At 51.5% G+C, this 129,402-nt stretch overlaps 1 protein-coding gene across 2 annotated transcripts; it reads left to right on the top strand.

Moving 5' to 3' along the window:
- The first annotated feature begins 15,187 nt into the window (after positions 1-15,187).
- SCARF2 (scavenger receptor class F member 2) lies at positions 15,188-113,751 on the top strand. 2 transcript variants are annotated; one of them, XM_039505821.1, is made up of 11 exons: positions 15,191-15,544; positions 34,313-34,371; positions 38,552-38,653; positions 41,737-42,256; positions 42,499-42,717; positions 44,711-44,839; positions 63,083-63,186; positions 71,496-71,613; positions 93,096-93,217; positions 110,169-110,321; positions 111,457-113,751. In XM_039505821.1, exons 1-11 carry the CDS (start codon positions 15,402-15,404, stop codon positions 112,689-112,691), a joined length of 2,904 nt encoding a protein of 967 aa, XP_039361755.1. In that variant the 5' UTR covers positions 15,191-15,401; the 3' UTR covers positions 112,692-113,751. The 2 variants fall into 2 exon arrangements, with proteins under 2 accessions (XP_039361757.1, XP_039361755.1); XM_039505823.1 differs by lacking the exon at positions 110,169-110,321 and having other exon boundaries at positions 15,188-15,544.
- The last annotated feature ends 15,651 nt before the right edge of the window (positions 113,752-129,402 follow it).

Below are 129,402 nucleotides of genomic sequence, written 5' to 3'. Positions count from 1 at the left end.
TTTTTCAAGGGCTACCCCGTGACAAGGATCAGACTTTCGTCCAAAGAGATCCAGTTTTTTCTTATTCGTCCCCAATCTTGCAGTTCTGCATCACACACTATCAGGTGGCCATGGCCAAAATAACTTAACTACCCGTAATTACAAGATGTTTACAGCCTTTATTAAACATCTGCCATGTGACTGTAGGGAACCATTCCAGTCTAGTGTTGCAGAGGGTAAACTGCTGACCAGATCAGCTCTTCAAGCTCCTTAGCTGTTGTGGATAGGGCTGTCAGGTCTATCTCCACGGTGATAGTTATGCTCAGGGAGGCATGACACCAACTTTTGGGGTTTCCAATAGAGGTTCAAGACACAATAGGTAACCTCCCCTTTGATGGTCATAAACTCTTCTCAGAGACCACGAATGACTCCCTGCACATGCTTAAGGACACCAGAGCTACCTTACATTCATTGGGTGTTTATATGCCTACAAGCAAGAAGCATTTCAGTAGGTCCCAGACTGCCCAGAGATCTTGCCCTGCTCAGTTCTCAGGGCACCAAAGATCCAGGGAACTCCCCAGAAAGAGACATTTCAGAGGAAGAGGGCCATCCAGCCACCCTCCACAACCACCCAGGTATCATCTAAACAGCAGCTTTGGTGGGTTGGATGAAGGTTCAATTCCTTCCATTCCTCTGATTTTACAGTTGTACCCTCACTCCCTCTGGGGAACCACCTTGTCCATTTTCACCAGGCCTGGGAGCGGATCACCATAGACCAATGGATCTTGGTGGCCGTAACATCGGGCTACGCCATCCAGTTTTTGCCACTCCCTTTCACACCCATTCCCGGCCCCTCTCATGGTCTTCTACTAAGGCAAGAGCTGGACACACTCCAGCTAGGAGCAATAGAGCCAGTCCCTTCCCCTCACGGGCAGGGGGTTCTATTCAGAATATCTCCTAGTATTGAAAAAGGATGGAGATTAGAGGCCACTCTTAGATCTAAGACAGTTGAACAAATTTGTGAAGCTTGAAAAAACCAGGATGGTGACTCTTAACAATCATAATTCATGCTCTAGAGGAAGGAGATTGTTTTTCATTCCTTTACCTACAAAAAAACCTCTTTCCATATAGCCAAACAGCCATCACACAGGAAATATCTATGATTCACTGTAGGCAAAGATCATTTCCAATAACAAATGATTTTCTGTTGGTCCGTCTTCAGCCCCAATAGTGTTCTTGAAGGGTTGAGCGGTAGTGATGGCTTACTTGTGTTGTCAGATGCTACTGGTGTGGTGCTCTGCTCTGTTCAATGTTGATATCAATTGGCTGCATGCGTGTGTTCCCTCTGTGTGCTGCCCCAGCTCTGCGCAGATAGCTGACACAGCAGACCCCGAGAGAACCCCCAATGACCACAGACTCTAATAAAGTACGAAGGCACCCGGCCAGGTTTATTGTCAAAGGAAGCACAATAATAGTTCCCTCTAGACTTTACTCTACAGGACATACTACGAATATGTGCCCCCTGGCAATGGACTCAGCTCAGTCAGTGGCGGGACTTTCCACTGCCCCCTAGGCTAGACAAAGACATCCACTCAGGGGTGCATTCTTATACAGAGGTACAAACAAGTTACACATCACTCCTGACGTATTGAGGTGCAACCCCTCTACGTAGTAAGGTGCTGCCTCTCACCTTGTACATGTGGGTTCGAACAAAACAACTCTATCCATCATATTACCCTTTTGGCCCTGTCACTGGGATGGGCTGGCCTGTTCCTTGTTATCTGTGTGGAGTGTACAAGTATGCGAATGTTCTGATATCTGGTGTCCAGTACCTTTTAGGTACGTCTCTTTTTGCAGTATAAGCCCTTCCCTTGCCAGCTTCTGTGAGCAGGGCCTGCCTCTGGCTCACAGCTTAACTTTGCTTTATGTTAGCAAAGTCTTGACCATTACTTTAGTTCAGGCCTCATACTGGGCCTCTGATAAGGGTTTATGTTTCAGGGCCTCATCTTACTACAACTTGTACCTCAGCGAGTGGCTTCTCAAAGGCTGTTCTTTCCAGGTGGAGTTGTCCAGTAAGAAGGCTCTGTTCTGAGAGCTGGGCCTATAGCTGAATGTAAAGAAACCTACATTAGTACAGTGCAAGGAATACCATTTATAGGGGCATATTTGGCCTCAGGGACAGCCGCCGCGTACCTTCTTTCAAACAGATTTCTGACTGTCGGGACTGGTAGGGACCATTCAGGGAAGCCCTCAGACATCACTAAGGAGCTGTCTTCAACTCCTTGGCAATATGGTAGCTTGTACCTTTGGGATCAATCGTGCAAGGTTACACCTCCACTTCTTCCAAGGTTGGTTGAGAACTGCCTGTTCTCTGACTAGGGACAGCTTGGACAGACAGGTCGTGGTCCCCTTGCACATGAAGAGCTCCCTGAACTGGTGGAAGGAGCAACACCATATCTGGCCTGTGTTGTTCATAGATTTTAAGATCAGCAGGGATCTTTCTCATCATCTAGTCTGACCTCCTGCCTCATGCAGGCCAGAGCCCTGCCCCAACAATAATTCCTGGAGCAGATCTTTTCAAAAAAACATCCAATCTTGATTTTTAAAATGGCCAGTGATGGAGAATCCACCACAACCCTTGGGTAAATTGTGTTCCAATTGTTAATTATATTCAACCCTTTGCAAGTCACACCTCATTTCCTGCCTGAATTTGTCTACCTTCAACTTCCAGCCATTGGATCATGTTATATCTTCTGCTAGACTGAAGAGTCCATTATTAAATATTTGTTCTCTATGTAGGTACTTCTAGATTATAATCATGTCTCCCCTTATAGAATCATAGAAATGTAGGGGTGGAAGGGACCTCAAGAGGTCATCAGGTCGAGCCCCCGGCACTGAGGCAGGACCAAGTAAACAGGTGTTTGTCCAATCTGTTTTTAAAAACCTCCAATGACTGGGATTCCACAGCCTCTTTTGGAGGCCTACACCAGAGTTTAACTACTCTTCTGGTTAAAGTTTTCTCTGCTATCTAACCTAAAATCTCCCTTGCTGCAGATTAAGCCCATTACTTCTTGTCCTATCTTCAGTGAACATGGAGAACAATTGATCACAGTCGTCTTTATAACAGACCTTAACATAATTGAAGACTATTATCAGGTTCCCAGCCCTACCCCACCACCAGTCTTCTTTTCTTTTGACCATACATATCCAGTTGTTATTGGGGCTTTTTTTAACTTTCTCTCATAAGTGAGGTTTCAAAACCTTTTATCATTTTTGTTGCTCTCTGGACGCTCTCCACTGTGCCCACATCTTCCCAAAAGTGTGGTGTCCAGAATTAGACACAGTGCTCCAGCTGAGCCCAAGTAGAGTGGGACAATTACTCCCCCATCTTCCATACAATGCTCCTGTTAATACACCCCACAGTATTAGCCTGCTGTGCAGCTGCGTCACACTATTGACTTGTTTTCAATTCATGATCCACTGTAACTCCCAGATTATTTCCAGCAGTACTATACCATGCCAGTTATTCCCACTTTGTAGCTGTGCATTTGATTTTTCCAACTAAAGTCAAGATATTTGTACTTGTCTTTATTGAATTTCACCTTGCTGATTTCAGATCAATTCTCCAGCTGGTCATGGTAATTTTGAATTCTAATTGTGTCCTCCAAGCTGTCTCCAACCCCTTCCAGCTTTGTGTCATCTGCACATTTTATAAACATACTCTTCTCTCCCTTATCTAAATCATTAATGAAAGTAGTGAATAGTACCGGACCCAGGACTGACCCCGGTGGGACCCCACTAGGTACACCCTCCCAGTTTAACAATGAACCATTGATAGAACCCAGGTTCTCAGACTCACTGCCATGGGGCTTCTTTGTGGGGTAGACACTCTATGCTACTACTCACGTGCAGCTCAGAACACAGAAACACAGGACAGCTCCACCTAGGACAGGGAGTCACCTTTAATAACCCTCAAGTGGAAACAAACCACTTCGACCCACCTTCCTCCCTTGAGTGACTGATGTCCACAGGGTTTGCAGAAGGAAACAGACCAATCCAGGATTTCACTGTTTAAACCCTGGATCACCCAGTAACCTGGGAACAAACAAATGTGGTTTAATGCAGCCCAATGCAAAGTCATACATCTAGGAACCAAGAATATAGGTGACAATGACAGGATACAGAGCTGTCTCCTGGAAAGCAGGGACATTGAGAAGGAGTTAAATGTTCTGGTGGAAACCAACTAAGCATGCTCCCAGTGCACTGCAGTGTATAGGAGACCTCCTGTGATCCTTGGATGTTAAGCAGAGGAACATCAAGCAGGAGTAAGGAGATGGGATTACTTCTGTATATAGCATGAGTGAGACAGTTTTAGGAGAATACATCCAGTTCTGATGGCCACATTTCAAAAAAGGAGGTTGAAAAATTGGAAAGTGTTCAGATAAGAGCCACACCAATGACTTGAAGTCTGGAAAACCTACCTTCCCCCGGGAAACTAAAGCTCAAACTATTTAGTTTATTCAAGAGAAGGGTGAGATATGACTTGATCAGGGGCTTAAGTACCTCTGTGAGGAGAAGATCTCTGATAACAGAGATATTTAAGTTAGCAAACCAAGGTAGGCCAAGGTTCAAGGGCTGGAATGTAAAGATAAAACATTCAAACTGGAAATAGGTACTGGTAGATTTGGAAGGATTTGAGATCTGTAAATGTCAGTTTTACTGTACACACACAAATGGGTGAAAAGATATTTCCATCAATAATAAGAATTTACAGATAGGCAAAGTGGGATGGGGGGAGGGTAATGCTGCTTGAGAACTCATCAGGGTCAAAACCCAGTAATTTAGACTTCTGGGTCAGGCTTGTTGCAAATGGGCTAGTGAATGAATATTGAAAACAGTTATTCTTTGACTTAAGGGTATTTACTTTGACATGATGCTGACAATTGGTGTATCAATGGTTTACAAAGCTTTACTTTTCTGAAATTCAAAGGGGTTTCTGTCATGAAACAATTGTGTGACCCCCTCCAATAATTCCCCACAACTGTGAAAAATTAAATTGATCATAAAAATTCTTAAAAATAAATATCAACATTGTCCAATGACATGTTTAAACAATCAAATTCTGCCAAGCCTAGAACTAAGTCACAAATTTTTTAACTGAGAATAATTAGCCATTGCAGCAACTTACCAAATGATGTAGTGGATTCTTCATCACCTGGAGTCTTTTTACATCAAGACTGGCTGTCTCTTTCTAAAGGATACTCTGTATCTCAACCACCAGTCATTGGGCTTAATTAATGCTCTAATAATACCATGTAAAAATTGTTAAAAGCCCATTAAGGCTGTACAATGAAGTGCTGAAGAGGCAGGAAATGTCAGTTATGTCCATGCAGCCTTCGTTCCGCCCTCTGGTGCGGATGCATTGTGAAACAGTCCTTAATTCTATGCTCACAGACGTTGTTCCTGTCGAACCCCGGCCTGTTCAGTGCACAGGATGGACTGGAAACCGTGGATGAGGCAGCTGAGTCATGTTTCTTTTTATCCTCAGGCAGGAGCCCTGCCTTGAGCACTGCCCATCCGGTGTGCTGCGGGATGTATCCATAGGCGAGGCAGAGCTTGTCCAATATAGTAAATTCTAGAAGTGCAGGCAAGAGGCCTCTTGTTCCTTTGTGACATGAAACAAGGATGAGTCCAGGATCCCCTGTTTTCTGCCCACACTGGGATAGCCCTGTGCCATCCCCACGCGTGGCAGTGTAGGCATACGCCAGACTACATTCCTCTGGGGCACCAGTGCGCCTGCCTTAAAGCAAAGACTGGAATATCGGCCATGATAAATATAACACGGCATGTAGGAAATACAGCACTGCCCCTTGGAGGAGCCCAAGAACCGCCAGAGACCCATGGTCCATCTTGCCCAGGGCCTCTTTCCAACAGTGGCCAGAACCCTGCAGTGGATAATGGTGGACTAACCTGCCCCAGGGAAGTTTCTCACTGTACCCATCGGTGACACTCCCACGGGTACCCAGGGTTGTGAGGCTCCTGCCCTTCCTGTGAGGACGTCTTGTCTGGCCCTGCTGTGGACCAGCTCTCTGATACCACCAGCCTCTGGTAGCACAAGAACTGCCTCCCAGGCCTTGCTCTCTCTGTACAGCGAGTGCTAGAAAGGCCCCAAGTCCTCCAAATGTTCCCTGTAGTATCCAGCCCCTGCTCCCCTGAACACTGAGTTACCAGGGCCGCTGTTCCCAACACACCAGCTTCTTAACGAGGCCTCAGAGCCCAGCTCTGCTAAACACACAAGCGTGAAAACAAGAATATTAGCAAAGAACAGTCTAGAGTGAGTCAGAACATTGGAAACGGATGGTTACGTATAAAACACAATAACGCTCTTTCTGGAGCCTAAACGTAACTACAGGTTTGACCCTCCTGTCTAAGGAAGCTTTTCTCACCCAAAGTTCTCTCCAGTGGTTTCAGCCAGGCCTGGCCAACAGCCCTCTTTCATGCTGTCCATTTACCTCCTAGGTGAAGGAGCCAGGGTGTGAGGTTCTGCAGAGACCACAACCCGGATGAGCAGAGTGTGGGATGGCCAGTGCCTCCATGCCATTACCCAGCAGCATTAGCACATAAACCCTATGGACGTACCTACCACAGAAAGTACCACCCCAGATGGCCGAACTGACAGCTTCTCTCATGGCCCCTTGTTGGTCCAGGCTCCCTATTTAAGCCCAGGAAGGGTTCCCGGAGGCGTCTGTGCAACAAGATGGACTCCTCTGCCAGCTGTAGCTACAGATCTGCCTGCCGGCTCGCTCTTGGACAACTGACCCCAGCTCTGAGCCTTGGCTCTGACCCCTGGTTCTTGACTCAGGTTCTGGCCTTTGACGCTGTTCTTGGCCGTCAATGGTCCAGCCACTATGCCTGACCACCCACGCCCCAGTTGTGAAAGTTTGCACCCCTAACTCCCTCTGTGGAAATGGCCTCAGGGAGGGACTGGAAGCAGCAGGCTTACCGCCCCCCAGCACACCCCAAGGGACACCAGGACCACAGGAGCAGGGTGACCATCTCCAGGCAGAAAATCATGCACGGTGAGCTCAGGTGATGCAGTTTTTGGCTGAGAATCAGCCCCTTCGGGAACAAGTACCCCACTTGCCCAAAGAAAACACCGCAGCCAGGCATGGGTTGTGGCCCTGCTTCCTGAACAAGGTCCCAGGTACCCCCGCTTGAGCATTTTGATAGAAGCAGCCAAAAATTCAGAGGGTTCCTCAGACAATGTCACCTATTTTTCCTGCTCCACCCCAGACCTATTCCACAGAGCAGGCAAAAGTGGAAGTGTTGGACTGGCCTTCCCCTCTTGGAACAAAATACCCCAGTGGTGTAGGGTTGGAACACTTCCCTGCAAGCCTTTTCAACTCTTCAGTGCTACTCAGCCGAAGCCACCCTGTGGAGGATCTGACCAGGCCGGACTACCTCGTACACCTCACCTCTCCAATGGCTCACTGCTGACGCAGAATGGAATGGGACAGCTCGGCTTTATCCATTTTGAGGCGGGCTCCAGGGAGAGACCAAGGACGAGCAGGTCCAGACAGAAACACCTACAAGTCTGGATGCCTTCATCAACTTGTATTGACAGCCCATTGTTTGAGTGAAGGGAGGAGAAAAAAGGGTATCGCAGCTGCCCTGTCGATACCCCAGCCCCATCATCTGCAGACCAGACCCCCGAGCCCAGGCAGGTCAGTCTGGCTCACTGGCATCTGACCACCAAGGAGGGGGAGCAATGCTGGTGTAATAATCTATATTTTTATGGCAGCGAGCCCAGCCCCAACTGGCTGCCTGCCCTTTGCAAACACTCGCCCGGAGAGACGTGACTGGAACGTGCCCTGGGCCACACAGGTCCTCAGCGCACTTTCAAATACGGATACAGTTACGCATTCAGGGTGAGTCCCGACAGATACGTCCACACTGGGCCCTTGTTGATTCTGATACTGATGATAACTTTATAGACACCAGTACAGCTCAAGCTGTGGAAATCCCCGAATGGCTGAAATCTACCCTGGACCTCCTAGAGATGATAGTCCGGTCACTCTTGTCCCCAGGTCTGATGGAGGAAGAGACTGCATCCCTGGAAGTCACCATCCAAGGACACCGAGCGACACTGGGATTCAGTGCAATCCATTACCTGCATTTCCCACTGATACTCAGTGTCTTGTTTCTGGCTCTCTACAACCCCCAGGTCGTCTGGTGGTAACAAAAACATCAGCTTCCCCTACAAATTTTGCCAGCAAGTCTGTCTGCTCACAGCTGGTCATGGCTCTTTGGACCTGGGTAGACCCTTCTAGCGTGAGGCAGTGCTCATCTCAAGGGAATCCCAGGCACTGGTGAGGGGTCAGGTGGGGCCATGCTCAGGATTGACCCTTAACCTACCTGTCAATAGCAAAACTAGGGATGTTTTTGAGAAAAATAATGCAGCTATCCTACTCCTGCACCGGGACGACAACTGCCCCATAAATTTGCAGTCTGGCACACAGGCCCTTTAGGGTCAAATCTACGCAATGTCTAAACCAGAGCCAAATCTACGCAATGTCTAAACCTACATATGTACCCCTTACCTCTGATCCCTGAACTGCTAGACCATGTAAGGTGGTCTTGGCTATCTACGAAAATGGAGCTTTGGGGGGAGGGTTGTAGCTTGGTGCACATCTGGGCAGGGGATGAATGGAAGACCACCTTCCAAATCCATTATGATCACTTCAAGAACTTAGTGATGCCGTCTGATCTTATGAACACCCTGGCAACCTTCTAGCACTTTAACGACGTGTTCTGGGACCTCTTGGACCAATATGTAGCCACCTATCGCGACAATACACTGTCAAACTGCCTGCAGTGACTCAAGAGCATGAGTACCAACCTCAGGGCAGACTGTTCGAAACCAGGGCACAAACACCAAATTGGTTGTGAATTCTATACATGGATTGCACCCACCAGTTATCAAGTGTAAACTCCTCAGGCCCTATAACAGCTAAACATGGAGTCACAGACAGTCCTCCTTGGGTACTCCGGTCTATCTGGCTACCCAGGTGAGCTTACCTTTGTGATAGATGGTCCCTTACACCAAGAATCAGAGAAATATTCAGGTTATTCCCAGTCCTAAAGGATCAGTCACTTAACACAGGTCAATCACTCCTTAGATCTCACAGCAAAGACAATGCTCATTGCTAATCCTATAATAAACTATCTGAAGCTTTATTAACTAGGGAAAGGAAATGAGAGTTATGTACAAGATTAAAGCAGGCAAACATACACCCACAATGAGTTGCAATCTTACCTTTTGAAACTTTAGAGAAGTTTCTATAATAAGCAAGCTCTATATGTCTGTTTGCCAGGAGCTGGGAATGGGCGACAGGGGATGGATCACTTGATTGCCTGCCCTGTTCATTCCCTCTGGGGCACCTGGCATTGGCCACTGTCAGAAGACAGGATACTGAGCTAGATGGATCTTTGGTCTGACCCTGTCTGGCCGTTCTTAGGTTGGCTGACTAAAAATCTGTTTTTCACCTCAGCTGAAACAGACCTTATGACCATAATTTTCAGTGTATATAGATCACTCCTCACAAATCAGGCTTTTGTGCCTTCCACTATGATAGTGTGACACCCCTCCCCACCCCCCAGCTCTTACATGAGACCTCCCATCACCTGCCAGCCCCAGGATACCCCTGTAACCCATCAGAGCCCCTCGGTGCCCGGGCCCACCTCCAGCTAATGTCTGGCTCATGCCCTGAAGCAGGAGGGCTTAAAGCCCTGATCCATTTGTGCGTCGGGTCTAGTACATGAGTGTGGATTATCTACAGACACCACTGAGCCTTTGCGTGACTCTTCCCGGCTCACGAGGCTTGTGTGCAGGCTGACAGGGGACCATCAGCTTTGCCTCATCCTGCAGCTCAGCGGCATGGCCACGAGGGGGAGGCAGTGCTACGTGCCTGGTACAGATCTGGAGCATCCTTCATGCCTGCTAGCAGCGAGCTGGGGCTATGCTGGGGGGGGGGGGGGGCTGCACTAGCCCCAGAGCTGCCTGCTGGGCCCAGGCCTTCTGTACTGGGAACCTGCCCTCAGCCCTGCCTTCCTCCCTCAACACAGGCCGGCTGGCAGCACTGGCACATCGCCCCCATCCATCCTCTGCCAGTTCTCCCGCCCAAGCTCCTGGACTCTGGCCTGGTCGGGGGGTGGTTAAGTGTCTGTGTTTCTGTCCTGGGAGTGGAGACCTGTGGTGGGGTTTGGCATGTCGCCTGAGGAGAACAGACTGGGTATGAGGGTGGGTCTCAGCTGGGTGAACCCATCCAGACTCCCTCAGGCATGAATCCAAGTCGTCACCCCAGGGACCATAAATCCCCCTCCTCCTCCTCAACATGGCATCCCTGTGGCTTCTCCAAACCCTCAGCAATTAGCCAGTGTCAACTGCCAGGGACTAGCTGGTGGTCTAGCCAGTGGGCCGTACTGAGGACTAGCCAGAGGGGCCGTGGTCTCTCTGGCTAAGGTCCGTTCACACAGCTGTGGGAACCTCCGCTCTTCAGGAATCGGATAACGTACCAACTCCACGCAGCCCCAATGTACTCCAGAGCCTGTGGGGGAGAGATGCACCAGGTCAAGCCTACCCTGAGCCCTCAGTAACCAACGTAGAGATTAACCTGCCTCTTCGTGTAAATATCTACTGAGCAATGAACACAGGGTTGCTGTATTCATGGTCCTGGGCTGGGGTGATCGGTGACTAGGGTGTGGTGAGGAACCTAGCAAATCAAACTCTTTAAGACAGAAATACTCCCAGGAGGTGCTGGTGCTGCCTCTCGGTGCTGTCTGCGGTAAGCGTGCCCTGCGGGTGCAGTGACAGCCGGTGGCAGGTTATAACTGGATGTAAATCTTGCCAGGGTCCCGTTCTCCTGACAGGGAAGTGGAGGCCTGGTGCTAAATTGGAAAAGACTGAAAACCAGGGAGATCCAGCCTGTTGGGGCTGGGTCCTGCTTTGAGCAGGGGGTTGGACTAGATACCTCCTGAGGTCCCTTCCAACCCTGAGATTCTATGATTCTATGACAATGAAGGGGTCGGGGGAGAATAGGGTGACCAGATGTCCTGATTTTATAGGGTCAGTTCCAATATTTGGGGCTTTTTCTTATATAGGCTTCTATTACCCCACACTCCACCCCACCCCACCCCTACCCCCATCCTAATTTTTCACACTTGCTGACTGATCACCTAGGGGAGAATCACAAAGAGAAAAGACAGGCAAACTCCAGTGGCTGCTTGCCACAGAGCCCGGGTCCAGAGGACAGTGAGACAGGCCATTTCTGGGTTAAAGTTCCTGGAGTTGAGACTCCCTGGATCCCATATTCATAGGAGGCTAAGGACCCAGTAGATGCTGGGTCACACATACAGCCAGCCACGGCCCAAGGGAGTTTGCCTTCCAGTGCAGAAAATAAAGTGATCCAAAAAATAAAACTTCCCAGCCAGAGAAGAAACAGCTGAGCAGCTGCCTTTTGCTGACAGCAAGACACTGCCTGAGAATCACAGCACCGATGCTCCAAGCCACTGGCACTGGAAGAGATGGGGGGACAGGCTGGTGAATGAGAGGCACGTGATTCTGCTGCCCCAAGACTCAGTGAAAAGCCCCATTGATTTGAATGGCAGCAGGAGCCTCCAGCCCTGCATGCCAGGTGTAATAGAAGGAAGACGTCCCCTGAAAAGGACACCAGAAGTAAGCTCTTTGCATGACAAGAATGCAATGGGGAGGAAGCAGCCAGGGGGACTTCAAAAGGGGCTGCTCAAAGAACAGGCAATAAGGAAAACTCTGTACTGGAAACAAGATGGCAGAAAGGCAACCAGATACAGGGTCCGGCGGTCAGAGACATAACTTCATTCCCTCTTGCTGAGCAGAAGCAAGGGTCAGGGCCCTGCAGGGCAGCTTCCCATTGGAGCAGAAATCAGGGACGCAGCGTCTGGGTATATTCTTAGGACAACTTGTTTATTTAATGCTATAGACACCAGTCCTGGAACAGAGATGGTCACAAATGCAAAAAGAACAATGTTCAGCCAAAACATGATCTGTCTGGAACATCATGTTGAAGGCCCACACATTCACGGGCAGTCGATGGGTTGATCAGCATGCCAGCACCGTTATCCCCATAGCTGGGTACTGCGGAGGAGGCCAAAGGTCAAAACACTCCAGGAGATGCAAATATTCTCCTTCATGTTTTACAACATAGAATTTACCATCTCGCTCGGCATTCTGGAGGCACCTTTGCATGAGGCAGTGTCAGCACTGCACTACAGAGCACCAAGACGAACGTCCGTGCCAGCCATGGCCAACGATCGGACCGAAAAGGTGAAGTGATGCCTCCAAGACTGGTAGCCAAAGGGTGATGAATTCAACAAACTCTGCAAAAGCCAAACAAGTAGGAAGGGATGCTGGCCTGGAGCTTTCCATGTCCGTGTGTCAAGTGACACCACCACCAGCAGGGTTTGCTCCTCTGAAGTCTGGGCTGCCACATTACAGACGATCCCTGTTTCTTCCATTTGTGCTCTACTCACACAGCTAAATGACACATTTGGAGCTTGTAGTAAAACTCTGTTTTGCTGCCTATTTATTTCAACAAATACAACCACATTGTACTACTTGGAAAATGACTTAGCTACTATATACTGTATTTACCTGATGACAAACATGGGGAGTAAAATCTGGCCCCACTGAAGTCAACATGAGTTCAGGTCAACCAGGATTTCTTCTGAAGCATCCAAGTGTCATTAAGAACACTGACTACTCTGCCTGTGACTGCAGCTACTGGGGGATGTTCTTTTTCCTCCCTTCCTTGTCCAAAAAACGACTGCTTCACCCCAGTGAGTAAGGTCTGGTTGGCCATGTCAGGCCTAGGGGGAAAGGTGTGGTTTAGCATATGTTAGCTAACACCAGTTAAAATTCTAACGCAGACAAGGCAAACTATTCTGTTAGCACTTCAGCTGGTCGAGGGAATCCCCAGTTAAACCTAAAATTTGAACAGGGGCTTGAAAACTCACCTTTTTTCCCCCTAGGGAAGACAACATTCATTGCTCTGAAGGCCAGAAGGAATCATTATGATTGTCTAGTCTGACTTGTATAGCTATAGCACAGGCCAGAAAATTTCACCTAATAATGTTTGCATCAAGCCAATAACCTCTGTCAGAACTATGACAGATCTTTTAGAAAGACTTCCAGTCTTGAGTTAAAGAGTTCGGGTAATGGAACAACTTCCTTCTGGATTGCCAATGGTTAATGACCCTCACTCTGAAACGCATGCCTCTTATTTCTAATCTCAATTTCTCTAGCTTCAGCTTCCAACCATTGGATCTCACTGTGCCTTTTTCTGCTTGATTAAATAGCAGTCTGGTATCAGAACTGTATTCCCCACATTAATATGGGTAGACCGTGCCCAAGTCACCTTCTCTTGGCTAAACTAAGCAGATCCAGCAGAAGCAGAGAGGTTACTTTACCTCTGTATTTGGCACTGGTGTGACCACTGTTGGACTCCTGTGCCTGGTTCTGGCGCCCACATTTTAAGAAGGCTATTAAAACATCAGAGGGGTTCAGAGAAGAGCCACAAGAATGATTAAATGATTAGAAAACATGACGTATAGTGAGAGGCTCAGAAAGCTCCATCTATTTAGCTTAACGAAGAGAACGTTCAGTGATGACTGGATCACAGTCTGTAAGTAGGACTTCATGTGTCATTATATAAGACCTGCATCTGTAATTTTCACTCCATGCATCTGAAGAAGTGGGTTTTTTACCCACAAAAGCTTATACCCAAATAAATCTGTTAGTCTTTAAGGTGCCGCCAGACTCCATTAAGTGACGACGGGATCACAGTCTGTAAGTACGGAGCTGGGGAACAAATGGTGGGCTCTTCAATGGACCTGGGAAAGTTATAACATGATCCAATCATTGGAAGTTGAAGTTAGACAGGCTGGAAACAAGGCATACCTTTTGAAAGGTGAGAATAATTAACCATTGGAACAATTTATCAAGAGTTGGTGACTTCTCCCTTGCTGACTATTTTAAATCAAGACAGGCTGTTTTTTCTAAAAGCTCTGCTCTGGGAATTATTGTGAGGAAGTTCTGTGGCCTGCGTTTTAGAGGCGGTCAGACTAGATGATCATCAGAATGATCCCTTCCCTGAACTTCTTTCATCTCTCACTATCAGGCAGGTTTGCCAGCCTGGGAGGCTCTTTTCGAACTCTTTTAGTTGGGGATTGGTCCTGCTTTGAGCAGGGGGTTGGACTAGACACCTCCTGAGGTCCCCTCCAACCCTGAGATTCTATGATTCCATGATCCCTTTCCAATTTTTCAACATCCTTTTCTGAAGTGTAGACGCTGCTTAGACATCCAAGGAGTGTGTTTGCCCTTTGTCACGTTCAGAGTCTGCTCTCCAGGGTACAGTCCCCCCGTGTGTGGCTTGGCTTTCCTTTGATGTCTGGAAAGCGCTGGCTGGCTCTGTGCGATTCACAGTCTCTCAGAGAGATGCAGTTAATGGGGCCAGCTTATTTGCATGTCGCCTTGCCCCCCTCCCTCGATCTGCGGCTGGCAGTGACCTCCCAAGTCTGTTCTCCAGCCTAATCTCCTGGACAAAGAGCTTCATCCCCCCCACCCCACCCCGAACTGAACCTCTCTACGGGCTCTCCGTTACTATGGGGTCCCGGCTGCCCCTGCTCTCCCACCCCTGCGGGACGGGCTACCCCTAACCTGACAGGCCATCTCCGCTCCTCTCCCTCTCTCTTCCCCACGCCGCTGCTGCGAGAGCCTTCCCCTCTGCAGCCACGGACCGGCAGCCTCCCTGTCCCGCTCCCCAACACGCTTCGGACACGGGCTGCGGGCAGGCTGGGGACGGCGCCGGGCAAACTCCGCACACCAGCGAAGTCGGACCGTGCCCTCCCGCCCCGCTGGGAATCGCGGCACCAAGGGACGGCCCCGCTCCTGCCAAGCGACCCTACAATAACAAACGCCGGCGGGGTCTAGGATGGGGGCGGCCGCGCCCCTCGCTCTGCCCCCGAGCCCCAGGGGGAGAAAGGCTCGGACGGGGCCCGGGCCGGGGCCGTGGCGGGACGAGGAGCCGCAGCCCGGCCGGGCACAGGGCGGGGAGGCCCCGGGGCGGGCAGGAGGCGGCGGCTCCGCGTCCCCCAGAGCCTGGCCCGGGATCAGGGGAACCAATGTGGAATTTCCTGGCTGGCCGGGCGCCCTCCTGCTGCTGCCGAGAGGGGCGCGGAGGAGGCGGCGGCGGGGCAGCTCCGCGCTCGCACTGCAGCTTCCGGCCGGGACCCCGCAGGCAGCCGCCGCCGGGGAGCCAGGGCGGCCGCGCTCGGGCCGGAGAGCGGAGCGCGCCGCCCCGCACGGGACCCCAGCGGAGGAGACGCCGATGGAGGCGCCCAGGGGCCCGGCCGCCAGGCTCCGGGGGCTGCCTCGGCCCGGGCGGGCTGGAGCGCTGCTGCTGCTGCTGCTGAGCTGGGGAGCTGCCCAGGAGCTGCGTCCCGGCGGGAGGAACGTGTGCGGAGCCACCGGGTAGGAGCAGCCGCGGGAACCCGGAGAGAGCCGCCTCTGCCTGCCGGAGCGGGGCCTGCCCTGCGTCCCGCCCCGAGAGGGGTAGCTGGGGGCGAGGGTCCCGCTGGCTCTGAGATCCCCCCCCCGAGGGGTAGCTGGGGGCGAGGGTCCCGCTGGCTCTGAGATCCCCCCCCGAGGGGTAGCTGGGGGCGAGGGTCCCGCTGGCCCTGAGATCCCCCCCTCAAGGGGCAGCTGGGGGCGAGGGTCCCGCTGGCCCTGAGAGTCCGTCCCCCCCGAGGGGTAGCTGGGGGCGAGGGTCCCGCTGGCCCTGAGATCCCCCCCTCAAGGGGCAGCTGGGGGCGAGGGTCCCGCTGGCCCTGAGATCCCCCCCGCCCGATGGGCAGCTGGGGGCGAGGGTCCCGCTGGCCCTGAGATCCCCCCCGCCCGATGGGCAGCTGGGGGCGAGGGTCCCGCTGGCCCTGTCCTGGCCCCCCGGATTGGGGCTGCTGGGGTGCCCGTTCCGGGGGGGCGATTACTGGCCGCTGGGGATCAGCGGCCCCTCCGGAGGAGGCTTTGGGTGGCTGGGTCCCGCCTGTGGCTGCGGAGACGGGGCAGGCTCTAGCTAACGGTCCCCGGCCGGCCTGGCTCCGACCCGCAGGCACCGGGCAGGGCAGGCTCGGGGAACTCCCACATCTGTGCACAGCTGCCCTCGGCACCACCTGGGTCCGCGGGCGGGGGGGTCACCTGAGTCGCCCCCGCTGCCACGCTCGGGCTGGCCGAGCCTGTAACTTTAGTCGCACGTTTCTCGGCATCCCTGCGTGGAGTTTGCCAGCTCAGAGCTCCGCATGCCTTTGCCCCCCCCCCCCTTCCAGCGAGCGCCGCTTTCGGGAGGATTAACCCCATCCTGGGCTACGGTTCTCGGGATGCTGCAGCGCCCGCTTCCCCCGGCCAAGCCCGAACCCCGCCAGCAACCGTATGCCGCTCGCCCCAGCCCGCGGAGCGCCCCGGGACTGGCAGTTCTGGGGAGAGTCCGTACAACCGCGCGGTTCCGAGGGAGAAACGCAGCCCAGGCGTAACCTAAAACCCAGTGGAAAGGAGGCTCCATCTGCTTTAGATTTATACTCTTGCAAACAAACCCTCCTAGACAAGAGACTTTCCAATTCTGTGGAATTTCTGTACCCCCCACCCCTTTCCAATGGAAGCATCTGGTTTGTTGGGGTTTTTTTTTTTTTTTTGCAGGACAAAGTCCCTTTTGTGTGGTACTGCAGGGCGGTGGGGCCTGACACGGGTCTGGGGTGGGGGGCTAGTCAGGGGCTGGGGTATCTCATGAGGCGCTAGGGCCCGTGTCTGGGGGAAGGAGAGCAATTGTGCGGGGGTAAAAAAGGGCACCAGAGCTGGTGAGGAGCCCACCCTGCCCTGCCCTCTGCTGACCGTGAGTGCACAGTACGTGGCGATTGGCGACTCCTGGCGCGGAGGAGACAGTCTCCTCTCTGGGGTCACTGGCCCACTCTTGGGCAGGGGCTGGATGAGGGGCGTTCGGGGTTAGATCGCCCATGGGCTGGAGCAGTAGAGAATCAAGGAGACTTTAATTTTGGTTGGAAATGGCCTGACTCTCCCAGTCACTAGATGAGCTGTGGTGGAGCCCACGGGGGACTGGCATGCCGAGGGTTGGCGCTGTTTCCCCTCCAATGTCTTGCCAGAGCGTCTGACTCCTCTTGCAAGGCCCAGGAACTCCAGGGAGTTGCTAGAGTCCCTGCCTCGCTCTCCAAACAGCTGCTTAGAGGCCACCACTTCCTCCCATTTGATTGTATCCCTGACGCTGCAGATTGTTTTCACAAGCCCCACTGCTCCGCAGCGCTGGATTTGAAGCAAGAGCTCATTTTCAGCGTGCGGCTGGAGTGGGAGGAGGGAAGGGGGTCAGAGGAACTGCCAACAAACCCGACATTCAAGCAGCAGGTTGGTTTGTGGGGCAGGAGCCGAGACCTGCTCTTTGCGGGAAGGAAAAGCCCCTCTCTTTTCTAGCCCCTGGCCTTTGCTGGGAGTGGGCTGCTGCCTGGGGACAGTGCATAGATTCACCTTTTGTATCGTGGCCTGTGAGGTCAAGTGAGTCCACAAGCTACTCCAGGAACAACACGCACCTTTCATGGGCTCTCGAGGGGCTTGGATAATGGGCTCATTGAGCAAACCTCCCCAGCTCTAGTGTCCTCGCCTCAAATTACAGGCTGCGTTTTCTAGTGAGACAGTTTATGAACCAGAACAGGCTTCAGACCCCAGCCACGTGCTCGCTTAGGAGTTGGCCGCCTTGCTGCAGGGGGACTAGAGGGTTTCACATTTGCTATTTAGGGAGGGAACCCTCTAATTTTCTGAAAAAAATACCGAGTATCCCCCCTTCCCCGCCCACGCCTCCCTTCAGCCACCTTCATTCCAAAAATGCAACAAAAGCCAGTGGAGAGACCACGTCCAGGCTGGCTCCCCCCCACCCCTGGTGTTTTCCAGACGCACTTAAAAGGAGGGACTTGCCTGGAGCCTGCTTCCAGGTGCAGCAATAGCCATATTGTTTTAAAGAACCAGTGCTTGGGAAGTGGAAACAAAATCCCTGCTCCGGGGCAGGCCAGAACTGAGGGAGCCCTGCCTGGCACCTCCCCACTCTCTGTAGGGAGGTCACGTCTCACCTGGTGCCCTTGCTACCAAAGTAAACTACATTCCACAGGATGCCTTGAACTTGACCCTTCCCCACCTTAGCGCCTTATTCTGGTTCTGCCTGGCAGGCGGGGTGGATGGGGAGCTGTCTCATTTCCTGGTCTCTGCAGTGGGGATAACCAGTGGAAGCTCTTCTGGGCAAGACCTGTGTTATTGCAGAGCCTGTGAAGTGCCTGGGGCCAGGGGCCACAATCTCAGCTGGAGTTTCTAGAATCTAATAGAAATAATCAATACAGTAGGCAGGTTGGATGGGAGCGTGGGGAGGGGGGCAGCACCCTGGGAAATGGACACTAGTAAATAGTCATTCTCCCCCACCCACCTCTGTAATGAATCCCAGTATCCGGTCTGAAAGATAAGAGAGTTGATGGGGACGGGGTGTGTGGGCTGGGACAGGGTAGAGGGAAGAAGGTGACTCCTCTTCTTCCAGTCCAACCTTCCAGCCTCCCCCCGCCCCCAATGTTCTGCCCTGATCGCCCACTAACCCTCTGCCCTGCATACCCAGTACCAGTGCCCTGCTCCCATACCCAGCCATCCCCCACTCTGCTGCTGCCCCCGCACCTAGTCTACCTGAGAGGGACCTGATCTGTACATTTTTAAAATCTACTCATCCTAATGTCAGCCGCACTTAGGAACCCCAGAGAAGGAGGCATACATTTCATGGGAGCTTCCCACCCCTATGCACTGTGGTGGTTACTAGTGGAGTTCCTCCAGGATTGCTCTGGGTACCCATTTTATTCAGTGTTGTTAGTAATGATATTGGCACAAAAAGTAGGATTGTGACAATGAAATTTGCTAAGGATACAAAGTTAGGCATTGTCAATACAGAGGAGGATGGGCAGGTTCTCCAGGAACAACTAGATGATCTTGAAGTCTGGAGTGACAGAAATGGAATGAAATTCAATAGTACAAAGTGCAAGGTCATCCACTTAGGGTCTAATACAAATATCTGCTACCAGCTGGGGGCTCATCATTTGGAAGTGACAGAGGAGGAGAGAGACCTGGGTGTGTGGGTCGATCACAGGATGACTCTGAGCTACCAATGGGATGCAGCTATGAAAAAAGCAAATGCGACCTAGGTTGTATCAGACAAGGCATTTCAAGCAGAGGTATTGAAGAATTAATGCCATCATATGAGGCACTGGTAAGACCACACCTGGAGCACTGCGTACACGTCTGGTCACCCGTGTTCCATTCCACATTAGGTGCGTGCACCGCGAGCACAGTCCCGGAAATTTTTCTCTTGGTGGTACCTGTCAGGTTGGCTCTAGCGCCCTCTGGTGCCACACGCTCATGCGCCAGTATACGGGGTCTGGCTCACTCCACATCCTCTCAGTTCCTTCTTATTACCCATGACTGTCGCTGGAACTGTTCTTGTTTTGACTGTACTCGGTGGTCTCTGTTTTACTCCATTTTCTCTGTTTTCGTTCTATCCCAGTTGTTTATTTCTCGCTTGGACTATTGTTAGTTTGTTATACATAGTTAATTGGTGCTTCTTGCTGCGTTAGCAAAGTTTCATCTGTCCCCAGTACCTCATGAGGCATGCCTCAGTCTTTGGGCTTCAAGCCTTGAGCCTTCTGCGTCAAGGCCAGGCCTGTGGGTGACCCACTCTCCAGTTGCCTAAAGTGCTTGGGTGAGACTCATATCGGGGATCACTGTCAGATCTGCTGTCCATTCAAGCAGTGTATAAAGAAGTGTATAATGGAGGCCAGGTTGAAGTTCCTCCTGATGGAGGTGGTGCTCTGACCCTCTTCAGAGCCGAATCATTCGGACTCAACACCGAGTCCCTCTGCATTGGTGTGGAGTGCTCCTCCCACTGTGAGAGACTCTCAGCGCTGTTCCCCTTCACTGGTGCCGAGAAAGAAACAGAAGAAGCAGCTGGCCAAGAGGTGGTGTTCCCAGAAGGCCAGGCATGGGGAGTGCAGTGGAGTCTGGCCACTCCTCTGCCCTGCTCCGCGGGCAGTACCATTGATTCCGTCCTGTACGTAGGCTCCGTTGAGTCCGGGCCCCATCATCAGCGCCAGAGGGACAGTGCAGCACCAGTGTAATCGTGGTACTGGGCACCCTGGAGGCGTTTATTGCAGCCAGAGAGGTGCTGGTGCTTCCGGTACCGCTGTTGCTAGCAGCACAGGAGCCGTTGCTGGAGGTGCCGGTGGGCAGAAGGGAAAATATGTCCCGTGGCCTCAAACCTCGAGCTGGAAGTGGAGGTAGTCAGAGTCCTCCCACAGCTTGGTCGATATATTGACCACGGAGGCCCCCTCTAAGGTGGCTCTACCTCTCAATGAGGCCATCATGGGAGCTGTTAATGCTCTGTGGCAAACCCCATCCTCCCTGCCTCCCACTCAGAGAGGGCCAAAAAGAAGTAGTTTGTTCCCGCCCGGGGGTACGAGTACTTGTATCCCCTCCAGACCAGGGCTGCAAGGAGCGACCCCCCCTCCCAAGGCGAAGGACTCCAAGAAACGGGCCTCTTTGGTAGAAAGTTTTATTCTACATGGGCTTTACGGTGCTGTATCTCCAACCAGCCGGCGTTGCCGGGAAGGTACGATTTCATGGTCTGGGGCTTTGTCAAAATTCAAGGACTCGCTTCCCCAAGAGTCCAGGCAGGACTTCTCCGCTCTGGTGGAGGAGAGGAAGTCTGTAGGCAGGGCTTTCTTGCAAGCCACCCTGAATGCAGCGAACTCGGCGGTTAGACCCAGGGCCTCTGCAGTGGCCACACGCAGGTGCTCTTGGCTTCAGTGCTCAGGCTTGCTGACGGGGGTCCAGCCATCCCTTCATGATCTCCTGTTTGAAGGTGCTTCGCTCTTCTCAGCGCAAACAAATGCAAAGCTCCATGGCCTGAAGGACTCCAGAGCCAGCCTCAAGTCCCTGGGTCTCTACGCTCTGGCGCCTTTGAGGAAGCACTTCAGGCCCCGCACTCCACCCATTTCTTGGCTCTACCACTCCATCAGGACCTGCAAAAGAAATGGAGCAGGGATTTTAGACGCAGGCAACTGACCCCGTCTGCCTCAGCGTCCCTACCCAGCCCGCCCAGGTACTGAGGGGCAGCTAAGCAGAACTTTTGACGGGACACCCAAGGGCATTATACCAATTGCTGTGTCACCGGATTCTGTCTCTCTGCTGTTTTCGGACCGCCTGTCCCACTTCAGCTTGGCATGGTCTCATATCACCACAGACCACTGGGTGCTGAGCACTGTGGAAAGGGGTTATACACTCCAGTGTATTTCCACTCCTCCCCTCCATCCTCTCTCCCCATCCCTCTTCAGGGACTCATCTCATGAACAGCTGCTAGCCCAGGAGGTGCCAGCCCTCCTCTGAGTGGGAGCCATGGAGAAGGTTCCCCAGGACTTAAGAGGGAAGGGGTTTTACTACTGCTATTTCCTAATTCCAAAGGCCAAGGGTGCTCTCTGACCTATTTAGACCTACGATGCCTCAACAGCTACCTCAAAAAGCTGAAGTTCCACATAGTCTCTCTGGCCTCCATCTTTCCCGCCCTGCATCCAGGGTACTGCTTTGCTGCCCTCAATTAGAGCGACGCTTATTTCCACATCTCACTTTTCCAAGCCGCAGAAGGTTTCTCAGGTTTGCTGTAGACCAGACTCGCTACCAATTTGCGGTTCTCCCGTTTGGCCTTTCGGCAGCCCCACAAGTTTTTACAAAATGCCTGGAGGTAGTGGTGGACCCCTCATCTTCTCAGGAAGGCCAAGTCTACCCAGACCTTGATGACTGGCTGGTCAAAGGCCGGTCTGAGGCCCAGGTGGAGGCTAATAATCCAGCTCATACAGCCAACCTTTCAAGCACTGGGCCTGCTTATAAACGAACAGAACTCTGCCTTGGCCCCTGTGCAGAGGATAGAGTTTATTGGAGTGGTGCTCGATTCCTCCCAGGCCAGGGCCTTCCTCCCAAAAACCCGCTTCCAGACAATGGCACCATCGACAGAGCAGGTCAAAGCCCACCCGGTCACGATGGCCTGGTTTTGCCTCAGATTGCTAGGTCACATGGCCACGTGCACATATTAGCGCAGTACGTCTCAGACCCCTTCCAGTTTGCTTGGCCTCAGCGTACTCGCCAAGCCGCCGCCATTTGGACTCGGTGCTCACAGCACCTGCCTCGGTCCTTGCCTCCCTCGACTGGTGGAGGGACCCTCTGTACCTCTCAGGCGTCCCCTTCTCCAGGCCCCAGCCCTCGCTAGTCCGAGTCTTGGATGTGTCAGAACTAGGATGGGGGGCTCACCTGGGGCCTGTCAGGTGTTCTTACCCCACATGGCGAACAAGAACGTGCTAGTGCTCACAGACAACACGGCAGCCATGTTCTACCTCAACAGGCAAGGAGGCGCTCGGTCTTCCTCCCTGTCAGGAAGCTATCAGCTTGTGGAGGTTTTGCATAAAGCACTTTATCCACCTCAAAGCTTTTCAGCATCCGGGAGCCCAGAACGAACCGGCAGATCACCTCAGCAGGTCTTTCTCCAGTCACCACAAGTGGTCTCTGAACCCCAGTGTAGTAAGGGTCGTTTTCCAGTGACTGGGGACTCCCCGCATAGACTTGTTTGTGACCAAACAGAACAGGAAATGTCACCAATTTTGCTCCTGCAAGGCCACAGCCCAGGCTTGCTCACAGATGTTTTCCTGGTCCCTTGGACACAGCACCTTTTCTACGCCTTCCCTCCCATTCCTCTCGTGCACAAGGCCCTGCTGAAGATCAAGCGGGACAGAGCACAGGTCATTATAGCCCCGGCCTGGCTGCACCAGCACTGGTTCGCCACACTGCTAGGCCTTCACTAGTGACTCCGATGCTGCTCCCTCTCCTCCTGGACCTTATCTCACAGGACCATGGACAGATACTCCACCAAACTTCAGTGCCCTCCACCTGACAGCTTGGGAGCTCCAGGATTAAATCCCAAGGAGCTGGCCTGTTTCCAGCAAGTCCGCCAGGTGCTGCTACCTAGGAGGAACCCCTCTCCCAGAGCTACATACTCATAGACTTTAAGGTCAGAAGGGACCATTATGATCATCTAGTCTGACCTCCTGCACAACACAGGCCACAGAATCTCACCCACCCACTTCTGTAACAAACCCCTAACCTATGTCTGAGTTAGTGAAGTCCTCAAATTGTGGTTTAAAGACCTCAAGGTGCAGAGAATCCTCCAGCAAGTGACCCGTGCCCTGTGCTGCAGAGGAAGGCGAAAAACCTCCAGGGCCTCTGCCAATCTGCCCCAGAGGAAAATTCCTTCCCAACCCCAAATATGGTGATCAGTTAAACCCTGAGCATGTGGGCAAGACTCACCAGCCAGCACCCAGGAAAGAATTCTCTGTAGTAACTCAGATCCCACCCCATCTAACATCCCATCACAGACCATTGGGCATATTTACCTGCTAATAATCAAGCTGAAGCATTTTTCCATTTGGTCTTCCCAGCAAGGTCTCTCACCCACCCGGCTGTCACTGCAGACCGTTCTGAAGTATTTGTTCCATCTGAAATAGCCAGGGCTGGCAATCTCATCAGGTAAAATACACCTGGCCATGCTCCATGGATGGCTGATCATTTTTTTGGTATTGGATGTCCATTCGTTTTATCAAGGCCCTAGAAAGTCTATACCCTCAGACTCGGGAGCCCATTCCCCCATGGGACCTAAACCTGGTCTTGTCAAAACTCACAGGCCCCAATTTGAGCCACTGGCAACATGCCCCTTGTCTTACCTTTCTTGGAAGGTGTCCTTTCTGGTGGCTATTGCTTCAGCCAGGCGGGTCTCAGCGATCCGGGCCCTTACATCAGAACCCCTGTACACAATCTTCTTTAAGGGCAAGGTACAGCTCCGCCCACATTCCTCCCAAGGTGGTTTCACAGTTTCACAATAATCAGGCTATTTTCCAGCCGGTTTTCTTCCCAAAATTGCATACGAGGAGGGAGGAGCAATGCCTCCACACACCTGATGTTAGATGCGCCCTGGCTTTCTATATTGAGAGGACAAGACCGTTCCGCAGATCCACGCAGCTCTTTGTGGTGGTAGCAGACAGGATGAGAAGCCTATTTCAGCTCAAGAGGATTCATCCTGGATCACATCGTGCATCCGCATATGCTACAAGCAGGCATGTGTCCAGCCACTGACTATACTGACGTCCCATTCTATGAGAGCACAAGCTTCCTCAGCAGCGTTCCTGGTCCAGATCTCAATGCAGGACATCTGCAGAGCGGCGACTTGGTCGTCGGTACATATGTTTTCTTCCCACTATGCCATCACCCAGCAAGCTAGAGATGACACCGAGTTTGGTCGAGCCGTGTTGCAATCAGCATGTCCATGAACTCTGATTCCAGCTCCTGTGACGCTGCTTGGGAGTCACTTAATGTGGAATGGACCTGTGCAAGCACTTGAAGAAGAAAAAATGGTTACTAACCTTTCCGTAACTGTTGTTCTTCAAGATGTGCTGCGCATGTCCATCCCAAGACCCACAGTCCTACCCCTCTGTCCGAGTTGGCTGGCAAGAGGGAACTGAGAGGATGTGGGGTCAGCCAGACCCCTTATACTGGCACATGAGCACGCAGTACCAGAGGGCACTAGACCTGACCTGATGGGTACCAGCAAGGGAAAAATTTCCGGCGTCCATGCTTGCGGCGCGTGCACACCTGACATGGAATGGACATGTGCAACACATCTCGGAGAACAGCAGTTACACAAAGGTTAGTAGCCGTCTTTTCTAACTGAAACAGATGCAGAGAAGAGCTACAGGGCTGGTCAGGGGAATGGAGGAGCTGTCTTTTGAGAGGAGTTGGGAAGAGCCTGGCTTGTTTAATCTCACCAAAAGAAGGCTCAGAGGGGGGCTGATTGCTCTCTCTATAAATACGTCAGGAGGATAAACACCAGGGAGAGAGAAGAGCTATTGAAGCTAGAGGACAGTGTTGGCACAAGAACAAATGAGGATAAACCGGCCAGGGACAAATTCAGGCTGGAAATTAGAAGAAGGTTTCTCACCATCAGAGGGGTGAGGATCTGGAACAGCCCCAATAGGAGTTGTTGGGGGCAAACAACTTACTTGGTTTTAAGAGAGAGCTGGACAAATTTATGAGTGAGATCGTATGATGAGTTGCTTATAATGGTGGGGCTCGCTTCCAGTATATGCCTGACGTTCCTCAAGCTCATGCTTCAGGGTTTCAGCCAGCGACCAGCAGAGGTCAGGAAGGGATTCTGCCCCCCCCCCCTCCATGTATTCTGTGGGTTTTTTAAAATCTATTTCCTCTGAAGCATCAGGGATGTCCATGGCTGGAGGAGGGACATAGGATGGGAAGGACCAGGGCTCTGAGGTGGTACCAAGCATTCTCTCTCAGGTGCTTGGCTGGCTGGTCCTTGCTCGGGGTCTAAGTGATCTGCATCTATGGGTTGGTCAGGAATTTCCCCCCGGGTCTGATTGGCCTTGGGGTGAAGGGTGTAATTTGCCAGGATTCTCTCAATCATTTCCCTGCCATTGTAGGGACCTCAGCACTGGTGCACCTCAGTCCCCCCCCGTTCTGTGCCAGTTGTTGGGTTAGTGTGAGGGTGCTGGGTGGGGCTGGTGGCCCATGCTATACAGGAGGTCAGACTGAAAGATGTGGTGGGCCCTTCTGGCCTTTAACTTTGTGACTCTGAGGCTATGCCCATGGCATGATAAAGCAGGGCCTCACCTGGTCAGAAGATGCCATGCTGTCGTCCTGTACAGTGCATAGGCTTGGTCTACACTACACAGTTAGGTCGACGTAAGCTGCCTCGTGTCAACCGAATTATGTCAGTGTGCACGCTACAGCCTTGTCCCGCCGATATCAGTGCCCCGCTACACCGTCATCATAACTCCATCTCTGCAAGGGGCGCAGCGCTTAGGTTGGTCTAGTCCTCACATGGGCTGTTGGCTGTCTTTCAGCTCCATGCTGGCTGCTATCCAAAGACTCCCTGTTCTGGGAGCTGAGAAGCCCAGGTACTCCCCTCCCCCGGCTGGCAGTCAAGAAGCTGGGAGCCCAGAAGGGCAGCTGGGCTCCCAGTGGGGAGCTGAGAGCCCCTCTGCCCTCCCTCCGCCCCTCTTCAGTCGGTGGAAGCTCTCCTGGTGAGGACGTGCCCTGCTGACAGAAGGAGGCTGACATAATTCGGTCGCCATGAGGCAGTTTATGTCGACCTAACTGTGTAGTGTAGACCAGGCCTATGCATTGTACAGGATGACAGCATGGCATCTTCTGACCAGAAGGACCTAACATAGGTCATCTTAGGGCTGTAGTGTAGACCTGCCCCAGGCCTCTACATTCCCGTCACTTGTTACTCTTTGGTGTTTAGCAGAGGTCCTGTCCACGTCTGCTCGTTAGAGTACCATAGCGTCTCTATCGGCTGTACCGCGGCAGTGGCTGCATGAGCATATGCTCTGTGAACCCAGTGTTCCTTTCTTATGTCTGGAAGTTGCTTATTGAGATCTTGGATCCTATGATGCCTTGTTGTTTTCTTTTTTCTGAAAAGGAGAATAATGTTGTTTGTAACCCCCCTGTGACTTTTCCTCAGAGTCGGGGTATTAACCTGGCCTACCCAAATTCCACCTGGACTGGAGTTGTCACATTCTGCATCCCTAAATTCCCTCTGCCATTTTAACTAGACAGTTTTCCACAGACTTCTGAATTCCCTGCCTCCTCTCTTGTATAGCATTGCAGTGCACTATGTGCAAGGCCACGTTCCCCCCCAGAGGTGGCTGCGTTTCAGTGGTAGGTGAGCGATCCCTGGCTAAAGTATATAGTTCGTATATTGCTTTACATTAATGAGGTAGCAGGCACTGCATAAATGTAAAATGTTCCTTCGTCTGCTCCTCAGGATTAGAACTTCTCCCATCACTGGGGTTTTCTGGAGCATTGTCTTTGAAGTGGGTGATTCTACTGTGGTAGGAGCAAGCTCTAGTTTTGTACTAGCATTAGAGTCCAATTTTCATTATAACAAAACGAGATGAAGTTTGGGGAAATGCAGCTAATAATTGGGAGCGGGGAGGGTGGTGGAAATTAATCCCAAACCTCAAATCCTCCATGGGAGGGAGACAGCTGGAGTGACTGTGTGCAGCAAGTTAAACACCATCGGGGGGGTATTGTTTTCCAAATAGAAGGGGGCATAATGAGGAGAAGTGGGATAGAAGAGTAAATTTAGTCTGACTATCAGGATAATCCACTTCTCAGACTGGGGCAGCGCCTGCCTGGGGTCGTGATGGGGATCCTGTCATTTGGAATATTGAAAAGTGGACTGATCACAATGCTAGTGTGTCCAATAGGGAGCAGTCTTGCACTAGCCAAGTGGGGTGACCTGTATGATTGAGCCCCTACACAACCTGGTTTGGCAATCCAAGTTATAGAAAACTTTTCACCTTCTCTTCTGCACACACTCCCATGAGACTCCTGCATTCTCCTCACTGCAGGGAGTAACCTCCTGGTTATGGCTACATCTGCTCCCCTATAGTAGTGGAGGTCAAATTTGTCCACACCAATTAGCCTTACTTCAGGACCAGGAAAACGGGCTCAAACGATAACTAAAAGTAGAATTATAAAACATCTGCATGACCATGATACGACAAGGATTAATCTGAACAGTTTCTGCAAAGGAAAATCCTGCCTCACTAATCTATTAGGGTAATAGATTTGCAAAAAAGATGGAGTTACTTAGGGCCTTGAGTGACCCAGGAACTTAGCTGCAGCATGACAGTGCCTAACTTTTAGGTACCTAGAAAATCACATCACAGGAGCACACTATGATTCACAAAGCCTGAGCTCCTGTACAATGAATGGTGGGAGAGAGGTGCTTTAGGGCTAGACTGCACTAGAAGCATTACACCGACGCAGCACGTGTCCAGAAATGGATGATAAACATGATCAGAGGCTGGGAGAGACTTCTGTATGAAAGGAGAGTGAAAAGCAACTACCCTGCTGCAAGCAGAGACTGTTTGATCCTGAAAAGGAGGAAGAGCCAGAAACCCCATGAAGTCCACTCGATTCTTCACTGTTGCTGTTTATTTTTAGATTCTACAGTGATGGGTGGCAGGGTAGAACCCTAAGGGAGTGACAGAAGTGATTGTGACTGCTTAGTTAGAAAGGAGATGAATAAGAGGGCACATATTAGAGGTAAATGAGATAATGAAATACCTTGAGATAGCAAATCCAGACAAAGGGATGTCCAATGAAATTGAAAGGCAACAAATTGAACACTGACAACTAAATACTCTCTTACACCGTGCATTATTGACCATTGGAACTCACCGCCACAAGATACTGCTAAGGCCAAGAGCTGAGCAGGAATCAAAAGCAGATTAACATTAATATTGGTAGTGCAAACATCCATCAAGTTCCCCTAAGGCCAGTATTGCCTACTAGGGGTTTATTGCCCTTTCCTCTAAAGCAGCTGGTACTGGCATCTGTCAGAGACAGGCCACTGGGCTAGACGGGACACTGTCTGACCCTGTCTGGCAATGTCCATGTTCCTGCATGTCTACCTCTGCCACTGTCCTGCCCATCCCACAATTAACTCCTCCAGCAGCAATGGAGGCTTGAGTACGTGCCTCGGATTCTGCTGCACATGGTGCTTCGACAATTGGAGCAGGAGTGAAGCTGACACAGGTCGCATCAGATTCCTGCTGCTGCTGTGGAGATGCTGGCACCAGGGAGTCGAATCTGATAAGTAAAGTCCATGCAACATTAATGATGAGCTATAGAGAACTGATGTTAGGCTGGGGCTGGCTTATTCTTCACTGCCTGTGCCTTGTATGAGTGTAAACTGCTACAGATCCAGCCCAGAAGGGGCCTTTGAGCTGAATTAAAACAAGCTGTCCAGGTTCTGACATTTTGGTGTGAGCTGGAGAAATTCCTCTGCTGGCCATGAGGGATGCAGTGTTTCCTGGAGCTCACTCCAGGCCCTGCACTGGTGTGCTGTGTGTGTGAGGAGGGCGGAGGGTCTGGTGGTTTAGTTGCTATATTTGAAAGAGACAGACTTAGAACTGATTTGACATTTTCATCTCAAAATGTTTTAACTGAAAAAATAAACAACCTGGAAACAGATTTTGTTTGTTTGTTTTGGTAAAAATGTTCCATTTCTGGTAACATTTGGGGGTTTTGGAAACTGAAAATATTTTGATTTGTGTTTCTGTTGAAAAAAATGAAAAATTATTCATGGAGAACTTAGAAAAAAATGCATTTAAAAGTATTTCCTGTGAGAAAAAATGTCAGACCAGCTCTAGAGAGGCTCCTGGTGCCATTAGAGACTATGCTTCATCCCACCTCCAAACTAGGGGGAAGAGGGGAGACACACACTTCTCAGTTGGCTGTAAATCATCACAGCAACATATTTCTGTTCTGTATTTGGGAGCTTCTCTCTGACACTTAAGGTCTGACCTTCCCCTCAGCTGCATGCAGCTGTGCATGAAAAAAGTGTTGCATCCAACATGGGGGAACTCTATATTAGACCTTGTCTTGATGGATAACGAGGAACTGATCACAACTAAAAATTAATGGTAGCTTAGATATAAGTGATAATGACTTGAGCACATTTTTAATGTGCAAACAGAATAAAGTCCATATCAATGATTATATACTTGGTGCTTTAAAAGGGCCAATTTCACAAAGCTGAAAACAATTATAAGCCAGATCAGCTGAGAGGAAGAATTTAATCAGAAAAACATGAATCATGTTTGGGAATTGTTTAAGATCACTTTACTAGATGCCCAAGAGCCACAATCGAGGAAGAAGGCCATATTAGTTAAAAAATGGCCTGACTAGGAGGGGACGTGCGAGGCAAGTGTGTGTGTGTATGTGTGTAAACAAATGGAAGAATGGAAAAGTTGAGAATAATGAATAAAGATCAGAAGTTTTTTGTGACTTTAGATCAGAAGCTAGAATTGTAGAAAATTGATAAGGGAGGCAAATGGACACACAGAGAAATTATGGCCAACAGAGTTAAGGACAATAAGAAGGAATTTTTAAAGTATATTAGGAACAAAAAGAATCCTGAAATGATATTGGTCCATTACTAGATGGAAATGGCAGAATCATCAATTAAAAGCAGAAGTGTCCATTAAATATTTCTGTTCTGTATTTGGGGAAAAAACAGATGATGTAATCCTATCATAAGATAACACTCTGTTCCACAAATGACTCAGGAATATGTTAAACAGCAACTACTAAAATTAAACTTTTCAGATCAGTAGGTCCAGTTAACTTGCATCCAAGAGTTTTAAAACAGCTGGCTGAGGAGCTCACTCAGCCGTTAACGTTGATTTTCACTAAGTCTGGAAGCACCAGAGAAGTTCCAGAAGACTGGAAGAAAGCTCAGTTGTGCCATTGTTTAAAAAGGTCACAGGATGACCCAGGTATTATAGGCCTGTTGGTCTGATGTTGATAAGATAATGGAGGGGCTGTTGCAGGACTCAATAAAGATTTCAAGGAGGGTAATATAATTAATACCAGTCAACATGGGTTTATAGAAAATATAACTTGTCACTATCTTGGTATCTCTTTTTAACGAGATTACAAGTTTGGCTGATAAAGGTAATAGTGTTGACTTAATATACTTAGACTTCTGTAAGACATTTGACTTGGTACCACATGACATTTTGATTAAAAAAACTAGAAAGATATAAAATGAGCATAGCACACATTAAATTGATTAAAATCAGGCTAATTGACAGGTCTCAAAATGTAATTGTAAATGGGGAATCATCGTCGGATGGGTCTGTTTCTAGTGGGGTCCCGCAGCAATCGGTTTTTGGCCCTATGCTATTTAACATTTTTTATTAATGACCTAGAAGAAGACGACATAATTACTGATGAAGTTTGCAAATGACACAACAATTGGGGTAAAAAAATGAAGAGGACAGGTCACTGATACAGAGTGGTCTTGGTCACTTCCTAAGCTAGGTGCAAGCAAGCAATATGCCTACATGTAACTGTATACATCTAGGAACTAAGATTGTAGGCTGTACTTACAGGATGGGGGACTCTATCCTGCGAGGCAGTGACTCTGCAAAAGATTTGGGGCTCGTGGCAGATAATCAGCTGAACACGAGCTCCCAGTGTGACGCTGTGACCAAAAGGGCTAATGTAATACTGGGATGCGTAAACAAGGAAATCTCCAGTATGAGTGAAGAGGTTATTTTGCCACTGTATTTGGCACTGATGCAACCACTGCTGGAATCCTGTGTTCAGTTCTGGTGTCCACAGTTTAAGAAGGAGGTTGAAAAAATTGGAGAGGGTTTAGAGAAGAGTCACGGGAATGATTAAAGGATTAGAAAACCTGCCTTATGGTGACAGGTTCAAGGAGCTCAATCTGTTTAGCTTAACAAAGAGAAGGTTAAGCTAAACATGATCACCGTCTATAGGTACCTACATGGGGAACAAATTATTTAATAATGGGTTCTTCTACCTAGCAGAGCAAGGTATAACACGAGCCAATATCAGGAAGCTAAAGCGAAACAAATTCAGCCTGGAAAGAAAGTGCACATTTTTAACAGAGAGAGTAATCAGCCACTGGAAAAATTCACCAAGGGTCGTGGTGGAGTCTCCGTCACTGACAATCTCCAACGGTCTCTCTTTCACACACAAACACGCACAGGGTATGAGAGCTATGACAAGGCTGCCAAATGTGTGTGACAGGAGATGTCTCGCACATGGTCCGCAGAACAGAACTTTGCCTGAGAGAGCAACAGATGAGCAACTGCCCTGTGAGTCTCAGAAGGGGAACCTCCGGCTGCTCCAGTCTAGCGCTTAGAAGAGCAGCTGGGCTGCTTTGAAATGGCCTGACTCCAGGAAGCTGAGCTAGGACCATTGCAGAAGCTGCTTGTTCAGCTTCTAGATGCCAAGTTTGGAGAGGGAGGAAACGGCAGACTGGAGTAGGGAAGTTCTGGGAGACAAGGGGCCAGGCAGAATGGCTGGCTGGCTCCGCTGCTCCCTTGTAGCTGCTTGCAGTTCCCACTTGTACGTAGGCTTGAAGCAGTGAGAGTTCAACGTTCCTGGGGCAGTTTCTGTAACAGCAAGTGGAAGCTGCAAGTGACGTTTGGGCCACAGCAGGAGTTGAGTTTAGTCCAGTCTCATCTTGGTAACGAAGGCCTGGGTCAGTGTCTGATGGTCTAACAGAAAATGACTGACCCCTCTCGCTAGGTATGGACTCAGAGGGTATGTCTACATGGCAGTAAAACACCCACGGCTGGCACAGGTCAGCTGACTTGGGCTTGCAGGGCTTGGCCTGTGGGGCTATCAAATTGCAGTGAACACAGTTGGGTTCAGGCTGGATCCCAGGACTCTGAGACCCTGCAAGGTGGGGAGGGTCTCAGAGCCTGGGCTCCAGCCCGAGCCCCAGCCTCTATACTGCAAAGTTATAGCTCTGCAGCCCAACCCCCATGAGCCCAAGTCAGCTGCGGGTGTGTTACTGTAGTGTAGACATACCCAGAGTGCTCTCTCCACTGCAGCTGGCCTCTGCCATGGCTCTAGCTTCAGACCTGTGTAACAGACCCTCTCCCCTCCCTGCTGGCTGACTGGAGCTGGTCAAGAAGTCGAAGGATTCTATGGATCTGGGTGAGGTGAAGACGTTTGGGCTCCGTGTGTTCCACCAAGCTCCAATTTTTCATTAGTGTGCAACTTTTTGTAGAAAAAATGTATTTTGTTTTCAAAAGGGGGATGCTGAAAATGAGATGTTTTTGTTTAGAAAGCATGTGACCGAGTTAGCCATCAAAATAGGCCATGCAGAAAAATGGAAAGCCCCCCCCCCCTTTCATTGGGACAGGCATCAGGTGGCGTTTCTTCTGAAGTATCAGAGGGGGAGCCGTGTTAGTCTGGATCGGTAAAAGCAGCAAAGAGTCCTGTGGCACCTTATAGACTAACAGACATATTAGAGCATGAGCTTTCGTGCATGCATCCGACGAAGTGGGTATTCACCCACAAAAGCTCATGCTCTGTTAGTCTATAAGGTGCCACAGGACTCTTTGTTTCTTCTGAAGTTTCCATTGAATATTTTTCAAAATGGAGATTTTTGAAGAAATGAAACCATCGTGGTAACTCCATTTTCAAATGGGAAATGTGGATGACAAAGTTTTCCTGCAAAGACTGTGGCCCCCCGGTTGCTGGTATCCTCTCCAGCTGCTCCTGCTTCTTCCCCCAACCTAGCATCACTTCAGGCGTGTCTGGATTGCCCTTTACTCACACACCAGCAGGCTCCGTCTCATGCAGACACGTGGTGGTTTGTTCCTCTGCACCAGCGGGGGCAGATGAGACTGAGATATGGCTGTGAGCGGTGGTGGCATAATGAAAGCATCGTCCCTTGCTTATCCTCCGACCAGCCTCATACAATACATCTACACTGCAAAGAAAAACTCTGCGGAGCAAGTCACAGAGCCCAGGCCAACTGACCCGAGGGAGGGTGTGGAAGCTCCTTTGCTGGAGGTTTCGAAAGGAGGCTGGCGCCATCTGTATTGTATGGTTTAGACCCAACAAATCCTGCATCTTGCTAGGAGGTTAGACTAGATGACCCTTGTGGTCCCTTCTAACCCTGTGGTTCTATGATGCGGGTTTGCGGGGCTTGTGCTGTGGGGCTAAAATTAGAGCACAATTTTAGCAGCACAACGTGGGCTCGAGCCTGGAGTCTGAAACCTGGGGAGAGTCTCGGAGCCTGGGCCCCAGCTCAAGCAGGAATGTGTCCACACTGCTCTTTTTAGCCCCATAAGGTGAGCCCACGTCAGTTGACTCAGGCTCTGAGACTCCCTGCAGCTGAATTCTTTTGTTTGGTTTGCATTGTAGCCGTCAGCACCCTGCATTGGACAACCCTCGAGGAGAAGGAGATTTGCCCCAAAGTATTCTCCGAGGGGTGGGGGGAGCAGAGCAGACCATGAGTGAGTGCCCCAGCTCCTGTGTCGGCCAGGACTTGCAGCCACTGGCTGCAGATATTTGCCTTCCTCTACAACAGGCCTACCTGGGCCTTCCTGACTCACTTCAAGCCCTTGGGGTGGGGTGGCTGTCTCAGAGCTGTGGCCCATCACGCAGGAGAGCGAGCTCTCTCCAGAGGAAGTGGAAGCCTTTGGCAGAGGGACCGAGGCACATGAGAATTGTAACCGGACCTTTGTGTTTTCCTTTGTGCAGCTTCTCTGGATCTGTGTGCTGCCCAGGATGGAGGCAACAAGGAGACGAGTGTTTGATAGGTAAGCACCAGTATCCCTTCTTTAGACACTGCTTCTTCCTCCGTCCTCAGAGCCACCTGTCCTCCCATCCCTGAAGGGTGTTCCCAGCCCCCTTGCATCTGAGTGTGAGCTCTGTGTCCAGGGGGTTCCTTTGGGAGGGTCCCACCTTTCCTTCCTTGATCAGAGCTAGCCCTGGGGGCGAGGCAGGGACCAGCAGCGAAACAGTGGATGTCTGCAGGACACCGAGAGCACCCAGGGCAGTGGGCATATCCCAAAACTCCGGTTCACTTGGTAAAGTGGCATTGCAGCCGATGGATTGGAGCTGGGCTCCCCTCAGACAGCTAGTCACAGCTGGCGTCCCTTCCCAGCACGGTGCCAGCTGCCTCCGTGAGACAGCAAAGTGCAGATGTCTGGCTTCCCCTGCGAGAGGTGGGTCCGAGCACTAGTCCCTGCCCGTCCACCCAGTTTTGGAGTCTCCTCGCTGTTACCGCTGACAGCTGTTTACATCCATCGTAAAGCCGAGCCAGGTGCACTCAGGGGAAGAAGCCCACGGCAGTTTGTCCTGCATGAATCATTTTGAAGTGTTCCTCATTTCGGGCCCTTGTCACACACCAGGTTCCTCATTTGGGCCTTGGCAGGAGAATGAAACTCAGCTTCTGGGTTGGCCACTTACGCTCTGTGCAGCCCTTGGGAGCAGCCCTTTCTGCTCCTCAGATGCCTCCCACGACTCTGTATCGGCCTGTGTTTGGATAGTCATGGGAGTAGATTGATGGGTTTCAGAGTGTGCTGCCCAGCCCCCGTGGAGAGATGATGTCGCTCCCTGAGAGGCCCCATCTCTGAGGGGGGAAGAGGAAGAGAAGTGAAGGAGGGGGTACCGAGATACGGGGCTGGAAAGAAAAGGGAGGCCGCATGTGTGGAACATGTAGCGCTTCAGTGAACGTTGCTACAGCTCCAGGGCCTGACGTTCGGCCTGAGCTTGTCTGCAGTGAGTGGAAGAAGCAAGTGATGGGAATTTGGGGCTCTGTTGTGGACACTCACTGAAGTCCCCTGTGGAAGGCAAGGCCGTAACCTAAGGCACGTCCTAGATATGGCAGGATAATAGAGGGTATTCCATGGCGTGCTCTTCATTTCTGCCAGGAGAGCTCTGGCCAGGGCTGCTCCAGGGTAGGGTCATCGGAAGGTACTGTTACAATCAATCGGCTATTGTCAGTGGTTCAAAGCTCCCCTGGGGGCTGACGCTCGGCTTTCAGTGTCTCAGTCTAGAGGGCTTTGTCGAGTTCAGTTCTGCAAGAGTGAGTGTGTGGGGATTGAGCGTTCTTGGAATCTGCATTCCCAGAGCGTGGCTGTGAAACTTTGGGAGGCTATTTTTGGATTCCTGTAAAACTTCCCGCAGTTCCAGCTGGCCCCAGTATCCCTGACTTCCTGTTGTGTGGTATTGCTCTGCGCTGCTCAGCTGCTGCGTTGTTAGTGCTGGAGGAAAGGCTTCCTGCCTATGTGTGTTCTGTGCACAGCCTCGCTCGAATGCAACATTCAGGCTGAGCCTGTATCACATGACTCCAGGGAATTCAGAGGTTACGGTTCCTGCAGGAAAATTAAGAGAGCCCCTTTGCATCTCCTGCATATACGGAGGTAACAATATAACAAACCAATACCTCAAGGTTTGCATTTAATGCTAATTATGATACTTTGTTTAGTGACTTTTATCTGACACTCTCAAAATGCTTCATGAGGTGGGGGACTCATTAACTTCTTAGTGTCTCCATCTGGAAGCTTCTTTCAAGGTCTCACAGTGGTCGGAGTCAATCAGGAAGGCAATCCAGGTTTCCTCAGCCCTAGGCCTGTTCTCACCACTAGTCTGGTTTATCTAATCTAGCTGTCTCTTTGAGGGATTTCAGTGTCATCACCATAGCATCTGGGAGCTTCCCAGGTAAGATGGACTGTATGGAGTCCCCTGCTCCTCTCCCTTCCCTGGGTGAGGAGGCTCTGCTGGTGACTGACAACGCTTCACCTACAGCTCTGGTGGGCTTCGGCTGGGGCTTGTGAGCTGTGTTGTGCATAGCTGTTGGTCATGGGTGCCGATGTGGTTGCTGAGGTAGCTGGAACCTGGCTTCACAGGCTGCGGACTGGGAACCAGTGGAAGGAACTGAGCCCAAGGGAGAAGTGCTCACGGCATCCTGGCCCACTGAGGGGCTGCTGCCCTGTGTTCAGGCTGCAGCTCTTGCATTTCGCCCACGCTCAGCCCAATGCGCAGTGTGCGACAGGGAGGTGACCACCGCAGGGATCGATGCAGCCCGGTCCCCATGCGGGAGGAAGGGCGGAGGTGCCTAGCGAAGGCACACCCGGACTAGAGAGCACCATGGAGTCATGCTGTCCCTTTCTGAGTGTGGGTCAGCTGCTCCCGGGCCAGGGAGGTTCTACCCCTGTGGGTGGAACGCTGCAGGGATGCTGGTCGGGGCAGGCGGGGCTCCAGCCAGCCTGGGGGGGGGCGGTGGCTGCATGGCCGGCGAGCTCCGCCGGGGCGGACGCGGCGCCGGGGCGGGCGGACTGCGGCCGTGCGCATGCCTGAGGGAGCGCGGCCGAGGCCGCGGAGCCGCGCCGCGCGCGCCGCCGCGGCAGATCCCGGCGTCCGCTCCGCAGGCCGGCGCCGGCGCAGCGATGGGAGCTGGGCCGGCCTCGGGGGCTCCCCAGGCCCCGCCCCCGCCCGCAGGCCGCCGGCGAGCTGGTGCCAGCCGCGCGCCCTGCCGCAGCGGGCGGGGGGGAGAGGGCGCGCGGGACCGAGGAGAAGCGGCGCAGGCGCTCGAGCTGCCTGGGGGCTCCAGCCAGGCACAGCATCGAGCACTGGACAGGATACCTCTCCTCAGCCTCGGCCTAGCACTGGGCAGCGCCACTGCCTCCTTGTTGGGTGCCCCACCACAGGCTGCTGCTGGCTGCCAGGACGGAGGAGGAGCTTCCTCCCAGAGCAGAAGGGTCAGAGCCTGTGCAGGCAGGGAGCTGTCTCCAGCAGAGGACATGGAGAGCCTTTTGCTGACCCTTGCTGGCTTTGCTGGACCCAGGTGGCTGAGGAGAGGTGTCTGACCCATGCTCTGCCCCCTGTACCATGCCCCAGCCGAATCCATGTGGTGTGCTGTTGCCGGGGCAACCGAAGCTCCAAGAGACGTGATGCCTCCTGGCGGTCAGCGCCTGTGACAAAGGAGGCAGGAACCCTTCCCCTCCTCGCCCTGCGATGCTCCGGGGGGCGCGAGAACCTGGCCGAGTCAGCTGGCTCCATGCTACCAGGCGCTGCCTTAGCTGTGTCTGCCAGAGGCTGCCTGGCATTCCCAAGGCCTGGGGGCTGGCATCCCCTCATCCCCTGAAGATGGCCGGCTGCTGCCTCTTTTGACGACTGTGTTCATTTAGGTTTGTAACAGGATTGGCCCTTTCTACCTGTAGCTGCCATGTTCCATCCAGAGTTTTGCAGGTGACTTCCATCCTTCCCTCTTGCAGCACCCTTGGCCTGTCGCTCGCCCAGAGGCAGGGCAGGGCCTCCCTGTCAGCTAGGTCTCTCCCCCTCCACTCCCCAGGCAGAGCTCCTGCTAGACCCCAGAGTGTCATGGCACCTGCTTTTGCCAGCCGAGCCCTCGCTGTGGGGTTTAGTGTGGCACCCGGAGTCCTGTGAGACTGCCGTTGCCTGACTCCAGGGCAAGAAGAGGCTAAGGGGGAGCAGCCCCCTTCTCTTAGACCAGCACCACACCGAGGGTGACCAGACAGCAAGTATGAACAATCGGGACAGGGTGTGTGTGTGGGGGTGGGGTCATAAATGCCTATATAAGAAAAAGCCCCAAATATCGGGACTGTCCCTATAAAATTGGGACATCTGGTCACCCTGACCGCCCCAGACTGGACTCTTGCCTTCTCCCTCCCTGGTGTCCTTGATCTTCCACCCAAAGCACCTTATCAGGTGGCCAGAAGGCAGCAGTCTGCGGAGCACTGAGGCACCAGTTGCTGTTCTGCCGCTGCCTCCTGGCTCCATCCAGGATCCCACCTCCACCCGGGGACTTGCCCTGGTGCCACTGGCTTCCTAAGGGGAGCCGGGGAGGAGAGCAGTGGTGCTGCCTAGTGCCGACTCTCCCAGACTGCCGGAGGACTTCCTCCCTTCCCTTCTCCCTGGCTTTGCCTTTCCCTGCCCTGTCACTGTTCCATGTCTCTCCCTTTCTCTTGGCAGCCGTGTGCGAGGGGAATTTCACCTGCAAGGAGAACGAGCTGTGCGTGAGACCCAGCGAGTGCCGCTGCCGCCATGGATACTTCGGGGCCAACTGTGACACCAGTGAGTATCGGGCGTCTGTTGGAGCTGGCGTCAGCAGCTCTTACCTCGGTCCTGGCACCGTCCCGTAGCTGAGTGACACAGCCCCGCCGAGCTCGCGTTGGTGCATACGCAGTAAAGTCAGCGAGTGCCAAAGCTCTGCTCCTGCACTATTGATGATCAAAGCAGCCAGGGAGCGCAGGGTTAACTCATCCCGCTGCACACGCCCTGTGTTTGATGTGGTACTGGCCCCTTTGCATGTTGTGCGCTTTCCTTTAGAAACTGCACTTGGGATAGATGCCCGCTGACCCCTTTGCCTGGGACTTGCCCAGGCGGGGGCAATACAGGCTGCTGTTAGGGGGTCTCTGCTGCAGATTGTGCTGTTTGCGCCTTGCCTGGAAGCTGACATGTTCTAGCTGGATTGCATCTTCTAAAGAGAAGCATGGAGCAGGGCGGCTTCAGTGCACTCTGGGAGCCCACGCTGGGTCCTACGAGGGCCATGCTGGTGTGTGGGTGACAGCACGCTGCTCCAGCTGCTTACGTATACATGCTTCACTGACTTACAAGCACAAGGCTGGAGCCTCCAGGGAGTCAGTCTGGGTGCAAGTGCCCAGGAGCGATCACCCCTACAAACCCATCCCAGGAGCTGTGGGCGTATGGGGTGGCAGGACTAGAAGTAGCAGTTGGACAAAGCTTTCCCCTTTCGAAATCCTTGTTCCCGCTCCAGTGGGGCCGCTTCCCAGGGTGCAGGCTCACCGCAGTGTTTTGCAAAGCTTCAGAGCTGGATTTTTCCCCAAACCAATCTGACACTTCGCACAGCAGGCTCACCTCCCCCAGCCGCCCAGCCCAGTGAGGCACTGGGTACAGAATGCAAGTCACCCAAACTCTCTTTGAAACTGACGGCGCTCTCTAAGCGGACGACGGAGCAGCAGCAACGTATTCCTCGCAGGCAGAAGTGGTGCAGGCTTTCCCCCAAATTCCCTGCCCCCCGTCTCCTTCAGGCTGGCACCAGGAATGGAAAGTTTCAAGCCACAAGGGGGATTTCTGGGAAAGCAAACTGAGACGTTCTGCTGGCTGCTGAATAATGACAAGCTTCTCTCTTTCCTTGTCCGTACCCCGGATAGAGCACGAGAAGGAGGCGTTAGCTGACACCGTTAGCCCCCCACAGCCTCTTGGGATCCTCATTTCATTTACCTGCTGCCAGGGCTTAGCAAAGTGCCGAGTCTCTCAGCCTGCAGTGAGGGGAATGGTTGGGGCCGAAACCTTTTTGTTCATTTAGTGTGGCCAGGAGAGTGACTAATGGTCCCGTCTTACTCCGCAGATCAGCTTCTGCTGGATTTGCAGTCAGTCTGCTCATGCCACTGACGTAAACAGGCTTTGATTCCTCCTTACTCCGTTTATCCCTGTGGAGCCAGCCCAGCCCAGCCCTGGCCAGAGAAGAGGCAGCTGGAGTCTGTTCTGGCTTAGGCATCATTAGTAGCATTGTCAACCGTGTTCGGACTGCATGAGCTAAAGTCTGCTCCCATTAAGGGTCCCGCAGTTAAACATCTGGGGCTGGCCCGGGTCAGTTGACTTGGGCTTGTGAGGGTCAGGCTGTGGGGCTGTAAAATTGCTGTGTAGACATTCAGGCTTGGGCTGGAACCTCGCAAGGTGTGTGGGAGGGTCCCAGTCCCAGAGCCCAGCATTTATAAAGAGCCTGGAGGGGCCAGTCACTGCAGGGTTTATTTATTGCTTCCTGGGGGAGAGGAGGAATTGTGTGAATCGGAACCCTGAACCAGCAGAAAAGTCCACGTGTCTCATAACCAGCCTCTGCTGACTCGCTCCTGGTGACAGCTCCAGTGCTTGGCAGTTCAGAGCCCCGGCACCGCTGGGCCTGGCAGTTCAGAGCCCCGGCACCGCTGGGCCTGGCAGTTCAGAGCCCCGGCACCGCTGGGCCTGGCAGTTCAGAGCCCCGGCACCGCTGGGCCTGGCAGTTCAGAGCCCCGGCACCGCTGGGCCTGGCAGTTCAGAGCCCCGGCACCGCTGGGCTTGCCACATCAGTTATGAAAGTAAAAAAATTGCTTGAGTCCCAGCACCTCTTTAATTACAAATTAAGCACTGGCTGGCTCCTGTAGCTAAGGAATGGCGAATGCACCAGACCTCTCCCCCTGAGCCTACCCAGATTCTGCAGCCTCCTCGTCTAGGCAGGAGGCCTCCTCCCCACCTCTGAGCAGCTGGGGATCAGACTCCGTGTCAGTCACAGGGGAAGATGTGTTTGATTCATTGCCCAGAGGTTGCTTTTGTTACGAAGCTACGTGTGCAGGGTGAAGCAGCTAAGGATAAGGAAGGACAGAAGTCATGCAACAGAGCAGACATGTTCACCTAAATAGGAACAAACTTCTACCAAGGAGAAGAGGCACTTTGCAGTGGGAAAGCCAGGAGGGGAGGGGAGGGAGAGGCCAGGCTTTGCCTGTCCTGAGCTCAGCCAGGCGGCTCTTGGAATTGTTGCCTCTGGAAGCAGCATCAGGGCTGGCTCCCAGCCCCTTTCCCTGGGACCTGCCCAGGCCTGCGTGTTACAGGGTGCTTTAGGGGGTTCTGCTGGAAATTGCTCGGCTGTCTCTTTGGTTGGAAGCTGCCATTGTTTCCAGACTGAGACGGCTAGAGATGCTGGCATGGCTACTGCGTTCTTGTCTCCCTGGCCGCCCCGTCTCGGAATCGCATGTTCGGTGGCAGCAGGAGCAGCAGCACAGCCAGCGGGCGCTATAGACTCTCGCGGGACCTGCTGGGTCGCTTCCCCTGCCAGGGCAGAGCAATGTGCAGACACAGAGCCCGTGCACGATGTGCTGGGGAAGCGAGCATGCGAATGGTGCTCTGCTGCTGTTGCTGATTGTCATGCAAGGGCCCTGCACTGCTCTTGGGGCCGAGCCAAGGCTATGCAGACCTACAGTCAGCAGATGAGTGTGCTGGGTGGGGCGCCTTTAAACTTGGGTTTGGAGGTGCAGTCCTCTAAGGAGCTGCAGCTGGTATGTAAGCTGACAGGGGCCTGGTGACCGACCCAGGGACCCCTGCACCCTCCTCTTGGGCTCGGTGACTGCTCAGTAAGTCCTGGTGTGTTGCTTGTTTTGCAGAATGTCCCCGCCAGTTCTGGGGTCCAGACTGCAAGGAAATGTGCAGCTGCCACCCCAATGGCCAGTGCGAGGACGTCACGGGCCAGTGCACGTGCAACCCCAATCGCTGGGGGCCCAAGTGTGAGAACGCCTGTCTCTGCAAGCACGGCAAATGTGACCAGAAGACAGGCAAGTGCACCTGTGAGCCCAACTGGTGGGGTCCTCAGTGCTCCAGCTCTTGCTACTGCAGCCTCAACTCCCAGTGCGACCAGCAGACGGGGACATGCCTCTGCCAGCCCGGCTGGTGGGGTCGGGGCTGCAACAACCAGTGCGTCTGCAACAACTCGCCGTGTGAGCAGTTCACCGGGCGCTGCCAGTGCCGGGAGCGAATGTTTGGCCCGCGCTGCGACCGCTACTGTCAGTGCTACAAGGGGAAATGTAACCAGGTGGACGGTACCTGCACCTGTGAGCCGGGATATCGGGGCAAGTACTGCCGAGAGCCCTGCCCAGCGGGCTTCTACGGACAAGGCTGCAGGAGGCGGTAAGTGTGCAGGGCTTTGGGCAGGTTCAGGCCCCCGTGCTGCACCAGGTCCTGCCCGCCCGGTGTTCTTGCAAGTTGAGGATGGTCCCTGTTTCACCTGCCTTGTGCAGTCATGGCTTGGTCCTGCCCATGACGGGGCGGGAGGGAGGGGTAAGCCCCAGGCATACGAGACTAGCACGGGGGGGGGTGTGGTTCAAATGATTGCTCACGTTCTGGGTTGTGCTCCCTGTCGGCCTCTGTAGGTGTGGGCAGTGCAAAGGGCTGCAGCCCTGCACCATCGCGGACGGCCGCTGCCTGGCGTGTGAAGCTGGCTGGAACGGCACCAAGTGCGATCAGGCCTGCTCATCCGGCTTCTACGGAGACGGCTGCGAGAAAACCTGCCCCCTGTGCAAAGACGGCCACACCTGCAACCACATCAACGGCAAGTGCTCGCACTGCAATCCCGGCTGGATTGGAGACAGGTGAGTGGAGGCTGCTTTGTGCGGAACCAGGCTGCCCGCTCCTGTGCTCTTCCACTGGCCAAAGCGACTAAGGCTACGCAGGACGTTTGTGGCACTACCTGCATTAGACACGTGGTCCCCTGACTCCTAACCTTTGCCTTAGCCACTAGACGATGCTGCCTTCCTCTGAACGCCATTTAAAGCCCTCTTCCGGGATTGGCTCTCCCCTCCTCCTGGGGCATCAACATGCTAGTGCTTTGTGTAGTGCTCGGTCAACATGCCCCAGTCCTGCCACGGAGCCGCCATGCTGGAAGCTCTGGTCAGTCACAGACTGACATTGTCCTGGCCAGTCAGAGCATTCTGGCCCCAGCCTGCTTCCTCTAAGGTCAGGAACTGCAAAATGTTTCCCTCAGTACCTGAAAGCCACCAGCCTGCACCCTGCTCCTGGGTGTGAGCCTGTGGGATGCAGCACCCCAGGGAGAAGCGTGTCGCCCTGTGGGAGCACACGGTACAGGATGCAGCATCTGAGCCCAATACAATGGAAAACCAAACCTGTTGCCCACTGGGCGTTCCTCATTCGCTGGGGCCTGGCCTAACCCAGGCTGCAGGGAAACAGAGCCCTAGTGCCTCTGACAGGCCAAGAGAGAGAATGGCAGCCCCCTCCTCAATGCCCAGAAGCTGCCAGCAGAGGACACAGCTGTGGCAGAGGCTATGGTGAGCTCTTCCCAGCTCTGGTGGCTCTGCTCACCCCAGGGACCCCAGGGCACTGCTCACCCCAGGGACCCCAGCTCCATCAAGTCATTCCCTGTCCCAGCCTGCTGAAATGTGCCCAGTGCTTGCTGCTACGCTGGAGCAGGTGGCCTGTGTAGGCAGCTCCGTGGGGATGCTCATACGGACCCTTTCTTTCCACTCCATGTAGTCAGCTCTGGAATTCACTGGGGGTTTGTAAGCCCAGCAAATGGGAGGATGGTTAGCAGGAAGACGAGTCGTGTTTCGCTGGGCTGTCGTCTAACCGGATGGGTCACTGTCTCATCAGGTTGGCAGGATATCCTGTCCCACCTCTAATCCTGGCAGAAAGTGCCATCCAAGCAGCTTCTGCTCTGCGTTCTCTGCGGAGGAATTTATGGCTGGGCCTGGGCTCCAGCTAGAAGCCAGTCTCAGAGCGGAGCATGGGCAGTGACCCGTGGGGACGTCCTGGGGCATAGTGTGGGCAGTGGCTGGGGGGACGTCCCTGGGGGCCGGTCTCAGAGCACAGCCTGGGCAGGGAATGGTGGGGAAAGGTATCTCAGGCAGAGCATGGTTAGGGAGGTGAAGAGAAGGAGTGTGTCCCAGGATGGTGTTCAAGGCTCTGCCGATTCCTGTCTGTGCTGTGTGGTCTCGGGGGGTGCCTCTCTGCTGCAATCACAGCTTCACCTACCAGACAGGCTGTAATCCCGTAGCAAGAGTGCCAGGCCAGCACTAAAGCTGCCTCCCCCCAATGGCCACAGGTCCCACCAGCGATCATGGCACCTGCATTCACAATGTGGAGCTCTCAGAGCGTTTGCGGTGGCCTCGTGCTTTGAATCCCGGCTAATGCGTCGCACGGGCAGCACTGTGAGCTGGGGTTGACGTATGCTGCTGCTTTCCCAGGAGGCCTAGAAAGAGCCCAGCGCGTGGAGAGAGGCAGCAGAACCTTTCCTTTGGCTGCCCACATACCTCACAAACATTGTGAGCAATACGTGACCCCGAGCCCGGCACTCCCTGCATGGAGCCACGGGTCAACTGGCTGAGGTGGAAAATGGCCTGGCAGCTCCCCACAGCTAAGCTCAGTCCTTCTACCGACTAAAGGCTCCTGGTGACTCCGTCCCCACAGCCCCTGTACTCGGGACAGGGAGGGACCACACAAGGGCAGTGGCTTTGCAGCACTAGCAGCTGCACCAGGCTGCCTGACCCTGCCAGCGTGGCTATGCCAGCTCCCAGGCGTGCTCTACTCTGGTGCCCACCCTGTGACCTGCTCCTCTTGGCCCTTTCCTAGGTGTGAAACCAAGTGTCGCAACGGGACATACGGCGAGAATTGCGCCTTTGTGTGCAGCGACTGCTTCAACGGGGAGTGTCACTTTGAGACGGGCCGATGCCTCTGCCGGGCAGGCTCTCACGGCACCTAGTAAGTAACTCTCGTGTCTCGCGCTCTGTGCGGCTGGGCATGCTGGGTGCTTCAGCCATTGCAGACTGGTCTGGATAAACACACCTGAATTTGGGCACATGGGTGGGGCTGTCTCTGACATCCCCAGGAGAGGAGGCTGCGGGGGAGAGCCCAGAGGAGTATGACACTGACCGGTGCTTAATTTGTAATGAAAGATGTGCCAGGGCTCAAGCAATTTACTTTCGTGACTGACATGGCAAACCCAGAGGTGCTGGGTCTATGAACTGCCAAGTCTAGAGGTGCTGGGGCTCGGCCTTCGGAAGCACTGACAGTGTCCCCTAAATAATCTCTTTGGAGCCTGCAGAAGGAGGACGGTGCCTTTTGATTGGAAGCACAACTCCCTCCAGGGGGAGCTAATTGATTGCTGTTCGTTTTTGTACTAGCTGGGGCGGCAGGTGAGAGGGGCTCTGTATGTCTCAGATCAAATGAACCCTCAATGTATCAGTGCAAAGTTATTCTTATTTCTTCATTCCTGGCTTCCATCTGCTTGAACCCCATCAATGAAATTACCCTGGGCCTGTTTCCTATTTTCAGTGGCAGACCAAGCACTATACTTTTTCATTTTCACAAACCGCCCCTTCCAGGCTGCCCGGTGTTCATCTAGACACTCAAGCAGAATTTGCTGAAGAATATACCTGGATTTTGTGTGATATTTTCTGTTTGTTGTTATGCTGGTTTTCACTGGGAGATCTCAAAGCAGAGGGACAAACTGAATGCAATTCTTAATGCAAGAGAGTAATTGCAAGTAAAGCAATAGCTTACGTTCCAAACCTCTGTCACCTGCCACCATTCCAGAGACAACTCAGTATTGTTGCACATTCGTTATCGTCCTTCATACACCTTGTAAATGTATGACTCGGAAAAAGCCCCGAGTACACCAGTGCCGCTTTTAGACTTTAAGGTCAGAAGGGACCATTGTGATCATCTAGTCTGACCTCCTGCCACAGGCCACAGAATCTCACCCACCCACTCCTGTAAGAGTGTTCCACCCAGTCCAGGGAAGGTGGGGCTTTTTGTGTTTTTCACCAATCAAAAACCAGCCAAACACAAACCCAGCAACACAAACCCACTGAGCAACTCAGCGGCAAAGCAAATAAACAAGCAGAACTCTCAGAAGGGTTTTGAAATGGAACAGAAAACACATCCTGTGTTGTTCATGTCACACGCGCATTCATCCCTCAAACATAAACAGGCACAACTCGTTCAACACGGAAAACCTGCCGTGCTGTGAGGAAAACACAAAAAGCCCAGAATCCGCTGGTTGTGCTTGGTTTGTAATTAGATCGAGCCAGATTTCTGCTGACATGACAGTGGTGTCATGAGTCTGCCTGGTCCCACCCAAAGCACCTTGAATCGCTTAGGGAAGCCTCTCTGTAGAGCCCCTTGCTGTGGAAAACGTCCACTGTGGTTTTTCTCAAAGTCCTTCTGGTGGTAACTGGCTGAGAATATAGAGACATGCTCTTCCTGAGAGTTCAACCAAGAGTGACTGGAAAATTTTCTTGTCCAGTTAAGCAGCCGGGAGGCTGACGGTGATTGCAGAAACAGGTGTGAACTTCCACAATGTGCTTTAGGAGAGTGCTGGTTGTTTTTTCAGTGCACGGAGCGGTTCCAGCTAAGGATGATTGATCCTGCACCTCCTCTCCTTCCCTTTGTTATATTTCCATTGTCAGCCCTTGTGGTGGATATAACAGCCTTGGGAATAATTCATGGTCACCAATCTTTGCTAATAGTGATTTACTGCATGTTTGAATGGTAGGTAGTAAGTGCTCTAGCCAAGGATCCTAGGGGAGGTTTCATCCACAGGCTGAAATTATTACCTCTTGTGGTTTACCAAGCCTGAAGATTACTGGAAATTCAGGTTTCTCTTTCAATTAATTGGTAAGATCTCTGTCTTGGAGAGGCTTATCTTGAACCCTAAGAGCGTTCCCTCTTCCTGTATGAGAGCAGATAGTGTTTGGAGGGAGGAGTATGAATTGCTGCACATAACAGGGAGGGAGAAAAGCTGCCATATTCCCCGTTCTGATGGGAAGACGGGTTTAGTTGTGATGCAAATGACACAAAAATTAGTGGAGTGGTAAATATTGAAGAGGACTGGTCAGTGACGGTTGGGATCACTTGGTAAAGTGGGCACAAGCAAACAATATGTGTCTTAGTACAACTAAATATAAATATATACACCTTGGAACAAAAATTATAGGATAAAAGATTTAGAAAACCTGACCTATGAGGAAAGTTTACAGCAACTGGGCATGTTTAGTCTGGAGAAAAGAAGACTGAGGACAGACCTGATAACAGTCTTCAGAGCCGTTACTTACAGGATGGGGGACTCTATCCCTGGAAACAGTGACTCTGAAAGATTTGAGGATCATGGTTAAGGCTACGGTTTAGTCACGAGTATTTTTAGTAAAAGTCATGGACAGGTCACGGGCAGTAAACAACAGTTCACAGCCTGTGACCTGCCCATGACCTGTACTATATACCCCTCACTAAAACAGGGGCTGGGGCACCTGAGCTGTCTTCATGTCATTAGTTAATCGCTCTCCTTCCCTGCTAAGTAGAGGACCTACACTTTCCTTTTGTCTTGCTCTTGCTCCTAATGTATTTAAAGAACCTCTTCTTCTTACCTTTTATGTCCTTTGCAGGTGTAACTCATTTTGTCTCTTCGTCTTTCTGATTTTGTCCCTACATGCTTGTGCTGTTGTCTTCCTCCTTTGCAATTCATCCATGTTTCCAATTTTTGTAGGATTCCTTTTTGATTTTCAGGTCATTAAAGAACTCCTGATGGAGCCACATTAGCCTCTTACTGTTCTTCCTATCTTTCCTTTGTATTGGGATAATTTGCAGTTGTGCCTTTAGTATTGTCTCCTTGAGAAACTGCCAGCTCTCCTGAACTTCTTTATCCCATAGATTCTCTTCCCATTGGCCCTTCCCTATCAGTTCTCTTACTTTAATTGGCTTTTTTGAAGTCCATTGTTCTTATTCTGCTGCTCTCACTCCTTCCTTTCCTTAGAATCACCTTCACGTTTGCAACCAATTCCTCCCTGTTGGTCAGAGTCAGGTGTAAAGTGGCTGTCCCCCTCGTTACTTCCTCCACTTTCTGGGTCAAAAAATTGTCCCCCATGCATTCCAAGCACTTACTGGAAATGTTGTGCTTTGCCATGTTACTTTTCCAATGGATGTCTCGGTAGTTAAAGTCCACCATTACTACCAGGTTCTTGTGTTTTGGATATTGTTATTTGTTCTAGAAATGCCTCATCCCACCTCCTCTTCCAGATTTGGGGGTCTAGAGTAGACCCCTCCCATGACATCACCCCAATATTCCCCTGCTTTTAGCTTTACCCAGAGACTTTCAACTAGTCTTCCTCCCTCCTCCTTCTGGACCTCAGAACACATGTATATATTCTTGACATATAATGCAGTACCATCTCCCTTTTTCCTTGCCTCTCCTTCTTGAAGAAGTTATATCCCCCTATACCAATATCCTAATCATGAGATTTATCCCACTAAGTCTTTGTGACACCAGTTATGTCATAATTAGCTTATGTGCCCATACGTCTAGTTCTTCCTGTTTTCCCCCATACTACTTGCATTTTTGTATAGCAAAAATCTATGATGTTGAGCGGATTCCCTCCCTGATTTCCCTCTTGATGTTCCTATGAGCCTCTTGTAAATTTCCATGTCCCCTCCCCACTGCCCCAACATTTAGCTCTCTCTTAGATTTAGTTTTTATGCTTACCTGTGACCTTCTGTCACCTGCCCCCTTTGAAAGTCATTTACAACCCAGCTCAGTAGGTTGGCAAGTCTGTGTGTGAAGATGTTCTTCCCCTCTTTGGTCTGGGGAATGATCAAACAATTAGAAAACCTGCCTTCTAGTGAGAGACTCAAGGAGCTCAATCTATTTAGCATAACAAAGAGAAGGTTAAGGGGTGACTTGACCACAGTCTAGAAGTACCTACATGGGGAACAAATATTTAATAATGGGCTCTTCAGTCTAGCAGAGAAAGGTTTAACGTGACCCAGTGGCTGGAAATTGAAGCTAGATCAATTCAGACTGGAAATAAGGCACATATTTTAACAGAGTAATTACCCATTGGAACAATTTACCAAGGTCGTGGTGGACTCTCCATTACTGACCATTTTTAAATCAAGACTGGATGTTTTTCTAAAAGATTTGCTCTAGACATTATTGTGGGGACGTTCTCTGGCCTGTATGATACAGGAGGTCAGACTAGATGATCACAATGTGTGCCTTGAATCTATGCCAGCAGAGCCAGTGCTGATTTTGCTTTAGATTGGAGCAAGTCCAACCCAGGTGGAACCTAAAATTCAAAAAGTTGGAGGTAATTTTTTTTTCAATTTTTTTGAAAGGGGGGGGGGTTTGTTTTTACTTATTTGAAATATGATACCAGAAAAAGTAATCAGAAAATTATTTATTTGAGGGGGTTTGTTTACCCCCCGGCCTCCCCCGCCACCATTGTGCACATACTGTCTCTCCCTTTCTTCCCCTCCGCTCTTCCTTTTTTTCCCTTCCTTTTTTCCATTTTCCTACTGGAAAAGGGGGCAAAAGGGAGAAACAACAAACTGAGAAACCAAAAGAGTCCTGGGAAGGTTCTTTCCTTCCCTGCCAAAACTGGCCCAGGAAGTGCTTTCCATTCAATCTAGCTGCGTGAATGACTTGCGTGTCTTGTGCTCCCCCATTCGAGTGAGTCCTGTCACGCAGTGCAGCTCTATCGCTCATGCTGCTGCCTGCCCAGTGAGCAAAAAAAGGGGGCCAGGGTAGATTTTCACGCTTTTCCTAGAGGTTTTGTTTTTCACAGCAAATGATCATTCTCATGTGTAAGCCCAGGGCCTTACGTACTGCACCGATGAGCGTTGTGACCATTTGTCTTGCTTACCCAGCTCACTGCATCTCCAGCAGCACCTGTAGTGAAATCACTTGTTTGTTTCAACTCTTCGTTTTCCAGACTCCCCTTCAGTGATTGATGGAACCGCTAACTTGAGGGAAATTTGCTGTCTGACTAATCACTGTCTGCCTCGCCGCTCTGCTTTGCTTCCTCAAAACCACACCACGGTGATTAACTCTGGGCAGCCAGGTCACCAATGCTAAGTGCTTCTTGTTGGCCCTTATTAAACAGAGTTGTGTAGGTGTCTCCCTCAAAGGGTCTTATCAGTCAGACGGGGAGATTTACTACTAAACTGAGAAATAGCAGCCAGGATAGAAATAATCTCTCCTTGTCATCACGGCAGCTGCCAGAGATCAGGGGCAAAAGCTGCAGTACTGCCTCCAACCCCAGTAGAGGAGTGTGGGCCACTGTCTCCTCCCTGAAGTGGGGGATAGGGGCTGGTGGGAAGTTGCTGATGGCCTGGCACAGATCAGTGGGCACACATGCATGCACACCTATGCTACAGCTTCGCAGTTCTGATTCTCTTGACGTCTGAGGCGTGTGGTCCGGTTTTGGGGCTGGGGCTAAGACACTCATGGCTTCCCAGATGTCCTGCTGGGGCCTGCATTCCCATGTGTCCCGTGGAAACCGTGCTAGCAGTGGGGTAGAGCTGGGCTTACGCTTCCAAGGAGGGCGTTGATGGCTTCCTTAGGGAGCTGGAGAGCAGCTCTGTGATTGGCCGGCTGAGTCCAGCAGGGGGCACTGGAGCATCCCTTTTACAAATTGCACTATGTGGTTCCAACCCTGGCTGCGGAAGGTCAAGGCCAGAGCCATGTCTGACGCATGGCACCTGGCAGGGAGGGCTTTGCGGGGTGCCCAGATGTTCGCTGACTCAGCAGTGCTGTCCAGCCTTTTGCTGCTGCTGCTGCTTTTTTAAGTAGAGGAAAGGGGAAAGCAGTGGTGTTTAAGTGTCAATGCCCCCTGCAGTGTCACCCACCCCAAGGGTTCAGGCCCCAAAATCATGAGATTGGCTTAAAAATCAGGCGATTTTAAAACATGTTTTTGGTTTGTTTATTTGCCTTCTGGTCTTAAGCCTGGAGGATTCACATTTTCTAGCTTTCTTCCTGATCCCCAAAAACTAGAAATGAGCTTTCAGTAAGTGGAAACTGAGAGTCTCCCATAATCACCTGACTCCAGAAGCTGGGGCTTTAAGCAAAACACCAGCTATGGTGCCGATCCTGTTAACATAAGTGTTGGTGACACTGCCAGAGCCTTGTAGGGAAGAGCGTTGGGCTCAGTCAGATGTGCTCCTCCTGGTGTAGTCACATTGTGGGGGCCCCATTTCCCTAGAACCTCTCCAGCATACTCAGACAGGCGCAGGCTGGTTAGGGAGGCATGGGACACAGCGTGCACAAGCCAGGGGGCGCCAATGCAAGGTTTGTGTGCACACGCTGCAGAGACTTGGTTTGTGTCATAAAGCCACAAAGAACAAAAGTGTCTCCTAGCTGTACAGGTCCAGGCTACACTCACGTTAGTGTGATGGGGTGAAAGCAGCTTAGCCAGACTTTCCCCTTCTCTTCTTGTGCACAGAGACAACCGGGTCCTTTTTCACCTTTCAGGGTGGGTGGAGTTCTGTGCTGACCCTTCCACATCGTCTGCTCTCTTTATGAGGCAAGAGCTAATTTTCTTGGTGCTGTTCTGCAGACTCACCTGGGATCTGACCCTCATGGGCTGGGTTTTCTTTGATGTTCCCCCCTGGAGTGTAGGCCCTTCTGATTATAAGAGCATCTTAGCCCTTTGTTTCCAGTCAGGCCCAGCTGATGTTCCGTGTGCTTGTGTCACATGGAGGACTCTGGTAGCTGAACAAACACCCTGACTCCAGAAGAGCCATCCCATCCAGAAGGCTTTGTCAGCAGTTTAAAGCCCCGCAGATGGGTTAAATATAACTTTGGTCAGAAGTTACTCATTGCCCCTGGCTTACAGACTAACTTCAGAAAGGAACTTGGCTTCACTTTGCTCAGGATAGAAAACTTTGTGGTAATTTTCCCGAACAGCATGTGGGAATTTCTCTGCAGGGCACCCGGTGACGTCAGTGAGGAGTAAACCTGCATTTATTGCTGACAGTAACGTTAAAGAAATACCAGTAATTACAAGAAGGGAAGTGAGCTGAAGAACAGCTGGAGACTGTTCCACCATCACCATCCCCCTGGAACTGAAAAGCAGAGACTTATGTAAAGGGTGATACCAAGATTACTGCAGGGGTCCCTCAGTCTCGCCTGTTGAAACAGTTCCATCGTATATAAATAATTAAAGAGTCCTTGGAGAAGGGGGATTAGACCCAGGGTCTCCCATCTCCCAGGTGGTGCCATAACCAACAGGCTGCAGAGTCATTCGCTCTCTGGCCTGGTGAATGTTTAAATATTTATCCAGAGTGAAACCGTTTCAACAGGAGAGATGGGGGCAGCCCCACATCAGCCTATCCCATGGCCCAGTGGTAAGAGCTGAGAGACCTTTCTCCCCTCAGAAAGAGTGGGGAGTCCCAGGTAAGCGCTGTAACCATTGGGCACCACTCCTCCTCAGGCCCTTCCGTGTGAACTAACTTGTTCTCCCCGAAAACGCCTTCGGCACCTGCCTCCAGGAGAGGGGGCCTGGCTGTGATTGCTACCAGTGGGAGGCACCTCGCCGCAGCCCAAACTTAGGCGCCAGTCTCTGGGAGGGGGCTTAGCACACACCCCGCCCATTGGCTAGTTTAGGCGGCTCTCTCCCTCCCCTGCTGGCTTTTGTGACTCGCAGTCTGAGGTGCCTGCATCTCCCCATTCATTGTATAGGCGCCTAGGGACTGAATTCAGGCTTTGTGACTCTCAGTGGTGGTCCTGTGATTTTCTAGGTGCATAAAAATTAGGTGTTGTGATGCATGAGCCCATCCTTTCTCCTCCTGTAACCCCCTGCCTGGGGCACAAGGCACCTTCCAACAAATGGAGCAGGGGTCCTACACACAGCAGCCTCCTTCACTGCACAGCCCTTCATATGCACAAGCAACCTTAGTTCTGGCATTTCTTGACTTTGCAATCTTACCAGTGTTCTGTTAACAGTTCTGTGGCATTTCCTAGTTTGTTTTAAAAAAAGCAAACAACAGATTCCATCATGTGGTCTCCTCTTGACACCCACACGGGTCATCAGCAGTGTAGAAACCTTTAAATCCACCACGCAGACCTCCGCCACGTAAGCTAATGGAGTAACTGATAGCAGTAGTAGGTTGTCATCCTCTGTGTGGACCAGCACTAGGGGGAGATGAGACACTTTGCTAATGAGCTTCACAGATGTTTGTTGACATCAGAGGAATGGTGAGATTTTGAACCTTGGATTCCTTTCCAGGCTCTGGAGAGGAGTTTAGATTAGTGAGCACCCCGGTTCCATTCTCCTCACCTAGGTAGTCCCAGTTTCCAATCCTCAGGCATTTCAGCTCATCAGTCCCCTTGCCCAGCTATTCCTAGTCCTCCCCCAACACTGACAGCTCCTTGCCCCCATGTCCTTGCCCAGCCCGTCCTAACTCCCACCTTTCCCTTCTCTATCTAATCTGTTTCTCTTCTTTCCCCCCTCCAGTAACCCGCACACCCCACTTCCCCATCCTTTCTGTCTCCCTCCCTGGGCTCCTTGTTCAAATCTACTTCCCGTGCCCGCCCCTCCCCCCCCCCCAGTCTGGTGCTTGCCACCCCCGTGCAGATTTCAGATCCCTGCTCCAAACCATGGGGTGTGAGAGCTTCTCAAAGAATTTTTCTCACTACAATTTCACATGAGCAAAACAAGGGATTTTTCACTAGCCTCCTTCTTGGAAATGGCTGAACCACTCAGGCTGAAATTTTCCAAAACAATTCAGCCCGAGGCAGGCGCCCAGCATCCAAAATGTCAGCCCAAACGGTTAACGTTTGGCACCGTTATAAGCAACTGAAAATAGGGTCTTATAACAGAAATGTCAGGCAAGTTTAATCATAGGTAATGCTACCCGCCTCATCTCTAAGAACAGAGAGCAGCGCTACTTCCCACGGCTGACATCCAATCCCTGACCCAGCTGCTCTGCGTGGATGTGACGCCTGCGCTGACTCTGTGCTAATCCCTGTGTTGTGCCTGGCACTCGGTGCCACGTGGGCACGGAGCTGGGCCGGGGGAAGCTTGATACGTTTAAAAGGCATGAAATGTGCTAAGGCCAGGCTAGCCCAGCTGGATCCCTTTGAGGCCTGACAGCGCAGCAGCTGCTGGCAGCCGGCTGGAACGTGCCAGCTACGCTCTGCCTGGTGGAGACAACGGGCCCTTGAGAGTCTTTGTGCTTTATCATTGCTGAAGGGGCTATGGCCAACGGACGTGGCACTGAGAGAGGGCTGGGTTTTATGGTGGGGAAAGCAAGAGGGGGCAGAGCCAGATGGTGAATCCCTCAAGCGCATCCTGTGCATCCCGTGAATGAGGTCATGAGCATCTGGGAGCTATCCAGGCACAGAGAAGCGGGAACCCTTAGACCAGGGGTGGGCAAACTTTTTGGCCCGAGAGCCACGTCTGGGGATGGAAATTGTATGGCGGGCCAGGAATGCTCACAAAATTGGGAGTTGGGGTGCAGGCTTTGGGGTGCAGGAGGGTGGGACCGAGGGGTTTGAAGGGCGGGAGGGGGATCAGGGCTGGGGGAGGGGGTTGCGGTGCAGGAAGGGGTCAGGGGTTCAGGCTCTGGCAGCGCTTACCTCAAGCAGCTCCCAGAAGCAGTGGCATGTCCCCCCTTCGACTCCTACATGGAGGTGCAGCCAGGCAGCTCTGCGCACTGTCCCATGTACAGGCACCGCCCCTGCAGCTCCCACTGGTCGTGGTTTCCTGCCAATGGGAGCTGCAGGGGTGGTGGTTGGGGCGGGGGCAGCGTGTGGAGCCCCCTGGCTGCCCCTACGCATAGGAGACAGAGAGGGGACGTGCCGCTGCTTCCGGGAGCCATGGCACTCATGGAGCGGGGCAAGCCCCGGATCCCGCTCAAGGGCCGGATTAAAACGTCTGAAGGGCCAGATGTGTTTGCCCACCCCTGCCTTAGACACTGGCAAACTTCACAGAGGAAGGCAGCCTGTGCAGAGCACATTGGCAATGGACAGACCCAGTGCAGAGCATATGTCTGGAGGGGACAGCGGACCCAGCGTAGAGTGCACTGGGGGCAGCTCAGAGCTCATTCCTCATTGATTGGCTTGTTGTTTGCTACCCACCGCCGGAATAAGTTCTCACACACAGAGATCTGCACAGCAGACAGGGGATCCCCATCCTCTCTGCATGTCACCTCCTCTGCTAAAGTGCTGGCCCCTCAGCCCACCCCTGAAGAGAAGCTGCTAACGTGGCAGGAAGGGCCATAGATTCAGGTTCTGCCAGGCTAGGGCCCAAACCATGAAGGATTTATGGCTCCGAGCTAATGTCTTCACTTTCACCAGAAGCAGAGGCAGCCTGTGCAGCAGAGAGGTAACACGTCAGGTAGCCACCTGTAAGATACAAACCCCAGGACATCCGGGATGATCCTGAATTCATAGAACTGGACAGCCGGTAGCATGTCCTGACCACCCTGACCGATTTCTCGGGACAGCTACGTCAAAAAAGGGATGATCCAGGGAAAACCTGGACAGGCAGCAGCCCTAGTGCAGCGCTGCTAATGAGCAGGTGATTGCATCCCACGCCTGGCCACAGCTCATGTAGAGTGCTCTACGCTGATTCAGGCTGCAGGAGACAAAGGAGCCTGGAAAGGCCATCTTCTCCTTGCACTCGGGGCCACCCCAGCTGTCTAGCCACTCAGGCACTGCCAGAGGGCCAGCTGCAAATGTGAGGTGGCAAATCTCCAAAACACGGTGGCAGCTGCCATCTCTGCTCTTTCCGTGGCTTACTTCCTCAGCTGCGTCTGCACAGAGCTTCAGACACCTGCTCGCATCTGAGCCCCAGTCTGGACCTGCAGCAGGGGAAGCCGGGAACCTGCCCCACCCGAGGCGAGAGGTATAGAGCTGAGAGTCTGTCTCCAACTCCTGGCACTTCGAACCCCCCACCCTGAGGCTACAGGTGTGCTGCAGAGAGGAGCAGGTGACAGGGCAGAGCCCTCAGGTGAGATGAGCCACCACCTTTGGGCTGCTCCTCCTGTGAGAATGGAACAGAGGCACCTAAGCACAATTCTGACCATAGAAGCTGAGCTGCACAGGCATGACACCAGCAGCCAGGGCACCGTGGTGACGGGCACCGTCTGAGGCTCTCCATAGGACAGGACCTCAGTCAGCGCTGTCTGTGGATGCTGTCAGATCCACAGTTACTCGTCTTGGTCCACCACCAGGAGGAAGCCACCTACCGATGAGACCAGCCATCCCTGCTTACCCATCCTAAAAGCTGGAGGGATGGGCTCCCGGGAATCTCAGGGCCCCATATATTGCTGTCGACACCTAAAGGCAACCTGTCATTCCCGGGGAATTACAGACCAGTCATCTTAACTTCTGTAACCCGGACAGATAAGGGAGCAAATAATTAAGCAATCAATTTGCAAACATCTGGAAGAAAAATAAGGTGAGAAGTAACAGTCAGCATGGATTTGTCACGAACAAATTGTGTCAAGCCAACCTGATAGCTTCCTTTGACAGGGTCACAAGCCTTGTGGATGGGGGGAAGCGGTAGACTTATATCTTGACTTTAGTAAAGCTTTTGATACTGTCTCACATGACCTTCTCACAAACAGCTTAGGGCAGTGGTCTCCAACCTTTTTATGCCCAAGATCACTTTTTGAATCTAAGGGCAACCCAGGATCTGCCCCACCCCTACCCTGAGGCCCTGCCCCTTCCCCAAAGCCCCGCCCCACTCACTCCATCCCCCCCTTTCTCCATCGCTCGCTCTCCCCCACCCTCACTCACTTTCACCAGGCTGGGGCAGGGGGTTGACATTTGGGAGGGGGTGCGGGCTCTGGGCTGGGGCTGAGAGGTTTGCAGTGTGGGAGGGGGCTCTGGGCTGAGCCTAGGGCAGGGGGTAGGAGTGCAGGAGGGGGCACAGGATGCTGGCTCTGGGACGGGGGTCAGGGCTGGGGGTTGGAGTGCGGCCTCCCGCCGAGCAGCACGCAGTTCTGGCGGCTCCCGGTCAGTGGTGGGCACAGCAAGGCTAAGGCAGGCTCCCTGCCTACCCCGGCCCCACACCACTCCTGAAAGGGGCCAACGCACCGCTGTGGCCCCTGGGGACGGGGTGGAGGGCACATGGCTCCGGCCCTTCTCTGCAAGCGCCGCCCCTGCAGCTCTCCCGGCCAATGGGAGCTGCGGAGGCAGTGCTTGCAGGCAGGAGCAGCACACGGAGGGAGACCCCTGTCCTCCTGCCCCCGGGGCCACAGGGGTGCATTGGCCCCTTCCAGGAGTGGCGTGGGGCTGGGGTAGGCAGGGAATCTGCCTTAGCGGCAGTCACACTGCGCCTCTGGAGATCACGATTGACTGGGAGATGCTCTAGGATCGACCAGTCAATTGCAATCAATCGGTTGTTGACCACTGAACTAGGGAAATGCAACCTAGATGGAGCTACTATAAGGTGGGTGCAAAACTAGTTGGAAAACCATTCCCAGAGAGTAGTTATCAGTGGTTCACAGTCATGCTGGAAGGGCATAACGAGTGGGGTCCCACAGGGATCAATTCTGGGTCCGGTTCTGTTCAGTGTCTTCATCAATGATTTAGGTAATGGCATAGAGAGTACACTTATAAAGTTTGCAGACAATACCAAGCTGGGAGGGGTTGCAAGCGCTTTGGAGGATAAGATTAAAATTCAAAATGATCTGGACAAACTGGAGAAATGATCTGAAGTAAATAGGATGAAGTTCAATAAGGCCAAATGCAAAGTACTTCATTTAGGAAGGAACAATCAGTTGCACACATACAAAATGGGAAATGACTGCCGAGGAAGGAGTACTGTGGAAAGGGATCTGGGGATCATAGTGGACCACAAGCTAAATATGAGTCAACAGTGTAACCCTGTTGCAAAAAAAGCAAACATAATTCTGTGATGTATTAGCAGGAGTGTTGTGAGCAAGACACGAGAAGTAATTCTTCCGCTCTACTCTGCTGATTAGGCCTCAGCTGGAGTATTGTGTCCAGTTCTGGGTGCCACATTTCAGGAAAGATGTGGACAAATTGGAGAAAGTCCAGAGAAGAGCAACAAAAATGATTAAAGGTCTAGAAAACATGACCTAGGAGAGAAGATTGAAAAAATTGGGCTTGTTTAATCTGGAGAAGAGAAGACTGAGAGGTGGTGACATGATAACAGTTTTCAAGTACATAAAAGGTTGTTACAAGGAGGAGGGAGAGAAATTGTTTTTCTTAACCTCTGAGGATAGGACAAGAAGCAATGGGCTTAAATTGCAGCAAGGGAGGTTTAGGTTGGACATTAGGAAAAACTTCCTAACTGTCAGGGTGGTTAAGCACCAGAATAAATTGCCTAGGGAGGTTGTGGAATCTCCATCATTGGAGATTTTTAAGAGCAGGTTGGACAAACACCTGTCAGGGATGGTCTAGATCAGGGCTGTCCCTACCCATACGCAAACTACGCAGCTGTGTAGGGCACCAGGAAATTTGGGGCACCAAATTCCCCCAGATTTCATGGTGCCCTATGCAACTGCATGCTGCATCCAGCTCCAGCAGCCAGTCTGATCCCCCGGACGGCTGAGCCGGCCCCTCGTGGGCTGCGTACAGCAGGGCCCAGGAAATCTGCCTCGGCCCCTGCCCCACCCCTTCCCCTCAGCCCCCGACCCTGCTCCATCCCCACCCCCACTTCTTTCCCCCCTGCTCCACCCTATTCTGCCCCTTCCCCCACAAACCCTGTCCCCTGAGCTAAGTGTCCCGGGGCACTGCAGCAGGGGTCGGGCCCTCCCTGCACTCACCAGGCGGCGGGAAGTGGCTCCCAGCCACACCACCGGTGAGTGTTGGGGAGTGGTTCCCCTCCTTCCCGGGAGCAGAGTGGAGTGGGCTGGGGCCAGGTTGCTCCACCTCCTGCTGCCTTGTGAGTGCAGGGGCAGGCCCGACCCCTGCTGCCTTCCTGCACTGGCTGCTCCTGCCTCCCAAAGCCCTTAGGTGCATCCCCCCCCACCCCTCGGAGGCCTGGGACACCCCCTGCAGAGGCCTGGGAGGCCCCCCCCTCGGAGGCTCGGGGCCAGCCCCCCCGCAGGGGGGCTGCATAGGGCACCGCAATCTCTAGGGATGACCCTGGTTTAGATAATACTTAATCCTGCCATGAGTGCAGGGGACTGGACCAGATGAGCTCTCGAGGTCCCTTCCAGTTTTATGATTCTGTGATCTATGATCTTCCTCACACGTGATTTCAAGAGCGTGTAGTAGTTGGGGAGGGGGTCCAGTTAGCAGAATGGCTAATTGGAGCTGGCACCTTGGCCTCACTATGGCCCCAATTGAGCAATCACCAAACCATGTACAAAGGCAGGAGAATGGGGTGACCCAGTCCCATTGACTTCAATGGGATTCCTTACATGCTGAATTGCCTGGCTGGAGGCAGACCTAAGGGGAGGCATTGGCAATCCCAACAGCTAACAAAGCCAACCCTGGGTCTCCCCACTGGATTTTATCAGCCAAGGAGCCATGGGTCCAGCCCACGTGTTGTGGCCCCCAGCTCCCTGAATGCCCCCAGAGCTTTAGTGAGCACTCCGGGAACTCGGACCTACGTGAACGGGCCATTCACCAGGAATGATCAGGCGAGGCATTTCCAGCAGAGCTAGGGAAGCATTAATGCCATTGTGCAAAGCACTGGTAAGACCTCGTCTGAAATACTCTGCACATCTCTGTGTTTGAGAACGATGAATTCCAACTGGAACCGGAGCAGAGACGATCTAGCAGGACGATGAAGGGAGTGGAGGGCCCGTGTTACGAGAGGAGACCAGAGGAGCTTTGCTTTTATTTAGCCTAGGAAAATGAAGGCTGAGAAGGGACCTGGCTGCTCCCTATAAATACGTCGGGGGGTAAACACCAGGGAGAGAGAAGAGCTATTGAAGCTAAAGGTCAGTATTGGCACAAGAACAAACGGCGACAAACCAGCCAGGGACAAATTGAGGCTGGAAATTAGAAGGTTTCTGACCATCAGAGGGGTGAGGATCTGGAACAGCCTCCTCCCAGGAACAGTGGGGGCAATCAACGTACTTGGTTTAAGCGAGAGCTGGACACATGTATGAGCGGGGTGGTATGATGGGGATGGTGGGGGGCAGGGCTCAGCACGCCTTGTTATGTCCCTAAAGCTCATGCTTCAGGGTTTCAGCCGCAACCAGCAGGGCTCAGGAAGGGATTCCGCCTCTCTCCCGCGCCCCCCTGTGTTTGGGGATTGTCGTCTTTTATTTCCTTCCTCTGAAGCAGTTGGTCTCACCCTCTTTACCGCTGTGGGCTGCGTATGCAGCTCTCTGTGTTATGTGGGCTGCATCCACACAATATATCTCCTACCTGTATAGCTACAAACAAAGCCTGTTTCGTGTTTGTTATGTGACAGCACTAGGATTCAACCCACCTGGTACCTTTCATTTCAACACTGGGCTGAGCGTCTGGAAAGCACAGCTGTGGAGCCTGGGAGCCCAGCTGGGGACTGCCCCTGCAGTCAGGGACTGCCCCCTTCATCCAACCCCGCAGGGATTGGATTATCCCCCCAGCATCCAGGAACCCCCAACGCTGGGCTGGCACATATGCCTGCTCTGCAGAGACAGGGGGCCTTGTCAAGGGCAGAACACCCCCCGCCAGGACTGTCCTCTCTGGCAGCCAGCCCCCACCCAGGGACTGCCCCCCCATGCACCCAGCCCCCACCTAGAGGCTGTCTCCCATGCACCAGCTGCACCCCCCTCCTCAGCCTCCTGCACATTCCTCCCTGCGTCCCCCGCAGCCCTAGCCCCCTGCACCCTTTCCCCTCCCCACAGCCCCTGTGCCCCCCTGCCTGTGCCCCCCTTGCCCCTAGTCCCATGCACCCCCTTCTACACACTCACTCGTCTCCTACCTTAGCTGCACATCGCTCAGCTGTGCAGCCCACCCTGCCGCTGCGGTGCTAGTGCCCGAGAGCTGCGATGCCCCAGGCTGGGGGCTGGTGACTAGTAGAGTGAGGCAGGGATCAGTGTGAACTCCATTCTCACAGCACATTCGGTCATGATCAGCACTGGCAGTAACCAGCACATTCATGCATTTGCAGGGGATGAATAAACTGGGAGCCGTTCAGACCCCAGTGAGGAGAGATGAGGAGCCCAACGGGACTGTCGAGGATGGAGAGGAGTAACAAAGTGGGATTGGTTCTGGGGAAATGTGCGCAACCTCCCGTGAAACACGCGGGTGGGAGCAGAGAGCAGCAAGCAGGGAGTTGCAGACAGGGCTTGTGTGATTTGGGGCTGCACAGTGGGTGGTGTGTGTATGGGGGGCGGGGTGTTGGCTATGTGACACTCCGGGATGACTGCACCTGGCACTTTGTCTTCAGCACTGGCACTTGGTTACGAGAACAATCCTGAAGGCTGGAGGAAGCTCAGAAGAAAGCAAGGAAGGACCAGAAAGCTGGTGATTTGTGAGGGGAGGTTAACCAGCGAGCTATGAATGAGTGGTTCCTACAGGGGCAGGATACCACTCAGCAGGTACCATAGCTGAGGGCACAGCAGGGGCATACAGGCTCTCTGAGAGGCTCAGCCTATAATGGAAGTGAGGTGAAAGTGAAAAAGGGGAAGTTTAGGCCAAATCCCAGAGCAAACTTTGTGTCATCAGCAGGGATCCTAGAAGTCCGTTTGCCACAGAAAAACGTGGAATTTGCCTTTTTACAGAGAACCTTGAGTTTCTACCTTTTGTGAAAAAACAAACACCTATATTAACCATTAATTACATTTTAATGAAAGTACCAGTGTCATTTATTCAATGTGCGTAACCTCCCCCTCTTGTGGTTGATTTTTGAATGCCCGTTAAATTTACATCACTAAACAGACTCCAATAAACTGTTTCCGGCGTATAGAGGTTACTCAATGGCATATAGGGGTTCGTGTGTTAATGCATCTCAAATTTCACTTCAGCCTCCAGGACTAACTCAGAAAGTGAGTTATGTTAATATAAAAGCAATTTTCACTTTATTTTTTGTGCATTTAAAAAACAAATCTGAAAATATAGAATACAGACACAGAAGTATTTGGAATCTGGACGAAATGCAAATTGCAATTCTATTTTATTATAATTGGTGTCACTGGTAGGCTTCGAACTTGCTTAAAAATTGTAAATATATCAGTAAAACATTGTGTTCAGCTGATACTGTATATATTGTGGCTAGGAAAACTAAAGTTCGGCGTTTCATTTTAATCACAGAAAAACACGGATTTTTATGTTTTTTTATGGGAGAATTTTGGGGTTTTTATCACGGAAAACTAGGATCCCTGGTCATCATGACCTGGCTCCCTGAGGGACGTGATGGCGTCCCAGTGCGAACAGGCAGGACCAAGCATTAGGAAACACCCTGAGGGACCATGCAGGCCCTGCAGAGTGATGCTTTTTCTCTTATTTCTGGCTCGTTGCCCACTCTGCCCTTCCAGCACCAGCGACGGGTCCAGGAGAGCCCCATCATCTCCCGCTAGAGGGAGGTACATGGTTGCTCAGGCTGGAGTGGCAATGGAATCTACCTGCCAACGCCCCAGCTCCAGCCCTCAAGTGTCTGCTCCTTCCCAGGGCAGATGGTATCCTGGTCCCTGGGATAGTGTGGGGAGCTGTGGTCCCTTGGGTGCTGATGGCATCCTGGACTGCTGCACGAAGCGTGGGCCCAGAGCACAGCTTCTGGTGGATAAATGCCAGATGTTAAGGCCTGTTGGGTTGTGCTCTGTGGGCTTGGCCCACGCCAGCGATTGTGGCAGGAGCTGGGATCTCAGTCCAGCCTGTATCCCCATTCCTCATTTACCCTGGGCCATTCCTTCACTGGCCCCCAGGGTGGGTGCCACAGAAGTTAGCAGGGCTTTCCCATCTGTAACCTCCATGGCTGTGGCCCTCTGCTCCCCTGACCCCGGCTGCTGCAGATGCTTGTGTGTCTGGCCGGTGGTGACCATACAGCTCCTCCCCTCTGTCCCTTCCAGCCCACAGCTCAAGCCTGGAATGGGGAGTAGGGGAAGCCCTGAGCAGCTCCACTTCTTTGTTACGCACACGGCTCTTGTTGCTTGAGCCTCCAGGATACGGGAGTTTCCTCCCAGCACAGCTCCTCCCCCAGTCGGAGATCCAGGGCAGGTGTTGCGGCTCCAGGGGGTCTGACTCCACAGAGAGGGCTGTGGGGAGCCCTGGGGGGCTCAGAACTGCTGATGTGGGACTCTCTCTCTCCTCTCCAGCTGTAACCTGACATGCCCAGCTGGTCAGTACGGAGTCAACTGCGCCAAGGCCTGCAGCTGCCATGATGACACATGTAACCCCCTGACTGGAGCCTGCCACATGGGTGAGTGCAGCAGTTGTGTCTGGGTGTGGGGTCGGATGGGGAGGAGGACAGGGCCCCTTTCTGCTACATTATCTAGAAAATAGGAGCTGTGGGGGTGGGGCTTTCAGCTATCCTGGTGCTTCTCTCCCCAGGCACTCCAGCCCCCCTTACCCACTGCACCCAGTCCTGTTGCTATGAGGAGCCAGGCGCACTTGCCCCAGACATAATTGAGATGTTCCCCAACTCTTCCTGCACCCGCTGTCCGGGAGAGCCCCTCAGCTCCCCCCGCACTGGTTGGCTTGGATCTGGTAGGTTCTCATTGCATGTGCCTCTTAGAGCCACCGCCTGAGCTCCGGCACACTTCCTGTACGGGGCACACACCGGGGCCCTCAGTCTCTCTCCTGTGCAGACCTCAGGGTTCGTTGTCCAGGTTCCATAACCACAGGATGGCCACTGTCCAGGGAGGCCGGGCATTGTAGGCCACTCTCCAGATGTCAGGTTGGGCACTCTTCCACCATGTGATTTATTGGCTGCAAAGCTGCCCCACCGTCACCGGGTGGGGAGGAAACCAGGACAAGCTGGTGCATGGGTGCCACAGCTCTGGTGGAGCCAGAGACTCGCCTGTTGAGCCTGATCCAGGATCTGCAATCAGGCGGACAAAGAAGCAGGTTCAGCGATAGATTCTTGAATGCATTTAGTGTTGTAGATTCGCTTTCCTGCTGATGCTTCGAGTCTGTTAGGACCAGCAGCAGTGAAGATGTTATCAGCCTAGGCTGCCGGGGTGCATGCAGTGACCACAGCAACAGGAAGTTTTCATGTAGGGAACAGTCTAATTGCATTGTGTATAAACAGTATGGACTCAGCCTGGCTTTGCAGCAGCTTCTCCCCAATTGTTCCACCACTGCCCATAAATCTCAAGCCACAGTGCCCTGCTGTTCTGGTCCTGGGCGCACCCTCAGACATGCACAGAGCTCTGCTGATGCCCCTCAATCCCGACCTACAGCCCTCCTGCTCGGCCAGTTCTATTCCCTCCCAGGCACACAACTCTGTCAATACCTCTCAGTCCTGACCTGCAGAGCACCTGCTATCCTAGCCCTGGATCTGCTGTGATTGAAATGACCGGTCATGCCAGACTCCGGGGGTATTGTAGCATGAACTCAGACCTACGGGGTTCATTCTCGCTAAGCAGGGGAGTGGTGTTTTAATGACACGTGTTTAACAGCGGAGCCGCGGGACATGCTGCCCAGTGGTCAGTGCATGTGTGGAGCCGATGTGGTGAGCCCTGCTTCGATCCACGACTAGTGTGCATGATGCTGACCGTGCCATGGCTGTGTCCTGCTGCCCGGTGTCACCTGACCACGACCTGCCTGTTACCAATCAGCTTTAAACACTATTGAATTCTCTAGTGAGGGGGGGGTGACCAGAAGTGAAAGCCACGTGCCTGGGCTCACCCTGGCAATTCATATACCCCCATCCTGCACCATGGAGCCCGTCCTGTCCCGCCCTGCCCAACATTAGCAAATTGCCATGACCCTGCCCTTTCCCACCATCCTCCCTTGTGCTGCGCGCTGCTCTGCACAGGTGTGCACACTGGGAGGCGCCAGGAGAGAACTGGAATGTTATACAGGGAGCACTGGATGACCTAGAGGCCTGGAGTACTAGAAATGGGATGAAATTCAATAGTATAAAGTGCAAGTTCGTGCACATAGGGACTAGTAACAAGAATTTTTGGCTGTCAACTGAGGTCTTATCAGTTGGAATGGACAGAGAACGAGAAAGAGCTGGGTGCATTCATTCATCACAGGCTGGCTCTGAGCCACCAGTGCGATGTGGCTGCGAAATAGGCAGATGGATTCTAGGCTGTATCAGGCAAGGAATTGCCCCTAGAGGCAGGGAAGTAGGAACGCCATTGCCCAGGGCACTGGTAAGAGCTCGTCTGGAATACGGAGTACAGTTCTGGTCAGCCACCTTCAAGAGAGATGAATTCACACTGAAGCAGAGGCAGAGAAGGGCTGCTCGGCGGAGCAGGGGAAGGGAGCCCCTAGGGCATGAGAAGAGACTGCAAGAGTTCAGTTGTGTAGCCTAGCGAAACACAGGCTGAGAGGGGGGCTGAGTGCTCTCTAGAAATACATCGGGGGGTAAACGCCAGCGGGAGGGACGAGCTATTGAAGCTAAAGGACAGTGTTGGCCCAAGAACCAATGGGGATAAACTGGCCCCAGGTAAATCGAGGCTGGAAACTAGACGGTTTCTCACCATGGGAGGGGCGAGGTTCTGGGACAGCTTCCCACCAGGAGTGGGGCAAACTGACCTGGTTTTGAGATGGAGCTTGATAAGTTTATGAATGGGCGTCTACGATGGGCTGCCTGCGAGAGCAGGGGACTAGACTGCCCCCTTCCAGTCCTGTGTCCCCCAGCCCGCTCGGTCACCTGGCTGAGGTTTAACCAGGGGCCTCTTGATTTGTGCCTTGTGCAGCACCGAGTCCATTAGGAGTGTGATCGGCAGGAGCATCCCCTGGCCCTCTGCACAGAGAGCTTCGGGCTGGGCTGTGGGTCAGCCCCCTTGTGCTGGAAGCTGGCACCTTTAGAGGAGTCAAGCTCGCGGGGGTGCTGCTTTCTCTGCTCTGCATGCCAGGGGCTGCCAGCTGTGCCAAGCTCTGTGCCGCTCCCTTTGATTCTCTCCGGGAAGTGGGGCGAGGCACGCGGCCTGCCTGAGCCCCCGTATCCAGCGCTGAAACCCACGCACCGATGTGAGGAATGGGGGATGCCCAGAGCCAGTAGGGCGTGGTTCCTGTTTCCCAGCAGCTTGGGCAGGGCACGGGTGGGGGAGTGCAGCTGGCTGCCCGAGAGGCCTCACGGCTCAGGTTCCAGTTCCTCACGGGCTGGGTGTCCTGCTCGCTTCTCTTCCAGAGTCGCCAGGTTCAGTCTAGCGACTCCATTGGCCTCGGTGTTGCCTGGCCCCGTGCTGCTCTGCCAGCAAATGCCCTACTCACCCCCTCGCTCCCATCGGCGGGTTGTTCACATCTCTGAGATAGCAGCTCTGTTTGCTGTCTCCCCCAGGGGACTCTGGTCAGTCCAGTGGTTGGCGCGGACCATCCCATCTGGAATTTGCACAGAGCGGTTCCTTGCACGGGGAGGGGCGGGAGGGGAAGCTGAAGAATCCTCATTGTTGGTCACCTGGGCCCTCTGGCTCCAGCTCCCTGCTCTGATCTGCTTTTCTGTCTCCCTCAAGCCCCATGTGAGGGTCCCTTTGGAGCCTGAAAGAAGCCACAGTTGGACTGAGCCCTGCTGGGCCAGACGGCTCCAGATCTCACGTTTGCTCAGGCACGGGGGACCCAGGATGGACCCCCAGAGAATGACGATAGAGACTATGCTCCAAGGGGTAGTGACCGATAAGCCTGGCTGAGCCGCCTTGCAAGCAACACTGGCGAACCTGAGACAAGAGATCAAGACGGCCATGGGTTGAGCAGCACCAGAACCAGTCTGAACACCATCAGAGAGACGCGTAGGAGCAGGAGCAGTGCACCATTACGCACAGAATGTCAGGGATCTGCTAGGCCAGGGGGGCTCAGCCCATTCTGCCTCCCCTGCACCAGTGCCTGGAAGATTCCTCTTTTTCTGCAGAGCCCCAGCCCCAGCGTAAGGGCCACAGCTGGAGAATTGCTGCTCTTCAGCTCTTCCCTGCAGCTGGAAAGGCCCCTTGGGAGCCAGGAGTGGAACTGGCTCCTGGCTGGCTCCACCTTCATCCTCCTTCCTCCCCAGCAGGATTCCCCAGGAATCAGGCCCACCACATCACAGCCAAGCCCGGTAGCAGCCACTAGATTGGAGACGATTCTGTGGCGTTAAGAAGTGAAATGCATGGAGTGCTCCAGCTGAAATCCTGCAGGGCCAGGAAATTCCAGGCCGTACAGTGCAGACAGCAGCACCAGCCTCATTGCACAGTGGGAGCACCGCTCATTCCTGTGTCTCTGGTTACACAGATGGTTTAAAATTATTCCTCTTCCTGTGGGACCCATGAAATGTGGCAGATGCTTTCTCTCCAGTGCCACCCCGTCTCCTTTCTCCCTTTTATCTCGAAGCTCATTGAACCTGCTGTCTGCAACTGCTGATTGGAGTTCGTCTCCTCCAATGCCATCTTCAACCCAGCATCCTCCCTCTGTGCACCACTAAAACAGCTCTCACCAGAATGTCCTCTCCCTGGCCAAACCCAGAGCCAGTGCTCCATCCCCCTCGACCTGCCAGCCACCTTCCATGCCATCAACCATGCTGCTCTTCTTGGAATGGTGCGCCCCTCGGGTTCTGAACTGCTTGCCTCTCCCAGGTCCTCTCCTCCCTTTCTCATCACTCTGTCAATGTTTCAGATGGAGGATCCTCTTCTTACCTGCCCAGAGGGTCCCCCAGAGCTCTTTGTTGTTGCCTCTCCTTCTCCCTTTAACCTGGTCTGCATAATCTCATTCAAAAACACGTGTTGACTACTGTCCTTCTGCTGACAATCCCCAGATCTTAGGAGCAGCCCTATGAACTCTCAGGGAAGATTGGGTAGGAGCAGGGAGGTGACATATAGGCTAGATGAGACCATGACTGAACACTGCATCCAGTTCTGGTGTCAGAATTCAAAAACATGTTGACTAAATGCAGAGGATTCAGAGATGAGCCACAAGAATGATTCAAGATCGGGAAAACCTGCCTTATAGTGAGAGATGCAAGGAGATCACTGTATATACCTTAATAAAGAGCAGATTAAGAGGTGACGTATCACAGCCTACAAGTGCCTGCAGGGGACGAAGATTTCTGATAGTAGATGGCTTAAATCTGCAGCTCCAGAGAACTTTCATCTAAGAATTTTAAAAGAGCTGGCTGAGGAGTGTGCTGTACCATTAATGTTGATTTTCAAAAGTCTCGGAATAGTGGAGAAGTTCCAGAAGACGGGAAGAAAGCGAATAGTGTGCTAATTTCTAAAAAGGTAAATGACCCATATAATTATAGGCTTGTCAGCCTGACATCAATCCTGGGCAAGACAATGGAGCAGCTGCCGCAGAACTCGATTAATAACTAAACGGGAGGAATGTAATTAATGCCAATCAGCCTGGGTTTATGGAAAATAGATGCTGTCAGGGACAATGGGTCTTGAACACTGGTACACAGGGCTCTTAAGAGTCCATAAGTTCTGACCTGTCACCTTGGGTCCTCTTAATGACCTCCAGAACTACACACCCAACACTGATGGAGAACTCCAGTTCTGGGATCTGATTGGTGGAACTCCAGCAGTCCCCATTAGTCCTGTGGAAGCCAGTAAATAATATAAATAATTTGAAAGGTTTTGAAGAGATTAGAATTTATGTTAGGTTAGGTTAACTGTGACCCTGGTGAGGAAGCAAAGCAAAGTATAAGAAAGAAGAAAGATTGTGAAGTTATTAGAAGTTGCAAATGTGCAGTCTTGCAGTCTTTTTTCTTTTTTTTTGAGATAGAAAAAAAATGTATAATAAAAAAAATGTTGTTGTTGTTTTTTTTTTACTGTTATTATTATTATTTGTTGAAAAAAAAAAGGTATAAAGGCTTGCTGTTTTTTTTTTACCAGTTGAGTCCCTGACCCTGTGTCCTGTGTCCCTCTCTCTCTCCTCTCCTATTACTGGGAGAAATAATAATAAATTTATTTTTTTTTTGCTGCAAAAAAAAAAAAGTGAGAACTGAGTTTTTCTTCGACAGTCCCCTGCTCTATTTAAACCAAGCAGAGGAATAGGAAGTTGTCTGTGCAATGAGGTTTCTCCTATTTAGGATGCTCTCCCCCACGAACTACCTGCTCCTACTGCCTGACTCTGGTCTCTTGGTAACATGATCCTGCCTGTCTCATGACACCTGATTCTCTATCTACCCTCTGGCCTGTCTTGGACTCTGATCTCCTGGTGTACGCGTAGCCTGGCCCCGACTCATGCTGCATCCGTTAGCTCAGACCACCCACGTGCTGGTTGTGCCACAAGCTAACTTGAGATTTTCTTTGGAGGAGATTACAGGTTTGGTTGATACAGTGTTCACGTAGCAAGGTGTTTGACTCGGTGCTACATGACATTTTAATTAAAAAACTAGAGCGATATAAAATGAACCTGGCACACGTTACATGGATTAAAAACTGGCCACCTGGTAGGTCTCAAAATGTTCCTGTAAACGGGGAATTGTCGTTGAATGGATGTGTTTCCAGTGGAGTGCCACAAGGATCAGTTCTTGCCCCTATGCTATTTAGCATCGTTATCAATCAGTGCTCTGGAAGAAAACTTAAAATCCTCACTGATAAAGTTTGCAGATGATACAAACTGGGGGAGAGGTAAATAACAAAAAGGACCGGTCACTGATTCAGAGCACTATGAATCAATTGGTAAACTGGGCACAAGCAAACAATATGCATTTTAATATGGAGAAATGTAAATATGTACATGTAGGAACAAAGAATGTAGGCCACACATATGGGATGAGGGATTCCAGCCTAGGAAGCAGTGACTCTGAAAAACATTTGGGGGTCTGGTGGTTAATCAGCTGAACATGAGCTCCCAGTGGATGGGGTGGTCAAAAGAGCTAGCGGGATCCTGGGATGTATCAACAGGGGGATCTCCATTAGGAGTAGAGAAGTTATGTTACCTCTCTGTTTGGTGCTGGTGGGACCGCTGCTGGACTACCACGGCCAGGGTGGGTGCCCGCAATCCAAAAAGGATGTTGATAATTGGAGAGGATTCTGAGAAGAGGCCCAAGAATGATTAAAGGGTTAGAAAACCTGCCTTAAAGTGATTGAACTTTGTTTCGCTTAACAAAGAGAAGGCCCAGGGGTGACTTGATCACAATCTTTAGTTATCTACATGGGGAACAAATATTTAATAACGGGCTCTTCCGTCTGGCAGGGAAAGGTCTGACACAATCTAGTGGGGGAAAGTTGAAGCTAGACAAGTTCAGACTGGAAATAGGGTGAAAATTTTTAACGGTGACAGTAATTAACCATCGGAACCATTTACCAAGGATTGTGGTGGATTCTCCATCACTGGCCATTTTTCAATCAAGATTAGATGTTTTATTCTAAGAGCTCTGTTCTAGGAATGATTGTGGGGCAGGTGTCTGGCCTGTGTAATACAAGCGGTCAGACGAGATGATCGTAAGGGATCCTTCTGGCCTTGGAATCCATGAACAATCTGTGCGACAAAGGCAGACCCAGATGTAAGTGGAGGGAGCTGCGGCTAGAGAATTTCAGGCTGGAAATAAGGGACACATTTTTAACCGTGAGGATAATTAACCACTGAACATCTCACCTAGGGGTGCGGTGGATTCTCCGTCACTTGGATTCTTTAACACTGGGATTCTCAAAGGGACATAAAGGCCTGAATTACAATGGGTATTGGGCATCTAACTCTCTGAGGATCCTTTGAAAATCCCAGACTAAGTCAAGATTGGATGCCTCTTTCTAAGAGTATCAGAGGGGTAGCCGTGTTAGTCTGGTTCTGTAGAAGCTGCAAAGAATCCTGTGGCACCTTATAGACTAACAGACGTTTTGCAGCATGAGCTTTCGTGGGTGAATACATCCGAGTCTTGCATCCGAAGAAGTGGGTATTCACCCACGAGAGCTCATGCTGCAAAACGTCTGTTAGTCTATAAGGTGCCACAGGATTCTTTGCTGCTTCTTTCTAAGAGATCTGCTCTGGCAGATCTCTGGGTGTGGGAATTCTCTGGTCTGTGTTATAGGGGACGTCAGACTAGATGATCACAGTGGTGCCCCTGGGTTTAAAATGTCTTGTACGTGTTCGCCAATTTGCCCCACTCATTTCCACTCAAAATGATGCTGGCTCGTTGCTTTGGCCGTGTGACTGCTCTTTTTGCATCCCTCCCTTGGTTCCCACTTCTCCACCGTATCAAACACCAACCGCTGGGCTTCACTTTCAGGGCCTTTCAGGGCTGTCCCCACCTACCTATCATCTCTCAGATGCTATTGATGCTGACTCTGCTCCGCCAGTGACGTCAGCCCTGGGGCTCACCGTGGGGCAGAGGTGCAGCCCCAGGGCTCAGTGTGGGGCAGAGGGGCAGCTCAGAAACTGTCACCCCCAAAGGGGAGATTTGGGGAGAGATTTTATCATGGTCTCTGCTTGGTGGGGGAGCTGGTGATTGGACTCAGTGAGGGCGTCTGAGCTGCCTTGGCGTTTGGCGGGGAGGGGTAGGCAACAGGGGAGGTGCCTTCCCTCCCTCTTTCCCCACTCCGACTGGCCAGCCCATAGGATCTGGGACATGACTGGGATGGGCTACTGGCTCTCCACCCATCCCCAGGGCAGCGCGTTAATGGAGTGCCTTGTGTGTCTTTTCAGAGGCCAATCATCGGATGGGGGTGATCGCAGCAGGGGCCCTGCTGGCTTTGCTGCTCATCCTCCTCCTCTCGCTGCTCTGCTGCTGCTGTGTCTGTCGCAAGAAGGAGGAAGCTCAGGGGTAAGTGTCTGTGCCTTTGCCTCAACAGTGAGAGCCCAGCGTGCGGCCTTCCTGGAGCCGCTGCCGTCCATCCCGGAGCTGCCGGGCTCCCAGCCACCCAGCCTGTCCAATGAAGCAACATGTTCTCTTCAGCTGGAATCTGCCATGGGATTTTTCAGGTTTGGGATGGAAAAATTTGAGAAAAAAAAATTAAAAATTTCCTTCGAGTTTTGGAAACCATCCGTAGCCTGAAAACTCCCCTGGGAGACACTATCCTACACTCTCCCCCAGGAGAGGCTATCCTAGATTAATCCCCCCTGGGAGAGAGATCCTAGAATGTCCTCTCCCCCACCCCTGGCAAAGGTCACACACTCCGTACAAACTGAGCAGCAGCCAGGATGGCTCAAGGTATGTCTGCACTGGAGCTGGAGGTGCCAGTCCCCGCACAGTAGCCATGGCAGAGCTCTCAGTGGGAGGGGCAAGTTGTCCTGAGTACATACCAAAGATCTTAGACTGGATCGCACCTGGCCGGCTAGCCCCCCCTCCCCTCCCCGCCGCTCATCCAGGTGCGGCTAGCCTCTGCTTTTAGTGCTGGCTCGGTCAGGAAAGAGGTGGCCAAATTGGAGAGACTCCAGAGGAGAGTGACAAAACCATCCCAGTCTTTACAAAACCTGACGTAGGTGGAAAGGTTAAAAAACGGAGCGTGTTTAGTAGTGAAAGAAGAAGAGTGAGGTGGAGAGGCTGACAACAGTCTTCAAATATGTTAAGGGCTGCTATAAAGAGGATGATGATGGATTGTTGCCTCTGTCCCCTGATGGCAGAACGAGAAGTAATGGGCTTCATCTGCAGCGAGGGAGATTGAGGTTAGATATTAGGAAATCTTGTCTAACTAAAGGGATCGTTAAGCTCTGGGCCAGGTTTCCAAGGGAGGTTGTGGAATCCCCGTCCTTGAAGGTTTTTAAGACCAGGTTGGACAAACACTTGTCAGGGCTGTTCTAGGTTTACTTGGTCCTGTCTCAGCGCTGGACGAGGTGATCCCTCCAGGTTCCTGCCAGGCCTGTGTTGCAGTGTAGACGCTCCCTTAGCCTGCCCCTTGGGTGCAGCCGCTGAGCAAAGGGCAGGGAGGTGCAATGCGGAAGCTGAGCTCTCAGGGATCTGTTAATACGACACATGGGCTGAGTTCACTGAAGCCAGGGAGGGCAGGCGTAGAGTTTCTAGCAGTAACAATGGGCCCTTGTTGCCTCTGTGTCCCTGCGGAGCAGCTGCTGGGCCAGCTGTACCCATGGCCCCATTAGCAAGCGTCCCGATCCCTCTCCTTGTGCAGCGTGCCTGGGCCTCAAAGTGCCAGGCTCTGACAGGCCCGTTTAAATCCCCACCCTCAACGTCACCTCCCTGCAGGGTCAGCATTTATCTTGCTGCCTGAAAAGGAAAAGTGGCAAAGAGCTGGTTCTGCTGGAGTGCGCTCCGGGAGCCTGCCTGGCCACCATGTCCTCACTGCGGTACCGAGGTACCTGTGCCCCAGAGTGGGGAGCAGGTTCGGAGCCCCCTGCTCTACTCCCCTGGCATCTCCATGGGAAAACTGCACTCAGCATGGCCATATCAACGCTTGTGTGCGCATGGCCTTAGCCTCTGCTCCTCCCACCATCCCTAGATGGGTCATAGACCCTTCCAGCATGGGCCCAGCCGTGCACTGGGTAGTGCCAGTCAGCCTCTTGCCACTGACCCCCTCATGCCTGCAGGAGCTCAGTGGAGATTCCAGCCACTGAGGTCAGGCTCTGCCAGAGGTCGGGCTGCAGCCAGAGCCCCGTGAGCCTGCGTTACCGTCCGTCCCTAGTCACAGCTCTTGGCTCGGTCTCTTATTTTATTTACACGGCAGATCATGGAGTGATTCTTACTGCCACTCGGGATACACGTGTAGCACCTGCCTGGGCGTGTGCCACTCAGTGTACACCAGACAGGCAGGGACGTGGCAGAAACAGCATGTGTCCGACTGTTCCAGAGCTGGACCGTCTTGTGGTCAAAGCGCAGCACTGGGGATCAGGGGCTAAGCCTGGGCCCAACACTGACTCTTGTGACCTTAGAGGGGTCTCATCCCGTGATGGAGTGGTTAAAAAAAAAGGGTGGGGGGTGTAAATGAACCTAAACTAAACTCCACTTTCTAAGAAAGAGAAGCGGAGAAACTGTTTACCCTGATCTATGCTACTGGTCTCATAGCTGCTCTGTGTCTCAGCATCAGCATCTGCAGACTGGGGGGAAGTCCCTGCAGGGACATGATAAGGCACCATGCAATAGTGGTTGTAAAGTGCTTTGAGATCCTCCCTATGCAAGTGCTCTCAGCCTCTGGCTCATGCCCCTAGGCCAAGGCGGCATTTGGGGGTAGGAAGGAGAAAATGCAGCATTGCCAGCAGAGGGAAGATCCCTTTAACCAGACCAAGGTGTTCCCCGACCTGGTTGGAAATGGCGCCTTGCCCATCATCCAAGGAGCCAAGGAAGTGAGTGTGCTCTTTCCCTAGCTATCCCACAAAGCAGTCACCAGTGGAGGGCACAGAACCAGATCAATGAGAAATCTACGTGATGGGCACTGCGCTGCGTGATTGCCAAATGCTCGGAGATCCATCAAGTGGCCTGTTCACACAGGGAGATGAGAGCTGGCATAGGAGCTGGTTAATCCGGCAGACAAGGCAGAATGGGATCCGACGGCTGGGAGCGAATGCTAGGCAAATTCAGAACAGAAACATGGCACAGATTTTTAACAGTGAAGGGAAGTAGCCATTGGAACAATTTATCCAAGGACATGGGGGATTGTCTATAACTGGGAGCCCTTCAGTCAGGACTGGGGGGTCTCTTTCTAAAGATCTGCTCTGGTTCAACTAGAGGTTATTGGGCAAGAATCCCTGGGTGGTTCTCTGCCCTGTAAACCCAGGAGGTCAGACTAGATCAGGATGGGCACTTCTGGCCTTGGAATCTGCAAATCCATGACAAAACTCCAACTCGAATGGGAGCACTTTTGCTCAGCCAGGACTCTAGCCCCCTCACCCCTCCTCCTCCTTCCATTCTGCTCAGACCCGTCTCTAGCCACCCCTACCCCTCCCCTCCCCTCCGCTGCTCAGCCAGGGCCCCCAGTCGGTGCACTCCCACCCATTTCCACAGTAAAGCTGGTTAAAATCAATATAAAATGTTTCCACAGCAGGGGAGTGCATTTTCCCTCATTCTCTGCAGTGACTGAACTACTTTTGCAGACACTTTCCAAACATTTTCGACCTCAGACACAGACTGAGCCTGGAAAATTTCAACCAAAAAGGCAAAGATTTCTGAAAACTCTGGGTAATTGCAAACAGGTTTTTCGTAATGGCCACTCTTAGCAGCCTTCACTCCCCTGGCTTGGGCCCAATCCCCAGAGCTTTGCCATCTGCCAGTGCAGCCGTCCTGTAGTGCAGGGTGACGGGGGGGAGCGAGGGGGGTGCAGCCACCTCTGGGCAGAAAGTCCATCTAACAATGCACTGCAAAGAGGCCCTGGGCGTCAGGGATAGCACTGCCAAGCAGAAGCTCAGGGAAATGTAGGTAGGAAGAACATAACACCAGGGTCAAACTCGTGCTGTTACAAGTGCCATGAAATCTTTGATGCCCACAAGGGATCAGGTCTGAACCTCCTCACCAGGCATAGCAGCAGAGTGACACTGACTTGGAGAAAAGTGTACGACCTGCTGAGTAACTGGTGCCATTACGCCCTCAGCTTCCCCTAGGGGCTTCCTGACCAAGTATTGGCCTCCTGACTTGATAGCTGCCCGAGTACACACGCATGTGGGCAGATGGGCTCACCCTTGCGCAGCACATGTAGGTGACCAAGTGACCACTGCAGGGACCAAGGAAACTATGGGTAACACTGGGTGGAAACATGGGTGGAAGCCAAAGTTGGCATAGAACCGGGCTGTGTTGGGAAGAGGTGTGGCCCAAATTGTTATAGGCAAATTCTACAAAAGGCAGCAGGGAGACCCAGTCATCCTGTTGACAATTTAAGAAGCAACAGCAGTACTCGTGGCAGCGTTAGGCACCGGCAACCCAGGCAATCGCAGAAGGCCCCAAGGAAGCTAGAGAGCCCCCTGAAAGCCTAATCCAGTCCACAAGGGCCTTCTCTTGGCCTGCTTGACAGCTGCTCATTCCTGCTCCCCAATGGGGGCTCTGATAGAAGGACAGCCCTGCTACCTGGCTCCAGCTCCGCTCCTGGTGGCTCCAGCACCTGCACTCCCCTTCTCATTCCCTGCTACAGCAGTCCCCGTGCTGACCCGCCTCTGCGTGCCCCACCCAGGGGACTGCCTCGCAGCCAGGGAGAACAAGGGCCAGAGCTAAGAGGAGCCCAGGGCCAGCTGGAGCCAGGTAGCAGGGCCGCCAGCTGGAACAGGAAGGAACAGCTGATTCCTGGTAGGCCAAACAGAAGGCCTTTGCCGGTGGCTATGGTACCTGTGCTCCCCTGCCAGACGGCCCCTTTCCCTCCCCTGCAGAGCATTCTCTGAGCCAGCAGGTGCCAGTGCCAGGCTCGGGCAGGAGTGGGGAGTGCTCAGAGGTGGGTCAGTGCAGGAGACTTTCAGTCCAGAACAGGGCAGGGGAGTGCAGGGGCTGGAGGTGCTAGGAGTTCGAGGTGGACTCGGGGTGGGGGGTCAGAGCTGAGAAGCAGAGCTGCCCGGACATTGGAGACCCCAGCTGGAGGCACAGGGAAAAGATGGGCTCTAGGGGGAGTCACTCGCTTCTTCTCTGGGCTTCTCCCAGCTCCGCCACTACCCCCATCTTCCTCCCAGTCCCAAGTAGTGGCCCCAGAATTGAACTTTTCAGGAGGCATCTATGGGACAAACACTACAATTGGGAGGTACTGCTCCGGGATCTGATTTACCCATTCTGTCTGTCCATAGTGTGTGGATGGTGCGCTGGTGAGATAAGAAGTGCTATGCTTAGGAGCTTAAAAAAACTCATGCCAGAAGTGCGCAATAAATTGCCTTGATCTGACACAATGGCAGTTGGAAGACATGTTCTAAAAGAGATGGACTGTCTCTGAGGTGGTTGGTACTGTGCAGGAAGGAACAAAATGTGCAATCTTGATCAACCACTGTGCACTACCGAGCACGAATCAGATCCATCGTGAAGTCCAGAGACACAGTGGACCAGGGCTAGGACAGGTTGGGCAGTGTCTGGAGAAGGTTGAGTGGTTTCACATGTGTGTTTCTGATACAGGAGCAAAGGTCACAAAAGCTAATGTATTTCTTGACAGAGTGTTCCCCCAGCCACCAGAAGGTCCATGAAACTAAGCTCCACATTTTAGTTTGGCCAAAGTGACCATTGAGAGGTGCATCATGGCAAAGTTTCAGGACTTTGTGTCAAGGTAGACCATCAGGGACATAAATGTGTTCCCCATGGTAGAGGAAATGTGAGCTGGGCTGGGTATTTGCATTGTCCAAAGCCTGGTCGATCTGGGTAGCAAATGGGTCATGAGGCAGCCAGGACCAAATGATGGACATTAGGCTCTTCGCCACTGTTCCATTGACAAAATGTGATGGTTTACGGACTCAAAAGAGGTTCTGTGTGAGATTTGACGTAGTCATCCTTGAGGGACAAGGCATCCACCTTTCCATTTCTAGCACCCAGGCAGTAAGTCATGACAAACTCAAATTGGGCAAAAAATAGTGACCAACAGATCTGATGCTGATTTACGTTTTGAGCCATACCGAAATATTGCAAGTTCTTGTGGCTAGTATTGACCTGCACCAGGATCATTCCAGGAGGTGACGCCTCTCTTCAATGGTTGCCTTGGTCACCAATAGCTTCTTATCCCAAATGTTGTAGTTCCTTTGTGCCAGGGTTAACTTTTGCGAATAAAAGGCATGTGGGTGGAGCTGATTATGTGACCCATTTGTTGCGACAGTATGGCTCCAATGGTGAAATTTTGATGTACTGGCCTCCAGAGTAAATGGTTGGATGGGATCTGTATGGACAAGGATGGACGTCATGGTGAAAGCTCTCTTTAGTTGGGTCAAAGGTGAATTGAGCCTCAGAAGACCAGACAGATCATTCTCCCTTCTGGAAGAGCGCCCTCATAGGGGCTACCAGGTGGAGAAAAGTTGGCAAAACCGAGGAATCATTATACCTATTGCATGTCCCTCGGAGCTGCCCACTTGGAGATGGCAAATACCTTACTTGGATCCATAGTCAGCCCTTCAGGCAAAATGGTGTATCCTAAGAACCTGATTGTGCTCTGGTCAAATTCAAACTTTTCTAATTAAGCATAAAGGTGGTTCTGGTGGAGCCCTTCCAAGACCCGGGTCACATATTGGTCATGAAGGACCTTGATGTCAGAGAAGATACCATCAAGGAAGATCACAACGATCTGGTCCAACATGTCTCTAAGAATATCCTTGATTAAATGTTGGAACATCGCAAGAACAATGCACAATCCAAAGGGCATTACCAAGTACTCAAAATGTGCGAACTGGGTGTGGAAGGCAGTCTTCCACTCATCCTATTCCTGAATACAGACAAGGTTATAAGCTCCATGGAGGTCCAGCTTGGTAAAGATCTTAGCAGAGCGAAGTGTCTCGAGAGCAGTAGAAGGGTATCGATTCCAGATGGCAACCTCATTCAAGGCTAGATAGTCCATGCAGTAGAGGCTTTGGAATCGACTAGTGCTTCTTCACTGGCCAGCATGGCAGGGTGCCGTAGACAACGTGGAATCTGCGGGGGTGTTGGCTGTTGGTTGGACACTGCAAAAGCCCTGGTGGACAGATGTGGGCTCTGCATGGCCAAATGAGGGGAGGAAAACTGGCCCAGCTCAGATCCCTCTGTCAGAGCTGGGGCATTTCCTGATCGAGGTGTTGGTCAGGCCTTACATGGACAAAATGAAGCAAAATGCTCAGGTTGTCCACAAAACAGACAGAGGTCTTCTGCCTGGCATTGAGCCTACTCCCCTTTGGAGAGGTGGGTCTGGGCCATATCAACCTGCATGGGTTTGGACTGCAGTGTGGGCACGTGAGATTGGCTGGTCAGGGCCATCAAACCTGGCATGGCTCAGAGTAACATCCACCTTTCTTGGTGGCGTTTGGGTAGGCGATTGTTAGCTTTAATGACTAGGCCAGCCATAGCTCTATCCTGCTGCTATGAGGGAGCAAAGAGGGAAGTAGCAGCTCCTTTCCAACTGAAATAGCTGTGGAAAAAATCTCCCTGCAGTGTGGCTGCATCTCATACTGTCGACTGCTGCAGGAAACCTCCATTTGGCAGTAGTGCCAATTAAATTCCAAACCCATACATCTGGTTTGGAGAACGTGTGGTCTGCATCTAATTATTGTGCAGATAAAAGAAACCACTTCACAAACACAGACTCATTGTCAGAAGTATTTCTTGGGAAAAGTCTCGAAATAGTTTCCTTCGTCCGTGGTTTGTTGGGCTCTCTGGCTCTTTGTGGCTGGGCTGGCGCATCGCAGGATGGGGTTAGCTCTGGAAAGCACAGCCTGCTGCTTCCCCGGTGCAGAGTTCCAGGAGGAAATGGCAGCACCCCTGCTAGCAGCAGTGGAACGGCAGAATCTCTTTACAGTGAGTGGGACGGGTTCAGGTTGTGGCTAATTCTAAACTTTGGCAGGTTTGCCCCCTGTTCTGTGCAAAATCCTAGATCAGTGGTCCCCAAAATTTTCATCTTGTGCCCCCCTTACCTCTGTCCGCCCCCCACCAGCCAGGAGCGGGAGACACAAACAGGGGTAAAGGGGCCCAGCCTGGGGGAAGGAGCAGCTGATGCCGGTAGCTAGGGTCCCAGGCACAGGGACGGCAGATGCAGCCAGGAGCAGAGCCCTGGGCAGAGGGCCACAAGCGTGGGGTTGGCAGCCAGGGCCCTGGGCATGGATCCCCGGGTGCAGGGCCGGCAGCCAATCCCCGGGACCAGAGGCAGGACAGGGCCCAACCACACCTCGCAAACACCTCCACAAACATTCCTCCACGCCCCTAAGAGGAGCACACTCCTCAGATTGGGGACTTCTGTCCTAGATGAATATGGAGTGTCACTGTTTAGCACCCTCTAGTGACAGCATGACAACATATCACAAGGCAATCAGCTGTGGGCTCCTGAAAGTGTGGGAGGGCTAGAGGGAACTCTAGTGAGCACACAGCCTGTCTTCTGTGCCTCCCTTTCTAAGTGTCGCCTTGGCTTTTCAGCCTGTTCATGTCACAGCGTTACCATGGTTATTTATTTATACTCCCATAGCACCTAGAAGTCCCAGTCATGGAGCAGGGCTCCACTGTGCTAGGTACAGAACAAACACAGAACTAACTGTACTACCTATAGCCATGCTACAAAACACTAGTCAAGGACTGTTTTGCTTAAACCCAGTTGGGGGAGCCCCACGCTACAAGGCTGCATCAGGCAGAAAAAACAGCTACTAACCTTCCCATAACTGTTGTTCTTCAAGGGGTGTGGCACATTCCACTGCAGGTCTGTGCATGCCTTGAGCACAGCTGCCAGAAATTTTTCCCTCGGTGGTACCCATTGGGTCATCTCTGGCGCCTTGTGGGGCTGCGCACTCATAGCACCAGTATAAAGGGCTCAAACGACCCTGCACCTTCTTAGTCCCTTTTTTTCCGTCCAACTCCAAAAGAGGGGTAGGAAGGTGGGTCGTGGAACAGACATGTGCAACAGATCTTGAAGAACAACAGTTACGGACAGGTTAGTAACTATTTTTTCTTCTTCGAGTGATTGCACATGTCCATTCCGCTGGAGGTGAGTCCCAAGCCGTAGCATGGGAGGTGGGGTCAAAGTTCATGGACATGCTGACTGTAAAACAGCTTGACTGAAACTGGCATCATCCCTAGCCTGTTGAGTAATGGCGCAATGAATAGAAAACATGCACCAACGACCAAGTTGCGGCTCTGCAAATGTCCTGCATAGGGGCCTGGGTCAGGAATGCTGCTGCTGATGCTTGCACCCTTGTGGAGTGGACAGTCAGGATAGCTGGTGGCAGACCATCCGCCTGCTCATAACGTGTGAATGCACAATGAGATCCAAGATGAAATTCTCTCAGCAGAGATGGGGAGGCCTTTCATCCTGTCAACTACCGCTACAAAGAGTTGGGTGGATCTACGGAACAGCTTGGTCCTCTCTATGTAGAACACTGGGGCACATCTAATGTCCAGAGTGTGAAGATGTTGCTCCTCCCTATTCATGTGTGGCTTTGGGTAGAAAACTGGCAGGAAGATTGCCTGATTACTATGAAATTGAGAAAACAGCTTCAGAAGGAAGGCAGGATGAGGACGCAGCTGCGCCTTATCCTTAAAGAAGACCATGCATGGGGGTTCCAACACGAGGGTGTGGATCTCCGAGACCCTAATGGACACTAAGAAGGCCACCTTCCGTGAAAGGTATGACAATGGCCACATTGCCAGCAGCTCAAATGGGGGACCCATACGTTTTGATAAGACCATGGAAGGACAGGTTCTCATATTTGGGGGTATAGTCTCTCCAGGCCCTTGAGGAAATGGATGGACATTTCATGTGAAAAAATGGACTGATTATTCACCGAGGGATGGAATGCTGAAATTGCTGCAACGTCGACCTTAATTGATGAAATCACTAAACCCTGCTGTTTCAGGTGTAACAAATACTCAAGAACGCCCTGCAGAGATGACTGCGTGGGCGAGATTCTGCATTGGGAAGCCCATTTCATTTGGAGAGGTATGTAGCCTGGTGGAGGGATTCCTGCTACCTAATAGGACTTGGCAAACCTGATCCGAGCAGGCCAGCTCTGCATTATTTAGCAATTGGAGCTTCCAGACCATTGAGTGGAGGCTGCTGAGATTTGGCTGGAGCAGTCAACCGTGGTCCTGAAAGATCAGGTCTGGAAGTAGAGGTAGTGGAATCAGTCACTATGGAAAGGCCCAGGAGTGTGGCAAGCCAGTGCTGACAGGGCCAAGCTGGGGCTATGAGAATGACCCTCACCTGATCCTGTTTGATTTTCAGTAGGACCTTGTGCACAAGCGGGATGGGCGAAAGCATAGAATAGGTTCACTGTCCATGGGAGCAAGAAGGCATCCATGAGCGAACCCGGGCTGTGGCCTCATAGGGAGCAAATCTGGTGACACTTTCTGTTGTGTCTGGCTGCGAACATGTCTATCCAGCGAGTCCTCTGCTTCTTGAAAAAATCCCTCATGATTTCCAGGTGAAGGGACCACTTGAAAGACCTGCTGAGGCAATCTGCCAGCTCATTTTGTGCTCCTGGAACATGAGAAACCTTGAGGTGGATTGAGTAATGGTCTCAAGTTGCAGTGGGGGAGGTTTAGGTTGGATATTAGGAAACACTATTTCACTAGGAGGGCGGTGAAGCACTGGAATGGGTTCCCTAGGGAGGTGGTGGAATCTCCATCCTTAGAGGTTTTAAAGGTCACATATTGAAGTCGTATCTGCCCAGCAGCAGTCTCACAGCACAGTAAACTTCTCTGCAGAAAAGGTCTAGTTTCTTGGATTCTTTTGCTTTAGGAGTCACCCCTTGCAGGCCCTGCCCTTTTCTTGGCTGTGGACACCACCAGACACCTAAAGGGGGTGAGTATAAGAACTCATAGCCTTGGGCAAGCACAAAGTACTTCCTCTTGGCCCTTTTTGAGATGGGGTAAAGAAGTCAGGGGTTTGCCAGAGGGCTTTCACTGGGTCCATAATGGCCTCAGTGAGAGGTAGGGCTACTTTTCACAGGTCTGCTGCAGTCACGGTGCCAACTAGGCTGTGGGAGGGGTCCCTCACTACCTCCACTTGTAAGCCTAAGTTTGAGGCCACTCTCTTCAGCAGCTCCAGGTGGGCCTTGTGGTCATCTTGAGGAGATGACATGCCCGCCCCGACACAGCGTCATCTGAGGAAGAGAAGGTCTGCACTGGCAGAGGGCCGTCCTCCTCCCCTTTTGCACCAACAGGATTCCACAGAGCTGGATCCTGAAGCTCGGCACTGGCCTCGGTACCAGAGTCTGAATCAGGGGTTGCCTGATGGGATGGAGGCACCCTTCTATAGAGGCCATTAAACATCTTGGATAGGGCCCTGACATCGGGGAAACCCCCATGAGTTCCAAAATGGCCACTGGCATAGGCCAGTGACTACTAGGCCAAGCGCTCTATAGCACTCCTGTGCCAGGGTCCACAACGGGGCAGGGACAACTGGAGCAGTAGTGGGGCAACTCCTCAGATGAGAGGAGTGCGACCCAACCTCCGAATCCAACAACAGCCTTCCTCTGAAGACCATGGAGGAGCCGTTCCTACCGTGTCGGAGATCGGTGCCAGAGCAGAGAAGCTTGCGTCGGGCCAGAAAGGTTGGTTTCCCCCTAGATGGTACTGCACAGTCTGGAATCAAATGGCAGATGCTCCCTTCTGTCTGCCAGCACTAGCGCCACCAACTCTTGTACTGCCAGTGACAGCAGTACCGAGAGCACTAGCAGGTCTCTGGTTGCAGCAAACACCTCTGGCATGGATGGCACCGCAATGGGGTTGGTACCTCACTGTCCCTTTTGGCCAGCTGTTTTCTGTGCTTCTTTCTCGGCACTGGGGATGGCGAACAGTGCTGGGACTCCCGTACAGCAGGAGGAGCGCTCCTCACTCACACTGAGGTATTCAGTGCTGAGTCGGACTGGCTTGGCTCGGAGGAAGGTCTGAGCACCACCTCCATCCATAGGAACTGTAGCCTGGCCTCCTGGTCCTTCTTCATATGAGGATTCTGTTCCCAGCAGATCTGACAGCAATCCCCGCTGTGCGCCTCACCCAAGCACTTTAGGCAACTAGAGTGTGGGTTGCTCAAAGGCATAACCATGTTGCAGGAGGCACAGGGCTTGAAGCCTGATGACTGAGGCATGCCTCGGCACTGGGAACGCATGAAACTCCGCTAACTGACAGAAGTATCACTGGGAAAGAAATTAATGCCTAGGATCTCTCCTGCATTCTCATCCATTTGGACTGCTCAAGCACCATACAGAGGCTGGAGAGCAGCTGGGTCTAACCAGCTGAGAAACCCCCAGTTCCTGAGCTAGCAACCACCCGCATCCAGCCCCAGAAAATAAGGTGGGGAGGTATGGTCAGTGTATCCAGGTTTCATGATTTCATCCCAAGTGTTGTGATCATTTGGGCTTTTTCCTAATGCCTCAGCTCTTCGAGTGTTGTGAGTAAGTGGGAATCTTAGCTTCCATTTTAAAAATATATGTTTCTAGCCTTCTGGTTTGAGGTCTTCCTGGGGAGAGGCACCCAATGAGTAGTGATGGGAAACTGCACCTCTACTGCTGGACCCCTTACATATGGAGTCCCAGAAGGATCTATTCTCTCTCTGTTCCTTTCAACATTGGCATGCAACCGCTAGGTGAAACTGGTCAGACAGTATGGACTCAAGTGCCAGCAACATGCAGATGACAGACAGCCCTACCTCTCCTTCGCCACATACAACTACAAAGCTTGGCTGAGATCCCCTCTTGGAAGAAGAACAGCAGGTTGAAGCTGAACCTGAATGAGACAGAGGTGATGCTGGTGGGCAGAGGAAAGCATTTTGAAGAGCTTGCAGCTACAGTGCAGTCTCTGTTATTTGAAGATACACAGCCACAATTGGTCAGTTCAGACCATTCTCTCTGATGCTGAGCTCTCACATAGCAGCACCCACAAGTAAAGCTATCTATCATCTCCACTTGGCTACGAAACTCCATCCCATCCTGGCGGACGAAGACCTGGCCTCAGTTATTCATGCCTTCGTCGCCTCTTGGCTGGACTACAGCAATGGGCTATACCTGGGCATGAAGCCTTCAGCACTTGAAAAACTCCAGCTAGTTCAGGACACTGAAACATGTCTCCTTAGTGACACTGGGAGCACATCAGATCTGTCCTTCCCTTCCTACACTGGCTCCCCAGAGAATTTCAGATCAAGTTCAGGATCCCAGTCCTTATTTTCAAAGTGACCAGGGTATCTAAAAGATCACGTAAAGCTCTGGGACAAAGACCATGGTCGATAATTCTACTCCTCTGATATACTCTCAACAATAAGAGTAAAGCTTGTCTGTGTGGGGGCCAGGACCTTCTCTGGGTTCAAGTCAAGACTCTGCAATGAACACCCCTAGTGTGATGGGGTTGACTAGGCCCTGAGGCCCCCTGCTGGAGGCCTTGTGGCCCTGCCACACCCTGCCCCAGAAAAGGGCAGTAGAGAGGTCCTCCAAGCTGCCTAGAGTGGCTGTGTGGGAAGCAGCCAATCAGAGCCCAGCATGCTAGTATAAGAAGAGCTGCAGAGCCCCTGTGAGTTCAATACCTTTCTAGTCCTGGAGGAGAGTGGAGGGTGTGCCTGGCTGGCTGAAGAGCTACAGGACCTCAGACATAGCAGTGCTGGCAGAGGCTGAGGGGAATGTGAAGGAGCTCCAGGCTGGCTGCTGGGACTCCACCAGGACAAGGCCCTCAGGTAAGGGTGAAGAGTGTGCTGGAGCCACAGGGGAGTGGCCCAGGGAATTGTAGCAACAATGTTTATTTAAAGGGACAGGGCAGATGGCTGCTATCTATAGGGTCCCTGGGCTGGGACCCAGTGCGAGCTCAGGTCCCTCTGCCCCTCCCCCAGCCACTGGGAAAGTCGCCTGGATGTTAAGACACCCCAGAAGGGGAATTTAACCGTAGGAGTTAGAGAGCAGCAGCCAGAGAGGCCCTAAGAGGGCAAAGACATTGCCTCCAGGGAGGGAGCCCCAGGGCACTGCTCTATACCAGAGCAAGGACAGCTTGAGAGAGATGTTACGGAGGACACTGAGAGAGGCCCCTGTTGGACTTGTTGCTTTTGCTTTTATCTCTCAGACTGGCGATGATTCAGCCGGAGGGCTGAGTCACCGAAGACTCACCACAAACACACACACAGAAAGGGTGCACACACTCGGCCAGGGGGCGCTCATGAGAGGTGAGTGCACCCCATTACACCCAGGAACACAGGACCATCACAAACCTCACCACTTTCTGCTCCATGTGCAAGGCACATTTCTTTGACCTTGTCTTCTTTAGCATATACACAGAGCAACAGTATACTGATCATAATAACAGTTAATAAAAGGAGACAACCCACCAAAGCAAGACTCTCCACTGGAACTGCGTCTCCCTCCGGGGAGAGGATGAGAACAGAAAAATGGGACAGATCTATTAGTCATGTTGCTTAATGTACTACTGGAGATGCTCAGATGCTATGGTGATGGACATGGTATCAAAACCTATCTAGAACAGAACAGCCCTCATGGCTGCAGAAGTAAGTGTCTGGAGTGGCTGGAGAGTGAGTACCAACCTGTTAAGAAGTAGGGCACAGACCCCAAATTGGCAGTGAGTTCTGTACTTATATTTCACCAACCAAATATCAACTGTGAACTCCTTGAGCATTATAACAGCCTTAACATGGAGTCACAGACAGTCCCCTTGGGTGCCCAGGTGAGCCTGCCTGTGTGATAGCTGGTCCCTTCCACCAAAAATCACAGCAATATTCAGGTTACTCCCCATCCCAAAGGACGGGTCACTTACCCCAGGCCAATTGCACTTTAGATCTCACAACAAAAGACAACTATTGTAGCCAGTCCTATAATAAACTATCTAAAGATTTATCAGCTAAGAAAAATGAGTCATTTAGAACGTTAGAGCAGCTAAACATACACCCACACCCACAGGTGAGTTACAGTCTTAGCTTCCAAAAGTTGATAGGCACTGCTGTAATATGCAAGCTCCATATATCTTTTAGGGCTAACCCAGACTAAGCAGCTGGGGATCCCTCGCTTATGCTTAGAAATCTTGCCCTCCCAAAGTCCAAGCCACATAGAGACACAGTTTCTTCTTCTCAGGGATTTTTATTCCCTCCCCTCACCCCCCTGCCAGAGTTCAAGCTGATGGGTGAGTGCATGCACTCATTTCCTCTTCATGGGTAATGGAGAGGAGGAATGCAGTTAACAGAGTCTTTGTTCCTTCATGTTTCACAATGGCTCATTTGGTTTCCGGGCCTTCTTGGTGGGCAGGATCTAACACCTTGTGTAGGAAGCCAGCATTGTACATTGATTAATGTGTCTTTCCTGTTTGATGTGGGGGAGAGAGAGCTCAGTGGTTTGGGCATTGGTCTGCTAAACCCAGGGTTGTGAGTTTAGTCCTTGAGGGGGCCATTTGGGGGCACAAAAAATGGTTGGGGATTGGCCCTGCTTTGAGCAGGGGGTTGGACTAGATGACCTCCTGAGGTCCCTTCCAACCCTGATAGTCAATGATGACTTACAGGATTACAATGCAAACATATAATGTCACATTATAAAACAGGGTATAGATGATGTAAGTGAGATTAATACACATAAAGCCTAAATACCAAGCACATGTGTATAACTCTAATACATAGATTAACAACACTAACACATAGGTGAGCATGAGTGGTTTCAGCTGTGTATTTGTCATTGTTCAGTTGAGGCCTAGGGGACTTGGCATCAGCCAGTACCTGCTCTGCCAGCATCACAATAAGCTTGAAAACATGATTCCTAAACACTCAAAAACCAGAAGCAAAGAAACAGAACCAGCATTTATTATTTTTTAAAATGTCATTATTTGGGAGGCCCGACTCATGATTTTTGAACACTTGTGGTCGGTGATGCTCATGGCTGCAGCAAGCTGGAATTGCCAGGTACCGTATGGTTCCTGACCTGCTTTGAAGATCATGCCAGCTCTGCCCAGCACTGATTCATAAACTACAGAGTCAGAGGGACCCTTGTGGCCACCTAGCCTGACCTCCTGCATAACACAGGCTGTGGGAGATTTTCATACCTGAGCCGTTCTTTTTAGGTGGCAAATCTGAGGAACTGTCCCAGACTGAGGGGTCAGTGGAGGAGGTTTTGGAACAAATCGATACATGAATAAGTCACCAGGACAAGATAGTATTAACCCAGGAATTCTGAAGGAACTCAGATATGAAATTGCAGAACTAACAACTGTGATATGTATCATAGAATATCAGGGTTGGAAGGGACCTCAGGAGGTGTCTAGTCCAACCCCCTGCTCAAAGCAGGACCAATCCCCAACTAAATCATCCCAGCCAGGGCTTTGTCAAGCCTGACCTTAAAAACCTCTAAGGAAGGAGATTCCACCATCTCCCTAGGTAACCCATTCCATCCTTAATAGGCAGCAGGTTTAAAACAAATACAAGGAAGTTCTTCTTCATGCAGCGCACAGTCAACTTGTGGAACTCCTTACCTGAGGAGGTTGTGAAGGCTAGGACTATAACAATGTTTAAAAGGGGACTGGATAAATTCATGGTGGCTAAGTCCATAAATGGCTATTAGCCAGGATGGGTAAGAATGGTGTCCCTAGCCTCTGTTCGTCAGAGGATGGAGATGGATGGCAGGAGAGAGATCACTTGATCATTGCCTGTTAGGTTCACTCCCTCTGGGGCACCTGGCATTGGCCACTGTCGGTAGACAGATACTGGGCTAGATGGACCTTTGGTCTGACCCGGTACGGCCTTATGTTCTTATGTTAGTGCTTCACCACCCTCCTAGTGAAATACTGTTTCCTAGTATCCAACCTAGACCTCCCCCACTGCAACTTGAGACCATTGCTCCTTGTTCTGTCATCTGCCACCACTGAGAACAGTCTAGATCCATCCCCTTCAGGTAGTTGAAAGCAGCTATCAAATCACCCTTCATTCTTCTCTTCTGCAGACTAAACAATCCCAGTTCCCTCAGCCTCTCCTCATAAGTCATGTGCTCCAGCCCCCTAATCATTTTTGTTGCCCTCCGCTGGACTCTTTCCAATTTTTCCACATCCTTCTTGTAGTGTGGGGCGCAAAACTGGACACAGTACTCCAGATGAGGCCTCACCAATGTCGAATAGAGGGGAATGATCACATCCCTCAATCTGCTGGGAGATCTGCAATGTAACCTATTGCTTAAATCAGCCTCTGTAGCAGATGACTGGAGGATAGCTAATGTAACACCAGTTTTAAAAAAAGGCTGCAGAGGCAATCCTGGCAGTTACAGACCAGTAAACCTAACTTCAGTACCAGGCAAATTGATTGAAACTATAGTAAAGAACAGAATTATGATGTGTAGAAGAAGAGTCAGCATTTATTATGCCCCAGCCTTTGTTAACCTGAGTAAAGATTCCGCAGACACTCCAGCCAAAACACACTGGTTTAGATAAAACACTGAAACAAGTTTATTAACTGGAGAAAGATGGATTATAAGTAATAAAACCATAACCAATTAAAGATAAACACACACACTATCTTCTAAATTTTACCAAGCTAAATAAGATTTGAAACCAAAAAATTGTTTCTCACCCAAAAGCTTTCAGCAGTCCATACTAACTAGAAAACCTTCCAGCTAGGACCACTACCCCCACTTCAGTGATGGCTCTTTGTCTTTCAAACAATCTTGCTGTCATCAGTAGAGGTGAGAGAGGAGAGGTGACCAGAGCCATTTTCCCCACTCTTTTTATATTCTGTGCTAGAAAAACCCTTGCTAGGTCATGGGGTTAGGCCATTCCATTCCGTACGTGCTCTGCAAACTGTCCTACAGGTGAATTGTAAATACTTGTTTACATCCCTCCTGTCAGAGAATAGCCACTTGTCTAATATAGTGAGATGTTACTGAAAACCCAGTTCACCATATCTGAGGGTCTACCAATCCCAATCCCAAAGGATCAGACATTTACCCCCAGGTAAGTATGTATCTCAGAGCTTACCCAAACATCATACTGTCAGCCAATCCTTAGTAAACTAACTAAAGATTTATTAATAAAAGAAGGAAGAGTGTATTCAATAGTTAAAGAATCATATACATATAGATGATTTTCAGTGTTCATAGATCAGGTTCATAGCAGTGATAGAACAGTCTGCTGGTCTGCAAAAGTCTCTCTGGTAACTTCCGAAAGATTGGAAGGGCCTCAGTCCATAGTTCAAAATACTCTATTTAGTTGTAAATCCACAATCCAGAGAATTGGAGTAGGAATGAGGCAAAATGGAGATGTCTCAGGTGTCTCTTATATCCTCTGCTATGTGCATGGAAATTTACTGTCCCAAACAAAGCCCACAGCCCCTGCATACAGAAAGTTACTGACAAAGATGGAGTCAGAGGTCACATGTCCACATCACATGCTCTTAACACCCCAAGAGTAAACACATTTGAGATACAAATACATAGCCAAAACTCATAACTTCAGATATAGTGACGATACATGGATTTCATAGAATATCAGGGTTGGAAGGGACCTCAGGAGGTCATTTAGTCCATCCTCCTGCCAGGATAATCATACTTGACTGAGTGTAACTTTTCCATTTACACCTTACATTACATACTTTGTATCATAATTTAGTACAATTGTACGACAGCGATAGCAACAATGATATACATGGTCATCTTCAATCATACAACATCGGACACAAGATTCATGGTAAAACTGTGAGTTTGCAACACTGCCTCTTCCCTCAGTTTGGAAGCAAGTTCATTATCTGCAGTGTTTTTACTGTTGCATTTGTTAGATTTGCTGTTCACTCAGCTTGGACACCAAAACTAGACTGGTTGGCTTCACTTTGTGGGTCTCCTGCAGGAGTCCCATACTGTTGTGTTTGGATTGCAAATACTGTAGGGGAACCCTTGCCTGCCCACCCACCTGCCCAGAATACCTTCCCCCCCCCCAAAAAATCTGTATTTTAGAACATTTTTATTAGTGACACAGATCTGAGATCTTGGAAGTATACTGAGATGTGCACTGTGGGCACCAGGCTTATTCGTACACATGTATCTCTATAAGTGTTCTCTGTGTCTTTGGGAACTAGGAATTGTATTCTACCTCCATGGGGAAGGGTTACAGAGCTTCATGGAGGAGCTAAAATCAGTGGGGAGACGAGTTATTAGTGCAAATGCCCGGACAGGTGAACAACTCCAGAGAAGTCCCACCCCAGCACCAGGGGGAATTGCATAGACTGGCTCAGATCCAGCAGACCAAGAACAGGCTTTTGGTATAAGGGGTGTGTGTGAACTGACTCAAGTCCCTCATTTGGTTCCTCAAATTGACATGAGATTGCATCCCTGGTGAACAGGTTGAAAGGCCTGGAACCTGCCAGGATCTCCATGTGGAAGATTGGTGACACCTGGGAAGCTAGCCTTCATGTAGACTGTGTAGGTTTCCTCTGTAATGTTTTTGTCCTAAATAAAAGGACTGTGCTCTGTGAAAGCTGGTTGCTCATTGCTAACCCTGTTATAGACCCAGGGAGAGAAGACAACAGCAGGCGCTGGACACACCTGCTTGGATAGTCACCGTGAAGTGCATGGAGACTGCAGCCTAAAACCCCAATCTGGAGGATGAAGCGCATAGGTCCTTACTCATAGGGAGATGACAGGTGGAGGCCTGAGATGTAAACGGGGGCCCATGAGCAGACCATGGATGGGGGCAGAGTGCAGTTAGCCCCAGATCCACCAGCCTGGGTTACTACTAGCAGGGTGACCCCAACACACTCCAAGTCCTGAATTTTCCCCAAAACCTGTGCTCTGCACTGTCCAGCCCTTTCCTGGACAGTTCAGATATTAAAGGCCCATTGCCCTTGTAAGGGGTCAAGATTCAATGGCTTTCTACTCTAACTGGAGTGACAAAACAGTTCAGTTTAAACACAACACGGGATTCGTTTCCATTAAAAATAAAACAAGTTGGTTTTAAGTGGGTACTTAATAAGGTATTAAAGTCAGAAATGGTTACAAGAGAAATAAAGATAAAATGCTTCCTAGTAGCTAAAACTTAACAAGCTAGACTTGGTTCAAGGTAAAATCCTCACCGCAGGGTCCCAGCAACATGGCTGGCCAAGTTCTCAGGCAGAAGTGGTGCTAGCCCATTGGGGCCCCTAAGCAGGAATATTTCCCCCAATAATAATAAATAAAAAGTGACTAGTGGGCCCCCTTCAGCTTCTTGGGGGCCCCCTTGAGCTTCTTGGAGCCCTAGCAATTGCTTCACCTGCTTATGCCTGGCACCAGCTCTGTTCTCAGGTCAGGATCTCTTCCCAAAGTCAAAAGGCTGGTTCCTTTGTCTTCTTAGGTGAAAAAGAGAGAGAGAGAGAGAACATGGGGTGTTTTTGCCCCTCACTTTTATAGTCCAGTCACCTCTTGAAATGGATTTTCCTGAGGGTTACTCCTAGATAAAGTTCATTCCACTTGTGAGGATGGAGCCATGAAGTCTAGTGGTTCCATGGTGGCTCTGTTCTTGCCCTGATTCATTGCCAAAGAATGGCCACTTGACAGGTGATTGCCAGTCAACTTTGATGGCTAGAGATGTTGACTTGTCCTTCATCTTTGAGAAACTGGTTTACCTCCACCCCCGACTTGTCTGATAAATGCATTATAGTTATAATTTCAGCTTATGTTCATAACGCTTATTATGCATTTTTACACACATTACACAACAAGATTGATGATCAGTGTGTCATTAGTTTTTAAATGATACTTCACAAGACATATATTTCACAAAGATTATTACAGTTGTGTGTAGGGTGTGAATAGAGGGATGCTTTCGGTACCAGCAATGACACAGCATGCAGAGGAGAGAGACGGTAAAAAGGATGCACTGACATACAGGTGTAGTCTCAGCAGCTGCAGGTGGTCCCAGTGAAAGCACTCCCAAGGGGTGGGATTTGCGGTCCCAGCCAAAGCACTGCCAGGTGTTAAGGAGAGGTCTGAAAGAGGACATGAATTAGACATCCACTAAGAGTGTGACTGCCTTCGGGAGTTCCCCTCATGGTCAAGGGGTGGAATGGGAGAGCGCACGTGTTTGTGGGAGAAGCAGCTCTCCAGGATGGCGCAGCTGCGGCAGAGTCAGTGCAGTAATAAGAAATTCAATTACCTGCCATTGTACCTTTGAATGGGATTTGTGAGTCCAGCCTGGATTGGAGCATAGAGGCTGGAGGCCTCATGTGAGGTCAGGAACAGTGGATAATGAGAGAGGACGTGGTGGCAGAGAGGAGCAAGTGGGAAGAGATTTCCTATCACCCCCAGCAGGCTGGTCTCTGAGGATACAGGTGCCAGCACCATTAGCAAGCTTTGTAGAGGCCAGTGAGTTACTGAGCCTCAGGTACCCGGCAGGTCAGAATCGCACTTGAGACTGAATTTACCGCCCAAGGGCGGGGCTGAGCCGCTGGGAGCGCAGATGCCGACACGCATGTCTCACTGTCCAGCCCCAGGCTGCTCCGGGCCAAGATTGTAAACCCCTGTCTAGTCTGGCACCTCACTGGCGATGGCTCCCCCTGGGGACCCTGCACCAGGCTGCGGTGGTGCTGCGCCCGCGTTCCCGTTCTGTGTGAGTCCTGACCCTGCTCAGCTCAGCTCTCTGGGGACCTGGGGCCTTGTTTTCGGGCTCTCAGCATTGGGTCCATGCCCAGGCTTGGCCCGTCTGAAACGTCTCCAGCATGCGGCTGTTGGGATCCCTGTACATACCCCTGCAGGCCTGGTGCGGCTGCACCTGCTCCTGTTCTGCCAGCTCTCTGACTGATGCACAGTATTTTCTTGCAGTGGGAACCAGGACCCAGCAGCAAGCAAGAAATCGCCAGGGCGCTTGTGTGGCCGGTTCAGTCGAATTAGCATGAAACTCCCCCGAATTCCTCTGCATCGCCAGAAACTGCCTAAAGTTGTCGGTAAGGTGGTAGGGCTCATTAACTGCTCTGGTGTGTGTTTTCCAGCCCCTAACCCAGCTGTGGAAGGAGCAGAAGGCTCTAACCTAGACAACCCACTATCCCCCAAGGCTAGCAACAAGCAAATCAACAGCCAAGTATCAATCCCAACCCTGGTGCCTGCTGCTCAGAGTACATCCACCCTGTGCTGCACAGGAAACTTCACTGTCCTGCTGCAAGGAGCTATTGACCCCCTGACTCCAGCTGCTATGGGGCCCAAGTGTGGAATGTGTGCCCTTCTAAAACTAGCTTATGCTGTATTTGCTGTTGTGATGTCTGAATGCATGGTATGTATATGTTGAAGGAGGTGTAACGTGTGTTTGTTGTGTTGCGTTGCAATGGATAAACTGATGGGATTGTATATGGTGCTGGATGTAAAGTATGCGTGTGCTATGTTGTACATTGGGTTGTGCTGTGTGTGGTTGTGTGTGTTCCAGAGTATTACCCTTCTGTACTCCGTGCAAAGTCCCGTTGCCTCCATTTCAGTCTGAAGAAGAGAGTGCAGGGCCGTGTGTGTCAATGAGAGCAGTGAGTTTTGCAGTGGGATTGCAGGGCCATGTGTGGCAATGAGAGCAGTGAGTCTTGTGGTGGGATTGCCGGGCTGTGTGTAGCAATAAGAGCAGAGGGTTTTGCAGTGGGGTTGCAGAGCTGTGTGTAGCAATGAGAATAGTGGACTTTGCAGTGGGGTTGCAGGGCCGAGTGTAGCAGTGAGTTTTGCAGTGGGGTTGCAGGGCCGAGTGTAGCAGTGAGCTTTTCAGTGGATTGCAGGGCTGTGTGTAGCAATGAGAGTAGTGAACTTTGCAGTGTGATTGCGGGGCCATGTGTAGCAGTGAGCTTTGCAGTGGGTGGCGGGGCTGGGTGTAGCAATGTGAGGAGTTTTCAACAAGTCTTTAATTTCTTCTTGGCAGTTGCTTGCTGATGCCTTAGCTGTTCTCTGTCCTTGCTCATGTTTGTTGCTGGTGGGTTAAAGCCTTCCCGCTGTCACAGTGTGGTGGCTCATTTAGGAATCTCCTGCTGTTTCCATCGTGTGTCATGTGTGATGTGGCGGGAGACACAAGGAAGTGCAAATCGTACGTTGGAATGTGCTGTTCTTTGACAGTAGTGAGGTCTTGTTTAGAATTTAAATTCTCCAAATACCGACTGGGCTGTCAGCGAAACACCTTGTTCATGTTTAAGATGAAGATCCTGCTCAACCCTGCCCAGCCACACAGAGGGTGAGGGGTGGGAGAAGCCCTGCTCTGGGTATCCATGCAGGGTTTACCCCACCAAAATCTGGAGCAGGAGAGATGGCAGGATCTGCACACCCATCATCCAGTGTGCAAGGATCATGACATGGGCTTAAATATCTCAGGATTTTTTAAAATAAATGTTTATTTGCCTTCTGGTGTTTGAGCCTTGAAGGGTCACGTTTTTCTCCACAGCCCGGACAGCTTTCAAATAACACCTTACTGATGGAACATGCATATAATGAGTGATGCAGAGTTGATGCACCCAGACGCTATCCTGGCTGCCAAGTTTTGGGCGGCTTCATGTGACACTTAGTGCACATTATCCGGTGAGCTTTGCACTGCTCCTTGTACCCATGTTCTAGTAGCAAGGTGTAATATGAAAGCTGCCATGGCTGCGGAGAACATGTGACCTTAACCTTTGTTAATGCAAGCTGAGATTCTCCTGTAATCACCTGACTCCAGGAGCTAGGGCTTTTAGAAAAACACTGACTATTATGAGATTTGCAATAAAACTGTGATAGCTGGCAGCATTGCTAAAGGCACCCAGAACCTCCAGTTACTCCCATACCCCCAGGAACTGCCATCACACATTGCAGGAAGCCCCCAACACCCACCCAACTGCCCACCAGATACCTCCCAGATTCCCCCAACTGCAAACCCATGCACTCACCTACTGCAGCCTCTCCCAGACACCCCAGCACCGACCCATCTATCCCCCTGAGACCCTCTCCAGAACCCACTCACCTGCTCCAACCACAGCTGCCACAATCTGTGCAACTCAATGTCATGTCCCTGTCACTGCCTGGAAGTTTATGGTCACATGCAAATTATTTGGAAGTCTGCCAAAGAGCTCCCTGAATAATTTGCACTAAGTGTCCCACGGAGCTGCCCGCAGCTTGGCTGCTAGGATAGCATCTGGGCAACATCCCACTGGTGTTTGCGCAGGGGGTGGGAACGCCTTTCCGGACCTTTGCACTGCTTCTTGAACCCATGTCCCATCCACGAGCTGTCCCTGGAACCTCCTTTAAAGGGGCATATGTCTTGACATCCCATGCTGTACAATGGAGCTAGAGTGAGGTGGTGGAGATAGGCTGGGAGTCTTACCTGCAATGCGTTTGGTTTGTAATAACTGTGCTGTGGTTGGGGTGTAACTTCCTCCCCCAGCCCCGCACTGAAGGAGAGCTGAGCCGCCCCATTCCCATCCCATCCTCAGCCCAGGGCACTCAGGTGCCAGCTCTCCACAAGAGCCCGCGGCCCGTGAGGCTGGCAGCTCCCCTCCACTGCCGGCGGCTGCGCCGAGTGCTGCTCTCCTGAGACGCTGCTTTCTCGTGGCGTAGCTGTAGCTCTAGGGCTGTGGCTGGGAGCCAAGGGAACCAGAGCGGGAGGACCATTACCCCGAAACGATAACAAACGCTGTGTTTATGGGAGCGAGTGAAGCAGGCCTTTCTGGACGAGCGGCGGCTCCGGTGGGGAAGGATGAATGGAGCTGTGTGCGCTTCCTGGAGCAGGCTGCAAATCAGACGTTTGTGTAAACAGGGAGACAGAGGGAGAGCTCCTCTTGGGCCCTGGCTGTATGAAAGGCGGCTCCTTATGGCTGAGCTCCTGAGCGTCACTCACCCATTCAGCGGGTATTGCCCCAGGCTGACTGGCACGGCTCCTCCCGACCCATCAAGGGCAGAGTCCCCACGGTCTCTCTGGATGGCTAGTGGTCTTTAATTAGCGGATCGGCAATGCACCTTTACAGGAAGGGTCCTCTGCCCAGGAGCATGGCTGCTCCTCAGGGCCTGCTGAGCAAAAGTCCAAGGAGCCATGATCGGCTCTCACACCCGGTACTCCCGCTAAGGCGAGGGGGAGGCAGGCAGCCGCAGAGACTGTTTGTGTTGCCAGGGGCCTGTTAGTTCATTGGAATGAAATGCTTTGGTCACAGGCTGCTCTGTTTGCCTTGGCTCGCAGACCTTGCCATGTGGTCTTATTATTATCCTGGCTTCAGAGTGGGCTGGAGGCCGATCCCCCCGCAGCTCCTCAGCAGGATGAAGGGGCAGTGCCAGGAGTAGAAGTGCAGCCTGTTGGGAGGAAGGGGCAAACACGCCCTCCCGTTTGGGAGTCTGGCTTCAGCTCCTCGAGGAACTGGGCAGAAGCACAAATCCAGTCTGAGGTTTGGGAGCTCCGGGAGAGGCTGGGCACTAAACCAGCCCTGTCGCCCGACCCCCACTGGGATTTTGGGCACAGCCCAGGCAATGCCAGTTCGTGGGCCTGCAGGGTCCAGTTGTGCCTCTTGTCAGATCCAGCTTGGTGCGGTTCTTCATCCACGTGGGTGGAGAGGGGCAGAGCCTGTGTCAGTGAGGGGAAGGCCGAGGATCAGAGCCGAGCTGGCTGTAGCCATTTGCACCTATGCGCAGGAGAGCAGGGCACTCCCATTGTGATGCAGTCGCGTTTTACACCTATTCTGCACTGGAGTGAGTGAGTCTGCAGGGGCCAGCAGGAAAAAATAGTGATTCTACTCAGGCAGGAGCTAGTGAACAGGAGCAGCGAACGGGAGCCTGCGAGTCAGGTGAAGGAGGCACGCGGAGTGAGTTTGTTGTCTGTGGGTTTGCTTGCTGTGGGCCTGCTTGATTGAAGTTTATAGTGTGGTCTGTCTGGGGGGCCATGTGCTCAACCTAGGGTGACCAGATAGCAAGCATGAAAAATCGGGATGGGGGTGGGGGGTGTGGGTAATAGGAGCCTATATAAGAAAAAGACCCCAAAATCGGGACTGTCCTTATAAAATTGGGACATCTGGTCACCTTAGCTGAGCCTAGCAGCCCACTAGGCTCAGCTGAGAGCTTCCTGACCAGGCTCTAACCTGCTTCCTTTGATCCCCTTTAGGATCCCAGACGAAGGGGTGGGGCTAACTCAGGGAGAACAAGGGTTTTTAAAGCCAGCTCCTAAGCGACCAGAGAAGCTAGCAGATAGGAGCAGCAAACTGGAATTTTGTAGGGGCATTTTGAGAGGGAACATAAGAGCCAGATATGCCTAACAAACATTCTCTAAACTTATGTCAGTAGCCTTGGTCCCCCAAAGAAACACACACACAGAAACAAAAAGAAACCCTGCTGGAGTAAAGAGAACGCAAGCAGCAGTCCAGCAGCAGAGTGGGGGCTATGCAGGTTATTGCACTGAATGCAGCGTGTGGGATTACCTGCCCTGTGGGCTGGTGGCGTGTGTGTGTATTCAGTGTAAGCAGCTCCTGGCCCTCAAGAGACACAGTATGGGCTGTGGAGACCAGAGTGGCAAAACTGGAGATGCTAAGAGAGGCAAAGAAGTACATAGAGGAGGCTTTCCAGGACACAGCCCCCCCGCTCTGACCACCTCTGTGCTGTTGAGGAGGATGAAAGTCTCAGGGAAAGAGAACATTAAGCTGGAGCAGAGGGAAGTGATCCCATAGTCGGGCTCCTCCTTCCAGATGACGTCATGCTCTCCTCTCACACTGAGAACACCTCTCTCTGTGTAGCGATGCGGGACTCACCCCTGCGGCGCCTCCTGCTGGTTGTCCAGGGAATTAGCTCTTCCAGCCTCTGGAGCGCCCTCTGCAGGCTGGTGTTCCGCTGCCGCTGGACCCGGTGCCCCTTGTGTTTGTGTTTGCCGCTGCCCCCTGGCAATACCCCTGCAGTCTCAGGGTCTCCTCACCCAGGGGAACCCCCACCCTCATCCCTACCTCACCTCAGTCATAGGCTACTGCCAGTCACCAACTAGCCCCCGCGCCCTGGGCAGACTGCAGTGTCAACCACTCGTCATAGGCAAGGTTGGGTCTGGACCTGCTGCCTCTCTCTGCAACCCAGTGCCTCTCTGGGGCCTTGGACAAGGCCCTACAGCCTGGGGGAGTTGCCAGCCTGGAGCTCCCCAGCCCCTCTGGCCTTTCCCCAGCCCTGCCTCACTCTAGGCACCCTGAGCTTCCCAGCAGTCAGCCCCCCTGCCCCCTCTCTCTGAAGGCAGAGAGAGATTGTCTGTGCTTCTGGCTCAAAGCCTTTTTATAGGGGCCGGCTGTGGTCTGTTTAGGGCATGGCTCCCAGCTGTGCCTACTTCCCCAATCAGCCTGGGAGCTGCTTGCCCCAGCCACAGCCCTCTGCTGGGCTGTTCTAAGCCCCTCAGGGCAGGAGCGGGTGACCACCCCGCTACAAGGCCCCAATTATTAGGGAGAGACAGGTAATAGTAATGGGGGATTTGATCATTAGAAATACAGATATATGGGATTGTGATGACCAGGAGAACCACCTGGTGAATTGCCTACCGGGTGCGAAGCTTGCAGATCTCTCGAGACATCTAGAGAGATGTATGTGAGTATTGGGGAGGAGCTGGTGGTCGTGGTACATGTAGGTACCGATGACATAAGGAAAGGTAGGAGAGAGGCCAAATGTAGATTGCTAGGTAAGAGATTAAAGTCCAGGACCTCCATGGTAGCATTCTCTGAAATTCTTCTGGTTCCATGTGCAGGGCCAGTTAGACAGGCAGAACTGCAGGGTCTCAATGCGTGGATGAGATGATGGTGTAGGGAGGAGGGTGTTAGCTTAATAAGGAACTGGGGACCTTTTGGGAAAGGAGGATGGGCCCCTCTGAAACCAAAATGGAACCAGATTGCTGGCATGTCAAATTAAAAAGGTCATAGAGGTTTTAAACTAAGGGCTGGGTGAAAGCCGAGAATGCGGAGGAGCACATGGTTCAGAGAGACATCCCTTAGGGGAGGATCTATTAACGAATTCTCTGTACCCCAGTAAGGAGGAGAGGATAGATGCCAATAAAGTACTGGTAGGAACTGAAGAGAAACAGTCAAACAAAAAAAAAGTCCCACTGAATTACATCACATGAAGGCAAACAACTAAATATTGACAAATTCTGTAAGTGCCTGTATGCAAATGCAAGAAGTCTAAATACTAAGATGGGTGAACTTGAGTGCCTGGTTTTAAATGAGGATATTGATATAATATGCATCACAGAAACTTGGTGGAACGATTATAATCAATGAGACACGGTAATACCAGGGTACAAAATATACAGGAATGACAGAGTAGATCCTGCTGGTGCGTGAATGGCAGTGTATGTGAAAGCACAGAGTCAAATATAGTAAAAATCTTAAATGAATCAAACAGTACCATAGAATTGCTATGGACAGAAATTCTGTGCTTGAATAAGAAGAGTATAGCAGTAGGAATATACTACTGACCACCTGACCAGGATGGTGATGGTGATTGTGAAATGCTCAGAGACATTAGAGAGGCTACAGAACCAGAAAACCCAATAATAATGGGGAATTTCAACTATCCTCTTATTGACTGGGTGCATGTCACCTCAGGACAAGATGCAGAGATAAAATTTCTAGACACCATTCATGACTGTTTATTGAAGCAGCTAGTCCGGCTCCTGGAACCCACAAGGGAGAGGCAATTCTTGATTTGGTCCAAAAGGTGAATATATATGAACCACTCAGTAATAGCAACCGTAATGTAATTACATTTAACATCCTTGGGGGTGGGGAATACCAAATAAACCCATGAGAGTAACATTTTACTTCAAAAAGGGGAACTACACCAAAATGAGGAGGCTAGTTAAAGAGAAATTAAAAGGAACAGTCACGCAAATGAAATGCCTGCAAGTTGCATGGGAACTTTTTAAAATACCGTAATAGAGGCTCAAACTAAATATATACCCCAAATTTAAAAAAAAAACAGTAAGAGGACCAAAAAAAAATGCTGCCATGGCTAAACAAAGTAAAATAGGCAGTTAGAGACCAAGACACCTTAAAAATTGGAAGTCAAATCCCACTGAGGAAAATAGAAAGGAGCATAAACTCTGGCAAGTCAAGTGTAAACGTATAATTGGACAGGCCAGAAAAGAATGTGAAGAGCAACTAGCAAAAGACACAAAAACTAACAGCATCAGAAGCAGGAAGTTTGCCAAACAATCAGTGGGGCCACTGGATGATTGAGGTGCTAAGGGAGCACTCAAAGAAGACAAGGCCATTGTGGAGAAGCTAAATGAATAATTTGCATCTACTGTCACTGCAGAGAACCTGAGGGAGATTCCAACACCTGAGCCATTCTTTTAGATGACCAATCTGAGGAACTGTCCCAGATTGAGGTGCCAATAGAGGAGGTTCTGGAACAAATTGATAAATTAGTCACCAGATAATAAGTCACCAGAACCAGGTGGTATCACTCAAGAATTCTAAAGGAACTCAAATATGAAATTGCAGAACCACGAACTGTGGCATGTAACCTATCACTTAAATCAGCCTCCATACCAGATGACTGGAGGATAGCTAATGTAATGCCGATTTTTAAAATAGGCTCCAGAGGTGATCCTGGCAATTACTAACTAAAGTACCAGACAAATTGATTGAAACTGTAGTAAAGAACAGAATGATCAGACACACAGATGAATGCAATATGTTGAGGAAGCATCAGCACAGCTTTTGTAAAGGAAACCATGCCTCACCAATCTATTCGAATTCTTTGAGGCTGCCAACAAACATGTAGACAACAGCGACCCAGTGGCTATAGTGTACTTAGACTTTCAGAAAGCCTTTAACAAGGTCCCTCACCAAAAGCTCTTAAGCCAAGTAAGCTGTCATGGGATAAGAGGTGAGGTTCTCTCATAGATCTGTGTATAAACAATAGGGGGGAAAGGATAGGAATAAACAGTCACTTTTCACAGAGGAGAGAGGCAAATAGAGGGATCCCCAAAGGAGCTGTACTGGGACCAATGCTGTTCAACATATTTGTAAATGATCTGGAAAAGGGACAAAGTTTGCAGATGATGCAAAATTACTCAAGATAATTAAGTCCAAAGCAGACTATGAAGAGTTACAAAGGGATCTCACAAAAACGAGTGACTGGGCAAAAAATGGCAGATGAAATTCAGTGCTGATAAATGCAAAGTAATGCACATTGGAACTTATACACAACTATACATACAAAGTGATGGGGTCTAAATTAGCTGTTACCACTCAAGAAAGAGATCTTGGAATCATTGTGGATAGTTCTCTGAAAACATCCACTCAATGTGCAGCAAGGATGAAAAAAGCTAACAGAATGTTAGGAACCATTAGGAAAGGGATAGATAATAAGACAGAATATATCATAATGCCACTATATAAATCCATGGTACGTCCACATCTTGAATTCTGCGTGCAGTTCTGGTCACCCCATCTCAAAAAAGACATATTAGAATTGTAAAGTACAGAGAAGGTAAACAAAAATGATTAGGGTTATGGAACAGCTTCCATCTGAGGAGAGATTAAAAAGACTGGGACGATTCAGTTTAGAAAAGAGACGACTAAGGGGGGATATGATAGAGGTCTATAAAACCATGACTGGTGTGGAGAAAGGGAATAAGGAAATATTACCCTTCCCATAACACACGAACCAGGTGTGAATGAAATTAATAGGTGGGAATTTAAAACATGAGGGAGTTCTTCTTCACAGAACACGCAGTCAATCTGTGGAATTTGTTGCAAAGGGATGTTGTGAAGGCCAGAAGTATAACTAGATTTAAAAAAAATTAGATCGGTTCATGGAGAATAGGTCCATTAACCAAGATGGTCGGGGGGCAACCCCATGCTCTGGGTGTCCCTAAACCGCTGATTGCCAGAAGCTGGGACTTCGCTTGATAATTGCCCTGTTCTGGTCATTCCTCCGAAGTGTCTGGCACTGGCCGCTGTTAGAAGATGGGATACTGGGTTCTGTGGACCCAGTAGGGCCACGCTTATCTTCCGATGCTGGAATAAGCCCCTCAACTGCTCTCTCCGACATTGTATCTGCCCTCCCTTTTGGGTGTTTCCAGAGGATAGGATAAAACCTAAACCCTCCTGCTTCAGGCCATGAGCCACCAACCACTGATAGGGCTAGGGAGAAATTTCCCCTCTGCACGTGCTATTCTAGAATTGTCTGGTAGGGGGTTCTTACCCCTTCCTCTGGCCAGCTGGGTGTGGCCACTTTCGAAGATAGGACACTGGGCGAGGTGGAACCTTGCTGTGACCTGGGCTGTACAGGGCCTGTGTTCCTATGGCAGCCCGTGACAGACATTAGCACTTCAGTGCAGGATCACAGATGAAAAAGCTGCGTAAGACCATCCAGTCTGCCTGCTGGGGGTCTGATCAGGTGTTATTTAGCAAAGACCTCTTCATGTTCTGTATAGAAATTAGAGATGGAAAAGAATTCCCTACTGGCCTTCTCTAGAGTCTTGTCCAGGGTAATCTGAAGGTCCCAGGCGAATGCATCAGTTCAGGTGGAGTTCCCGTTTCAGGTGCAGGGCAGTGCTGGGAGTGCACAGGGGCACCTTGCAGGGGCCTTAGAATTAAAACAAACACAAACACTATTCAGACCCCAGGAAATGCAGTGACAGGTGCACGTCTGAACACGAGGCACCCAGCCTAATTCTGCCCTCTGCCCCAGGAGGATTGTCTGGTGACTTGTGCTACAAGTGCAGTCGTAACCCCGCCTTGCCTGGGCTTCTAGTATGTGTGTTTTTCCTGTTCTTGGAAGGTAACATGTGCTCACCCTACTGGTCTGTGCCAGCAACCACAGCCAAGTTGGTGTGTGAGAATTTCCTCAGGGTTTGTTTGTTTTCTAATGTTCCTCAGTTCCGCTGAAAATAGCCCTTCTCGGCTTCTCCTGCAGCCCTAGGAACTCAGTGGCCCATGGAGGTCCAAAGGTAGGCAATGCCTGTGGGTCTGCTGGCCAAGCACGGTCCCTTGTGGCATGTAGTCCTTGTGCTGCAGATCTCCTGTCTGCAAAATGGGAGTCTCAGTCCTGCAAATCTCTGTAGGGCCTGACGATCAGGGCTCCTGTCTTGCGAAGCTGAGGAGGACATGTAAGAAGCAGTTTCCTGCTCATTGACCTTTAAATGTTCCACGCAAGTCCCCTGCTCTCTACGGGGTCTGTGTGTGTGTCTAGGGGAATGCCCAGGTTACAGAAGGGAGGAGGATCTGAAGTATGTGTGGGGGTACAGGAAGGAGGAGGAGTTTAGGGGGTGTGCGGGGGGATGTACAGGAGGGAGCGGGAACTGGGCATACACTGCAGTTGCTCTATATTGCTTTAGGTCAGGGGTAGGCAACCTATGGCATGCGTGCCAAAGGCGGCACGCGAGCTGATTTCAGTGGCACTCACACTGCCCAGTCTGGGGGGCTCTGCATTTTAATTTAAATTTAAATGAATCTTCTTAAACATTTTAAAAGCCTTATTTACTTTCCATACCACAATAGTTTAGTTATATATTATAGACTTAAAGAAAGAGGTCGTCTAAAAATGTTAAAATGTATGACTGGCACAGGAAACCTTAAATTAGAGTGAATAAATGAAGACTCGGCACGCCACTTCTGAAAGGCTGCCGACCCCTGCTTTAGGTGATACAAAGCAGTGTGCACCCACTGAAGTGGCTTATGCTATGGCTGCATTGTGCTGCTCCAGAGTGTACCAGTGAGTCTGGCCCTGGAAGTTACAATAAATACGACCTGAGGTTGACACTTCGTATAATCACATCATTAAAAATAAACCCTGGGGACATTCTCTGGGAGTTTCTTGTTTCATGGATGAAATTTTACAATAAAAGAACCCAAGGAAATTCCCAGAAAAAAAAATTGTGTTAAGAGGAGTTAAGGCTGAGTCCATGTCGGTAAGACAGGGTAATATACAGTGCAGGGATATTGTGATAATCCTCAAAACAAGCCGTATAAACCCAGGAAAATAAAATCTCCACATGTTTTAAGATAAGCAAGGCACAGCGAGGGCCAGTCGCTGGTCAGAAAGGGTAAGTATTTGCTGCAGAAAATTTTGCATAGAAACTAGAAAGTGAGAGACAGAGCAGAACCGTTTACAGAGTGAAATGCACTTTGGCTTTGTCTAGACTGGGTTTGTCCAGACGCGTGCTAATGTGCTTTTAAACACCGCTCAGCACTTAGTGTAGACGAAGAGAGAGTGATGTATAAAAATGTGTTACGTGGGGTTGTGATCAATCCAGGGGGTCTCCTCAATAACAAACAACTCTAATTGCAACCTCAGCAAATACTCAGTGCTGAGAGATGTGCAGAGTCCGGGTTCCAGCGGGCTCCATGTTTGTGGGGGGAGCATGACGTCATCACTAAGAACCGTGCCATGCTGCGGAGGGGACTAATGTGTGGTGGGTTTCCTTAGCTGGTGAAGTTCTGTGGGAAGAGGTGGTGTGTCACAGCTGGTGGAAATGTACCATGAGCCCATGAGGGTCTGTCCCACAGCTTACCGTTACCTTGCTTCCATAGGTGTCACTTGGGGATGTTGCACTTACTGAACCTTCATCCTGGCTGTACAAAGTGTTTGTTGATGTGACTTCCTAGGGTTTCGATACGGCGAATGTAGGAGGGTTTGGGGGGAGTCATGGAAGGGGGACAAGGAAGCCTGTTTCATCCCCTATGGTGTAGAGATATGGCGATAGGAGGAATGTCTGAGGTGCAGGGGAAAGTGACACACTGTGGTGGGGAGCCTGGCAAGTAGGTCTCTACCCTCTTTAACTCCCAGAGAATGGTGCCTGAGCCTGCCGAGTGCCACAGCTGCTCCACGAAGGTAGCCACAGGTCCTCAGAGCACAGGAGCCTCGCCTAAAGCTTCACAGCCCCCGCACAGGGGCCTGTAGCTCCAATATCTAGGGAACCCCAGCTGCAACTCCTCATCTCAAGCGCGGTTTGTGGTACAAAATGTCTCCTCGCAGCTCGACAGGGTACCACCGTGTAGCTGAACCAAGCCGTGAGCGCACCCCTTTGGCTTAGGGAAAGGTGGACTGAGCTGGAGAGCGCAAGTTCAAATCCCACCTCTTCCTCACTGCTGGAATCTCTGGAGGAGCCTGCTAAATGTTCAGGCCGTGAGCCCAGCTGCGTAAGATCCTGACCCTCTGGCACCACAGCGGCCTTTCCCCCCTGTGCTGTCCCTTCAACACAAGCACCATCAGGGCCAGTCTCAGAAACCTCAGGGCTACTGATTTGAGAAAACTCACCTAGTTCAGTCTAGACCGTGCTGCCAGCAGCTGGTGCCAGAAGAAAGGTTCCTGGGGCCTTCATGCGCATCTGCTCTGCCGAGGGGTCTTTTGTTGCATACAAATAGCCCCAGCCCCGAGACACACTACTCAGCACGTGTTTATTTCACAAATAAGCATCACACCTCAGGCGAGATGGGGCCTGTCTTGGCTTGGGCTCCTCTCTTCCCTGCAGCTGCTCACAAACGCTCCCTCTCACCGGCTGGGCTTCATTTCCCTGTTTGAAATCTCTGGACGTTTAAACAACGATGAAGGGAGAATTTCATTCTGTCACTTCCTGGGACTGAGCAGGGGGAAAGGAATGATCTGAGAACAGCCGGGAGCTAAGAATACTCAGCTCTGCGAGCCAGCTGCTGCTCAGCACTGGCCCTCTGGAGTCCATCCCAGCCTTCCTCTCCATGGGCCTGGCACTGCTCGGAGGAGACTGGCTTCTGTATGGGCAGCATCCTCCAGCTTTGAGGAGGTTTCGGTTGTGAGTAAGTCTCTGTTCACCCAGCCGCTGGGAAAGCTGTTTTGCATCCCTGCTAAGCTGATCCAACGGGGCTCTCTGGGACTTTGCCACAGACGCAGCTTCATCCCCCAGGAGGCAGGGCCACGCTACTGCTGGCTTTTCCGTGTGCAGCGAGGAATGTGACGAGTGGACGGAAGCTCAAAGGGGGCCTCCTGCTTGCAAGAGGAGGAAGCTGAAGTCAGAGCCACATGGAACCACGCACCAAAAGAGCAGCTGGGGCAGGGATCTGCCTTTGCCTTCGCTTCCAGTCCTGATGCTGGGCTGGCCTAGCTTCCGTGCAGCCTCCTCACAGGCTATGTAGGAGTTCGGTTGGGATGGCCCCTCCTGGCCCGAACACACATGACTCCATGAGCAGCAAGGGAAATCCCAGCAAACCTTTCCTCTCACTGCCCTGCCCGCGCTGCACAAAACCTACCCTGCCTAGGAAATCAGCAGCAATACTTGGCATTAAAATGCAGGAAGTATTCAACATCCTATGCGCTTTCTGTCCCTCTGCACACGCCTCTCTGTACACACTGACATCCTCTCCCCAGACCTGCACTGCCCTCCCACCTCCAGACTCAACCCCAGGGCCTGCCTCTTCATGCGGAAATGTGCCAAATGCAGCTTTGTGTCCTTGCTCCTCTGGCATGTCCCACCTGAAGATCTGAAAGGGCTCTGCAAACACTCCTGCAGTCTCTCAACCCTCCCTCCCACGCCCACATGAGGGCTGCAAAGAAATATACAGCTGTCATGTCACCTGCCACTAAAACGCAGCCGCCTCAGGAGCGGGCCTTGGCAGCTATGTTACACTACACAGCCGTTTAGGAGAGGAAATGAAGGTGAATACCACAGTCCAATTGCTACTACAGGGAAAATTTACAGAGGCCGGGTGGAATTGCCTGAGTAGGAGTTTGGCCAGGACGTTGGGCATTGCACCCTGGCTCTTACGGGAGTCTGAATGGGGTCACAGCCTTTCTTCTTTATACTTTGCAAACATATGCCTGCAATTTTTGTGCCCAAAAACTGAGAGTGCAAAAAGGGAGGCCAGGGTGAAAGCCTAGCCCCATCAAAGTCAGTGGGAGTTTTGCCAATGCTTTAATGGGACCAGGAGTTCTGAAATCCGCCCAAAGTGTTGGGGGATCTTTCAAGAGAACATCTTCTAGCAGGTTAGAGCTCCCCAGCCTTCCAGTGGGCCCATGCTTAGGCAAGGGCACCCCCTGCTTATCCCCAGGACCTAGCTGTTCCCATTCACATATGTACCCAGGCTGATCCATTGGCACTCGAGAGCTGATGGTGCAAGGTGCTCTGGCTGAGTACATGGCAGGGAATAACCTGCCATTTCAGGCTGAGCCTGGAAGCTTTGCCAGGCGGTATTGTCCTCCCGTGTTTGCCACATGGATGATAGTCAGGTGAAACCTCTAGCACCTCCTGGGAACTGCGGCAGCAGCAGCGGCTCCAGGCACCAGCACGCCAAGCGTGTGCTTGGGGTGGCAAGCCACTGGGGGCGCTCTGCCGGTCGCCGCAAGGGCGGCAGGCAGGCTGCCTTCAGCGACTTGCCTGCGGAGGGTCCGCTGGTCCCGCGGCTTCGGCGGACCTCCCGCAGGCGTCCCTGCAGAGGGTCCGCTGGTCCCGCGGCTTCGGCGGACCCTCCGCAGGCAAGCTGCCAAAGGCAGCCTGCCTGCCGTGCTTGGGGCGGCAAAATGTCTAGAGCGACCCTGTGCGTCAGGAAAGACCATATATCACAGCTGGCCCCTTGCCTTGGGTGAGTGGGGAAACCTGAGTGCTGCTGTACTCTTTGAGCCTAAGCGGGAATTCAGTGTGTGTTTAGTGGCTGAACCTCCAGCAGCGTGGAAGGAGCCCATAGGAAGTGGCCAGCTTTCTCCCAGCCACTGTCAGCCTATGATTGATCTGAAAGTCACCCAGAGCCAGATGTGTGAGCCAAACAGCTACAGGAAACGCTGTTCCCTGGGGGTTTGTTCTGCACAGGAACCTCCTGTTGTGGAGCTGGCACTGCATAGCCAAGGTGGGACCCAGCGTGTCTCTGCAGAGCGCTTTCAGTCAAGGAGCCAGCTACTCACAGGTTGCACTCTGGTGAGCTGCTTTCTACAGCCCTTCTCTCTTCATTGAGCCTTGCTCTCATGCACTGTTCAGCTGCTTCAGAGGAAGGGGCAAGAACACCTGCAGCTGGTTCCTCCAGACCCCCATCAGTCAGGGCTAGGTTATTTTTATCATATCTCATCTTATTTGTCTCCTTTCAAACAATCCCCATCATTTTAATCTCTCCTCATCTGGAACTTTTTCCACGCCTCTAATCATCCTTGTGTCTGAACCTCCTCTATTTCCACAATATCCTTTTAGAGCCGCGTGCACTGGAACTGGGCAGTGTTCCATAGGAGATCGTACCATTGAATATCTACACTGGCATGCCGAGATTTTCAGTTTTATTCTCCATGCCAGTCCTTACGCACCAAAACATTTTGCTTGTTTTCTTGGGCGCTCTTGCAAATGGAGCAGAGATCTCCACAACAATGCTCAGGTCGTCTTTATTTGGTGCTGGTGTGGCCAGTTTTGGTGCCCACAATTCAAGAAGGTGGTTGATAAATTGGAGAGGTTCAGAGAACAGACATGAGAATGAGTAAAGGATTAGAAAACATGTCGTATAGCGATAGCCTCAAAGAGCTCAATCTGTTTTGCTTAACAAAGAGAAGGTTAAGGGCCGACTTGATTACAGTCTATAAGTACCTACATGGGGAACAAATATTTAATAATGGGCTCTCCAGTCTAGCAGAGAAAGGTCTAATGTTGTCCAATTACTGGAAGTTGAAGCTGAACAAATTCAGACTGGAAATAAGGTGTAAAATGTTAACTGTGACAGCAGTTAACCATGGGAACAATTTACCAAGAGCTGTGGTGGATTCTCCATCACAGTCAATGTTCAAATCAAGATTGGATGTTTTTCTAAATGTTTTGCTCTAGGAATTTATTTGGGGCAGTTCTCTGGCCTGTGTCATACAGTAGGTCAAACTAGATGACCACAATGGTCCCTTCTGGCCTCGGAGTCTGTGAATCAAGGACCCAGTGAAGTGTATGAGGGGTTTGAATTATTTCTCCAGATGTAAATTACTTTGCATTTCAATACATATTTGGTAAAAATATTCAAATGAATAAAATATTGTTCTGGTTTGAATTCTATAAAAAGGAAACGACGTCAACATTTTGAAAATTTTCACATTGTTTCTCTTTTCTTTTTGATCAGTTCTAGTCATTGTCCATACTCCAGTAAATCATTAACACTGGGCCTGTGTCTGGCTCCAACCCAGTGGTGCCCTGTGTAGCTCAGTACCAAAAGTACATGCTGCAGATAGTTACAGCTTGTTCATCCCTTCACTATTCCAAGCGGGGGCGGGGGGGATTGCATTTTCATAGCATGATATACAGGGCTTCACTATATATAATGCAGAGAGCATTCGATATATAAATTCATTAACATCATTAATATCCACAGTTGTTCGCTCATGACTAACCTAAATAATGTGTAATCTGCAAATTTTGCCACCACCCTTCTTCCCCTCCCCATTTCCAGATCATTAATACATCTATTAAATAACACAGGGCCTCGTATGGAGCCTTGCGACACCTCCAATTAACCACTTAGCTTGAAAATTGACCGTTTATTCCTACTCTTTGCTCGCTGACTTTAGACTAGTTTCTATCCATGACGACATTTCACCTTGCAACTCATGACAACTTAGTTGTCTTAAAACTTTCACGAGAGACTTTCTCAAAGGCTTTTTGAAAGCACAAATAATGATGTCAGCAGGTTCTCCCTTTACCAGCTATTTTTAGTGACACATTCAAAACATTGTAATAGACTAGAGAGGTATGAGTTTCCATTTTAGAAGCCACCCTGGTTAGTTCAGATCATACCATGATCATCGAGATGTTTTACTATTTTATTTTTAATTATTATTTCAACCAGTTTCCCTGGTATGTAGCCCCTGTTGGAAGTGCTAGGATGGCTCTGGATGGGCACTCTCTCGAAATCGAACTGGCTCTCTGGGAGAGGGAGTCTCTCTCTCTCCCAAGGTTGTAAAAGGAAGATTGCACATGGAGGTGATGTGAGAGTGCTGCTCTAAACTCTCCACTCTCTCCCGTTGCAGTGGCTCACCATGACCCGGAGAACACCATGAACTGCAGTTTCATTGAGCCACCATCAGTAGTGGAGCAACCATCTCCCTCCTGGTCCTCCCGGGGCTCCTTCTCCTCCTTTGACACCACCGACGAGGGACCGGTGTACTGTGTACCCCATGAGGGTGAGTGGACGTTGGGCAGGGTGGGCAGAGCCAGGAGCCTGATAGTGCTGCTGGATAGGATGATCCCCACTGCCACTGCTAATCAATCTGGGCTCTCCAGCTCTGGGTTGTTCCCCTGGCAGAGCATCCCCTGTGATGCAGGGGGGGTCACATGCCTTCACAAGTGGGGAGTGATACAGAATGTCTGTCAGTGCACACTGGGATTGGCACCAGCCCACCCATCCGCCGAAAGACAGCCCTGCCCAACAGATGGGAGCTCAGCAGAGATGCTGCCCCGCCTTCCCCCAGTTGCACTCTTACCTCCTCTGTCTAGTTGACGTCTCAGAGGCACGCTGCCAAGGCTCATCCTGGAGGTTCCTCTGCTCTTGAAGCTGTCCAAAGTGTGTACAGTGCTTTGTGTGGTTCTCCCAAGCCAATGGGACGATTCTTTCTCCTTCAGAAATAAAGCAACCAAACCAACACCCTGACAACGCCAAAGCAGCTCTAAAATAAAAGCCATGGTTATTTTAGAAACCAAGAGAACACATATCTCTGCTCAGAATGGACACTGTTCCTGCAGATCCTCATTCTGGGACACTGGGCCCAGGACTCCTGGATGCCGCACCAACCTTTTAGGAGGGCCAAGCATTTCACCTCGTGGCAATCCATGTCTCAGCAGGCTCTTGTCCCAGAAGCATGATTTTCTTGGACCTTAGTTGTAGGTTGTCAGCCTCCAGCATGTGGCCTTGTTATTGTACTGAGGGGTTTTGAGCTGTGTTCTGGCTGCTCCATTGCCCTAGGTTGTCTGACCAACCCCTTCAAGAGAGCCAACCCCAACATACAAACGAGGCTGCTCTGCTCTGAGGGGGTGGCTGGTGGGGACGGTATGGCAGGCCCATGTGAGGGGGTGGGTATAAGGCCTATGGGACAATGGATGTGTGTGGGTTTATAACAGGACTGTGGGAAGGCGTATAAGGTGCATAGGGCAGTGAATAGCAGGGACAGAAGGCCCATGGGGGTAGTATAAAGCATTGCCTGATTATAGCTTGTGTCCCAACCCTTTCCTCCCGTCCCTTCGCTGTGGGGCCCTCATGCCCCGTCCTGGCTCCTGTGCACCATGGCACAGTGTAATAGATCTGTGCTTTCTCTTTTGCAGAGGGTGTGGGTGAAAGCAAAGAGCGAGGCCCTGCCTGCAGCCTGGTGGAGAAGCTGGCACCCCCAATCAGCGCGGAGGAGGCTGGAGAGTACACCTTCTTGAAAGAGACGGGCTCCGTCAAGGCCTTCCAAGCAGACAGCAGCGAAACACCCCTGCTCAAATCCTCTGACAGCGAAAGGTCGTCCTGTGGCTCCGGCTCCACCAGCGGAGCCCTCTATGCCAAAATCGCCCGCCTCTCCAAGCAGTCCAAGGACGAAGATGAAAATACAATGGACACCAAAAGCCCTGGAGTGAATGGTAAATCCCCCTCCCCGGAGAGAACCAAGCCCCCTCCCCCCGATCCCGCCACAAAGCCTAAAGTGTCCTGGATTCATGGGAAATACAACTCCAACCAGTCCAACTCGCTACCCGCTCCCAGCAGGTCGCCCGAGAGAGCGGCCATGCAGCCTGATTGCGCTGAGCACACTCAGGCCAAGAGAAAGAGAAGCCCGAGTGAGACCTCGGCTGGTCTCCACGGAAAAGCCGACGACAAGGGCAGCGCGAGGAGCAAAGAGAAAGCGCAGAAACATCTGAAAGAGCTGAGCTTCCCAGAGGGCAAAGCTTCCTTCTCTGGGGACCCCCAGTCACCATCCAAGCCCAAGCAGAAGACCAAGGCCAGTTCGGAGCAGATGGAGAACATCAATGGGGCCGTCCAAAATGCTCTGAAAAAAATGGGAACCTACCACCCAGACAGGAAAGGAGGGGAAGGCAAGGAAGCCCCCCGGAGCCCCAGTCACAGCAAGCCACGCTCCGAGGCCGTCCACCCCCATTTGTCTTCGGAGGCAGCCACTTTACTGGCTGCTCAACTGAAGGAAAAGACTCAAAGCCTCAACAAGGGCGATGGCAGCACCCGGCAAAATGGGGTGAGCCCTTTGCAGCCCCAGAGGGAGAAGCCCACCCCTCCGCAGAAAGCCAAGCGCTCTGTGGCCACCAGCAGCAGCCAGAAATCCAGCAAGCCCGCGCTGCCAACCTCCCCCAACCTGCAGAAACTGATCAGCCCTGTATCGGAGACCGCGGTCAATGAGGCCAAAAGGGCAGAGAAGCAAAATTCCAGCAGCAGCAGCCAGGAGCACGCGCCCCTGAGCGACCAGACCAGCAAAAAAACACCCATTAAAAAGCCCCCTAGGAAGAAGAGCAGAGAAGCCACCTTGGAGCAGCCCAAAGCAGCCATAATGCCCCCTCAGACAGTTCAGTAGAGGAGTCCCGTGGGCCCCAGGTGCTGGCCTGGTACTGCACCAGACAAGTGTTGGCAGGCAGAGGAAGCCTCTCTGCTCTCAGCAAGTCTGCAGGAAGGGTCAGTGGAAATGGAGGTCTGAACTGGGAAGTGGGCTCTGGAGAAGCCCCCGAGCCATCTCTGTCCCACACTGGGGCCTCGGACTCTTTGCCCATCACAGACGCCCACCTCCAAGCTGCGCTGTGCCCTCTGCTATGTATCTTCTCCTCCCGGGGGCTGGAGCAGCTTGCACCCATGTTTCTTTTGCAGGGAGAAGGACCGCATGGAGCTCCCCAGATGTGGAAGGGTTGGCCGGGTTGCATTGGCCTGCCCTGAGTTCTGAGGGGGGAGCTGCATGAGACTCTGAGCAGGGCCCCTTGTCCTTTTTGTAGCAGTATTATTGGTTGCATAAGCAGCGCTTGTTTACTAGAAATCCCTGTGTTGTATTCTGCAGTAACGGATTAGCTTGCTTCCTGTATCCTAATCCGGTCTGTCGCATTCACATTGGCGAATGGCAGCCAGAGGCCAAGGCTCTTGCTCCGTGTATTAGAGGGGCAGACAAGGCCAGTGCCAGTCTTCCCTTGTTGCTAGCCATGTGCCCAAGGCCAAGGGCCCCTGTATGGTCCATCCTGAAGGTGGCTGTGGCAGAGAGGAGCCGGCTGCGGAGCCTGTGTGATCCAGAGCAGTGGAGCACTGGGACCAGCGGTGCTCACTCTCTCGGGTTTAGTTTGTGTTTCTTCCTTGCCATGTAGCTTTTTATCTTCTGAAGATGTAAACTCCCCCCGGGCATCACCTTCCTCTGCAGGCACGCTGCTTCGGTCAGCGTGGGGTCGAGCTGGTTTCGACTGATGCCCCCTCCGGTGTCTGAGGATGTTGCTGCTGGTGGTGGCTGTGAAGAAAGTACTATTTATGGCCTGACGCCATTCAGAGAGGCTGTCCCGGTTAAGGGGGTCCATTCCACTGGAGTTGTGTGGCGTGATTGGTACTACAGAATTTGGCACATCTGCAGAAAGCTTTCCTAATAAAAGTGTATTTCTTCTCTACCCTTGGTGCTCTCTCCTCCCGTGCCCTCTGCCGATCACTGCCTGCTGCGTGGCTGCATTAAGGCTCCCACCGGGCTCCTTTCGGTTTATTTTAATGCTTAGTGGTGTGAGACCCTGCCCCTGGACCCAGCCCTGCTCCCTCTGGAGGGGACGTGGAGTTCCTTGCAGATTACAGGGAGGAGCCACGCACCTTCAGAAGAGACCTTCAAATCCAAACATCTCAATGACACAGACCAAGTCCCCGCCTGGCACCCCTGTGCAGGGCACACTGTATGAAATGGCTGCCCTCTCCCGCCCCCAAGGTGGCTGCTTTTCAGCAAGGCACAGTTATGGGAATGGCATCACAAGCTGTTAGCATTATCATTCATTTGCTCTGTCACCTCAGCCTCAGGGCCTCTGAGCTGGTCGGATTGAACCTGAAGCTGCTTCTCTGCCCACTCAGCCCACGGCCTCGCCACTGATAAGTCCTTTATGTACAAAACAAGCACCATATTGAAATGAGGAAGCAAATAAAAGGGAAATGGAGCTGGCCCTGTATTGCCAGCCTAAAGCTACCAAAGTCATGAGCTGGACCCCAAAAATTCATGCGAGCCAGAATTTCCAAATGAGCTAAGCAGGTAGGTGCCCAAATCTCTCTAGTGGTTACAGACAGTATAGCCATGTCTGACAAAGCCCCTCCTTGGGGCCCCAGCAGGGATGGAATCCTGGACCTCTGGACGTGAAGTCATAAAACTACCCTCTCACCTGAAAACTAACTATACTGAACCCTAACTTACAACTAGAAACTGTCTACCTGCAAGAAAAACCAGGAGGCTGAGCAGTCTAGGTGGCCATGCTTGGGTTCTGTCTCAGGCTGTGGTGGGAGCGAAGGAACTGAGGGTATTTTGCCTGTGCACCCCTAGAATAGCCTCGGTATCTGCCGTGAGGAGGCATAGGGCGCCTGCGGGGACCAAACAGGCACTGCTAGCTAGACTGCACCAATGAAAGGCTCAAGAGGCACAGGCACACCTGAAGTGGAGCACCCATAGAGACACTACTTGAAGAAGAACCAGCTGTTAGCGTGGAGACAGTCGCAAAATCGGAAGCCTCTATATGCAGTATAGCCACTAGAGGGTGACATAGCCACACTGTTAGCAGGGGTTACATAAGCACATAATTTGGCACATTCCTTCTGAAAGACAGTGTGGTAAAGTAGATGAGATGTGGGTCTGTTATATTAGAGGCCTGTGTTTCATTTTCATCGCTACCATTAGTGACATTAGGCAAAGCACTCGTTTTTGTAGCTGGGAAAATAGATGAGCTATTGTTATCTCCCCTCAGACAGCAGTATGAGGCCTTGGTTAATAAGAAGCGGAGCAGATATATTATCAATGGGCAGTGGAAGAACCAGGGCTACCACGCATGATCTCCTGACTTGCATCTCACTACATCTGCCCCTAGGCAACCAGGCATTCACTCATGCTGTGTTTCCCCCATATTATAGATGGTAGGAGCTTTTCATGAGAGCTCCTGCAGCAGGGGCCAGAATCACAGCACTGCAAGAGTTAGCAACGCTGTGAAGCCCTCCTGAGGTGCAGTGGGATGTCTGTAGCCCTTCTATAAGAGCGGCAGGGAAGGGAAGCAGGTGAGCCACAAAGGTGTGAGCTGGGCTAGGTCGGGGGGCTTGCCTTAGCTTCTGGGGGCCTTTCACAATTTCACCAAGGCAGAAGAGCCTAAACTAGCCCCCAAGACCCTTCTATAACTGGGGAGGCAGTGGACACAAACTGTGCGCTCTGTCTTCAAGAGACTCCTAGGCTGGCTCCCTCGGCAGGCCCCTTTCAAACTGGTTTAATTCACCCCTGGCACTGGAGGACAGTGAGGCTGGCCAGACCTAAGGACCAGATTGGTAAAGGTATAATGTGCCTGAGGATGCTTTTGGACACCTAATGGGATTTGCAGACGTGCCTAAGCACCTAATTCGCATTGATTTCCGCAGGAGCTATGCGAGGCAATAATGGCCATCTCACAGCCTAGCAACAGCTTTAGGAGCCGGAATACCTTGAACCATCCCGCCCTCACTGCTCGCTCCACAGAGAGGACTGCGGCGTTGCATGGCCCAGTTCCTAGGCACCAAGGCATTGTAGGGGGCGAGTGAGGTGCCCAAGAGAGGGCTTCACAGAAGCAGGCAAGCTGAGCAGGGAGCCGCTTGCGCTGGCCTGTAGGAAATGTAAAGGAGAGGGGCAGGGCCTGGGGTCCAGATTCACAGAGATATTTAGGGTGTGTCTACACTGCAATTAGAACCCCAGGGCTGGCCCGTGCCAGCTGGCTCGGGCTCGCAGGGCTGTTGAATTGCAGTGTAGATGTCTGGGCTTGAGCTGGAGCCCAGGCTGCAGGCTCCTGGGAGGGGGCTACACCGCAGTTAGACGACCCAGAGACCGAGTCAGCTGGCACGGGTCAGCGGCGGGTGTCTAACCGCAGTGTAGACGTCCCCTTAGGCACATGGCAGGCCCGAGGGAAGCAACGAGCTCTGCTGAGGATGCTCAGCCTCAGTCCCGCTCGGTGCCAAAGCCAGGTCAGCCTGTCCCCGGCGTAGCAGACCAAACCCAGCCCCAGAAAGCGCGAGAGCGTCACCTACGTAGCGCAGAGGTCACTAGGGCACCGGCACGGCAGGCTCGCTCCTGCCTACGTTCTCGCCCCCAAACGGCTCGGAGACACCTTGTGCGGTTTATTTACAGCGTTCGCTCCCGCCACCTTTACAGCCCGTGCAGCATTATAGCTACAGTGCCAGAGACAAGGCAGGGCGGGGAGCACGTGGCTGTGCTGTTCCTCGCTTTCACGTCCTTCTTGTGCCTTTGGTACCTCTGGGCTAATGAGTTAATTCACCTTTTACCTCCCTCCAGCCAATGCCAAGCTCTCACTGGGGCGCAGTTCCCATTGTGAGGGGTGCACTGGGGGCTGATCTGGGGGCTGGCTCAGCTACTGCTGCCCAGCTCTGTCACACACCTCCCCCCCTCGCCTGACGCTCTCCCTCGCTTACCGGATGTGACACCCTATGGGAGTCTCGCTCCAGCCCTAGGGTGATCACCTCGGTCAGCCCCTCATTCCCACCCACAGAACTCTCCCGTGATGGCTAGGCTGCCCCCACAGCTCTGTTTTGGCCCATAAATCGTCGCACCATGGGGGGGTGTCGCTCTCCCTGTCCTCTCCCTTTGTATCGAGGACCCTCCACTCACCTCCCTGATTGCTCCAGGCCTGGGATTCTCCTGCCTCTCCAAAGAGAGCCTGTGCTGCTTCTCCTTGGGACTGCAGTGGGGTGGGGCACCTCCACGGGTCCCTCGACCGCTCCGAAGGAGCCTGGCGTGTCTTTCTCCACTGTCCCTGCTTCCTTAATTATTAGCTGCTCCCCCTTGGCCGACTCTCCTTTCCTCCCCTTTCCCCTGAGTTAGGCTCTGTCTAGGGGTGTCTACATCTGCCCCCCTCTGGTTTGGAGTTTTTCTTCTCATCAGGCTCCATTTCCTCCTCTTGGGTTTTCTGTTTCTCCACCGCCACCTTCTCCCTGCCCCGTTACAGTGTTGCCACTCACACAATTGGATCGGGATACTTGGTGTTTCTCTTAAAGCCCTGCCCCTGGAGGCCTCTGCTTCTCGAGCCCCAGCTTCCACTACAAACAAAACTGACCAAGCTGGAAAACACAACCCCCGAAGCTGAGGTTCTCAAACTTTTTTTTGGGACCCCCCCTTTGAAAATATTTCAGGGTGTGATGCCCCCCCCCATACTATGCCACCCTTACTTCTGCGCTGCTGCTGACAGCGGCGCTGCCTTCAGAACTGGGCACCTGGCCAGCAGCTACTGCTCTCCGGCCCCCCAGCACTGAAGGCAGCACCGAAGTAAGGGTGGCAATACCACAACTCCCCTACAATAGGCTTGTGCCCCCACCTTTTGGGTAGGGACCCCCCAGTTCAAGAAACGATGCCCTAAAGGTTCAAAGACCAGCCAGAAAATGGACTTATCCCTGCTGGGGACTCATGCTGCCCACCTGGCACTCCGAGGCTGGGACTGTGGGGGTGGGACTCCGGTGGCCACAGGGGAGGTGTGTGCTCTGAGCTGTGGCAGGGGAGGGGGTAGAAAGGGAAGGGAAGGGATGGGCCCTCAGGCAGAGGGGGATGGGCCGGGGGCTAGCCTCCCCCAATGTTCACCCATGGGCCATGGCTGAGAGAGAGGCTCTGGGCTCCCATTTGCTTAGCCCCCACCTCAACAATTACTGTTTTTAAAAGGTGCCAGCAAACAAGGTGGTGGCTTAATCTTGCTTTCTGCAAAAGGGTTGGTATACATTAAGAACACGTAAGAAGATTTATAAAAGAGCAAACCAGCCTGAATCCACATAACTAAACCCTGGATGCAGTGTTGCCAACTCTCATGATTTTGTCATGACTCTCATGATGATTATTGATTTCCTTAAAGCCCCAGCTCCTGGAGTCATGTGGATGTGTGATGATTTCAGCCTTTGTTCTTTTAAAAAAAAAAGTAAGTTTCTAGCCCTCGTGACTGTGGAGAAAGTGTCAAAAATGTGACCCCAGCACATCCTAAAGTCTCAAAAAGCAGAAGGCAAATAAAAAGAACAGCAAACTTATTATTTTTACATAATCTCATGATTTTAAAGCCAAGATCATGATTTTTGGTGAGCCTGACTCATGATTTTTGACCATTTGGAGTTAGCAATACTGTAGATATGAGTAGCCTCCAGTGGAGACAGCGTTGAAAAGTATGAAAAGGAGAAAGATGGTGAAGGCTGCTGGTAGATCCCCTATTTTGATAGGGTTATACCAACAAAGGAATGTAATTAAATGGAAGTTGGTCTATATCACACCCAGACACTTCATATAGTTACAGCATACTTGATGGGTATAAAGTTCTCATTATTTTAATGTTGTGGTTCCTAGGCTTTAATAAACAAAGTCAATAATAATTTAGCACGGGCCCCAGCTCTCTTCCAGTGCAGGCAGCTTGATTTTAGATCTATTAATAACGGAATATTTGTAACTGTCTTTGCAGAAGGGTCACTGGGAAGTTTAAGAATAAGTGAGCTCAAGATTTTAAAACAGTCTTGTAATGGCATATGTTACAAGAAGTTTTGTCAAGTTGGGGGTCTAGATCATTCCTTGATCATTAGCTACTAATGGTAAAGGTCAAACATTTAAAAACATTGACTGGGATGCATATAAAACAGTAACTTGAAGGTAATTGATTAGTCTGGCATCCTGGGGGTGAAGGGACAGAAAAATCAAAATTAACATTTTAAGGAGTCTGAAAAAAACCTGCAAACCTTGCATAAAAGAATGGGACGTGCATTTAAACCCCTCTCCTTCCGCAGAGGACCAGTACATGCCATACTTATAGAGAAACCTGAAGAGGTCTTTAGGTGAACTAGAAGTACTATGAAGGGGCAATAAGGTTTATAGATAAAGAAAACAGAAGGAAAAGAGTCAAATAAATACACACACGAAAAGTAAAATTTAAAACCAGGGAGATTGTTGAAGAAAGCAGGAGGTTTTATACAAATCTTTACATTTCCCTCAATAAAGAGCCTATGGGGAAGAGTGTGGAATATATGAATCAGGCCAACATACCAAAGTTAACTCAGGACCAGCTGATAGACCAGCAGAGGAAGAGGAGGTTCTGGAAGTGATTGAATCAAAGCCAACAGGAAAATCCTCCGGACCGGATGGGATCCCAAGAGCGTTTTGTAAGACGACATTAGATATCACTGCAAACAAACTAGCCGCTTTATTTAATGGTTTTGTTAGTGAGGAGATTCCTCAATCAGTGAAAGAGGTGGAGAAGGTAGCAATACCAAAGCCACAAAAGGACAAGCTACTGTGTGGCTTGTGCAGGCCAAGCTCATGTCTTAATGTAGACATGAAATTATTTTCAAAGCCTGCTGACAGAAGACTAGAAGCTGTCCTTCCTCAGCTAAAGCCAACTGATTATATACATAAGAGACAGCACATGTGTAACAGACAGATGACTAATAACATTAGACAGATCATAGGAATGAGTCATAATATGCAGAATAAAAGAGGTTTACTGCTGTCCTTAGCGAGAAAGCCTTTCCTAAAGTAAAAAGAACAGGAGCACTTGTGGCACCTTAGCGACTAACACATTTATTTGAGCATAAGCTTTCGTGGGCTCCAGCCCACTTCATCGGATGCATGCAGTGGAAAATTACACAAAGTAAAACTATTTCCCCATGCTTATTCCCCCCACCCCACCCCTACAGTTCCTCACATCTTCTTGTCAATTGCTGGAAATGGGCCATTTTCATTACCACTACAAACAGTTCTTTTTCTCTCCTGCTGATAATAGCTCACCTTAACTGATCACTCTCCTTATAGTGTGTATGGTAACACCCATTGGTTCATGTTCTCTGTGTATGTGTATATATATATATATATATCTTCCTACTGTATTTTCCACTGCATGCATCTGATGAAATGGGCTGTAGCCCATGAAAACTTATGCCCAAATAAATGTGTTAGTCTCTAAGGTGCCACAAGTACTCCTGTTCTTTTTGCGGATACAGACTAACATGGCTGCTACTCCGAAACCTTTCCTAAAGTAGACTGGCCTGTCCTAAAAACACCGCTGGCAGAGATGGGTTTTGGCTAGAATACAAATTTAAAGGGGCACACGCCAAAGAATTTCAGTTACAAAGAGGAACCAGACAAGGGCAGCTGGCACAAAAAATATATATATCAGCATAACAGCATGGCAGAAGTTACAGTTAATAAAACAGAACACAACATTGTGCTGTATGCAAATATGATACTGGCGGCTACCAATCCAGTACTATGATTTACATCCGGAAAGAAGTTAATGAATTCAATGATATGCCAGGCTATGAAATGAATTACATTAAATATAACATTAAATATAGGGCTGGAGGAATCTATGATCAAACAGCTTCAAAACACATTTGAGTCTGTGTGTCCTTAGTGGTCAATATTTCTCCTAACCTCAGCTGGCTCAGTGAAATTAATGTTCATCCCCGTTATTTAGAAGTGAAAAAAGGAGTTGTCAGACTGCAAAAAACGACGTTTGGCTTGGCTTGGCTGCGTAGCAGTGGTAAAAACAAATTGGTTGCCAAAAAGTCATTTTCTTTTTCAGGTCCTACCAAAAAGCACTCTAGAGGAGATTCAAACAAGAATTATTAAATTTGTTTGAGACAATACATCCCTGAAAGTAAATAAGAAAACTCTCATGTGACCCATTCGGGGAGGGGGAATGGCAGTATCAAGATTACTAGCATATTATTGGGCAGCTCAGAGCAGATGGCCAACAGCCTGGCAGCATGGTGACCCCATAAACATTAGGTGAAAATCAAACAACGGGATTTAAAATATACTGATTTTTTTACCTACAAGATTTAGACCAACACAAAGGAATCAGAACAACACTTTGGATATAGAATCTGACCCAGATGAAAGGTAGCGCCCTCCCCTCTCCACTTGCAACTATCAAAATCAATACAGACTTGCAACCTGGATTGCCTTGTCCATGATATGATGCGGGGGAGGAGACAGTGCATGCACAGCTGTTCTGTAATGATGACAGAATACACGTTGGGTTTTTAAAGGCTCATTTGGGGTTGTTAGTGGCTATGCCCTGCCCTGCAGTTCAGGCAGGGCAGGACAGCACTAGGACGGGAGCATGATGCCTGGAGTCACTCAACAGGCATCAGTAACCGAGAGACCCTTGGCCATTCATGGCAGTAGAAGGCCACCTAAAGAAGAGACACTGGCAGCCTGAGGGCAGCAAATCATGAACTCCGCCACTCCCCTCTGAGAGGTATGGAGGCTCTGTCTGCTTCCCTGGGGCTCCCCAATGGTACAGAACAGGCCCCCAAGGGCCACACGCAATCTCCTGCAATCCTAAAGGTGGCTCTTGACGTCCATCAAGCCGCTGATTTGCTGTTGAGCCTCCAAAGAAAGTGTTTCCTCCATTGCTGTGTTCAAAAGCGGTGTGGGCTCCATCAGCCAGTCACCCAGAGCGCCCAGGCTAAGACGGTTTACAGTTATTCCTTCCTAAGTTCATCGCCATAGTAACTTGTCACCTCATCAGAGTCCCCGGAGTTCATCCTGCTGCCATATTTCAGCCTAAACAAATGATAAAAACCAATAATAAATATTTTTTTCCACAGGCTTTGCCATTGGTGCCTGTATTTTCAAATATCTCCACACAAAAATGTTATGGGTCAAGCTAACACCTATTACCCACGTAACGTTCTATAAATGGTTTCAATGCAAGAGCTACTGGTGAAATTTCATTTAGTCATTGACATGCATAGCCAAGTATCACGGAAGCGTGCGATGCACTTTCACAAGCACTAATTTGTTTAGCCTCATGAACGTCAGTATTACTAGCCCCCTTTTACAGATAAAGAAATAGGTGACGAAAGGAGGCTGCTTAAGGTTAGAAAGGGACGCTCCGGAAGGCACCTGTCTTACTGTATGTCTGGGTCTGCAGACTGTGGCTCTGCAATGGTGGAGTTTGCTTCAGACCTGGGCTCTAGAGCTGGTCCCCAAACCTGCTGTCACTCCTCGAAAAATGTCAAATGAATATTTTTCATTTGAAATTTTTTGTTGAAAATGTTTCAATTTTACTTGGGGCAATTTCAGAAAGAAACAAAATGACTTTTTCACTTGGTTTCAATTCAAATAACAATTTTCATTTTGATTCCGTTGTTATATACAGAAAAAACAGCCTACCGAGGGAAACAGTGGGGGCAAAGGACCTCCATGACTTTAAGATTAAGCTGGATAAGTTTATGGAGGGGATGGTATGATAGGATAACGGGTTTAGTCAATAGGTCAATAACGTGCCACACTGGTAATTAGTACAAAGGGTCAATGTTGGGATATTGTTAGCCTTTTCCAGAGGGTCTGGCTGAAGAGTCTTGCCCACATGCTCGGGGTTCAGCTGATCGCCATATTTGGGGTCGGGAAGGAATTTTCCTCCAGGGTAGATTGGCAGTGGCCCTGGAGGTTTTTCGCCTTCCTCCGAAGCATGGGGCAGGGGTCGCTTGCTGGTGGATTATCTGCTACTTGAAGTCTTTAAATCATGATTTGGAGCATTCAACAGCAGAGTCAAGGGAGAGAATTAGTTCAGGAGTGGGTGGATCGGCTTATGTGGCCTGCATCTTGCAGGAGGTCAGACTAGATGATCATAATGGTCCCTTCTGATCTTGAATTCTATGATTCTATGATAAAATGTATTTATTTTTGTCCGCTCTGCCTCCCTTTATTCCACTCAGAGCAACAAATTCAATATCTTCAGAGTATGGGGGGGGGGTTCACTTTTTCCTTTTGCTGCGCTGTAGCTTTTCAAGTTGGAGATGTTTTGAAATGTTACAGAGTGTAAAAAAATTCCAATTTGAAATTAAACAAAATGAAAATTGTTCCCCATTTTTGGGTGGGAAAATTTTGCCTACTGTAATTCCTACAAAAATAGTCTGTTAATTCTGAGGCCTCGCTTACAGTTTATGGGGCCATTCCTCTACCCCATGCTTCTTTCTTTGCGTCACCCGGGCTGTGATACAAAGGGAGTTGAAACCACCCACAAGACTCCTGCTGGGGATACTTCTGACATGAGGAGTCCCTGATGGCCATAGGGCCACCATAGCCAGCTCCTACCCCAGCCTCCTTACAGCCATTGGTACAGGGGAAAATACTGGAGCCAGGTATAGAACATGCTGTTCTCTGGCTATGCCTGACTGGTGGTTGGTCCCCCAGGACTGTCATAGTCACAAGGCAAAATGGGCTTCTGCCCCTTTTAGTCCCTCTCGAGTGCATCGCTCTTGTGACAGGTTTCCTTCTCTTCACTCCTCTCAGGCGGTTTTACGGCTCCTAGATTGGCTTTCTGGTCTGCAGTCTCTGGATACCAACCATGATAACACGACAGACCCAGTCGGGTTTGGCACCTGTATGACCTCTTCCTCTGGGAGCCTGTGACCGGGGGGCTGGAACAATTTTTATAGTGGGGGTGCTGAGAGCCATTTAATCAAACTGCAAACCCTGTATAGAATGGAAACCACTTCAAGCCAGGGAGTGCTGCTGCACCCCCAGCACGCCTAGTTCCAGCACCTCAAAAGTGACTCAAAAGCAGCATCCTCATATTCTTTCCTTGCAAGTTTTAGCTAAATTCCACTCAGCCCAGACAGCCCCTTTTCCTGGCCTGAACAAGAGGCAGCCCCTGTCAGAAACTCACCTGCAGCTTCTGCCCATTCACCCCACCCCAAACACACGCGTCTTCTCAAGGCCTGGGATCCTTTAATGGTTTCGTATTCCCTTTACTCCTATACTTGGACCTGAGAAAAAGAAACCTCGCTAGCCTGGCTCCAGCCAGCCAGACAGGTGGGCATTTCCCAGTTAAAAGATTCCCCATTGTTCCCTTATGGTACTTTACATTGCAGCAGGAGGGGGGGAGGGGAGAGAGATAATATCAAACAGGTAAACTGAGGTGCCTATGATATTCATAACTATAATACAGAGATCTCCCTCATCCATAGGCAAAGGGAACAAGTTAGAGCAACCCCAAGGCTGTTCTAATTTATGCTCGGCACAGAGAATCAGGGAGCTGTAATTGGCTCCCTGACAGTGTTTCACACACACATACACTTGGCTGCACATAGTGGAAGCCGGGCACAGCAGAAGATCTGGTTCTATGAGTCAACATTAACTGTTTCACTTCTGAGTTTCTTAGCAGAAACAGCCAGCTAATGTGTTTTCCCTTCAATCCCAAACTGCCTCCTACACTGTGCTGATTGTTTGAGTCCTTTTCATAGTTAATTCAACAAAAACTCTGTTGTTTAGTTGACTTGAAGCTGCCACAGGATTTCCAGTCTGCTGCACGGAGGAGCTGCAAATACTGGGAGACCCTGCCACCTTGCTGTGGAGTGCAGGGGCCTTGGATATCACTAAGCCACTGTCTGTGTGGGCTTGGAAGGGGTGTGTGTGCAAACTTGCGGGCTGCGGCTCAGACAAGATGTTGGTAGGATGAGGCGCTCCCTGGCCATTTGGTACGGGTTACAGCAGCCACTCGTTGATGAAGTGCATCCGCCATTTGCTCCATTGGCTCACGTCCTGTGGCTCGTGTTAGACCCAAGGGCTGCCTATGGCTGAGCACAGATAACTGCAATGCCTGGGATGCCTGGTCTCCTTGCTGCTTGGTGAGAAGGGGAGCTCATCTGCTTTCAACTGTAGAGGTATCGCTACAATTACAATTACCCAGGCCTTTGCCATCTTATGATTAGACTCCTACAATGCAAACACCATGAAACCACCCAGAAAGAAGCCAAAGTTAAGTGTAGAAATTGGCTACCCCATTACGCAGCGGTTACCCTGTGCTCTAGAATCTGGACTGGCTGCCTAATGCCTTCTGGTTGGGATTTAAAGAGTTGGTATTAAGCTACAAAGTCTTAAGTGGTTTGGCCCTGATTACCAGGGATCCTAGTTTTCCATGATAAAAAAAGCCCCAAATTATCTAAGTAAAAAACATAAAAATCCACATTTTTTCTGAAATTAAAATGAAATGCTGAACTTAGTTTCCCTAGCCTTCCAGAGCTGGGTGGCCGGAGAGCAGCGGTTCCTGGCTGGGTGCCCAGCTGTGAAGGCAGCGCCGCCACCAGCAGCAGTGGAGAAGCAAGGGTGGCAATACCAGACCATTCCACCTTTACTTCTGTGTAGCTGCTGCTGGTGGCGGCGCTGCCTTCAGAGCTGGGCACCCAGCCAGCAGCCACCGCTCTCTGCTCCGCCTTCAGAGCTGGGCACCCAGCCAGCAGCCACCGCTCTCTGCTCTGCCTTCAGAGCTGAGCACCCAGCCAGCAGCCACCGCTCTCTGCTCTGCCTTCAGAGCTGGGCACCCAGCCAGCAGCCACCGCTCTCTGCTCTGCCTTCAGAGCTGAGCACCCAGCCAGCAGCCACCGCTCTCTGCGCTGCCTTCAGAGCTGGGCACCCAGCCAGCAGCCACCGCTCTCTGCTCTGCCTTCAGAGCTGGGCACCCAGCCAGCAGCCACCGCTCTGCTCTGCCTACAGAGCTGAGCACCCAGCCAGCAGCCACCGCTCTCTGCTCTGCCTTCAGAGCTGGGCACCCAGCCAGCAGCCACCGCTCTCTGCTCTGCCTTCAGAGCTGGGCACCCAGCCAGCAGCCACCGCTCTCTGCTCTGCCTTCAGAGCTGGGCACCCAGCCAGCAGCCACCGCTCTCTGCGCTGCCTTCAGAGCTGGGCACCCAGCCAGCAGCCACCGCTCTCTGCTCTGCCTTCAGAGCTGGGCACCCAGCCAGCAGCCACCGCTCTCTGCTCTGCCTTCAGAGCTGAGCACCCAGCCAGCAGCCACCGCTCTCTGCGCTGCCTTCAGAGCTGAGCACCCAGACAGCAGCCACCGCTCTCTGCTCTGCCTTCAGAGCTGGGCAGCCAGCCAGCAGCCACCGCTCTCTGCGCTGCCTTCAGAGCTGAGCGCCCAGCCAGCAGCCACCGCTCTCTGCTCCGCCTTCAGAGCTGAGCGCCCAGCCAGCAGCCACCGCTCTCTGCTCCGCCTTCAGAGCTGGGCAGCCAGCAGCCACCGCTCTCTGCTCCGCCTTCAGAGCTGGGCAGCCAGCCAGCAGCCACCGCTCTCTGCGCTGCCTTCAGAGCTGGGCTCCCAGCCAGCAGCCACCGCTCTCTGCTCCGCCTTCAGAGCTGGGCAGCCAGCCAGCAGCCACCGCTCTCTGCTCCGCCTTCAGAGCAGCGCACCCAGCCAGCAGCCACCGCTCTCTGCTCTGCCTTCAGATCTGAGAACCCAACAAGCAGACACCGCTCTCTGCGCTGCCTTCAGAGCTGAGCACCCAGACAGCAGCCACCGCTCTCTGCTCTGCCTTCAGAGCTGGGCAGCCAGCCAGCAGCCACCGCTCTCTGTGCTGCCTTCAGAGCTGAGCACCCAGCCAGCAGCCACCGCTCTCTGCTCCGCCTTCAGAGCTGGGCAGCCAGCCAGCAGCCACCGCTCTCTGCGCTGCCTTCAGAGCTGAGCGCCCAGTCAGCAGCCACCGCTCTCTGCTCTGCCTTCAGAGCTGAGCGCCCAGTCAGCAGCCACCGCTCTCTGCTCTGCCTTCAGAGCTGAGTGCCCAGCCAGCAGCCACCGCTCTCTGCTCTGCCTTCAGAGCTGGGCAGCCAGCCAGCAGCCACCGCTCTCTGCTCTGCCTTCAGAGCTGGGCAGCCAGCCAGCAGCCACCGCTCTCTGCTCTGCCTTCAGAGCTGGGCAGCCAGCCAGCAGCCACCGCTCTCTGCTCTGCCTTCAGAGCTGGGCAGTCAGCCAGCAGCCACCGCTCTCTGCTCTGCCTTCAGAGCTGGGCAGTCAGCCAGCAGCCACCGCTCTCTGCGCTGCCTTCAGAGCTGGGCAGCCAGCCAGCAGCCACCGCTCTCCCTTCAGAGCTGGGCACCCAGCCAGCAGCCACCGCTCTCTGCTCTGCCTTCAGAGCTGAGCACCCAGCCAGCAGCCACCGCTCTCTGCTCTGCCTTCAGAGCTGGGCAGTCAGCCAGCAGCCACCGCTCTCTGCTCTGCCTTCAGAGCTGGGCCGTCAGCCAGCAGCCACCGCTCTCTGCGCTGCCTTCAGAGCTGGGCAGCCAGCCAGCAGCCACCGCAGCCAGCAGCCACTCTCTGCTCTGCCTTCAGAGCTGAGCACCCAGCCAGCAGCCACCGCTCTCTGCTCTGCCTTCAGAGCTGAGCACCCAGCCAGCAGCCACCGCTCTCTGCTCTGCCTTCAGAGCTTGGCACCCAGCCAGCAGCCACCGCTCTCTGCGCTGCCTTCAGAGCTGGGCACCCAGCCAGCAGCCACCGCTCTCTGCGCTGCCTTCAGAGCTGAGCACCCAGCCAGCAGCCACCGCTCTCTGCGCTGCCTTCAGAGCTGGGCACCCAGCCAGCAGCCACCGCTCTCTGCTCTGCCTTCAGAGCTGAGCACCCAGCCAGCAGCCACCGCTCTCTGCTCTGCCTTCAGAGCTGAGCACCCAGCCAGCAGCCACCGCTCTCTGCGCTGCCTTCAGAGCTGGGCACCCAGCCAGCAGCCACCGCTCTCTGCTCTGCCTTCAGAGCTGGGCGCCCGGAGTAAAAACTAATGATTTTCTGTAAAAATGCAAATTCTGTACTTTTCTGCATTTTTTAGGCTCCCTGCTGATTACCTGAGAGACCTGCCTCTCTCTGGAGCTGTTCAACCCCAGATGCAATCAGCACAGATGCTTGAGCTGTAACCCCCTCAGAGCCCAGACTTTTTAACCTTCCAGGTACTTTGCAATGCCCACCTTTGTTCTGAGGCTTTGGAGAGGGGGAGATTTGACACTTAGAGGCTAATATGTTGCTATGTAATTATGAGTGACCAGGACTGCGGTCTCTAGGTTTTATAGATGGGCAGCTCATTTGTCTTTTTTGTTTCATTTGTTTGTTAATTGGTGTATTTTGTGACTATTAATGCTGTAGGGGTTAAACTTTGTAAAGTATTTAGAATCTGGGATTGCCGTTCAAAATAATAAATCAATAAATACATGAAAACATGAGTTGCTTCTCAGGAAATGAAGTAAGAGTCTTTTGTTTGAGGAACTGATGAAGCATTTGTGGAACAGACACACGGCACCCAGGCGGTTCTCAGTAATCACATGACGATGCAGTGCTTTGAGCAGCACTCTTCACATGAAGATGCCGGAGCCAGGGGCTGATGTTCATGAAGTCATCTTTTCTATTGTTCACAAGTATTCGGACAACGCCATTTAATTCATGAAAATGGTCAGCAATCACCAAGGCTTCGGGCGTTGGCACGTTCCATATAGACAATGCAGAAGTCACTATTCATTTTTGTTCTGTTTTAAAAGTTCTAATAAAACAAATACGGAAAAGGAAACAATTCCACGTGTCTTAGATGACAATTCGTACCACACCTGTAATGGACCAATCAAAGTAAAACACCTGTGAACTGAAAGTTGTTTGCATGCACTGTTCTGCCAACTCTTATAGTGAATAGATTAATACAAATCAGGGTCTATAAACAGATACCAGAGGCAGGATTCTTTGCAGCCCTGTAAAATATAGTGTAGAAAAGATATTTTGCCTAATATTTGCATTGATCTGCATTTGCCTCTTATACACCGACCTGAGCTGCTGCGAAAGACACACACTGAGGCAGAGAATGAGTGTCTGTGTCCCCACTCCTGATTTATATTTGCCTCTGTGCTCTCCTGGCTACAGCACAACATATAAAGCTCCTTTGCTTGTTTAGTCTGCATGGAAGCGCAAATCACAGCACTATGTCATCACTCCTCTAGCGTCTGGATTTCATTAGGAGCCACGTGACCCGCTTGAGCTGCTGCTCACGCCTGGCCCGCTCGCTCTCCAGAGTGCAAATATTCTGCACAGGATACAGGGGCAACAGAGCCTCACACACAACCCTGCCTGTGAGGCAGCGGTGAATGGACTCCTTGTCCTCGAGTGAAAATCAGCAGTGGCTCCCTGAGTCCAGCTCCACTGCTGGTTCGATTTAGCTCCCAGACCAGCAAGAGTGAGTTCTGTACCTGGCAAAGGAGCAGAAGTGCGAAGGGATGGAGGCACCGGAGGCTCGGCTCTTCGGGGGGGAGGGCAGGACTGGTAAGCCAATGGAGC

The sequence above is a fragment of the Mauremys reevesii genome, linkage group 18 (genome assembly GCF_016161935.1).
Source record: "Mauremys reevesii isolate NIE-2019 linkage group 18, ASM1616193v1, whole genome shotgun sequence".
In the NCBI taxonomy this organism is placed as follows: domain Eukaryota; kingdom Metazoa; phylum Chordata; order Testudines; family Geoemydidae; genus Mauremys; species Mauremys reevesii.
The sequence above is the reverse complement of the archived record's forward strand: the minus strand, read 5'-3'. Positions and strand labels throughout refer to the sequence as shown.

Bases quoted from the DNA above. Each gene is read 5' to 3' on its own strand.
- SCARF2 (XM_039505821.1), top strand. From the start codon at position 15,402: ATGGAGGCGCCCAGGGGCCCGGCCGCCAGGCTCCGGGGGCTGCCTCGG. The intron at 44,840-63,082 runs GTAAGTAACTCT...TCTCCTCTCCAG, and splicing joins GCAGGCTCTCACGGCACCTA to CTGTAACCTGACATGCCCAG. The intron at 93,218-110,168 runs GTAAGGTGGTAG...CTCCCGTTGCAG, and splicing joins GAAACTGCCTAAAGTTGTCG to TGGCTCACCATGACCCGGAG.